This window comes from Oryx dammah, unplaced genomic scaffold (assembly GCF_014754425.2).
Source record: "Oryx dammah isolate SB20612 unplaced genomic scaffold, SCBI_Odam_1.1 HiC_scaffold_16, whole genome shotgun sequence".
NCBI classification, from domain to species: Eukaryota; Metazoa; Chordata; class Mammalia; order Artiodactyla; family Bovidae; genus Oryx; species Oryx dammah.
The window spans coordinates 62,902,994-63,025,864 of NW_024070200.1; the positions used below are offsets into that span (position 1 = coordinate 62,902,994).

Consider the following 122,871-nt stretch of genomic DNA (forward strand, 5'->3'; position numbering starts at 1 on the left):
GCGGGCCAGGCGTTCAGTGCAGTGGTGCATCCTGGGACGCGGGCCCGGCGGCCAGTGTGGCGGTGCACCCTGGGATACGGGCGGCTCATGGTCGCTGAGTGTGCGGTGCCCCGGCTGGGCGGGGGCTGGGGGGCCCACAGGCCGCCACCCACCAACAACGTGCTGCCGGTGGCAGGGACTTCACCTGGGGCGGCACCTCCTCCGACATGCACACTGACATGGTTACAGGGGCTAAGTAACTTGTCCACAGCCGCCTCTTAGCACAACTGGGCTTCAAATCTGGGTTTTTCATTATTTCAAACCCAGTGCCCTTGCTACTCAACTACACAACCTCTCCAGGGGGCAAATACCACTGTAAGTGGCCTACAGACTGTTCACAAGTTGGAGCGTAGGGACAGGAATAGGACCCGCATTTGCAGTCATCTCTCATTACAAGGTTGAATGAAGACATAGATCGGAACTGGAAGACAGATAAAATGGGGAGTGAAAAAAAAAAGCTCCAGTAAAAGGGGAGTGTTATTCTTTTGAATATTTTATTAAAATAAAATTCTATGACAGTCATTTATAGAGAAGATAGTATAGTGAGGTAAGGAAAATGGGCTTTGGAGCCAGAGAGTCCTGGGTTTAAACTTTGACTCTTCAATTTATTAATTTTGGTTTGTGTGACCTTGCACTTTTAAATATTTTTAAATGCTTTTTTCCTCATGAGTAAAATAAGGATAATAATTACTCCTTGCAGGGTGTCCTAAGGATTAAATGAGGAAAAAAAAGTCTGGAAAGTATTTAGTATAGTATGTGGTAAAAAGTAAGCACTCAGAAAATGACAGCTGTTTTTACTATTTGAGTGCACAAAAAATGTAGAAAATAATGTTTTTAATAATAACTTAATTATTGTCTTATTAAGTGTTAAGTCTTATAAGTTCTCCAGAAAATAAAAACAAAAGGCATCAAGGAGCACTCAGGATGAGATAAAACAAGGAGTTGGAATGCAGGTAATATATGAATAGAGATGGATGAAAGGAGGTTACAAGGAAGTAGAGAAATAATCATAATTTAAACCTGCTTTGGAGGTGATGATGAGTTGAACAGACGTTGGAGAAAATCAAATCAGGTATGAATAAGGGCTGCTGCTGCTAAGTTGCTTCAGTCGTGTCCGACTCTGTGCAACCCCATAGACGGCAGCCTACCAGGCTTTGCTGTCCCTGGGATTCTCCAGGCAAGAACACTGGAGTGGGTTGGCATTTCCTTCTCCAATGCATGAAAGTGAAAAGTCAAAGTGAAGTCGCTCAGTCGTGTCTGACTCTTCCCGACCCCATGGACTGTAGCTTACCAGGCTCCTCCATCCATGGGATTTTCCAGGCAAGAGTACTAGAGTGGGTTGCCATTTCCTTCTCCAGTGAAGAAGGGCAGAGTTCAGGCATTCCACCAGAATACACAGAAAAGAGAACAAAGTTGAGGGTGTTAAGAGAGGAAGTTAAGCACGGAGATTAGAAAGCAGAAGCTCAATCTGCAAATAAATGATGATTTAAAAATGAAATGTAAACACTTGCCATGAATGCATGGCAAAAGGGAACCCAGAGAACATATCTGGGATAATATGTAAGACTCATCTTGTTCCAAGCAAGAATACTCAAAAGAGAGCCAGACCTAGACAGAACCTCAGGAAGTTCTTGAATTTCAAGGACAATATATTATTTTGGACACAGCCATCAGAAAATCAGATAACCTAAAAATAATCAAATAAGGATGGTTTCAGCTTTCTCTTCCAGAAGCTAGGGATAGAAAACAATAGAACAAAAATGGCAACAGATTAAGAAAAGTTGCAACACAAAAACTATTCCCAAACAAGTTGTCATTCAGGTCAACAAAATGAATGGTAACCAAAAGACATTCTGATACATAATATATGAGGTCTCAGAAAATATATTCCTCTTCCTAGAAAAACTGCTGAGAGGTACCCTAGACTTTCCTCTTGGAAACATTACCTAAGAGGAACCAAAACTGAGATTAGTTCATTGGATACAGTGTGAAACAGAGTTAAGAGTAACTAACAAATAAAATGGTGATAATAAAATGGCATCTAAAAGGCAAAAGTAAAATTTGTATAAGTTATATATTCTAGAGGAAGCTAGAAGCTTCCTAGAACTTTTGGGGGGAACAGATGAAATTAATAATGGCCAGGAAACTAAATGGGGCAAGAAAAGGAAAAGTGAACTAAATTTGGCCCATAATGGAGTCTAGGCTTACGGCTTCAGTCTTGGCTTTGATGATAAAGGAATTTTCAAACATGTTTTTTGAAAGCATAAAAGGTAATGATCTGTATAGTTTAAAAGTAGGTATGTTTTCCAAATAACTACAAGACATAAGTACAAATCACTAACAATCCATTTGCAAGCCAAGAGAAAACAGGAAATATTAAGGAAGAATAAACAATCATGGCAAATATGTAATTTATGACAAGAAAAATCATTTTAAGATTAAAACTATGCTACATTTTAAAAAGGAACAACTTTTCAGCTATTAAAAGGGAACACATTTTTGATTGTGTTTATAATATAAAGTCCATTTATAATATTATCTGCTGATTACAGATAATCAGACCAAAGAACTCATACCCAAAGTTTTAGCTTATAAGTCACAGAATACATTTGAAACCTCAAACCCTGATCTTGGATGGTCCCAAAGCACTTTTCTTCAGATACCACAGTGATTTTTTCTCATCAACTGGTTCACAAATCAAGTAGCACCGCCCGGGTGGAAAGCACAGATGGCATGAGTTCAAGCGTCATGTGTTCTGGTTACCCCGCCGCCGTGCTTGTGAGTCCAGCCTCCTACGGTGGGTATGTCACCACTGACCTGCAACAACTGGGATGCCATTCGTTTGCTGCAGATGGCCCTTTAACCACCCTCCATAACAGACTATTAAAGAACAAAACAAACAATACTGTTAACTAACTTTTTACAATGCTGTTAAAAGAAATACTTCTGATGGAATCTTAGTGGTTTCTTCACTCTGCAGGCTGATCCAGGAAGCGCAGTGCTGTTGAAGGCCCATTCCCAAATTCTCACGCTCACACTGACATACTTTTTACCCAAACAGACATTTCAGAGAATGGGGCTGTTTGTGATTACTCCTAAATGTTACTCTGGTTTCGCTATTAGTTTGTAATAAAACTCATTTGTATAGGGAAACGTGGTTGCCAATCAATCTTGTCTCCTAGTCCACCACTCATTTCCCTTCCATATAACCATCAAATCATTCATTTCACACATTAAAAGCGACACACAAGTAAGAGGACATGTGCCATATTCAAGTGAAGAATGCTACATGATACCAAAAATGATTTACTTGTCAACAATCTACCGAGTAATGGAAATCTTTCCACTTTATTACAGAAAAAAAAAATATAGCTAAACCAGAAAAAAACTTTTAAGACAATTTACAGGAAAATTGGCAGTCAAAAACTCAATTCTATTTTACAACAGTGGGCTATACTACTCTTGTGTTTTACAGACATGAACAAACAAAAGTCAGCAATTCAGAAATGAAAAATAAACTTCCCTTCTTAGCAAATTAAAAAATAAGTTTGGCTGCAGGAAAACTTGTTCAATAAATTAAAAAACAAAGTCATAAGCAATCATAAATGTGCTGCTGGCGCGTTCACTCTGTGGGCCTCCAGAGAGAAGTGTGTCTGGCAGGAGGTCTAAAGCACTTTTTTAAAAAACGTATGCTGTCATAATGCCACAGACAACCCCAATCCCCACTCCTAGACAATATCTGTAATATAAACCCATATTTTAAACTCTACAGCTTTCAATGATTAGGGAGATGCTTGTCTCAAACCAGACTAAAAATGCTTAAACTTTTCTCACTGGTAAGGAAATCATACCCAGATAACATTCCATTTCTCAATTCCTCTAAGTATTAGGAAACTATCCTTTCCTTGAAAAAAAAAAAAGCAAAAATCCCAAAGAGGAAAAAAAAAATGCAAGCAATCCATGGTATATATAAATATGTATTTTACCCAATGTAGTGAGTAACTGTGCTACAGTTTAGTCAGTCTACTTGGAAAGGTTAATGTCATGGCAAATGTAGAAGGGAACCCCTGTTTTTCTATATCTTAAAAAATATACTAGTGAGCTGAATAATTAGGAGGTTAACTGTGAAGGCTTTGATCTTTGTTCAGCTTCACTTTCCATAGAATAATCAGAAAAATTTACAGTTCATTTGCTAGTCTGACCTGTTATTAATAATACAGTTAGAAAAGGCATTTTATCGACCACAATTTTCAAATTAGTATTTTAATATTCAGCGAGATAACTCTATATGGTGTCAAAATTATATAAAAGACCAATTAAAGCTCAGTGTTTAAAGTCACGTTCCCACACCCCTGAGCAGTCCGAGCCGGGTGCCTGGGCTCTGAGGAGGGAGGTGAGAGGCGAGTCCGAGCCCCAGACCGGGCTCGATGACCAGACGCTGCCTCTGGGGAGAGCGTTCAGATCCATGCCGACAGAGGCATTTCACAGACACCACGACAGATCCTGGTGTTCGGAGGGACAGAGAACACAGATCAGTTGAAAACCACTGTCCTCGTGGTGTGCACCTCCTCTCCCAAGCATGCCTGGGGCCACAGATGGTCTCTCACAAGTGACCGACAGCTTCCTGATGGTTAAAACACCCAGTCTTCTTCTCAGATACTAAACTCTACATAAACTTCCCTGTTCAAGCGCTACCTGACCCGAGTTTCCGCAAAGCATTTCTTGTTTTCCTGCCCCTGGAATTCTCTCAACTTTCCTTCTTCATCCAGGCCTCTTTCTTCTCCTCTCTCCAGTCTCAGGGAGATCAGACCTTCTCCCATGAATTTCATAATGCGCTACACAAATGACTCCTGCTGTCATGTGGATCTTCTAATTTTCAACACGGGATTTCTGTCTGTCTGCTGGGCGTCAACACGCGCTGAAGACGCCTGAGTCACTCAGCTGAGAGCAGAATGCATTCTCCTTTGTGGAGACTGTGAGGTTCCACTTCCCTATTGTCGGGAATAAATGCAAGTGAGAATGCAGCGTCTGTCTCAGGCTCTCTTCATCCTTTATAAAATTGTTTTTTCTTCTTCTCCTCCCAGTTATATGTTCATATATGATTTAAAGACTCAGTCTTTCAGTTCTGGAAATTTTTCCCGGACTACTTTAGTACTTCCCCATCTCTGCTCCTCCTTTTCTTTCTTTCTTTTTTTTTTAAATTTATTTATTTATTTTTAATTTTTACTTTACAATTCTGTATTGGTTTTGGCATAGATTGACATGCTCCTCCTTTTCTGTCTAGAACTTGTGCTATTCAGCTATGGAATCTTGTGAGCTCTCCTCAAATTTTGTCGTTACTGTTTTCCAAATTTTTTTTTGTCCTGCTGTTATACTTTTTGAAGATTTCCTCAACTTACTACATTTCTATTGAGTTTTTCATTTCTGCTATTATTCATTTATGTTTATTTCTCCTCCTGAATATTCTAAGTATAATATCTTTTATAACTATTTCTTTCTGAAGATATTACTAGATTAATTTCCTCCTTGCTTAGTCTGTCTTGTTTTAGGCTCTGTAATATTAAGAGACTTTCCACAAATGACTCGTGTTCCTTGGCTATTCACTCCTATGTAAGAGTTGGACACATAAATGCCTACTAGAAACTCTCTCCATGGGTGAAGTTTGTGACTGTGGACTTCAGGGTTGGCAGGCTTGGCAGAATAATTTCTTTGGGGAAGTCCCCAAACCAGTCAGTCCTAAAGGAAATCAACCCTGAATATTCATTGGAAGGACTGATGTTGAAGCTCCAATACTTTGGTCACCTGATGTGAAGACCTGATTCACTGGAAAAGACCCTGATGCTGGGAAAGATTGAAGGCAAAAGCAGTAGGCAGAGAATGAGATGGTTATAGTATCACCGACTCAATGGACAGCAATTTGAGCAAACTCTGGGCGATAGTGAAGGACAGGGGAGCCTGGCGTGCTGCAGTCCATGGGGTTGCGAAGGGTTGGATACGACTTAGTGACTGAACAACAGTGTATCTTTAGATCTTTCTCTGAGGTTGGTCAGACTCCACAGACATTTCCTCTAATTTTCTGGGCGAAAATGTAATGTGGCGGGTGGGAAGTTGGCTCTCAACATTGAGATGTGCCTAATTAATCCCATTGCAGTGTGGTATCCCTGTCCTCAGGTGTGTCTGGTGTCCCTCCGTCCAAAGACCTGCTAAGACCTTGGCTTTCTTGGACTGTAAATCAGTCCTTGCATGGCACACTGCTCCAGTGAGTCTGTGGATGGAGGGGCCTGTTGCTAGAATTCAGCAAGAAGGCTTTGCCCCTCCTCCTCCATTCTCATTGTCCCTGACGCCAGCGGGATGTTCCCAGGACTCTTTCCAGTCTTTTCTACTTGTCTGCCTAGCCACTGGTACTATATTGCTATTTAAGTCATCTTCAAACACAAAACCAGTCACTGACTTGAAAACCACATGGGCTCTCCACTGCCCACAAGAGTCAAAACTCCTTAGCACAGCACACAAGGTCTTGGATGAACTGGCCCTAAGCTAGCCCGCCAGCAGGGCTTCTCTTCATACCACTCACTGCACTCACAGCAACAATGTTAATATTAATAGTGATCACCCCCTGCTTGAAGACAGTCAGTCAGTTACGGAGAGGTCGAACTAGACTGACTAAATCCATTATTTTGATTCTACCACCTTACCAAGTTAATCTCATCTGCAAAACAGGGATCATAACAGTACCTGCCTGTTATTATAAGGATAATCTGGGCACTTGGAACAGCAGCTGACATATGGAAAGTGTAACTGATGTACAAGTTAAAGATTTTAAGTTTCTGCACACCTGTCTGCCCCAGGACACTCTCAAGTCCTTGGAGAGGATCTCTTCTCATTTATTCAGCACTTGTGGTTGTGTTTATTATAATGGGGCAGACACGATGCTATTCACAAGGGATAATGTAAAGAACAAGGCAAATGGAGGCTGTTGAAAAGCTATTAAAACATAATGTGAAAAATGCTGTGATACAGGAAAGAAAACAGTGAAGAAAATACAAAGCAGGTAGGATCTAATGGTTCAAAACAGGCGGAGGAGTCTCCACAGGTCCAACATTTAAGATGGGGCTTAACCAATAAATAAATAAATAAACCCACGGCAAAAGGAAAAAAGATGGGACTCGACAAATCTATAAGGCGGTGTTCCTAAGACAGGGGGTTGGGGGAGAACCACAGGTGAGGCTAGAGAAACAGGCTGGGGCCAGTTACACAAGGTCCTGTATAACCTGTTTCAGTCTCTATTTTGTTTCAACCACTATCAATTTCACCATCCTGGCACACTGGGAGTGCCATATACAATTTTAAGGACTTATAAGTATTTTGTTGCTAGTAACAGCTGAAATGCAACTACTTGGCAATTATTTAAAAAATAAATTACACCATGCTTCCAAATATCATTGAAGAAGCCATATATAAAAGAACATGTACTCTATGATCCATTTACATAAAAGATAAAACTAGGCAAAATTAATCTAGTTATCTCATTTTAGGGTATAGCTACCTTTACCAGTGAGTTATGACTAGAGAGGGTTCCCAGGGGGACTCCTGAGTGCCAGTAATGTTGTTTCTTGAGTTGGGTACTGGTTTCATAAACATGCTATTAGTGAAAATTCAAGTCATGTATGTGTGTATTTTGCTGCATCTATTTTAAGTTAAAACAGATTCATAATTTATTGATTTATAAATTTAGATTAAATTGTGCTCACTTGAATGGACATATGTATTTACTTGGAGAAGAGGTGGAGTTACAGACTAGGAACTCATTGTGTATCACTAGTTTTGTGTTTTCCCTTATGGACTAACTCAGGACAGCTCTGGATACTCTCAACAGCCAGGAAAGTTATCACACTGCTAGCGTCAGTCATCCTCACCAATACCAGGGTTTCAGTGAGGGTAGGACAAACTGACTTACACCCAAAGGTTAGTTATACATGTAGCATCTCTGAAATCCCAACACTCAGCATACACACGAGATTGCCTTTTTCTCATTTTACATATAACAAGGGGTTGACGGCTCCTTACTTTATTTAAAACAAGTAATTTTACTTAAAAAAAAAAAAAAGTATTCAGTTAAAAAGTAATACAAGATATACGATGAGAAGTCAAGCTTTCTACTCAGATCTATTTCCCTGGGCAACTGCTATTAGTATTTTCTTATATGCTGTTACTTATTTTATAGACACACAAAAGCATATATAAATATGTTAAGTGTGTGCATCACTCCTTCCCTGCCTTCTTTCCTTAACAAACGGGACTCTGGTATATTTACTTTTGTTTTTTATTGTAGGTGTTTCATTTAACATGAATATAGCCCATTCTTTCCATAAGTATATATATAACTTAGCATATATACCATGAGTATATATATTTCGACATTTAACCAGATATTTCTAGTTTTTGCTTTTATAAGCGGAAGATACATTTTTTCACACAGAAGCCGCCCCAATGTATACCCCCGACTCTGTTACCAAAATTTGACCTCTGCATTTCTCTTTGGTTAATATTAGCATCTCATTTTTATGATTAACCATCCCCTATTTAGTTCCATTGATTTTCCTATTTCTACCTGAATGAGTACTAATCTGTTTTATTAACACAGCCTTTAAAATATATTTTAGGCATTCCTGGTGGCTTAGATGGTGGTGAAACTACTTGCAATAGACCCTGGATCTATCCCTGGGTTGGGAAGACACCCTGGAGGAGGAAAGGGCAAACCACTCCAGTATTCTTGCCTGGAGAATCCCATGGAGATGAGCCTCGCAGGCTACAGCCCACGGGGTTGCAAAGAGTCAGATATGACTGAGTGACTAACTTGGTAGGTTCAGTCTCCTTATATTTATCTATAAGAGGATCACTTAAAAATGCTTTAAGGATGACATTTTAGGCTGCCTTAATGACAGATTCACCAGCAGAATACAGTTACACTCTCAGTATACAAATCCCTCACAGGCAGACCTTGGAGATACTCTGGACTCAGTTCCAAATTATCACAGTAAATCAAGTATCACAGTAAGGGGAATCATGCGGACTTTTTGGCTTCTCAGTGCATATAAACTAGTTAAGTTTACATTATACTGTAGCCTAGTAAGTCTGCAATCGCATTATGTCTACATACTATAATAAAGAAATATTTATTGCTAAAAAAATACTAACCATCATCTGAGCCTTCAGCGATGCTGAAGATGTTAAAGCCACTGCTTTATCAACTAAGCTTATAAAATATTTTTAAATCCTTTGTTGTCTTCACTGGGAGCAGATTTTATCTTAAGAAACCACTTTCTTTGCTCATCCATAAGCAGCAACTCCTCATCCGTTAGAAGTTTTATATTTGTAACAAATATAATAATGAGAAAGTGTGAAATATTGCAATTACCAAAATATTGTAATTACAAAAGTGTCACAAAGTGAGCAAATATTTTTGGAAAAATGGCACCAAAAGACTTGGATGACACAGGGTTGCCTCAAACCTTGAACTTGTAAAAAATGCAACATCTGCAAAATACAAAGTGAAGCACAATAAAATGAGGCATGCTTGTAATGATGTGAAAACCTGAATTTACTGCCTCCTCTCTAAAGGACAGAATTATTCATATCACAACAATTTTAAACAGGAAAAAAATTTTTTAAAGTATCTTTAAAAAATCTTAAGAATATACTTGTGTTCTCATAGATCACATATATACATACACATGAAGCTAATCACTTCTCTTTAAAAAACCACTAAGATGTAAGTTTTTTACACATCACATTACATGTAAACACCTCAAAGGGAAATAATAAGGGTACTGGCTTACAGTATCCCTCCCAAAATTCAGGGCTACCCAGACCTGTGAATGCAACCTTATTTGCAGACAGGGTCCCTGCTGATATAATTAAGCTAAGATGAGCTCATACTGGGGCTTCCCTGGTGGCTCAGTGATGAACACTCCACCTGGCAATGCAGAAGGCTAAGTTTTGACCCCTGGGTTGGGAAGATCCCCTGGAGGAGGAAATGGCAACCCACTCCAGATTCTTGCCTGGAGAACCCCCACAGACAGAGGAGCCTGGAGGGCTACAGTCCACGGGGTCACAAACAATGGGATATGACTTAGGGACTAAACAACAGACAACAAGAGGTCATACTGCATGAGACTGGGCCCTAATCCACTGACTGTATACTTAAAAAGAGGGAAATTGGATACAGATAGACACACAGGGATGGAGAAGGAAATGGCAACCCACTCCAGTGTTCTTGCCTGGAGAATCCCAGGGACAGGGGAGTCTGGTGGGCTGCCGTCTAGGGGTTGTACAGAGTCGGACGACTGAAGTGACTTAGCAGCAGCAGCAGCACCAGCAGACACAGAGGGAAAACGTCATGTGATAACAGAGGAGACTGAAGTGACGTGGCTACACATCAAGGAATATCCAGGATCGACAGCAATGGCCAGAGGACACAAAGAGGCAGGGAAAGCTGCTCCCCTGGAGCCTTAAGAGGAGTGCAGTCCTGCAGACACCTTGATTTTGAACTTCTAGCCTCCAGAACTGAGAAAGAATAAATCTCTGTTCTTTTAAGCCACCAAGTTTGTCAGAGTTTGTTACAGTATCAATAAGAAATTAATACAATAACTATCCCAAATTTGAGAAAGTTTGAACTACCATAGATTTCAAATGCTGTACAACTGTATCAAGTGACTTGTTACTTGATGTATCTTTTTCAGTCACTAGGCTGCTCCCAAAAGGCAAAAGAAAAGCATGGTTTAGAGAACTCTTTTGAGGTTTATTTATTATTTTTGATACTGTTATCTCATTAAGGCACAATTATATTAAGGAAAAATAGTTCCTGGAAATAAAATGTCAGTGTTTTACGAAGGGGTCATACTTTTATTATATATTGTCTCAATATGTTTTAACAACTTTAAAAGTGCTGTTGGATTATATGGGAATAGACTTTTCTTCTGCAAACGGTAAATAGCACCTTGTAGCTCTTCAAAGCACTTTACTGTTCTGTAAGATATTCCCACTTCAGAAGCAGTGTTATTTGGGGCTACATCACAATAAACAGAGAACAGGGTATTAGATTCTTCAGTAACCAGAGGCCTTGACTGAGACTCTGGGCTAAGTTCTTTTTTATCCCCACTTGCTCCAAATGTGTCCTGAGATTTCTTCATTGCTCCTTGGTGTGGAGATGTTAGTCTACTGTTTACTAAACACAGGCTTGTGGATCCTTCTTCAGAATCATCAGAGCTGTCATAATCTACCAGACTTTGAGAAGCTCCTGGGGTAGAAAGACAATTAGCCTGGAGCTTGGTGTGGGCCTTCTCCAATGTTACACCACGGTTCAGTGGTTCAGAAGCAGCAGCAGAAGTCCAGGAGACCCAAGAACGAGCCTTTGTGTGACTACCAAGAACAACCAAAGGACCAGCTTCTGTTGAGTTGCTGTTTCTATCTTGGACAAGTGAGGAGACACAACAACAAATATGTATGTTATCTTTAGATTCAGTTACATCAAAATAGTTGCAAATGGTGAAAAAATTATCCCAGTCTTTTTGCAATAATTTTAAGTATCTAACAAAATATTCAAGAAAACAGGTTTCTGATGAAATCAAAAAATCAAGAAGAACGGTAGAATCAAATCCTATATTTTTTAATAAAAATAAAAAAATACAGTGTGGATTATAGCCATTTTCATGTGTGTGATGGCTCCACATTTCTTTTTCTTGGGTCAAGCTTTCAGTAGCTTCACATTCTCTGAAAATAACAGACACTCCAGATTAATGACTCTTTATAAATATAAATTTTGACAGATATAATTCACATACCATAAATTCTGCCAGATTATTTTTTAATCTATGCATTATTTTTAAAAGAAAAAAATTCAAAACAATCTCTTTCTCTACAAACTCTATACAAACCTGATCCAATAAAATAAATAATATCCTTTGACTTTGGTAGTTCTAGTTTGTATCCGTCCAACAAATGTCCTCCATCTTCCTGCCTATTGACATCAGAGTCTCTTATTCCTACAGGTAACTAATTCCACACGGTAAGGTGGGAATTAACCTCCTTCCTTTCCTTCCACACTTGTCTCAAGAGGGGTGGGCACGTGACCCAGGCTAACTAATCAGAGTCCCCATGGTCCTAGCCACCATGGTTCCAACATGAATCTGTGACTCATGCGGGCTAATCAGACCTCCTCTGGGATTTCTGCTGGCACTATTAAAGATCTTAACTGTAAGGTTGCTGTCAGTCTGGCACTGCTGGTGGCCCTGCCTGAGAATGAATTCAAAGCTATGAGACAGAAACAAAGGGAAATAATCAGTGACATGATTTAAGTCATGAACAGTTACACCTGATGCCAACTTGATTCCTCGGAATTCCCAGGAAGTAAATTCCTTTTCTGGCTTAGACTAGTTTATATTGATTTTTATCATTTACAACCATCTTAACCAATTCAGTTACATTAAAAAAATACATATGACATGAGCACAGGCCTCTGTGATCACACGAAATTCAAGAAAATTAAAAATTCACGTGCAAAATGAATTTAACTCAGAAGCTTCCTCTTTTCCTGAGGCGTAAGAAGTCAGCTTTGAATATGACTATATTCTTCAAGGCATGTGTATTCAGACTGAATTTGTATTTGACCGTTTCTGAGCCTAATTCAAATCACATGCATGCATTCTGTGTTCTTGATTAGAACCTTTTAAAAATTGGCCCCAAACACTTATAGTCTGAAAGCAGTCATTGCCAGAAGTGTCATAATACAAGTAAGAACTGGCAGCACAACACTACACCGACAACCATTAGTAAGAAATCCCTTTCTCTGAAGCCAAGAAAGAAATGGAAATAAAGCAAATACTTTACGGTTTTAATAAAGCAGAAGCAGAAATACTGTAAAAGGTCATCAGTTATTAACTTCATAACCAATTACAGATATCTGCCATAAGATATGACCCAAGTACAGATCTTTTAATAAACAGAAATAGGATCAGTATAAAATGTCATCAGTAACATAACTTCATAATCAATTTCAGATATCTGCCTCAAGATGATATCAGTACCAATTCAACTGTATATTAAAATGAAAATTTATAAGTTCCTTTGATTACTTACAAGTTTGAATTCAGCTTTACAAAGGCAAAAATCACCTTACAGAAGTTCAATACAGACAAGTTAGTCTTAAGGGTGAAAAGAGTTTCAAACATCAATTAAATTGTGACTTAGACAATGATATTAACTTACTCTTGATCACACAGGTAAAGCAAAGATGGAGACTCAGCCAGAATCCATATTGTCTAATCTCAGTTTAGTTCTAATTCCTAGATCTGCTTAGCCATTCAAGTTTTCACAACGAGAACTCAAATGTAATCTGTTTTCATGTAGGGCAGTGTTAAAGGAATTGGAACTTATAAGGAAACCACAAAATTGTTAGGGATTTTTTTCCCCTAATGATGGAAAGTAAATTGTATGTCCAATACATTATTAAAAATGTTTTCTGCTTTCCTGGCCATGTTAGTTAGTATAATTACTTTAAAATATACAAACCTGGTCAACTTCAGGTAGATGCCCAGCAATGCTTTGGCAGCCTCCAGCATGTCATCATCTTGTTCTATGAAGACCCTAGACAACCACTCACAGAGATTGTGTGATTGCAGAGAGGGCTGAAGGTGAGGCTTTAAGAAGGTCAGTAACTCAGACATGAACCTCTGGTAATTAACTTCAAAAACTGAAAAATTTAAAGAGAAAACAATATTTTATGAATGCATTTATTAATAACTTACCTATTCACATACATTTATAACATCTGGAGTACTTTAAAATGCATTATCATAATTCACACATTCAAAAGTTTAAGTTAGGGATCATCTCTACTCTGTATATTAGGAAACTGAGCTTCAGAGAAAAAAGAAAAAGACCAACTTGGTAGGATATAGTTAAAATGTTCAGCCAGATCATCTATTTGCCACAGTGTCAAATAGCTAGTATCTCTGAGAAATAAAAGCTACATGAATTCTTGCTAAAAACATATAAATGGATAAATAGTAGACAACAGAAATTGCTTCACTGGATGCCACAGTGTTTGTACTAGAGGCAACAATACAACCAAACAAAAATAATTTGCCTTCAAAATACTAGCAGAAAAAGTTTTTGTTTAAAGTTTTTTTAAAGCATTAAAAGAAAGTACTACTATTAAGCACAAAAGTCAAAAAGGTTTTGAGGCGTTTTAACTGCAATTTAAAACTCTTGATTTATGTAACCAATGCCATCTAGTGTTGTAAATGACAACTGCACAGGATTACACCCTGCTGCTGCTGCTGCTGCTGCTGCTAAGTCGCTTCAGTGTCCAACTCTGTGCAATCCCATAGATGGAAGCCAACTAGGCTCCCCCATCCCTGGGATTCTCCAGGCAAGAGTACTGGAGTGGGCTGCCATTTCCTTCTCCAATGCATGAAAGTGAAAAGTGAAAGTGAAGTCGCACAGTCAGTGTCCGACTCTTAGCGACCCCATGGACTGCAGCCTACCAGGCTCTGCCACCCATGGGATTTTCCAGGCAAGAGATTACACCCTATATTAGTTTACTTCAACTCCTAATTATCAAAACTCTGTATTAGTAGATATACCAATTTTGTGAAGTAAAATATGAATAATATACCACAAATATCTGAACATGAATTGACTAACATTGCTTACTTTGAAGAGACTCAATAATCTGTTTCTTTTAACTACAGTTATTAACTATGCTATGCAAATTCAGTTTAGCACACAAAAATGAAACTTTTTAAAAGACAATTTTTATCTTTATTGGAAGCAAACAATAAATTATAACTAGAATAAGATATAACTTAAGTTAGTGAAATTACAATTCTGAGCTTTGATAATTATGAATTTTACTTCAGTAAATAATTACCCATTACTTTACGTACAAAAGGCATTCAGAAAGTTACCTTTCATTTCATTTGCTGAAGCACAATTTTGAAACTTGATTTCTAAGGATCTTATGATAAGTAAGCTCAGTGCTCTAAGAATCACATGATCTGGACCAGGGGCATGCTCATATCCAGCTAGGACTTCACCACCTCCAAAGCAGGAATGTTTTCCACAGACAGACAACGTCCTCAACAAGCCCAAATCCACAGCTTGCAGAACAGCACTGGCCAAAGCCAACAGGTCCACATCCAAAGGATTATCTGGTGGCACGAAGACAGGGACAGATCCCCGACAAAGGTCTTCACCCACTTTGCACAGAAGGCACTTTTTGATGAAGATGATCAACTTCCTTTTGACAAAAGCCTGAATAGGCCAAGTAATAACATCAAACACACAAGAAGGTTTCAAAAATAAAATCCTCTGGCAAGTGAAATGTAACTTCAGGTAGATTCTAGACGCTATAAGAAGTTCAAGCAATTCCAGGAAACATATCAAACTGTTTATTAGTTTATTAGAAGCATCTTGGTGGTTTTTAAAATGCTGAGAAAATAAGGAATTGTAAAAGACTTCAAGAAGAGTGTCAAAAGGAGTCAGGAACTGTTTTAGAATTTCTGCAATTATAAAAATAGTAATTATAAGCAACAGGAAACACAAAGTTTTCTTAAAACACAATTTTACAATTTTTAAAATTATCATCATTTGGTAAGATGAAAAAATGGATTGGATTATTTACCTCTAACACAAACAAATGAAGATAAACATGCTAACAGCTAATAATCATGGCTAATATCAATTTTACAAATAGCAGTAACATCAGACTATGCAAAGGACATATAAAAATGAAAAGCTTTAATTTCAATTTTTAATAATAGTGAAAATAAAGTGAAGTCGCTCAGTCTTTTCTGACTCTTTGCGACCCCATGGACTATAGCTTACCAGGTTCCTCAGTCCATGGGATTTTCCAGGTGAGAATACTGGAGTGGGTTGCCATTTCTTTCTCCAGGAGATCTTCCTGACCCAGGGATTGAACCCAGGTCTCCCACATTGTAGGCAGACGCTTTATTGTCTGAGCCACCAGGGAAATCCAGTAATAGTGAAGTTTTACATTTTTTCTTTTAAAAAGGTACCCTCAATCAAAGACTATGGGGCATGGTTTTTTAGTTTTTCATACTTCAAAACAATCAGAGGTTGTAAAATAAGTTTTATTCACAAAAATATAATGCTCCCTGGGAACAAGACAATGACAATTGTTTACTGGGGAACACAGTTCATACCTGTTTTTTGTGAAGATGTATCTTTAAAGATTTCTTTAATTACAAAGGTAAGTATCCAGAGGCAGTATACTACTTTATTACTTTCAGAATATTCAGAAATATTTTTTTGGCAAAAAGAAATCCAGGAACTACTTAATGTTATCTATAAGTGAGAAAAAAATTTTTAAGTAGTAAGTTGTAATACAACATTTTCTTTGCAATTACAAATTATCTATTATACACAATTCTACACAACATTGTTTACTTCGTTCCAAAAAAAAAGTATAATATTTGCTAAAACAAGGAGATAAATATCCCAGTATTCCTTAAGTCAAGAAATTTAATACACCATAGAAATAAAAAACCAAGAAGGAACATGAAATATGCAGTGGTTATTATCTCTGGTGGCTGGAATGATATGAAATTTTTATTTTGGTCTTTATACATTTTCCCTTTTTCCAAATTTTCTATTGTACATACCACCTTTTTGTATTCAGGAAAGAATGCTGTTTTAAGAAAGGAACAAGCAATTACAGCTAAAAGAAGTCAGGAAATGTTTAGATATATTTATTAACTACTTCAGAGATAAGAGAAAAATGATTAATTTGTTCATATTTTTTCATTATGCTGAGGACCATTCTTAGAATTTATATTAAACCTATGAAAATGGTCTTAGTCTCAAGCAGGGGCTCCTAAGCCTTGTTTTTGGAAGGGAGGAAGGAGGCCCACCTACTCCTTTGAGAATCTGAACAGTTATCGACTCTGTGACTTGCAGTCTATCTTTTGAGTTGAGAATCTTATCTGTAATGACTTATAATGTATTTAAGACTCTAATCCTTGAAATAAGTCACCAACATACTATTCTATTCTTACATGTTTGTGGATTTACACATTACATGAGCAAATATTTTATTGATAAAAAACTGAATGCCAGAGATCAATTTTAAAGAAAATATAAAAGTAATAGTAACATAATTTGATTACTTATCTTACCTTTTCCTTCAGTTGGAAATACAGAATTAGTGCAAGGCACTTTGCAGCCATGTGAGATAACAATTTTTCCGAGTTTTGGAACATACAGGTCTACAGGAAAATAAATACATTTACCTACTGTTGCTGACTGTTCTAAAACTTTTATTTTAAAAACACAGATCTTAAAAAAAAAAAGTAAATGGGCTTACCAATTGAGATTCAATGTCAGATGATTTTAAAAGAATTTTAATTATATCTCTGTATTTCTCCTTTGCATGGAATTCAGTTTCCACAGACAATATTCGGGTTATCATCACTTTGATCACTGTTAGCTGAAGGAGCATTATTTCTCGGGTACTGCTCATCTGAGAATGTCTCTGCAAACACACAGGTGCTACAGAAAAGGTAGGCAAACTAACGGAAGATGGCTCCTGCTTGCCCTGAACATCAAGGATGTTTGAGCAGTCTGAGGAGGTGGTTGTAGAGCAATCTTGATCTGAAAATGCTGGGTAGAGATAAAAGACGTAATCATGGCTGTCATTTTCAAGTGTGGCTCCGAGAAGTACCTTCTTGTATAATTGTTCTAAAACTTCAAATAAAGTTTTCATTTTGATGGCCAAAATCTTTCTTATAAGAAAGTCAACAACTCCAAATTATAAATGTTAACCTTGGAAATGCGAGGAATCTCTAAGATGTTTCTTCGGTAAAACCTAAAATAGGAAAAGTAATTTTAAAGGTGCAAGTGTTATACATTACAAAGGAAAGGCACCTGTTTCTTTAATTGGAGGATAATTGCTTTACAAGGTTGTGTTGGGTTCTGCTGTACAGCAGTGTGAATCAGCCATTAAGTATACAAGTATCCCCCTCCCTGTTGAACCTCCTACCCCAGCCACCCCTCTAGGCTGTGTTACCTAGCAACTTCCTGCTAGGTGTCTATTTTACATATGTTAATGTAGGTGTTTCAATGCCTCTCTCTCAAGTCATCTCACCCTCTCCTTCTAATGGAAAAGCATCTCTTTCTATTTATTTAGTCTCTCAAGTTAAAGGTAATACTGACTGCGTAATTTTAAAATAAGGAAAATTGGTAGTAACATTATTTTTAATGTATAAAAACAAAATGTATGTTTTTCATATAGATTTAAGACCATAAAATTATTTTTAGTTTTATCATAGCAAAAACTTCAGCTTTCCTCTAACCTTCAATGGGCTATTAGGGTTTCTCAACATTGGCATGATTAACAGTAAGAACTGGCTAATTTTGCTTTGGTGGGCTGTCTTATGCATTGTAGGAAGTTTAGCAGCATTTCTGGCCTCTACTGATTAGATGTCAGTAGCAGGCCCCGGGGGTTGGGGGTGGGGCAAAATTGTCTAGGTTGAGAACCACTTGGCCCATAACACAAATTCATTAACTTTCATCTTCAACTTACAGATGAAAACCTAATGTTAGAATGCTATGTGGCCAAATTATTATCGTTATGTTGATTAACTCCCAACTTAAAATTAATAACGTTGTTGTTCAGTCTCTAAGTCATGTCTGACTCTTTGGGACCACAGATTGCCAGCTTCCCTGTCCTTCACCATCTCTCAGAGTTTGCTTAAACTCATGTTCATTGAATCAATGATGCCATCCAACCATCTCATTCTCAGTCACCCATTTTCCTCCTGCCCTCAATTTTTCCCAGCATCAGGGTCTTTTCCAATGAGTTGGCTCTTCTCATCAGGTAGCCAAAGTACTGGAGCTTCAGCATCAGTTCTTCCTATGAATATTCAGGGTTGATTTCCTTTAGGATTAACTGGTCTGATCGCCTTGCTGTCCAAGGGACTCTCAATATTAATTTTTGTAACATTAAGTTAAAAAAATTTAAATGCCATCCCAAGAAAAAGACAGGATATTAAGCAAAAGCAATCCAAACATGAGGAAACTAATTTCTATTTGTAGTTGGTTATAAATTTATATATTCTGGATATCTCAGGCTCCTTTGACCTGATGGAGACCAGAAAGAAAGGAAAAAATGAGACATGGCTTTTAAGGAGAAAAATGGGTAAACAACTGACAGATGACTATTAGAGAAAGCATGTAGTTACTACAGAGCAGGCGTGGCTAGGAAAAACTAAAGACCATGGTGTGACCAAGAGAGATTACTGAATAGCCTTTCAATGGAATAATGGGGCCTCTGGGAATTACTTGATCCGATGGGGCTTGGTCTTGTTACTGCCTTTGAGCTGTTTTGTTGTTGTTGCTTAGTCGCTAAGTCATGTCAGACTCTTCTGTGACCCCATGGACTGCAGCCCACCAGGCTCCTCTGTCCATGGGATCTCCCGGGCAAGAATATTGGAGTGGGTTGCCATTTCCTTTTCCAGGGTCTCTTGCCAACTTGGGGATCCAATCAGTGTCTCCTGCATTGGCAGGCATGTTCTTTACACTATTTTACACCTTGGTAAATTGTAGGTAACTAATAGCAATGCAAATAATTCTTGTTTATGGACATGCCCATAACTGTCTGGTGAAAGGGCAACCCTCCCTGTAGTGGGAAAACCCCGTTTTGCTTCCATCTGTAAACTCATTTCAATACTCCTTCTCTACATAAATTCACAGTTCATCAACTTTTAAAATGGCTGTGACATTTGGCTAGTTCTTTAATTAGTTAAATAAATTCATTCCACATTCATTTTATATGGGTCATGATTTTGTCCTTTTAAAATGCATCCTTTAACAAAATCCATGGAACTCTCTCCTTTAGCCTGGCCCACTGACAAATGCCCATCTTTCACCCCTTCCCTGCTCACCAGAAGCGGTCTTGGAGGGAGCGCCGTCACCTTTATTGGGTCCCACTTTGACTACGGTCCGCTGGCTTGCCCCTGGTCTTCCACCCTCCCTCTGCAGTGGGTTCTTCCCCTTGCTTTGTTTCAAAGGACTTCCAACTCCTGGTCACCCTTATAAGGCAAAGCTGCCCTGTTCTAGTCCTTTAGTGCAGAAATATTAAGAATCCTATAGATTTTAAAGTTATAAATCAAACTTCTATGGTGCGTATCTCACACAGTTCATAAACATAACTATGGTAATAGCAGTAACCGTGTTCCGTCCGGCAGTGTTAAAACTGACCTGAGCTTACTGCTTCCAGAAAGCAGTCATGGTTAAGAAGCACTATGCCTTCTGTGTTCTAAGGAAGGGCTGACCACCGGTGACAGGACCCACCTCCACCTTTCCTTACTGACCTCCCAGTTTTATAAACTCCATATTTTCTCCTTCTTTGAGAGGCTCCCCATTAATAAACATTCTCCCTGTTGCATCAGCTTGAATAAAATCATCTCATTAATTGTCTGGTATATTTTGTCTGTCACACAGCAGAAATCAGTTTTCACATTCTCCTTCAAAGATGAATTCCATTGTGCTTATTTCACTTTTTAGTGTAGTTACAACATTTCTTCCCAACAAAACTATTGAGATTTTTATATATAAACTATCCTGTGTAATATTTCTATACATCTTAAGTTCTTAAATTTTACCACAAGTGAGAATACAACTGCTATTTCAACCTATAAAAAGGGCCATTGCAAATAGTTCAATCATTTCAACACAAAAAACCAAAATGCGAATGCCAATAAATTTAGGTAAACAAACAAACACTTCGAGGGGTTAGGGGTGGAGAGAACTGGCTGTTTTCTATCACAGTGGGACCTAGGATCTTGATAAGAGTGGTTATGAGAAACCTGATTGAAAAATTATAAACTTGATACACAGAGTCAAAATATGCTTTACAGACAGAAGAAATCACAAAAGCATAAACTAGGGGTCACAAATGGCAGGCAGATAACGAATGAATGAAGGTAATAGGTGCTAGGCGGCTTCTACTCTATCATAAACCTTTCCTAATTTTGGTGTCTTTTAAGATATTAATACTGGCCAAACAAAATTTCATTGAAACAAATGTCTATGGCAGCCCATTGAGAATTGAGAATTGCAGCTGTTTTCAAGCAATTATACCACTAACAGCAAGGAAGGACAAATCTCGAAAAAACAAGCTAGGGGATTAAACAACCACACTTTTTTTCTGGAATGGTTGTTACAAGATGGGGACATCTCAAGCTGCATTGCCATACTGGTCTGGAGAAAGGCATACCCCTCAAATACTAGGCTCTTAAGAGATTCCAATAAAGCAAAGTGTCTGAGAAAAGACGCTCAGAATGCTGACAGGCTGTGGATCCAGTTATCATGGATAAATGACAAGAGATCTATAGCCTTGAAAGGACACAAATGTTGGGAGGGACCTAATTAGGACAAGTGAATGAGTGGTGTTTTTTGGAGGTTTTTTTTTTTTCCAGAAAACACCTCGTGGCAGAGGAGCGTGAACTCCCACATTAGGGGGCTAAGGGCATGCCCATTACAAGCACAAAATTTGCTTAAAGTCTTTCTTGTATTGTTTAAGGACTATAAACTATTTGAATTTTGCAGTCAAATCTTAATTAGTACTATGTTAGTCTTAACATAAAAAAAACAGTCCCCACAATTTTCAAATAAAAATGATGGTCCCCACCCATCCTCACAAAAAATCAATGATTTAGGGATAATGGTTGCTAAAGTTTATTGAGTGTCCACTATGTATCAGAAACTGTTTCAAGTGAGTGATAGCTTCACAACAGCTGTTAGAGGTGGAGACTTAAGTACTACACCTGTTTTACAATAAGGAAACTAAGGCACAAAGAGATCAAATTATGGAGCCAGTTAAGTGGCAGAATCAGTATTTGAACCCAGAAAGTCTAATTTCAGAGCCAGTACCCCTTCTCAAATTTCCTCTGATGCTCCAAAAGCCTCAGGATAATGGTTGAATAGAAGCTCTCTAATAAACTTCCTAAGTAAAAGGAGTGACTCCCACAACCTAATCTTTAATGGTTTCTGTATGTACTCCAGTAATACTGTAAAATACTGTAAAACTTCTACATGTTGCACTTCCCAGTGTAAACTACAATTACTTTTTTCAAAAAATAGCAACCAAAGGTTGAAACATTAATTAGGACTCCCATTTGATTGACTTTTACAAAACTTTTAGTACCTACATCAAACCCAGGGTGAAAAGCCTATCTACTGATCATACTTTGACATCAGCTCATGAACAGTTTAAAGGCAGTACAAATATGTGACGAAGACAGTGATTTAACTTCATTTAGAATAATTTCAACCACTCATAACAATTAACTCAAGATGGATCATGGGCTTAATACTTAAAATTAACCTTTTAGAAAAAAAAAAGAAAACCTTTGGGATCCAAAGCTAGTCAAAGAGCTCTTAGACTTGGCTCCCAAAGTAAAAAGTGATAAATTGGACCTCAACAAAATTAAAAACTTTTGCTCTGTGAAAGACCCTGCTAAGTCACTTCAGTCGTGTCCAACTCTATGTGACCCCATGGACAGCAGCCTACCAGGCTCCTCCATCCCTGAGAGTCTCCAGGCAAGAACACTGGAGTGGGTTGCCATTTCCTTCTCCAATGTATGAAAGTGAAGTCGCTCAGTCATGTCCGACTTTTCACGACCCCAAGGACTGCAGCCTACATGGACTGCAGCCAGCCTACCAGGCTACTCCGTCCATGGGATTTTCCAGGCAAGAGTACTGGAGTGGGTCGCCATTGCCTTCTCCTGTGAAAGACCCTACTTAAAGTGAAAAAGATAAGCACAGACTGAGAGAAAATATTTGCTAACTACATATCCAACAATGCATTAGTATCTAGAATATATAAAGAACTCTCAAAACTCAACATTACACAAAAAGATGTTCAACCACAGTAGCCGTTAGGGAAATGTAAATTAAAACCACAGTAAATACCACTATCAATATGACTAAAATAAATTAGTGACCAAATTCTGGCTAGCACACAGAGAAAGTAAACCATTCTACATTGTACTAGGAATGTAGAATGGTACAGTCACTGGAAGACAGTTTGGCAGTTTCTTAAAAAACTAAACATACTCTTAGAATACGTCATTCCAGCAATTGTGCTCCTTGGTGTTTACCCAGAGGAGCTGAAACTGATGCCCAGACAAAACCCTACACAGACAGGCATAATCACCAAAAGTTGAAAGCAATCAACATATCCCTAACTAGGTAAATGAATATCTGTAACTGTGGTATATCCACTCAATGGAATATTATTCATGCTAAAAGGAGTTATCAAGCCATGAAAAAACATGGAGGAAACTTAAAAAGCATATGACTATGTGAGAGAAACCAACCTGAAAAGGCTACATGGGTGTATGATTCCAATTACATGTGTGTGCTTAGCTGCTCAGTTGTGTCCAGCTCTTTGTGACCAGTGGATTGTAGCCCACCAGGCTCCTCATGGATTCTCCAGACAAAAACACTAGAGTGAGTTGCCACACCCTCCTCCAGGGGATATTCCCAACTGAGGGATCCAACCCAGGTCTCCTGCATTGCAAGCAGATTCTTTACCAGCTGAGCCACAAGGGAAGCTCCAATCACATGACACCCTGGAAAAGGCAAGACTATGGAGACAGTGAAAAGATCAGTTGCCAGAAGTCAAGGGATGAAGGAAGGAATGAATACGTGGAGCACAGGGCTTTAAGGGCAGTGAAACTACTCTGACTGATACTACAATGACGGATACATGTGACTACGCATTTGTCTAAACCCACAGGAGGCACAACGCTGAATAGAAACCCTAATGTGAACTATGGATTTGGGTGATTATGATGCGTCAATGTGGGTTTATCAACTGTAACCCAGGTACCACTCTGGTATCTCATCTGGGGACGCTGATAATGAGGGAGACTATAATGATGATGATACATGATAATGATACATGATAGATATATATATGATAATGAGGGATGCTGATAATGAGCAAGACTATATATGTGTGCAGGCAGAAGATATATGGGAAACCCCTGTACCTTTCTCCCAATCGTGCTGTAAACCTTACTGTTCTAAAAAATACACAGTCTTTCAAACAAAACAAAAACTAAGTATGCAACTATCATATGATCCAGTAATTTACACTTGGGCACTTATTCCAGGAAAATAAAGACCCATATTCACACAAATACCTGTATGTGAAAGTTCACAGTAGGTTTATTCACAGCATAAAACCAGAGACAATCCAGATGCCCTTCAATGGATGAACAGTTAACTATGAATGATGATGAATAAATAACTATGGTATATCCATACTGCTCAGTAATAAGAAGGAAAGAACTACAGACACAAGCAATGATTTGGATGACGCTTAAGGGGATCATGCCGAGAGGAAAAAGCCCATGTCAAAAGGCTGCATACTGTAGGGTTCAACCTTGAAACACCCAGAACTAGAGCACTGGAGAGATCAGTGGCTGCCAGAGGTCAGGGAGGGTCGTTTCCACTTGGTGAGCAGGGTTATAAAGGCCCTCTGACAACAGAGCTGACAGGGAACATGCTAATCTATGTATGTAACAAAACTGCACTGAACTAAATATACACACAAATGAATACAGGTAAAAGGAGAGTCCAAGCAGGAGCAGTACACTGGTGGTAGCAGCATCAATCCTGGTTGGGGTACGGCACCAGTTTTGCAAGACACTACCCTTGGAGGGTACACAAGATCTCTCTTTATTATTTCTTACAACTTCAAGTGAATTTACAATGAGCTCAGATTAAAGCTAAATAAAAAAAAAAATAACTTGCTATAGACATCAGCCTTCTGATCCTTAGCAACAATATGCATAGGACTTCATTAATATCAAGGAATTAATTAATATCAATACTAAGATATAAACATAAACATATTAGGGCTTCCCTAGTGGCTCAGATAGTAAAGAATCTGCCTGCAATGCAGGAGACCTGGTTCTGATCCCTGGGAAGATTCCCGGGAGAAGGGAATGGCTGCCCACTCCAGTATTCTTGTCTGGAGAGTTCCATGGACAGAGGAGACTGGTGTGTTCTAGTCCGTGGGTTGCAAAGAGTCAGACAAGACTGAGCAACTAACACTTTGGGCTTTTCAGGTGGCACTAGTGGTGAAGAACCTGCCTACACAATGGTCTGATCTCTGATCACTCACCTAGAGCCAGACATGCTGGAGTCCGAAGTTAAGTGGGCCTTAGGAAGCAAAACTATAAACAAAAATAGTGGAGGTGATGGAATTCCAGCTGAGCTATTTCAAATCCTAAAAGATGATGCTGTGAAAGTGCTGCACTCAATATGTCAGCAAATTTGGAAAACTCAACAGTGGCCACAGGACTGGAAAAGGTCAGTTTTCATTCCAATCCCAGAGAAAGGTAATGACAAAGAATGTTCAAACTACTGCACAATTGCACTCATTTCACATGCTAGTAAAGTAATGCTCAAATTCTTCAACCTAGGCTTCAACAGTATGTGAATGGAGAACTTCCAGATGTTCAAGCTGGTTTTAGAAAAAGGAGAGGAACCGGAGATCAAATTGCCAACATCCACTGGGTCACAGAAAAAGCAAGAGAATTCCAGAAAAACATCTGCTTCATTGACTATGCTAAAGCCTTTGTGTGGATCACAACAAACTGTGGGAAATTCTTAAAGAGATGGGAATACCAGACCACCTTATCTGCCTTCTGAGATATCTCTATGCAGGTCAAGAAGCAATAGTTAGAACTGAACATGGAACAATAGATTGGTTCAAAGTTGGGAAAAGAGTATATCAAGGCTGTATATTGTCACCTTGCTTATTTAACTTATATGCAGAGTGCATCATGAGAAATGCTGGGCTGGATGAAACACAAGCTGCAATCAGATTGCTGGGAGAGATATCAATAACCTCAGATATGCAGATGACACCACCCCTACAGCAGAAAGCAAAGAACTAAAGAGCCTCTTGATGAAAGTGAAAGAGAGTGAAAAAGCTGGCTTAAAACTCAACATTCAAAAAACTAAGATCATGGCATCTGATTCCATCACTTCATGGTAAATAGATGGGGAAACAAGGGAAACGGTGAGGTTTTATTTTCTTGGGCTCCAAAATCACTGCAGATGGTGACTGAAGCCACACAAAATTAAAAGATGCTTGCTCCTTGGAAGAAAAGCTATGACAAACTTGGACAGAATATTAAAAAGCAGAGACATTATTTTGCTAACAAAGGTCTATACAGTCAAAGCTATGGTTTTTCCAGTAGTCATAAATGGATATAAGAGTTGGACCATAAAGAAGGCTGAGCTTTGAAGAATTGATGCTTTTGAACTGTGGTGTTGGAGAACATTCTTGAGAGTACCTTGGACTTAAAGGAGATCAAAGCAGTCAATCCTAAAGGAAATCAATCCTGAATATTCATTGTTAAGACTGATGCTCAAGCTGAAGCTCCAATACTGTGGCCATCTGATGCGAAGAACTGACTCATTAGAAAAGACCCTGATGCTGATGCTAAGAAAGATTGAAGGCGGGAGGAGACGGGGACAACAGAGGACCAGATGGTTGGATGGCATCACCAACTCGATGGATGTTAGTCTGAGCAAGCTCTGGGAGCTGATGGTAGACAGGGAAGCCCGGCGTGCTGCAGTCCATGGGTTCCCAAAGAGTCGGACACGACTGACAGACTGAACAACAACAGTGCAAGAGATGTAGGAGACACGGGTTTGATCGCGAAGAGTCAGACAGAACTGAAGCAACTTAGCACGCATGCGTGTAAACACATTCGTACTCTGATCTTAAATATTTCTGGATTGAAAACTGAGGATGGTTATTTTAAAATATTTTCTTAAAAAATTCCTAATAGCACCTTTAAGTGCAGTCTATTTACTATACAACATTCTTCCACAACTTAATTTTAAAATTATCAAAAAAGAAGCTGTTAGTAATTTACACCTTGTCTTGTAATAAAAAAAGATGACCACTTCTTTTAGAAAGTTTTTATATATAACCTCTACATTAAATTCAGAATACAGGAAAATACTTTCATGATCAATATATAAAGTAAAATAAACTTTTCTATGAGAAGCTAATAGTTGCCTAAGTGACTGGAATCTCTCAATATGGAGCAACAATATGCCTAACATAACAGTAGGTTAAAATCTGACTGAAGGCTGAGAGGTACTTTCTCTCTCTCTCCATTTACAAGGATACTATGATTCTTAAGGTAGAAGCTGAGGCACTCTAAACAAAGGCTGCTTCTGAGATTCCAGTCCCTCCCCACCCAACTAATACAGCATTTACTTTGTCCAAAAAAGTAAAATGGGTCTGGGTCTGGTTAGATGCTACAGAAAGTTGGGAGGGGGAGGAGACTCTGGGTGGCAGTGCCAAGGTTTGAAAAGGTGGTGAAGGACTAAGAAGGCCCAGAAAATGAAAGGACAGAGGTTCCCATCACCCATGTCCACCGCCAGGGCCACCACCGCTGGTCAACTCCAATTTCAAGAGCACCTCCCTACCCTAGAGGCAGGAGGAGGAAGGGTATGTTCCCACACTGTGTCCTGGGCTAGGCACCTTCCCTTCGCCCCACTGGTTCTACCCTTCCCCTTTCTCCGCGCCCATACATGCTGCAGAAGGAGACCTGTGGTGGGGGTGGGTGGGGACAGGCTGTTCTTTCCAGGTTCAGGAACTGTTCCTTCTACCTACCTCCAGGCCGAGAGCACTACTGACAGTTACCAGGCCCCAGGGAACGCCATCCTTTGCTCATTTCCTTAAACAAGTTTTAGCTGCCTCAGAATCACTTGCAAGGCACGTAAGAGCAGATGAATGCCTGGGAGTTTCAGATATAGTAGTTCTGGGATGGGGGCCCCCAATTTTTATTTCTAACAAGTTTCCAGGTTACTGCTAAAACACTAAGAACACTCAGACCTTGTCTCATGTTTGTAAATTGACCTCCTATTAAATTCTTGTTGGCAGAACTGATACAGGTTGGGTGATTTTTTTCTTTTTCTTAGCATAAAGAAAAAGCCTGATAATTAACTTATACAGACTTAAAATATATGATTAAGGCAATACTTAAAAGTGTTTTTCTCCCTAAGTGCTATCCTGGTAAGAGCCTGGAATCTGAGGTCTACAGTCACGTTTCTACCACATCAGGGTTACCACAGCTACTAACTAAGCCTCATTCCCCTTCCACGTTCAAGGACATGACGGCACTGGAGGGGTTAAGTGAGGTGTGACTGTCTCCACAGTGATCCCCAGTGCACATCTGTCAGTGTTTCCTGCGCCCCAGCCGGAAACAAGACAACGCAGGGCGGGATGGACGCCAGGCCCTGTCCCCCAACTCCTTTCTGTCACATCCTTTGCACTTCTATTTATGGTGTAAAATGGCTAAAAGAGAGTGAACATGATGGGAGAAAAAACAATGCTCCTCTCCCATTTTTAAGGGGGTGGCAAGTTAAGAAAGGCACAAATAGAAGTCACTGTTTACCAGATTCTTTTTTAATCAAGGTATAATTGATATATATTAATACATTATATTAGTTTCAGGTATACAACATGACACTCTCATCTATATATTGCAAAATGACCACCATGATATATCCAGTTAACATCCATCACCAAAATTTCAAAAAAGTTTTTTGTGCGGTGAGAACTTTTAAGATATGCTCTCTTAGCAACTTTCAAAGGCAATAGTACTATTAACCAAGGTATACATCAGCAGTCCCCAACCGTTTTGGCACCAGGGACTGGTTTCATGGAAGACAATTTTTCCACAGACTAGGGGCTGTGGTGGAGAAGGCAATGGCACCCCACTCCAGTACTCTTGCCTGGGAAATCCCATGGGCGGAGGAGCCTGGTAGGCTGCAGTCCATGGGGTCGCTGAGGGTCGGACACAACTGAGCGACTTCACTTTCACTTTTCACTTTCATGCACTGAAGAAGGAAATGGCAACCCACTCCAGTGTTCTTGCCTGGAGAATCCCAGGACGGGGGAGCCTGCTGGGCTACCGTCTATGGGGTCACAGAGTCGGACCCGACTGAAGTGACTTAGCAGCAGCAGCAGGGGCTGTGGGGGAATGGTTTTGGAAGAATTCAAGCTCATTTACTGTGCACTTTATTTCTTTTATTATTACATGATATATAATGAAATAATTACACAACCCACCATAATGCAGAATCAGTGGGAGCCCTGAGCTTGGTTTCTTGCAACTAGAGAGTCCCATCTGGGGGTGATGGGAGACAGTGATGCCCGAAGTGTCCTGCTTATGTCTGTCTACTCCATAATCTCGTCGTGGTTGCTGTCATTGCAGAAAGCCCCGCTTCACAAAGAGAGGATGCTGGAAATGGAAGCAGGCTTTTTAGTGCTTCTGTGGCAATCTCAGGATATTGTGCCTTGAGTTTAATCCAGAACATATGGAGATCCGAAGTTGTCTCAAACATACTTTTAAGGCCACTGTAATTTGTGATCTTAAGCAGTTGATCCTCTACTTGCACAAAGTAGATTCACCTGGCTTACTCACAAATGGGCCACGGATCTGTTCCTTCCCAGTTCAGAGGTCTTTTGTGGTTGGGAAGTAATGCTGACTCTTTTCAAAGTTGACACAGGTGATCATGCACCAGCTGGGAGAAAGACCCTGACTCAGTCTCTTTCAAAATCTCTGCTAATGTTTGAAACATGTCAAAATCCCCAATGTTCACTCATCAACCCGTAATTCCAGTTTGGCTTTGAATACAGCCACTTTTTCTGCCAGCTTGAACACACTGGTCCTTTTCCCTATAGTGATAGATTGAGTTCACTGAGCAGGTTGAATATGTCACACAAGTAAGCAAGGTTTGCAACCCATTTTGTGTCACTGAAATGTGTTGCCAGTGGTGACTGTTTTTCTAAAAGAAATCTCTGGAGCAGCCCTTGTAACTCAAAACTCTGGCCAGTGACCTACCTTTAGAAAACTATCTGTGTATAAGAGAAGACATATAAGCTCTGCGTCCATCTCCTCACACAGCTATGTGAACAGACGTGAGTTAAGGGCATGTACTTTAATGTGGTTAACAATTTTCATCACATCCTATAAAACATTGTTAAGCTCAGGTGGCATTTTTCAGCTAGCCAGCGTTTCTCTATGGATGATACCGTGTGAAGGCTCACAGTCAGAGGCGACCTCTTTGACCTGATTAGTGAAGCTAAACAGTCGTTCAGTCACGGCAGCCGCTCCATCCAGGCACATACTAACACAAAATGACCAATTCAGTTTCCCCGATCAGTAGTCATTTAGTGACTGGAATAGTTCTGTAGCTGTGGTGTTGGCTGGCAACAAAAATGCACATAATATTGTTATGCACACCCTCCTGAAAATATTGCATGAAGACAAGCTTTGTTGCCTTGTTGTCAACACTGGTAGACTTGTCAACATGGATTACATGCCACAGCGACTCATTAATCCTAATAATTGTGCCTCAGGATCTGCTGCTGTTTCATCAGTCCATCTAGTTATGGTGTTAGTCAGAAGAGGAACACGTGTCACCTTCTGAACTGAAGCCTCTCCTAAAAGTTCAGGACAATGTCCTTAAGTGGCGGGCAGGATCAGCTCTTCACCAACAGGAAAGGGCTTCTTACTTAGCTTTATAGATGCTGTCAGCCACTAAGAATGATGCTCTCACTGCAGACACATTTGATGAAGTGGTGGCCTTCAATAACTGCTTCTGCTTTTCGTATTCATGTCTTTTTTCTTTTGGAAAACTCCAAAGACTTGTCTTTTAATGCAGAGTGCCTGGTCTCCAAGTGGCAAAACATTTTCAAAAGTTTCATGGCTTTGTTGGATAGCCAGTGTCTCCACATATGATACAAAGTGAGCTTGGAGAATATGAAGCACCTGATGCAATGAACCCATAATTTAAGTGGAACTCAGTATTTCTTTCATATGCAGCTTTCTTTTTGCTGACAGTCTTAAGAGTTTTCTGCTGTCTCATCATTGAACGTTGCCCTCTTTTCAAAGAAACTATCCAGTGATGTTTTTCACTCATGTTGGCTAGGGTTAGCTTGTGGGCTTACCAAAACTGTGACTAAGACAAGTGTGTAGAGTAGGAAAGAGGGCACAGACAGAAGTGGTAAATAAAACAACGGGCAGGCCATGCACAGACTAAAATAAGTATCAGATTCCAACTTAAATCCTGCCACCAGATACAGCTGTACAGTTGAAGTACATCAGCTCACGTATCACTAGAAAGCCTACCACCAGATGTAGCTTAACTGTCACTTGCCACTCACTGCTGGGTTTTGATGAGTCTGCAAGCAGTTCATTTATTATGGCTCTGTGCAGTCAAACCTTTCTGCTAATAATAATCTGTATTTGCAGCCCCTCCCCAGTTGGAGGCATCACCACCTCAGCTCCACCTCAGATTGTCAGGCTTGAGACTCATAAGCAGTGTGCAACCTAGATCCTTTGCATGCGCAATTCACAGTAGGTTTGCTCTTTGAGACTCTAAAGCCGCAGGTGATCTAACAGGAGGTGAAGATGAGTGGCAAGACGAGAAATGAGGAGTGGCTGCAAACACAGATGGAAGACAGAGGAAGCCTCCCTGCTCATCTCCTGCAGTGCAGCCTGGTTCCTAGCAGACCACGGACCGATGACAGTAACGGCTCCTGGCCCAGGCGCTGGGGACCTCTGCTGTACATGACAGCTCCACGTCTTATTTATTTTATAACTGACATTTGTAACCTCAGATCCCCTTCACTCATTTGCCCTCCACCTCCACGCACTGCTCCAATCTCTAACAAACACCAATCTGTTTTCTGCATCCAAGAGCTTGGTGTTTTTGTTATTTTCTTTATCCATTCATCCATCAATACACACTTAGTTTCTATAAACCACACAGCAAAGGAATCAAGTAGTAAAATGCAAAGATAACCCACAAAATGGGAGAAAATATTTGAAAGCCACATATCTGATGAGAGGTTGATATCCAAAACATACAATAAATTCACATAAATTCTATAGCAAAGAATCCTCCCAAGTCAAAAAACAAAAAGCTGATGAAAAAATGGGCAGAGGATCTGAACAGACATTTTTCCAAAGACATACAGATGGCCAGCTGGTAATACTAAAAGATGCTTAGCATCAGTAGTCATCAAGGAAATGCAAGTCAAAACCACAATGAGGCATTACCGCATTAGATGGGGTGTTTATCAAAAAGACAAGAAATAACAAGTCTCGGTGAGGATGTGGCGAAAACGGAACCCTGTGTATTACTGGTAGGAATATAAGTGAGTGCAGTCTCTATAGAAACCAGTATAGAGGGCCTCAAAAAACTTAAAACTAGAACTATTACAGGAAACAGCAGTTTCACTTCTGGCTATTTATCCAACGGAAATAAAAACACTAACTTGAAAAGATATATACTCCCCTATGTTCAATGCAACATTATTCACAATAGCCAAGACATGGAAGCAACCCGAGTGTCTATTAAAAAGATGGATAAAGAAAATGTGACTTTTCTATAGATACAGATACTATTGTTCAGTCATTAAAAAAAAAAAAAAAGATGAAATCTTGTCACTTGTGATGGACCTTGAGGGTAGTATGCTAAATGAAATGTCAGATAAAGAGAAATACCATATGATCTCTTTGACATGTGGAATCTTAAAAAATAAATAAATAAAGCTTCCCAGTGGTGCTAGTGGTAAAGAATCCTCTTGCCAGTGCAGGAGATCAAGAAAAGTGGGTTGCATCCCTGAGCTGGGAATCCCCTGGAGTAGGAAATGGCAACCCACTCTAGTATTCTTGTCTGGAAAATTCCATAGACAGAGGAGCCAGACAGGCTACAGTCCATAGGGCTGCAAAGAGTCGAAAAAGACTGAGCATACACACATACGAAAACAACAACAAATTTATAGATACAGAGAACAGACTGGTGTTTGCCAGTAACAGGGGGTGGCGTGTGGGCAAAACAGGTGACTGTAGAGTACAGTGACTATACATTCATGGGATGTACTGTACAGTACAGTGACTGTAGTTAACAATGCTGTATTGTACATTGTTCCCACTGCTAAGGGATTAATCTTAAAAGTTCTCATCACACACACAAAAAACCTATGTGAGGACACGCATACTAACTAGACTTATTGGGATGATCATTTTACAGTATATACAAATATTGAATCATTATATTGCTCATCTGAAACTAATATGGGCTTCCCTACTAGCTCAGCTGGTAAAGAATCAACCTGCAATGCAGGAGACCCAGTTTGATTCCTGGGTCGGGAAGATTCCCGCTACCCACTCCAGTATTCTTAGGCTTCCCTGGTGGTTCAGATGGTAAAGAATCTGCCTGCAGTGCAGGAGACCTGAGTTCGATCCCTGGATTGGGAAGATCCCCTGGAGAAGGGCATGGCAACCCACTCCAGTATTCTTGCCTGGAGAATCCCATGGACAGAGGAGCCTGATGGACTACAGTCCATGGGGTCACAAAGAGTCGGACACAACTAAGTGACTAAGCACAGCTCAGCTTCAAATATAGTAACTTTGTCCAGCAACGTTAGGTCCTCCTGAGATACCTAGACTCAGTCTTCTAGAATTACTGTCCTCTTACAGAATATGTCATAATTGTTCTTTAAATGATCTGTGCAATGATTTCTAAGACTCCTGCTTTAAAGAGGAGTCTAGTTCATCACTTCTTCCCGAGCTCCTAGCACAATGCCAGGTACACAGTAAGCATTAAATATTTATTGAATGTTTTGATAGCTGAATATTGTTTCAGTCAAGTTCTCAGAGTTCTACTAACTTCATTCATTTGGTGTTCATTAGTAATATTTATGTCTGAAATAATCCTAAAATCAGCTACAAAGTTCATTTTAGTACTGTTTTAATCTCAAAAAAACCTTTCAACTGCTGTGTAACTTTTAACTTCTGAATTTTAAAACACAATAAAACTTTCACGTCAAAAAATAAATGTTATACATAGCAGTACTATCCATAGTAGGGCTTGAGTTCTGAGCTCATTCAGTCTTTACTGTGTTACCTAACAGTGTGCTCAATGTGCTGGAGCTGCACGCGTTGAGTCACAATAAAGGGCGAATTAAAACTACCCTGAAGGGGAAAAAAAGTATGATCAGGGCTATAAGGAAGCTCAAGAGCCAGTAGTTAGCTTCCTTCCTTTCAGCATTTTTTTGTTGGGACTGTAAGGTCAAAGTCTTTAAAGAGGAATTTCTATATCCAGCCCCTTCCCCCTTTCCTGCAAGGTACTGCTGAACAAAGTTATGCTGGAAGGCAGATGACAGACTGTCTGGTGGCCGTATTAACAACATGTAGGTCTCAATTTCCCTGTAGTCACAAAAACAGTATCTGCTGTCATTCACGGCATAACCTGCTCTCTCTCTGTATTATCAACATCGCCTCATTTAAGGGCTGAGACACAGTCTCCTGGGCAGTGATTCTTGACTTCAGTCACATAGTGAACTCACTGGGGCACTAGGAAAAATGCCTGAGCCCTGGGCACCAAGTAAGTCAGAGTTGCTGCAGTGGGGCTTGAACATTTTTCCAGTGATCAAGTACTCTTCTATACGGGGTAGAAACTCAATTAAGACTGAGTCAGGGTTTTATGGGGGCTTCCCTAGTACCTCAGCTGGTAAAGAATCTGCCTGCAATGCAGGAGACCCTGGTTCGATTCCTGAGTTGGGAAGATCCCCTGGAGGAAGGCATGGCAACTCACTCCAGTGTTCTTGCCTGGAGAATCCCCATGGACAGAGGAACCTAGCCTAGCGGGATCAAAGGGTTGCAAAGAGCTGAATACAACTGAGCAACTAAGCACAGCAGGGTTTTATGAACTAAAACATCATAAACGCTGATCTGGAATTACTTCATTTATCTGTTGTAAAATTAGTGTTTCCATTTGTGTGAATTTGATATCACCTAATTAAATGCAAAGTAAAGTATGTCTGGTGAAATCTAATCAAGTTTAATTTGCTAAATGTATTATGCAATCTAAACTGCTAAATCAATGAAAAGTTATAGTTTAAGAATTATCAAATTTGAGATCAACACAATAAATCAATTTAGAATTATCTAGCAGAACATTCTATGAATGCATGGTATGCCATGTTCCCTGGTTGCGATATAATGACCTCTCAGTAGTCTTGCAAACTGTTGCAACCTGAACAAAGGATTTCAAGTGAAAAATAAATGACCAGAGAAAAGGAAAAGCTAGGAAAAGTTAGGACACAACTCAGATACCAACTTCTGTTAAGAAGCTCACAGACCTTCATGTCTTGGTTGAAGCAACATTTAGCAACACACTGAAATGCATGGGGCTGACGATGCTGTGAGACTGAACATGTCCTCCACAACTTCACAGATTTATTCATTTATTTTATTCTGTTTGGAATTCAAAACTGCCTGATTCTATAGTCAGTAAACTTTGTAAAACTGAACTTGTAAAACTTACAACCTACATTCATACTGGTAAAATACCAGTGTCAACAGAGGTTTTTTGTTGTTGTTGTTTGTTTGTTTGTTTTACACTGGAGTCCCATTGCTAAGAAACCTGAAAATCACTGGCCCAGATAATTCATAAAGCATCTATGCAATTCCAGAACCCAAGAGTGCTAGCAGACGTCAGGTAGCAATCTGGGTTTCCAAGAAGGAGGCACCAATTATTTAGGCAAAATGTACCAATAAAAGTCTAGAAACTCGTAACACAAGTTGTTTTTTTTTTTTTTGGCCATGCCATATGGGTCATGGGATTTTAGTTCTCCGACCAGAGAATGTATAGTCCAAATCCCTTGACTGCCATGGAATACCCCAGGGCACATGTATTGTCGACAAAGTGTGTGAAATGTCTGAAGACAAAAAAAGAGTATGCAAAAATAAAGTTGGTAGTTGTATTGAAGTTTAGGTATTATAAGCTGTTGTTCAAACTTTCTGTGATGTTATTTGTTTTTATAATAAATCGGGAAGAAATCATGAGAGAATTGAAAGATCAGAAGTAGCTAATGTATCATACCACTTAATATGTCTGAATATAACTGGTTTCTAGTTAAAATTCAGTTATGTATTTTACGGATAAAGAAAAATTAAATTTTTTAACATTGGAAATTATACATGCAAAAATATGTAGTAGCCTTCAAAGCAGTTTTTTTAGGAAGAGTAATCTCCAAGTAGAGTACCCTTGTTCCACGCTCCTGTTGAAATCCCTTTGGAAACTGCTTGCAGTCCTGCACATATTCCAATGAATATACAGTTAGATACTACACTTCCTGGGTGGGTTTGGTTTAAAAAAACAGAAGTTTTAAAAAACTTATCCTGTATAATTTGCAGCCTGGCTCTTAGTAGTATAAAACTTCTATTTTTTTCTAACTTAAGCAAATGTTTAGTAAGAATGTTCTTTCAAGAATTTGTATTTTCTGAAAAGCCTTACACAGAACAAGAGAAAGAAGTCTTTAGGGCTACCAATGTGACTATTAACACTGATCCACGCTATTTCAGTGCCTTCTCTATCATGTATGATGGCTCTCAATTTATAATACATTTTTTCACTCTCCTACCCCTGCCAAGTCTTTAAGGCTTTTTCCTAAAGGGAGTTTCTGATTACAACATCGTCAGAACTGCTGGCCAAAGGGGTATATTCTTTAAAGGAAAAATAGGCACATGTTCACATAGATAATAAATGTGTAGTCCCTCCATTAAAAAATATTTTGCTTTGGGATTTCTCTGGTGGGCCAGTGGTTAAGAGTGTGAGTTCCCGCTCTTAACCAAAAGTGGGGGCGTAAGTTTGATTGCTGGTCTGGGAACTAAGATCCCACGTGGCGTTTGGTGCTGCTAAAACAATAAGTAAATAAATAAATTTGCCTTTTTCTGAACACAGGGAAGCCTGGCACACTGCATCCACGTGGTTGCAAAGAGTTGGACACGACTTAGCAACTGACCACCACCACCACACACACACACACAAATTCCTGACAAGTCAGTCTCTCTTGGAGCCCCTTCTTCCTCTCTGGAGATTCCTTCTCAGACATCCTGCTCAGTTCTTCTCCTCCTACAGTCATTTCTGGGTAGAAACTGGTTCTAGGAACCCTCAGGGGTACCAAAATTGTAGATGCTTAAGTCCCTTATTTGCATATAATCCAGCCACATCCAACATTTGTTGGATCAGAAAGAAAACAAGGGAATTTCAGAAAAACACCTACTTCTTCTTCACTCAAAAGCCTTTGACTGTGGAAAATTCTTAAAGGGATGGCAATACCAGACCATCTTACCTGTCTCCTGAGAAACCTGTATGCAGGTCAAGAAGCAACAGTTAGAACTGGACATGGAACAACAGTCTGGTTCAATATCGGGGAAAGGAGTATGTCAAGGCTGTAAATTGTCACTCTGCTTATTTAACTTATATGCAGAGCACATCATTCAAAATGCCAGGATGGTTGAAGCACAGGCTGCAATCAAGATTGCCAAGGGAAATGTCAACAACCTTGAATATGCAGAGGACACCACTCTAATGGCAGAAAGTGAAGAGGAATTAAGGAGTCTCTTGATGAGGGTGAAAGATGAGAGTGAAAAAGCTGGCTTAAAACTCAACACTGAAAAAACTAAGATCATAGTATCCGGTTCCATCACTTCATTCCAAACAGAAAGGAGAAAAGTGGAAGACTTTATTTTCTTGGGCTCCAAAATCACTGCAGATGGCAACTGCAGGCATGAATATAAAAGACACTTGCTCCATGGAAGAAAAGCTATGACAAACCTAGACAGAGTATTAAAATGCAGAGACATCACTTTGCCAACAAAGGTCCATCTAGTCAAAGCTATGGTTTTTCCAGTAATCATGTATGGATGTGAGAATTGGACCATAATGGCTGAGCTTCGAAGAACTGATGCTTTTGAACTGTGGTGTTGGAGAAGACTCTTCAGAGTCCCTTGGACTACAAGGAGATCACACCAGTCAATTCTAAAGGAAATCAATCCTGAATATTCATTGGAAGGACTGATACTGAAGCTAAAGCTCCAAGACTTTGGCTACTTGATGTGAAGAGCTAACTCACTTGAAAAGATCCTGATGCCGGGAAAGATGGAAGGCAAAAGAAGAGGGAGGCAGAGGATGAGATGGTTAGATAGCATCACTGACCCAATGAACATGTATTTGAGCAAACTCTGGGAAATAGTGAAGGACATGGAAGCCCGGTGGGTTGCAGTCCATGGGGTCTCAAAGAGTCGCACACAACTTAGCGACTGAAGAACAACAATAACAACGATGCACATCCCTCCCCTACACTTTAAATCATCTCTGGCTTACTTAGAATATATTATACAATGTAAATGCTACGTAAGTGGTTGCTAAGCTGGTGGCAAGTTCAAGTTTTGCTTTTTCTAACTTCCTGGAACTTCTTTCTTTTTACAAATACTTTTGACTGGAGGTTGGCTGAAACCACAGAAGCAGAACCCATGAATACAACAGAGAGCTGATTGTAGTCTCCTTAATGTTTCACAGTCTCTCAATGTCTTGAATTAATATTTCCACGCTAACAACTCCAGAACCCACAATTAAGTTTAGCTCTCTTCTGGGGTCCATTCTCAAATATCTAAATGCCAGTGGAGAACTCCACTTGGAATTTCCACAGCACCTTCAGCACAAACTCAACTCACTCTATGGTCTCTCAAAGTTGCCCTCTCAGTATACGGCACCTGTATCTCCTAGTCACCCAAGCAAGAAAACTGGCTGTCTTTCCAGACCTTCTCTCACCTCACTTCTTTCCACCCTTATGGCCACTGTTACAGTATACCACTCCTACCCTGGACAACCACAACAGAGTCCTTGCTAAGTAGCTGTCTCCTGACACGCGCTTCCTTCTGAAAAACATCTCCACTTTGATTCGGATAAAGTACAAATTCCTGAACATAGCTTAGCATGCCCTTCAAGATCTGACTCTTGGGGTCTTCTTACATCTGTGCCCCACAAATTTAGCTCCAGGTTTTCTCTGAGGGCCTCAGAAACTCTGCGCACTTTAAGGATTACTTTTCTAGGCCCATTCTCCCTAAAATCATACTCAGCCTTTCCCCTCCCACTCTCAACCTTCAAGGAGGAAACCTCCAGTCTTGGGGAGCCTACCACATATCCAAGTCAGGATTAAAGGGCCTGGCCAAGTGCTCCTCAGCCTATACATAGGATTTCTCTCACTGAATTGTCTGTAATAATTTTCTAATTTGGTTTCCCCACACTTGACTATGAGCTTCCCTGGGTAGGCCTGAGCCCAGTTTGCCTACCTAAGCCAATAAACAACTCATGTAGAAGGCAGAAAAATGAATATTCTTGATAAATGAATGATAATGTACAATAAAATACCAGGATATCAATTTGAAATGTTTGTAGTGACCACTATCTGCCACAAAACGTCTTAATGCATTTTATTACATAAAAGTAGTTGATATGTTGAAATACATACTTTCTTTATACAATTAGGCCTTTCTTGAGGACACTGGTGGTAGCCAAACGTCTGCTGTACCGGGTGACTAAGTTTATGATAATGTCAACTCTTGCCTGGACTACCATAACAGTCTTTCACATCTGCAGTAACCTTACTCTCAGCTACACTCTTCTCCACTGAGCAGCTAGTGATCTTTTCAAAACATAAATACATCTTCCCGACCACCTGCTACAAGGTCCTGCAAGATCTGAAGCCTGTCGTACACCCTCCACTCCCACAACCAACTTCATTATCAATCAGTTTCCCTGCTTGACTAGCTGGCCTTCTTTCTTGCAGTTCCTAGCATCGGCAAAGATTATTCGAGTCAGACACTTTGGACTTCGATGTTTCTGCCTGCAAAATCCGCGCCCCGCCCCCCCATCCCCCGCCAACCCCCGATCTTGGCATGGCTGAGTCTTCCTCAGTCAGATGGCGAGTCAAATATCACTTCTTCAGAGACCCTTCCTAGCAAAAAGAGCCATCACGTCCAAGCCAAGCTCGACCCCATCCCTATCTGGTAAATAATTTCGTGTCTGTCAGTCTCTTTGCTAAAGCGAAAGCTCCACGAGGGCAAAGGATTACATATATCTTGATCGCTGTTGTCTCCCTGACGGCTAGGACACTGACTAGTTTAGGGTAAATACCTGGTAAGTGAAAAAACGCACTTAATAAACACGGCCATCTCCCACATTTTCCACTCTTTTCCCTTTCATTCGCAGGAATTCTCAAGGGCCGCTGTCCTCGCAGGAAAGCCCTGGAAGCGTCACCGCCAAGCCACAGCGTCCTCTTCCGCGTGAGGCGAGGTGCGCCCAGCCGCGAGCTAACGGCGCCTCAGGCCCTGGAGCGCAACCTAGGAGCCCGCGCTCGCGTCCGAAAAGCACCGAGGGCGGCGGGACGAGGAGAGCCTCTCCTCGCTTCCTGGGGACTGACACCTCCTCAGTCCTAAGCCCCGAAAACAGCCTCTCAACGGCCGCACAACCGCTTCTCCCGTCGCCGAGCGTAGCGATCTCTTCCAGTTACCTGCTGGACATCCGCCCCAAGCCACGCCGCCTCCGCATTGCCGTTCGAGCAAGCGCCAGCCCCTTCCGGGCCACCGTAGTTCACAGAAAGTACAAGGCGCTGCCTCCTTCCGCATGCGCAGAGGTCCTGTTCGGCTTATAGAGTTTCTTAGCAACCACATGGAGTCCTCCGCCAGGGGCGGAGCGTCAGGAGCCGCGAGGTGGAGGTGGGGAGTGAATGTGGCCAGTCAGAGGCGACTCTTAGCCTCGCTCGGCACGCCTCCTCTAACTGTCGCGAATACTCAGGCCGCTTTACGGCAGGCAAGGGGTGGGGGCCGCCGGGGTAAGGAGGAGAGAAGGAAGCAACCAACCAACCAAGTCGCCCCCACCCCCCACCCCCCCACCCACCTCAGACCTGGTTTACGGCTCCGGGCTCCTGCTCCAGTGTGGCCGCTGATTGGCTGCTGAGGGCTAGGTCCCATCCCAGTGACCCCAAAGTGCTGGAGGGAGGGGGCGGGGGTGGCCCGGTGCAAAGTGCATCCCGAAAGCCCCCTGCTTGGCGCCCCGGCGGCCGGCACTCCGGGCTCCGTGAGAGCCGGGCCCTCGCCGCCCCGAGCCCTCCCGGGCCCTTCAGTGGCCGGGCGCTCCCAGCCAGGAGCGCGGCAGACCCCTGCCCCGAGCGCTCGGACCGGGCTGCCCCCCGCCCGCGCCGGGACTTCCTCCCTGCACCCCTGCCCCAGGCCGCCCGGCGGCCACCGCCGCTGCCTCCGCCCGGCCGGGCCATCTGGATGCTGGCAGGCTGGGGCCGGGAGGCGCCGCGGAGGAGCAGGGACAGCCGGGTCCGGCCCTGCCCGGGCTGTTTCCTCAATGGAGAAGTTGGTGAGTGTGGAGGCGGCTGGAAGAAGGAAGGGAGGCAGCAGCTGAGGAGACAGGTAAAAGTCGGTTACCCCCGCTGAGGGGAAAGGGCTGGCCCGGGACGGAGGGGAAGCCTGCCGCTTCCTGCCGGCCCGCCCCGCTCTCTGCCCCGGGGCCCCGTCCGCCCCGGCCCCGGGGCTCTTGCCCCGCTCACGGGTCTCTGATTTCCAGGTGTGAGCTGGCTGGGGGCCGAGCGACGGCAGGAGAGGGTCTGGCCACCCGCCCGAGCAGCCGCAGAGCTCTGACCAGCTTCCACCGTCAAGGTAAAGAGCCAGCCCTCCCCTCCCCCATTGTTTATTCCTGGCCCCTACCTCATTAATCGGTGCTTTCTTTTCTGGATAGTTACCTGGCAATGCATCCCTTTCCTGGCTTCTAGCTTTACAGCAAAAACAAAAACGCCGCCCGTGCCCCAGTCTTTAACATTTTAATAACTTCTGTTTCCCAGGACCTTATTTTCCGCCTTTCCCTCTGAACAGTGTGTGTCCATGTGTTGCATTTATCTTTTGGTACACTCCACCATTTACCCTGCTCAGAGACTTTGAGACCTTTTTGTAGCTCCCCCAGCCCCTCTTATTCTCATAGGAATTCCCCAATTCCTTATTAATTGCTTGTTAATTCTGGATGACTCTGCTTTTTAATTAAACCACAATTTTCTGTTTTCCCCTCTTCTTTGCTATCATTCGTCTACCTCCATCAGAATATCTTTTGAGTTACCTCACAAGAGTTCGTGAAGGAAGGTTCAGTAATAGCTTCGAATTTGTGAGTTTCAGAAAATAATGTGATTTTTATTCCTATAGCAAAAAGTGAATCTGTGTACCTTAATAATGTGAATGATATGAAAGCAATACTCTCCTGAAGCCCTTTTGTATAATTAACTCTTTGGGCTTTTGTGTGTTTCTGTGTGACAGATGTGTAAGGGCTATGAAACTCTTATAAAAAGATAAATCATATTTGTTATATTTCAGATTTTCTAGTACTTATAAAACTTTTGCAATATCTTGTTAATCATTTGACTCTCAGGAATTTAAAAGCAAAAGAATGTTTTGGTGTGTTTAGAATGTAGGGTTTTATTTTGGCACTTTTCATAAGATTTCTCATTTTGAAACCCTTATAGAGAATTTGTTAGATGGAAATTTAAGCATCTGTATTTTGTTGAAAATGCACTAAAGGTAAGTTTAGGACATTCATGTAAGTCCTACAGAGGGGATATGAACAGGGAAATCATGTAAGAGTTAATTCAGAAATGAGCCAAGTGAATAATTTCTCTACCATCCAATAACGAGTATAAAGTCGATTGTTAATCTCAGAGTTATTTTAATATTGCAGATTTTTTAGGGAATTTTACATGCAAAGAAGTGCTTAAAATAGCAAAAGTTGTTAGGAGATCTTTGACTTGTTCTCTTCCTCTGGACTTTCTGCCTTCCGGATAAAGAAAGGAATCTCCTACCTGATTCTTCTAATTGTCAAGGTGCAGCTAAAGATACTTTTAAAGGGCTTTGAGGGTTTGCGTATTCTTGAGACCTGGAACTGGATACCAAAATGAGAATGTATGCTACTGAATGGGACTTAGAATCAGTACTGACTAATGACTATTCCACAGTGAACATTTAGGGCACCCTTTGTATGTACATGTAGAGTGCATATATGGTCAGCCATGTCCGGCTCATTGCGACCTGATTGACTGCAGCCCACCAGGCTCCTCTGTCCATGAAATTTTCCAAGCAAGAATACTGGAGTGGATTGGCATTTCCTTCTGGAGGGGATCTTCCCCACCCAGGGATCGAGCCTACATCTCTTGTGTGTTCCATATTGGCAAGCGGATTCTTCACCAACTGGGAACCTGGGAAGCTCCCGCTGTACATGTAGGGTTCACTGCATTTCAGTAAAAGCTAGGTAGAAGGCAATTTTCATTATTTAAATATGTGAATCACCAGAGATATGCCTAATGATTACTTTACACCTTTTTAAAAATTGCTAAAATATTTAAAGCATGTTTTTAAGGTAAAGATGAATTATGTATGTTTTCTATTCAGGCCTTCTTAGTTAAATATTTTTCTGCTTTAGATTGAATTCTAGCATGTTTTCATTTCTGAGGGGTTTTATCACCTGTGCTGAGTCAAGTATGTAAGGTAAAGAGAGAACACTACTTTCCTCTCTGTTCATTCCAATTTCTTAACTAATTCATTGATCCTCTCAGCTTTTAGTGGTTTTTCTAAGATTATGGAGTATATATAAATTGTCAACATCTGTTCCTAATATTAGCATGATTGAGAGTATTTGGTCTAGATTATGCCAAACATTTAATGTGAATACTGTATTACCAAAAAAGCCTGTTGACTGATTTATATTCTTCAGTCTGGTAGTTAACTTTGTGTTAATTCTATTGTCAGTCACATGGTTTTAAAAAGAAAAAAAAAAAAAAAACAACCCAGCTTTTTTGGTAACCAAGTAAGATATATGAGCCCATAGGGAGAATCACTGATTTTAATTGAAGTGATGCATTTTGAGTATGCTGTGGCCAGTACTTACTTTCTTCATACCTAAAGTGATGCCATTCACAATTATATTATGACACATACAAATACCACTTTATTTTGGTCACATTTAACTTTGATAACACAGAAGTACATATGATTCCTAAAAAGTCTAAAATCAGGTCATTTCTGTAAGCATATCTAATACCTGACTTTCAGCCTTTTCACTTCATCTTCAACAGAAAGTATGCCCTACATAGAAGACTTATCTCCTTTCTCATAAACTTAGGTACTGATATGAGGCTGCTCAGATGGTAAGGCCAGACATAGGTTAAAAAGATAAGGTTGACAAGATTTCATCGTTTATGATACTTGTGATTTACACTTTGAATTGAGTCGAAGTAAGTGAACTACAAAATTTCCTGTTTCCTTGTCCACATTCCATGAAAATTGTTGGTCTTTCCGTTAGAACTTAGGAAGCTTGTAGAAAAGTTGTACATGATAATAAATACTTGTTATATGGAGGCCCAGTAATTTAGAGGAAATATGAATACCCTCCCTTGTTTTGGAACAGAAACACTGTGGTGCTCAGCCGAGTGATACTAAAATAACACTTCTACTTCATTTTGGGTTCCAGGCTCTTGGTTATATGAGTTGACCTCATCAACATCCATCTCAGCCATGTTACGCGCTTTGGGCATTGTAGTGTTTCTGCATCTATCTTCCCTCTTGGGATTTGTGAGCTATTCATGTTTTTTGGGGGTTTTTTTTTCCCCTTAGAGCCAGTATCCTTGGAGTTACTGATTTTATTTCCTTACAGCCTGTATCTCTGTTTATTCTGCAAAGAAATGCTTATTTCTTTTTTTGAGTAGCAAGCTGTTACCTTGTTTCCAATTCGTGTGAAATCTGAAAGCACAGTTCTAATTTGTTTTCCTTAATCAAAAACTATGTGGCCTTTCAGTGAAAGTAATACGCAAAAGCTATTAATGACTAATCATTTATGCCAAAGGAAATTGGGGACATGTGGGCAAATTTGGTGCAAGTTATGTAATTTTAGACAGATCTTATATATATTTTGTTTTATAGCTTTTTTTATTGTTTATTCTATGAATATAGATTTCTTTTAATTATATGAAGCAAGAAGCTTTGGTTTTAACTTAATGAGGTTCACTTGACATCTGTATGGAAATTAGATGGCATTTAATTCCTAAATTTGTAGTTTCTAATATGGTCAACATTGTGAACGCTCGGAGGCCTAGATTGTTTTCTTTTTTAAGAAAAGTGTAAAGTAGAAAAGATGAATTTGTAAAATTTAAACACTGTTAACATTGGGCAGTAAAATGTTTTATAAAAGTGATACACATTGGGAAGCAGTTCATTTTGATATATAATTCTGAAGTCTTCCTTGTTAGTATGTTTTTTTTTTCCTTTTCTGACTGAAACCTAGAATGGAATTTCTAAAGATTGCACCCTCAGAGTTTTAGTCATTCTGAGTCAACTTACATTGTACATATGTTTACTTAGAAAATTGCCTCCTTCACCGTATTCTTTTATATGTGACTCCATGAGCTATCAGATTTTCAGACTTGCACTTTTTGAGGGGAAAAAGACTTTTTTCCATCTTATCTCTGGACTTCCTCTGTAGTTTTTAATGGTAACTTTACCACTGAATATCACGTTAACTTTCTAAGTTCAGTAGCCTTTTTTCCCTTTACTTACACATGCGTGGATGGTTATACTCTATTAAATGCAAACTTTCATAAAATTACACAGTGATGAAATTAAGTTGCTTGATGCTTTGGACTATTAGGATATTTTGGTAATAGGTCTTTGGCCTTAGTAATTTAAGCGGACAGAAGTTGTGTGTGTATGGTATGTGTGTGTGTTTTCCCGTAAAGACTGAAGCACAAAGTGCTTTTTTGCTTTAAACTTGTGTTTTTTATTTATAGAGCTTGGTATTGTCAAAATAAAGAAAAATGATCCTAACCATTCTACGAGTATTTGATTCATTTGAAGTATGCGAAAAGCTCTGTAAGTTCTCTCCAGGGATAATACCAGTGGCCAGAGACTCATACGTAGTATGCCAGGCACTAGAAGGTACTCAGTAGACTTTCGTTTGTCTGATTGGAGTAGATGATGTGGGATTATCACGAGTTACTGTTGCTTGTGCATCTTGCTTATAGAGAGAAATAATGAGTCCCTTTGACTTAACATAAAACCTTTCTTGATATTATTAATAAATTAATGCCATTTAATATTCTCTTCAATTCCCACCTCACTTGCCGTCCCCCACCATTTCTGCTGCCTTCATGGAAGTGGTGATGGGTGTATGGAAGGCAACAGTGACAAAAACAAGGACTCTTAAAGGCTCAAGACTGTGAAAAGTCATCTTCACTTTTCTTAGGAGGACGGGTTACCGAGGAAATAACTTAGAAGTAAGGCATCCGGTGGTTCATTCTTGAAATGGAGGTGTGGATCACATGGGGAATAATGACATGTTCTGTGTGCAAATGCTGCAAGCTCATCATTGAAGACATTAGTTTGCATTTTTTATTTTAGTACAATTTTATAGATTTGCAGAAAAATGTTGAAGGTGATACAGAATTCCCATGTATTACACACTCATCTTTCCCTAACATCTTATATTAATAGACAGATTTCTCACAATTACTGAAACAGTATTGAATAGTTTTATTAACTAAAATCCATACTCTGTTCAGATTTCTTTAGCTTTTACCTAATAACTGTTCTCTGTTCTAGGATCCCATCCAGGATGTCACATTCCATTTTAGTTGCCCTGTCTCTTTAGGCTCCTCTTGACTGTGACAGTTTCTCAGATTCGTTTGTTTCCTTATTTTTGATGATCTTGACATTTTGAAGAGTTTCAGATATTTTGTAGAAAGCCCCTCAATTGGAATTAGTCTGGTATTTTCCTCATGACTAGACTGTGGCTGTGGGTTTTGGGGACAAGGAGCACATTCTCATCATGTCATACTAACAACAGGATTTGGATGGCGCTCTTGCTATTGACCATAATTATCTAGCTAAGGCACTGGTTTTCAGGTTTCCTGCTGAAAAGTTCATCCTCTTTGAAAAGAGGTTCATCCTCTTTGAAAGGAAGTCACACTTAAGGAGAAAGGGGAGTTGTGTTCCACCTCCTGAAACGCGAGGGGAGGGGGTGAATCTACACACACTATTTGGAATTTTGCACAAGAGATTGATTTATTCTCTCCCTATTTAATTCAATCAGTTGTTCATTATCAATACAGACTTACTGATACTTATGTGTAGTTTGGGTTAGTATCTAATAGTACTTTGATTATCTTGTTCCATTTGTGCCACCTTGGCTACTGAGAGCTCTTCTAGTTGGCTCCTGTATCCCCTTGATATCCCACCCCCCCATCTTTGCATTTTTCTTGGAGTACTTCCTTTTCTTTTGGCACTGTAAGATGCTCTAGGCTCATCTTCTATATTTCTGCCCAGTTCCAGCATCAACCATTTCTGTAAGGATTGTTGTTGTTCCGTTGCTAAGTTGTGTTTCTTTGTGACTCCATGGAGTGCAGCACGCCAGGCTCGTCTGTCCTCTACCGTCTCCCAAAGTATCCTCAGATTCATGTCCATTGAGTCTGTGATGCTGTCTAACCGTCTCATCCTCTGCCACCCTCTTCTCCTTTTATCTTCCATCTTTCCCAGCATTAGGGTCTTTTGCAATAAGTCAGCTCTTTGCATCAGGTGGCCAAAGTATTGGAGCTTCAGCTTCAGTCCTTCCAATGAATATTCAGAGTTGATTTCTTTTAGGATTGACTGGTTTGATTTCCTTGCAGTCCAAGGGACTCTCAAGAACCTTCTCTAGCACCACAGTTCGAAAGCATCAGTTCTTAGGTACTCAGCCTTCTTGATGGTCCAACTCTCACCTCCATACAAGTTGTTGTTGTTCAATATCTAAGTTGTGTCCGACTCTTTGCGACCCCCTGGACTGCAACACGCCAGGCTTCCCTGTCCTTCACTATCTCCTGGGCTTTGCAATTTTTATAGCTTGTCGTGTAGGAGTCCTGATCATGCCTAGTTTGTTTATTTAGAAGTGTTAGGCAGTTTTAAGCCAAATATTATTTATTTCCAAGTGCATGTTTGCAGAGTCTTTGGCTTCCTTGAAGAAATTTGACAAGGAAAAATAGATTGTGAAAAGAGATAAGGGTCAACGTAGTCTGCACTAATTTGGATTGGTTGAAAATTCTGATCTGCAGCCACCACCACCTGTGACTGCCACTTTTCCCCATAGCTCATCCAGGTGCTGGACAGTATGACCTTTCCTTGTTTTAGTGAGGGCTTGGCACACAAGCCCCACTAGAATGGGATGGCAGTTCTCTCAATGAGGGTTTCTGATGTAATGTGTGGAAGCCACTTTGCATGTGTTCTTAACCCTAATGAAATTCATAGATCTAGGATTTAATGGATGTGAAGAAAGATCCCTTTTCTTTTAGTTGTAGAGAATTTTTTCAGAATTCATATGGAGAAGCCAGCAAGACTGTTGTTAATCTTTTGCCTAGTTTGGTGTATGCATAATGGCATAACAGTTTCAGAATTATTAACGATGTCTTTTGCATATACGAAAACAAGCACTTAAAGACAACCTCCTTTTAGTTGTCATGGATCCCATTTTGGCCCTGGCTACCTACTGTATTGAGTGTACATGTATTTTCATTGTTTAGAAAGAGCAAGAGGCTAATGATGTCACTTTAAAAGTAATTCAGTTCTGAAAATATATTCTGAATGGACCCCCCAAAAATTTGTGTTTGCATCCAAATTCCAAGTATGAGATTATTTATTATTTTCTTTATTAAAAAAAAAAAAAACTACCTTTTTAGAAAAAAAATTTCGCCCAATATATCATATCCTATACTACGTTGGAGATTAATGTAGATGTTGAGATAATTTCTTCTAAGAATTGCTTTGAGTTCATTCTTTGCTCTGTAGGTTGTTGTAATGTGCTGAAATTTTAGCTCATCAAAAGGTAGAGTATTTAGGTAGCTATGGTTCTTTATTATTTTTAGAAAATTTTCCATGATTATTATTTCATCTGTTTTCAGGTTAAGAAAGAGTTCATTAACACCAGAATCTGGAGACACTCTTAAGCCCCCACTCACAATGCTGTATGTGCACGATGATTATTAGGCAATCCACATATCAGGAAAACGGACATTCTTTCATAAGGTAAGTGACTGACTGACATAGGCTGTCTGTGCTGTTCTAGGGGAAAATCCATTTAGTTTTTATTTCTCATTCAGATTACCTAATGTATACTAAACACAACACTTGCTAAAAGAAAATCTGGGTTTGTTTTGACATTGTTTAAATCTTTTTCCTTGTATATAATGCCTTAAGTGCCAAGATAATCATCCCAGTTTAAAAAAAAAATACCTGTTAAAGGTAATTGTTTTGAGTATATGGTAGTAGTTTCTGTGAATTTCTTCTAATGGTCTTTACCTTCCCTTATAACGCTAAAAAGAAGCAAAAACCTAGCCAGAAGAATTCTTGGTTTTAAAATTTCTAAGGCAAGAGACTTAATTTTAATGTCCACTTAAAGTAATTAAGTGGAAAGATAAGGGGATATCATGTTTCTTAAGAAAAGAAATTGTCAGGAAATTTCTCCTTTTCCACTTTTTCTTAAGGAAACAGTTCTTTGTAGCAGTGGTCTGATATTTTTTAAATTACATTACTTTGTAATGATAATTAGGAGTTTGTATCAATAATAGCCATTTTCTGTGTATAAACAAGGTAGGATATTTGATTATACAGTTGAGCTGTGATAACATGACCAAAGTTATGACTTAAGTTACCTTAAGTTGACCTTCGTACCATCTATAGGGGTAAGTCTTCCAAGGTAATTATTAATGGTAACAAGATTGTCCCAAGATGTCTAACCTACATATGAGACCAGAATGTCTTTAAGGGACTTTCACATAATTTTTTTTTTTTTTTGAAGTGGAAGCTACTCATTAGGGGTTGAGTCTAATCTAGTTCTTAAAGTTAGCCCAGGTGGAATGGCTTCTTAGAATTATGTTAGTTTAAGTTTCTGTGTGTATTTAAAAACTTAGAAACACACTAAAAAAAGTTTGGTATGCATACATGTAGGATGTAACTTTTCATCAATTCAATTTGAACTTTTCCTGTTTGCATGAAGGAAAGCTCATTTTATATTGACTTTGAGTACACACCTCTTTTGACCTATTAGAAAGTGTAGAAATTCAATATACTACTTTTACTTTTTTCATGTGGTTAATCAGCAGATTGTTAAGACTTCTTTTCTTTTAAAATATTTTTTATGATGTTGCTACTTTGAATATTTGTAAAATAAAACTTCTGGAAAATGGAAATTAGAAAAGTGCCCAAGAAATGTGGCAGAAAAGAAGGAGTAGTAAATCTTGTTTCCTAAAGTGGAAAGGATAGATAGAGAAACAGAAATGAAAGGAATGTAAATATAATCTGCACATTTTTTTTTCTCTAATTTGCTTAACCCCACTTACTTCCCCTTTCCCTCCTTCCAGCTTTCCACTCTTTGGGGCTAAAAATAAAATATTATTGAAATATTTTTGGGAAACCAGCCTAAAGGTCTTCGCCTTTTTTTTAAATGTTAAACTGCTTCTCATAGTTGAAGGTCTTTAGTCTTGCTAGTCTATGAATTGTCCATTTGATACTTGGTATTTACTTATTGATGTGTGATAGATTTCTTGAATAGTTTATAAATTAACTTTTCCATGTGCTTTAGGTAAATGTGAAATCCTAAAACAAGTACTCATTTGCTTCCTCTGTTGTATCCATCTTCAGCTGCCCAGCATCACCTTCCCTTTTATGTTGTATTCACTGATATTTGCTCTGAGTTTACAAAAGGCTGTAAGAGGAAATTTCCTGTTACAGCATTTTAGGACTTGATGCCTTGCTTTCTTTTTGAAATCTTTTATAATCTTAGGGAAATTGCTGAAAGTTCTAGTCAAAACAGATACATGTTAATTTGTTATGGAATGAAATGTCATCACTGAGTCTTACATGAGTTAGCAATGGAAAATTCTGGGGTATTTAATGAACACACTGTCAGGTGTCAGGTATTCTAAATTTTATGTATTGTGCCTACCTTTCAAGGCTGATCCCTGTGACCTAATGAATCCTTTGTAAAAAAAAAAGTGGACTCAGCTAGGATGTTACACCACCATTGTCGAAGGAACCCTGAGCTCCAGGAAGAGTTGCAGATTCAAGCTGCAGTGGCTGCCGGGGATGTTCACACAGTGCGGAAGATGTTAGAGCAAGGCTACTCTCCAAATGGCCGGGATGCTAATGGCTGGACCCTGCTTCATTTCTCTGCAGCAAGAGGAAAGGAAAGATGTGTTCGAGTATTTCTAGAGCATGGAGGTGAGTTTACTGGGAGCAAACCTTTTTTCCCCAAGAAGAAACAAATGAAATTCTGTTCAGCTTAAAGTAATGTGTGCATGTGTATATAATTTCCAATGCTTCTTTTTTCTAATATTCGACTTCTTCTTCTCTCCTTTGTTATAATTATGCTGAGTTTTGTTTAAAACCAGATTGTCTAAAAAATTGGTTTGATGAATGTGCTTTTTTCCCCCTTGTAACTCCAGTTTCTATATAGCTAGATTTCCCCAGATTATTTCAACTAAAAGCAACCCTTCTTCAGGTTGTCCACCTGCTTTGTTTGAGAAGCAGAAGTGGCTGTGGTCCCAACAACTAAGAATTGCTCAAGTTCCCCCTGTTGAGAATTGCTCTAGCAGACAGATACCATAGGCCCCTATAAATACCATGGCCTTCATGATACCCTATCTTTTGAATTTACCTCTTCTAAAAGCATTTTTAGATGCTTTTATTACTGTTTTAGCTCTTGCCTTTTCTAGAATTGTACATAGTTTCTAGATATCCTACAAGATTATCTGAAGTCTAATTTTATATGCAGTTGGAAGCTACATTTACCATTTTATGTTTTTGCTTTGAAAAACTGTCCATTCCCATAATTAATAGTAACTAATAATTGTCTTAAACTCACTTGTTTCCCTATTAGATTTCCGTTTAATTTATTTTCCTAGATCTACACTTGTACAAGTGTACAAGATGAACAAATGTATTTTTTTGTATTCATATTATTTTCGTAAATTATGATGTAAAGCAGCTTAGTTGGAACTCAGGATTCATTATGTACTACTCTAGGGCCTGGATTGCTTATTAACAATCATTTAGTTCCATTTCTGTGCTGTACTTTTGACTAGTCAAACTTGGAAACTATTTTGAAGTATGGAAAATGTTAGAAGTCGCACAGCTGTCATTAGGGTCTTGTGAATAATGTGAAGATAGGAATATGAAGGCTGTGAGCGTGGACTAACTGCAGGGCACTGCTAAACTGAGACTAGGAATCATCACATGTCTTAGTGGCCCTGAAATAAGAATTATGTCCCAAAAATAGTTGGCCGTTGACAGGACCCCACCATTCGCTAGCCTGGGCCTCTTTTGTGGCTGTCCTCTGCCCCTCCCTGTGGCCCTTGCTCATGCCTCATTTCACCTTCAAACTTGAAAACGTCAGCGCGAAAGGCTGTGAAGGAGTACTGTATGAGGAATGCCAGAAGAAAGATCTGGAAAAACTAAGAAGTGGGTGTAGAATCAGAATAGTTAAAATTCTGATACTGCTTAAGCAAAATAAGGAACTGAACTCAGATTTTTAAATTCGACCTAGTCGTGTTACTTTCTGCATCTGGCAGCCTTGCTTTTAAAAAACTAATTAAAAAAGAAAGGTCAGTTACTCAGGTAATATATGAACTTGTCTCCTTAAAACAAATAAAACACAATTTCAGATAAATTATAAATAAAGCCAAAGTCCCCTTTGGTCAGCTTCCAACCCGTGTCTGCCCACCACTGCCCAGAAGTAACTCATGGCTCTAAGTTTGGTTTGGTCCTTATTTTTCTAGATCATTTCTGAACATACTTCTAGAAAATACATCTTATTGTGTTGTCTGTGGTTTTAGAATATAAATTATACTGACTGTGTTGAAATTCTGCAACTGTTATTTTTTGCTCAGCTATATGTAACTTAAGAATTTTTTAAATGTTAGGTTGGCAGACTTTTTCTGTAAAAGGCCAAATAGTAAATATTTGGGGCTTTGCAAGCCCTTCTTTTTCTGTTGTTAGCTGCTCAACTCTGCCTTTGTGGCATGAAAGCTGTCATATGCAGTGTGAAGGAATGAATGTAGCTGTGTGCTGGTTGAACTTTATCTATAAACACCAGTGGTACTCTAGATTTGGCCTCTGGGTCCCGTTTGCTGAGCTCTATTTCTCCCCCCAACCCCTACTCTCTGTTTCTATACATATGTGTATATAGATACTTTTTTAACAGCTTTTATTGAGAGATAATTCACAAACCTTACAATTTGCCCTTTTCAAGTATACAATTTAGTAGATTTTAATGTATTCATAGAGTTGCACATCTTTCACCACAACCAACTCTGAAACATTTCCATTACCCCAAAAAGAAGTCTTGTCCCCACAAAGAAGTCTTGTACCTATCCCATAGTAATACATACCGGTTTGTGTGTGTGTGTTTAGTCACTCAGTTACATCCAACTCGCTGTGACACCATGGACTATAGCCTGCCAGGCTCCTCTGTCCATGGAATTCTTCAGGTAAGAATCCTGGAGTGGGTTGCCATTTCCTCCTCCAGCAATCTTCCTGGCCAGGGATCAAACCCACATCTCTTGATTCTCCTGCATTGGCAGCAGATTCTTTACCACTGTGCCACCTGGGAATCATATATAGGTTTTCTCTGTTCAGCTGCTCAGTTCAGTTCAGTTCAGTCGCTCAGTTGTGTCTGACTCTTTGCGACCCCATGAATCACAGCACACCAGGCCTCCCTGTCCATCACCAACTCCCGGAGTTCACTCAGACTCATGTGCATCGAGTCAATGATGCCATCCAGCCATCTCATCCTCTGTCGTCCCCTTCTCCTCCTGCCCCCAATCCCTCCCAGCATCAGAGTCTTTTCTAGTGAGTCAACTCTTCGCATGAGGTGGCCAAAGTATTGGAGTTTCAGCCTCAGCATCATTCCTTCCAAAGGATACCCAGGACTGATTTCCTTTAGGATGGACTGGTTGGATCTCCTTGCAGTCCAAGGGACTCTCAAGAGTCTTCTCCAACACCACAGTTCAAAAGCATCAATTCTTTGGCGCTCAACTTTCTTCACTGTCCAACTCTCATATCCATACATGACCACTGGAAAAAACATAGCCTAGACTAGACAGACCTTTGTTGGCAAAGTAATATCTCTGCTTTTGAATATGCTATCTAGGTTGGTTATAACTTTCCTTCCAAGGAGTAAGCGTCTTTTAATTTCATGGCTGCATTCACCATCTGCAGTGATTTTGGAGCCCCCCAAAATAAAGTCTGACACTGTTTCCACTGTTTCCCCATCTGTTTCCCATGAAGTGATGGGACCAGATGCCATGATCTTTGTTTTCTGAATGTTGAGCTTTAAGCCAACTTTTTCACTCTCCTCTTTCACTCTCATCAAGAGGCTTTTTTGTTCCTCTTCACTTTCTGCCATAAGGATGGTATTATCTGCATGTCTGAGATTATTGATATTTCTCCTGGCAATCTTGATTCCAGCTTGTGTTTCTTCCAGTCCAGCGTTTCTCATGATGTTCTCTGCATAGAAGTTAAATAAGCAGGGTGACAATATACAGCCTTGTCATACTCCTTTTCCTATTTGGAACCAGTCTGTTGTTCCATGTCCAGTTCTAACTGTTGCTTCCTGACCTGCATACAGATTTCTCAAGAGGCAGGTTAGGTGGTCTGGTGTTCCCATCTCTTTCAGAATTTTCCACAGTTTATTGTGATCCACATAGTCAAAGGCTTTGGCATAGTCAATAAAGCAGAAATAGATGTTTTCTGGAACTCTCTTGCTTTTTCCATGATCCAGTGGATGTTGGCAATTTTATCTCTGGTTCCTCTGCCTTTTCTAAAACCAGCTTGAACATCTGGAAGTTCATGGTTCACGCATTGCTGAAGCCTGGCTTGGAGAATTTTGAGCATTACTTTACTAGCGTGTGAGATGAGTGTAATTGTGTGGTAGTTTGAGCATTATTTGGCATTGCCTTTCTTTGGGATTGGAATGAAAACTGACCTTTTCCACTCTCCTGGCCACTGCTGAGTTTTCCAAATTTGTTGGCATATTGAGTGCAGCAGTTTCACAGCATCATCTTTCAGGATTTGAAACAGCTCAAATGGAATTCCATCACCTCCACTGGGTTTGTTCCTAGTAATGATTTCTAAGGCCAACTTGACTTCACATTCCAAGATGTCTGGCTCTAGATGAGTGATCACACCATCGTGATTATCTGGGTCATGAAGCTCTTTTTTGTACAGTTCTGTGTATTCTTGCCACCTGTTCTTAATATCTTCTGCTTCTGTTAGGTCCATACCATTTCTGTCCTTTATCGAGCCCATCTTTGCATGAAATGTTCCCTTGGTATCTCTAAGTTTCTTGACGAGATCTCTAGTCTTTCCCATTCTGTTGTTTTCCTCTATTTCTTTCCATTGATCGCTGAAGAAGGCTTTCTTATCTCTTCTTGCTATTCTTTGGAACTCTGCATTCAGATGCTTTTATCTTTTCTTTTGTCCTTTGCTTTTTCCTTCTCCTCTTTTCACAGTTATTTGTAAGGGCTCCTCAGATGGCCATTTTGCTTTTTTTGCATTTCTCTTCCATGCGGATGGTCTCGATCCCTGTCTCTTGTACAGTGTCACGAACCTCTGTCCATAGTTCATCAGGAACTCTGTGTATCAGATCTAGTACCTTAAATCTATTTCTAACTTCCACTGTATAATCATTAGGGATTTTATTTAGGTCATACCTAAATGGTCTAATGGTTATCCCTACTTTCTTCAATTTAAGTCTGAATTTGGCATTAAGGAGTTCATGGTCTGAGCCACAGTCAGCTCCTGGTCTTGTTTTTGCTGACTGTATAGAGCTTCTCCATCTTTGGCTGCAAAGAATATAATCAATCTGATTTCGGTGTTGGCCATCTGGTGATGTCCATGTGTAGAGTCTTCTCTTGTGTGGTTGGAAGAGGGTGTTTGCTATGACCAGTTCATTCTCTTGGCAAAACTCTATTAGCCTTTGCCCTTCTTCACTCCATACTGCAAGGCCAAATTTGCCTGTTATTTTGGCTGTTTCTTGACTTCCTATTTTTGCATTCCAGTCCCCTATAATGAAAATTACATCTTTTTTGGGTGTTAGTTCTAAAAGGTCTTGTAGGTCTTCATAGAACCATTCAACTTCAGCTTTTTGGATCACCGTGATATTGAATGGTTTGCCTTAGAAACAAACAGAGATCATTTTGTCATTTTTGAGATTGCATCCAAGTACTGCCTTTCAGACTCTTGTTGCCCATGATGGCTACTCCATTTCTTCTAAGGGATTACTGCCCACAGTAGTAGATATGATGGTCATCTGAGTTAAATTCACCCATTCCAGTCCATTTCAGTTCGCTGATTGCTAGGATGTCGACGTTCAGTCTTGGCCATCTCCTGTTTCAACTGCTAGGTAGTATTTATTAGTATGGATATACTATCATTTGTTTAAATCAACCTTTTTTATTTTTTGAGAGAGGCTGAATGTTTCTCAGTAGGACATTTTATTTGTTGAGAAGGTAACACATGCATCCATATACATGGTTAACACCTAAAGGAGAGGTGTAAGGAACAGATTGTTGAGAGGGAAACATCTGACCCTCGGTGCTGGTCTTTTCCTCTGCTGCCCAGAGGCACGCTCACTGGATTCTGCTGTGTCCCTGAAGAGACAGTCTGCATCTACGAGTACATAGTTTTCCACCAGCCACCTTCTTGCCTGCTTCCCTTTTGTTAGTCATTGGATCTGCATCTTGATTTTTTCATAACAGTTTCAATAAGTGATAGTTCCCTGTCACTGATTCTATTGTATGGATGTAATTTCTTTAAACTTATTCCCTATTTTGGACATTCTAATTTTTCATTTTTCTTCTTCTAGGACCAGTATTACAGAGAATGTCCTTGACTGATCTTTTTACATGTGTGAGTTTATCTCTTGGATAATTCCTAGAAGTACAATCAAAGGATCGTTAGTTTTTGTTTTTTGTTTTTGTTTTTTTTTTTAATGGATATTGACAAATTGTCCTCCAGAGAAGGTCGTTAATGGCTCTGTCCCTAGCTGGTGTGAGAGGGCCCATGCCCCTGCCTTTGCCAGGAGTATGTTGCTAGGTGGTTTGCTCTCCTGTGTGACGTGCTCGCTTCTTCCCCCAACCCTGGCAAAAGTGAGATGAGTAGCAAAGCCTTGCGGGGCTGGGCTCTTTGCGTGTCTCTTTCTGACTGCTTGCAGGAGTTGTCTATATATTCTCTGCTGGTAGTTACATGTTGCAGCAGTCTTCTCCCAGTTGGTAGCTTTTTCACTTTCTCGCTGTGCTTGTTTTTACTGGGCAGAAGTTTACATTAAGTAAATTGTGTTTTTCTTTTGCCTTATGAGTTGTGCTTTCTGTGTCTTGTACATCATACCACAGGGTCATTATTTGCCTGTACTTTGTTCTAAAAAGTTTCATGATGTTTAGGACCTTAATCTATCCAGAATTGGTTTTGGTGTATCACACAGTTACAATTTCATACATAAAGGAAGCCTACATCATCCCTTCTTTCTCATTGTTGTGCCCTGCCAACATGCATGGTTCCATTAATTCTGTTGTCAGTATGTCCCTAGGTGAGTATCAGTTCAGTTCAGTCACTCAGTCGTGTCCGACTCTTTGCGACCCCATGAATCGCAGCATGCCAGGCCTCCCTGTCCATCACCAACTCCCGGAGTTCACTCAGACTCAACGTCCATCAAGTCAGTGATGCCATCCAGCCATCTCATCCTCGGTCGTCCCCTTCTCCTCCTGCCCCCAATCCCTCCCAGCATCAGAGTCTTTTCCAGCGAGTCAACTCTTTGCATGAGGTGGCCAAAGTATTGGACTTTCAGCTTTAGCATCATTCCTTCCAAAGAAATCCCAGGGCTGATCTCCTTCAGAATGGACTGGTTGGATCTCCTTGCAGTCCAAGGGACTCTCAAGAGTCTTCTCCAACACCACAGTTCAAAAGCATCAATTCTTTGGCGCTCAGCCTTCTTCACAGTCCAACTCTCACATCCATACATGACCACAGGAAAAACCATAGCCTTGACTAGACGGACCTTAGTCGGCAAAGTAATGGTATTGTTGTAAATTGTTGTTCTCTAATAAGGTTTAGTATCTGGGAGAGCAGACCTCCTCTCCCTGTTCTTTAGGGATGCCTAGGCTACTCTTTGTTGTTGTTGTCTCAGTTGCTACATTGTATTTGACTCTTTGCTGCCCCATGGACTACCGCCTGCCAGGCTCCTCTGTCTGGGGGATTTCCCAGAGGAGAGTGGGTTTTCCTTTCCTTCTGCAGGGGATCGTCCCGACCCAGGGACTGAACCCACATTTCCTGCATTGGCAGGCGGATTCTTTACCACTGAGCCGCCTGGAAGCCCTGGCTAATTTTATCACTTTGCATTTCCATATAAAACTTTAAAACAACAAAATTACATACTTTGCAGAAATCCCTCACTCATTCTTGTATAGCACCTTTTACGTCCTCCTTTTTCACATTTCCCTAGTAGAATAAGAACTTTACGGAGTAGTTTTTAAGAGCACATTATGTGTCAGTTGGGGAACATAGATAGGAGTGGAGCCCTCCTCCTGCTCTCCGCTCGCCTTGGCCGCACGTGATGTTAAACACGCTCGGTATTTTGTCTTGGCCTGGCTTCTGATCGCAGACTGGTGCTGCCTGTTCATCGTCTCCATGCTCCCGGCTCACGGCTCAGCATGAGCTGCTGCTTGACCATGTTCTTCTGCAGTAAATGGCCCCAAAGCTGTGCCAGAAACCTCGAAACTACCCTTCTCAATAGTTGTCAGATCATTTCACTCCCTTTCATTGGAGGCACTGTCCTGCCTCTGGGTAAGGAAACCTTGTTCCTCACCAGAACTGTTAAGTGTCTCTTTCATCTCTGCTTCCAGTCAGCGCCCTCCCGGCTAGTCTGCAAATGCAGTGACCTCTTAAAAATGACAGTTACAGTATGTCTTCTTAAAATCCATCAGTGGCTTCCCCCTTCTCTCAGGGTAGTTCTGAGTCCCTAAGGTGACCTCGTGGCCCTGCAGTGTCTGCTCGTCTGCCGTGTCTCCCAGTTTGTCTGTGAGCTGCCCTTTCCCCTGGCCTCTGCTGCCTCACTCACCTCTCCCCACGCTTCTCAGGGAAGCCTCCCCTCACCATCCGGACTCGGTCAGATCTCTCTGTGATATGGTACTGCTAGGCTCTGTACCTTTGTATTGTAGCTCCTGTCACAAGCAATGAAATAATAATTTATTTTATTAATAATAAAATAATAAATTACTTTTGTAGTATTCTATTTAGTTCTCTTCTAGTTTGAGGCTTCATGAGGACAGAACCCGTGTCTGTATTCTCATTGAGAGAGAGAAAGAAGAAATAAACACCAGTTACCTAAGATAATTGTTCCCCAACTTTACAGAGACAAGGCTGATCCTTTATTATTATTATTATTATTATTATTAAAAAATATTGATTGAAATGGGCCAGTCTTCTGGTAGGATTAGAAAAGTGCCTGAATTCTTCATACCTGCTCTTTTCCTTAAACCACAGTTTCTTTAAGAGCTTTTAAACTGAGTTAGGTTGGCCCTATCCTGTTAACAAGCTTATTTTGTGCTGGACATTAAGGTGAAATGAAGTCAAAAATTCAAATATGGGGCAGGGAGAAATGCACAGAAACAGGATTTGCTTTCCTCTCTCCCTCCTCCCTCCCCCACCTCTGCACAGAGAAAGAGAATCCGCACAGATAGAGGAGGGGGAGGTGGCCAGTTGGCCACTTGTTCAGGTATTTATTCAGCAGGTATTTATTGAGTGCCTGACATATGCTAGGCTCTGGCCAGGCCCTGAGATGTGGACCTAATCATTATGTTCCGCTTCTGATACTCCACAGTCTACTGGGGGGATGGATTTATAGCCAGCATTTGTTGAACATTTAGTATCAGCCTGATTCTGCACAACTGTTCACGAGGTTAAGTAAGTAAGGAGTGTGTTTTCCACTGAGAAAACTGAGCCACAGAATGGTAAGTAATTTGCTCACCATCAATTCCCCTTGTAAGTTGATTCCGTATGACCTGTAAGAAGGCAGTGCAGGACCGAGAGGCTGAGCTGAGCACTGTTCATAAGCCACCGCCCACTGTGGTGGGGGTGGAGGTGGCGGGAGAGGCAGCGAAGGCCTGCTGCGGCAAGCGTGGTTTGGTTGTGGTCTTGAAAGGTGAGGCCATGCAGGGTGCTGGAAGGTTGGCGTTGTGGAGTTACTCCAAACTCAGAAGACACTGATGAAGGGTTGAAGGAAAAAGGAAGCGTGTTTGGTTTTAGGAGCTGAGATTCAGCGTGATTGGAGCGCATCCAATCCAATCTATTTGGGGGGCAGTGGTGAGCCATGTGAGAGAGAGGAGTGGGAGAAACAGATGTGTGCTGTGGAAAAGCTCACTGGTTGTAGCATTGTGAACTTAGTGAAAGGGCCCAAGACTTCAGGCGTTGCTGCCTGATCAGGACTGCAGCCTCATCTCCCTGCACCCCACGTGTGTTTCCTGAGCACCTGCTTTGTGCCAGGCACTGTTCGGAGGGCTGGGACTACAGTAACAAAATAAAGTCTCTACTGTTGTGACACTTACGTTTCAGTAACTGACAGTATACAATATCAGATTGTGAAAAGAAAAGAATCAGAGAAGAGGTAAAGAGGTACAGACTGCTATTTTAAATTAGGTATTCGTGGAAGGCCTCTAACGTGACATGTTAGCTGAGGCCTGAAAGAAATGAAGACCAAACCATGTAGGTATCTGGGAGAAAAGTGTTAAGTAAAACTCTAGGTTGGGAACATCTTAGCACTTTCAAGAAGAAGCCAGGAAGATGGTGGCTGGAGCAGAATGACGGGAGAGGGGACCAAACAGGGCTCAAGAGTCAGGCAACATGTCCTGTAGCTCTTAGACCTTTACCTGTGCTCGGAGTGAGAAGGGAGGGGTGCCAGTGACCGCTTCTCAACTGAGGAATGATACGAACTTCCTGAAAGACTCACTCTGGCTGCTCTGAGAAAGACAGATTGTAGACGAGCAGGGGAAAAAAATCAGAAAACCTCTCCAATACTTTGAAATAGTTCAGATGAGAGATATCCATGGCTTGGGCTACATGATAGCAGTGGATGTGTTGAGAAGTGGTCAGATACTGGATATATTTTGAAAATGGAGACAACACGCTGTGATGATAGATTGACTGTGAGGTGAGAGGGAAGGAAACCCTGAGGTTTCTAAGGGGAATAACTAAGGTTTGGGGGCTGAGGGTTTGGAAGAAAAGAGTTGTCATTTACTGAATGAATAGGAGAAAGTTAGCCAAAGCAGTTGGTCGGGGGGTGTGTGAGGGGAGACATAGATATTTAATTTAAGCCTTTCACCCTACCAGAAATTTTTAATCTCAAGTGCATTAAAGGATTGAATCTTTCAGGTAAATCTGTGCACCTGCACAGTGAACCTACCAGTGAGTGAGCACACAGATCTATCAAAACTCGGATCTCAGAAGTTGCCCTCTCTGTGCTGTGGTGACAGCGATGTGACTGCAGAAGGCAGCCTGGCTGGGGAGCAGCTGTGTGACGTGTGCTTATGAGCAAGTTTGTGTTACTAATACTGTCTGTGTTCCAAACGGGGGAAAAAGTAATATGAGGCTGTCTTCAGTGTAATCTAAACCCGTGCTGTCTATAGCATGTGTAGCAGCAGGCATACCTCAGAGATACTCAGGGCTCAATTCCAGACCATCACAGTGAAGCGAATGTTGCAGTAGGGGGAGTCACACGAATTTTTTGGTTTCCTAGTGCACGTAAAAGTTATGTTTAGACTATACTGTAGTCTGGGAACTGTCGGAAGAAACAATGTACATACTTGAGTTAAAAAATGCTTTATTGCTAAAAAATTGCCGTCATCTGAGCCTTCAGTGAGTTATAATCCTTTTGCCGGTGGAGGATCTTTCCTCATGTTGATGGCTACTGACTCATCAAGGTGGAGGCTGCTGAAGGCTGGAGTGGCTGTGGCAGTTTCTTAAAATATGACACAAATGAAGTTTGACCATCAGTTAACTCTTCCTTTCACAAATGACTTCCCTATAGCCTGCACAAATGTTTGATAGCATTTTATTCACAGCAGAACTGCTTTCAAAATTGGAGTTAATTCTGTCAAACCCTATTGCTGTTTTATCAACTAAGTTTATGTAATATCCTGAAGTCTTTGTTGTGATTTCAACAACCTCCAGATTCCATCTTAAGAAATCACTTTCATTACTTGTCCATGAGAAGCAACTCCTCATCTCTTAAAATTTCATCATGAGATTGCAGCAGTTCACTCACTCACGTCTTTAGGCTCCACCCCTAATTCTAGTTCTCTTACTAAGTAATCTGCAGTTCCTTCCTGCACTGGTCTTGACCCTCTCAGCATCATCTATGAGAGTTGGAATCAACTTCTTCCAGCTCTTAATATTGATATTTTGTCCCCTTCCTATGAGTCATGAATGTTCTAAATGGCATCTAGAATGGTGAATTCTTTCTAAAAATTTTTCAATTAACTTTTCCCACATCCATCAGAGGAATCACTATCTATGGCATCTGTAGCCTTAGGCAATGCATTTCTTCAGTAGTAAAATTTCATAGTCGAAATTACACCTTAACCTATGAACTACAGAATGGATATTGTGTTAGGCATGAAAACAGAATTGATCTTATTTATATCTCTATCATAGCTTTTGGATGGCTAGGTGCATTGTCAGTGAGCAGTAATATTTGAAAGGAATCTTTATTTCTGAGCAGCAGTTCTTGACTTTGAGCTTTATACATTCAGTAAACTGTATTGTACACAGGTGTACTGTCATCCAGGCTTTGTTGTTCCATTTATAGAGCAAAGGCAGGGTAGTTTGATACAATTCCTAAGTGTCCTCGGACTTTGGAATGGTAAATGAGCACTGGCTTCAACTTAAAGTCACCAGCTGCTTTAACAAGAGTCAGCCTGTGCTTTGAAGCCAGACTTTCACTCCTCTATGAAAGTCCTAGGTAGCCTCTTATTCCAATAACATCGAATCACTGTTGTTTAGTGTGGCCATCTTCATTAATTGTCTTCTAGAGAATTTGCAGCAACTTTTCCATCAGCACGTGCTGCTTTGTCTTACATTGTGATGTATGGAGATGGCCTCTTTCCTGGAACTTCATGAATCAACCTCTGCTAGCTTCAGACTTTTTTTTTTTTTTTTTGAAGTTTCCTCACCTCTTGCAGCCTTCATATAGCTGAAGCAAATTAGGGCCTTCTCCAAATTAGGCTTTGGCTAAATTAGGGCATGTTGTGGCTATTTTGATCTTCTGTTTGGCCCACTCAAACTTTCTCCATATCATAAAAAAGGCTACTCCACTTTTTTATTATTCCTGTGTTCATTGGAGTAGCCCTTTTAATTTCCTTCAAGAATATTTCCTTTGCATTCACATCTTAGCTAACTATTTTGCAAAGAAGCTAGCTTTCGGCGTGTCTCAGTTTTCAACATCTTCCTCACTAAGCTTAATCATTTCTAGCTTTTGATTTAAAGTGAGAGACATGTGACTCTTCATTTTCAACAGTTAAAGGCCTGATCATTTGTGTCCCAGGAGATAGGCCTGAGAAGAGAGAGAGACTGGGGTTGGTGGAGCAGTCAGGACACATACAACATTTGTTAAGTTGACTGTCTTATTATGGGTGGTTTTGTGGCAACCCTAAATAATTGAAATAGTCACAGCTAAGATAACTGATCACCATAACAAATATAATAATGATGAAAAAGTTTGAAATATTTCAAGAATTATCCTAATATGATACAGGGAGACAAAATGAGCAAATACTGTTGGAAAATGGCACTGATTTAGTTGCTGTAGGTGATGTTGCCAACTTACAGTTTTTAAAAAACGTAGTCAGTATCTCTAAGTGCAGTAAAGTGTAGTCAGTAAAATAGATGCCTGTATTTACAGGTAAGTTAAAAACTTCAGTTCCACAGTCACACTATCCCTGTTAAAGGTGCTCAGTAGCCACACGTGACTAGTAGAGCATAAAACGTTGGCCTGTGCATATAAGTAAGTGATATTTTGCTGTTTTACTTTCAAATATCCTGCTTCAAAATGATGAACGCTTAGGGTTTTATAAAGTCCAAAAATATCAGTGTTTCCAAACAAAAATGTGATGCATATGATTGTATCTTTGTCCTCATCCCGGTGGTCTTTCTGATGAGGTTAGTGTGCCGTTTGAATTATGGGGAAGAATGTTTGCCATAAGAGTGCAAATTTTAAGAAACCCAGTATTGTATTCATTTTCCCACTTTGAATCTTTCTAAAAATTCTAATACTACATTGAACATTTCAAGAGTGTAACAGTAAGAGACCGTGTATTAGCTGGTGTGTTTATTTATCTTCAGATTTGGTGTTTATGCAAACAGACCTGGAGGGCAGTAAGCTGAAGCTCTAGAAGTTAATTTCATAAAGCAGATCCCCAGAGTAAACTGAGAAAAGTGTCTCAGGTCTCCTCTCGGTACAGTAGATAAAATCCTCTTGCTGAAACAGAAAATAAATGGGAGATAAGGGATTGGTCAAAGAAATTCATAGCATGATCATGAGAAATTATTTTTCATTTTTCAAAAATGAAAGATTTTACAAATGGTAATCCCAAATGTGGTGAAATGGGGACATTGATGGTAGACATTTATGAAAGCATTTGTGGAAAGAAGTTTAGTAGTATGTGTTAGATCCTGAGAAATGGGAGCTCTTTTTGCCAGTAAATCTACTTTTATTTATTTATTCCAAGAAGCAGCTTAAATGCAGGAATTTTTTCCTGTATGAAAATTTTACCCTTTATTATATGTAATTTTGAAAATGGAGGCATTTTCAGTGCCTAAATATAGAGGGAAAAATAATTAGACTATGATTACAGTTATATATATTTTTTAAATATATAAAAGGAAAGCTGAAAGCTTTCTGCCATCACTGTGGACAGTAGTTATTGAGGAATGCTGTTTTTGCTTTGCTGCTTTTCTAAATTTTCAGTTTTTCATTAGCAAAAAAGTAATGTTTCTTGGGGAAATCCTATTTGGGAACATTACACCACCTGACTCTCCAGTTCTTTGTTCTGTGGTGAATTATTAGTCAAGTTTTAAGGATTTGTCTAGATTCTTTTCCTCCATCACTGTTGCTTTTCTTTCCTATAATGACACTTATGGCACATTGCATAGCTGTTTCTAGACCTCGAAGCAGTGTCTTTTCCTGTGCCACTTCACTTTGCATTTGGTACTTTTACAACTTTTAAGAAGAGTAATCACATAAATAGCAAATTAAGGTGCAATGCTTATACATATATTTTGTAAAATTCTGAGTTTCCCACTTTTAGGATTTTATAATGTCCAAGAGTATTTGAGCTTTTAAACACAGATGGGAAGCATGTAATAACCTCTGTAAATACTCTGGTAATGTTTTTGACCAAATTAGTGTATATATTTTAATCCTTAGGACAACCAGTTTAAAAAAAAAAAAGATAATGCAAAGACGTATAGCTAGAACATCAATGGAGAAATTAAAATGGAATGCTAAAAATTGTTCTGATAATATTTTTAAAAAGGTATAAAGGAAAGAAGAGAGACTAGGAGACAAATGGAAAACAATAATAAAATGGTAAATCAATTATATCAATATTTACATTAAACATTAATGAACAAAACACTCTGATGAAAATCTAGAAATTATCAGAAAGGTAAGTAGACAAAACTAAATTATATGCTGCTTATAAAGATATACTTTAAAGGTACAGGTAGGTTGAAAGTAGGTAGATGGATGGTATATGTTCTGGAAATATACCATGCAAATAGCAAGCATGTGAAAGCCTGAGAGGCTACATTAGTGGCGTATGAAATAGATTAAGACATAGACTACTATCAGAACTAAACAGAGGCGTTTCATAGTGACAAGTGGGGCACTTCACTAGGAGGAATAACACTCATAAAATGTGCCCGAAAAGGGAACTTCAAAATACGTGAGGCAAAAAATTGACAATGAAAGGGAGAAATGGACAATTTCACAATCCTGAATATTTTAACATTTCTCAGCAATTGATAGAACATCTAGATGTAAAATATCAATATCTAGAGAAAATCTTAAAAACATTATCAAACACATTGACATATTGTTTTTGAAAATAGCATCCAGCACTTTCAGAATATGCATTCTGTGTGTGTGTGTTATGGCCACTGGAATAAGCCATATGCTGGCAGTAAAGTAAGTGTCAGTAAAGGTTAAAAGGCTGAAATCTTAAGGGTATATTCCCTAACTGCAATGGAATTCTATTAGAAATCAACAACATCAACATATCTAGGACAGCCTCAGACGTTTGGAAGTCAAATTTTGAACTGAATGATAGTGAAAGCACAGCATACCAGAATTTCTGGGGTATACTAGAGCAGTGCTTAGAGAGGAATTTATAGCTTTAAATGTTTGAACAGGAAAGACAAACCATCATAAATCAGTTATTTTTTAACTTAAACTTGAAAAAGAAGAAATTGAGCCCAAAGTGGCTATTCCCGTTTTATTCTCTCTGCTCTCCAACAAGCTCTGTGTCACAGTATCATGAGAGCTGGAATCCTGCTTGATTGCAGAAGGGACTGACCTGATTTTGGAGCCCATGGAAATGCCCCATGCTTGGACTGCTGTTGAAAATAACCCTGGTCTTGATCTAGGTGGTAAACAAACTGCAGGCTTGTTTGACTTGCGGCACAGCTACTTGATTAAGGCTCTAATACCAGTTGGGGCAAGCAACAGAGCAGACTCACATTTAATAGGAGACCTGACAAATGAGATAGCCATGTGGGCTTTGATAAGCTGCTGTGTATTCTTGGGAATTTGGAAGGCTGATGCATGCTTAAGAAAGACCAGAGAGGACCCAGTTATCGACTCATCTCTCGTTGAACTTGAAGCCAGAAAATGAAAGCTGTGACATATTTGTAAATTGTCTGATTATTAAATGTATGTATCAACCTACACACAGATCTCCTTGGCAAAAGATGGAAGCCTTACTGGTTCAAATTGCTTAAGCACAATCTCTAACCAGTTACTGGTCAAGTATAAGTTATTCCTAGGAGCAGCCCCTAGAAGCCCTGCTTTGACAATGACAACTGAGCAGAGACACTGTATACTCTTCAGGAAGACAAACTATGTAAAATTAGTTTAGGCAATTCACTAAAACTAATAATGACAGCAGCCAACCTAGAAGATGTAAGGATAAAAATCCAGGGATGCTGTGATATAGTCTAAGATGTTCAATTTTCAGTAAAATCAAGAGACTTGCTAATAAACTGGAATGTATTGCTCATACATAGGAAATGGAACTAGCTAATACAAAATGAGTCTGAAGAGGCAGATGCTACATTTAAAAAAGTTTCAGGATAGCTATTATAAAGGTAGAGAACTAAGGAAACCATGTTCAAAGAATGAAATGACAACGTGTGACTGTGACTCATCAGATAGAGATGATCAGTAAAGAAACTGAAGGCCCAGTATTGTGGCCACCTGATGTGCAGAGCTGACTCATTAGGAAAGACCCTGATGCTGCGAAAGATTGAAGACAGGAGGAGAAGGGAACGACAGAGGACGAGACGGTTGGATGGCATCACCGACTCAATGGACATGAGTTTGAGCAAACTCCAGGAGATGGTGAAGGATAGGGAGGCCTGGCGTGCTGCAGTCCATGGGATTGTAAAAGAGTCAGACAAGATTGAGCAACTGAACAACAATATATATACAGGAGTGTGTATATGTATATATATAATATTTTTATATATATAAATTCTAGAATTGAAAGTGCAATAATAAATGAATTCATTAGAGTGATTAACAGAGATTTGAGCTGGCTCAAGAAGGAATTTGTGACTTTGAAAATTGATCAATAAACATTATCCAGTCTGAGGAACATGCATAAAAAAGAATTTTGAAAAAAAATGACAATAAGATATTTAAGATAGCTTATGGTCAGAATAACTTGTTTGACCAGTAACTGGTCAGAGGTTGTGCTTAAGCAATTTGAGGCAGTAAAACTTTTACTTTGCCAACGTGATCTGTGTATTAGGTTTAGACACATACAGTAATCAGATAATTTATAGGTATGCCCCAACTTTCATTTTCTGGCCTCATGTTTAACCAGAGATGAGTAGATAACTGGGGTCCTCTCTGGTCTTTCTTAAACATGTATCAGCCTTCCAAATTTCCAGGAATATGTGGCAGCTTATTGAAGCCCATATAGCTGTCTCATTTGCCAGGTCTCCTGTTACATGTGAAGTGATTCTCTTACTTGCTGTAAGCAGTGTCAGAGCCTCACTCAGGGGCCCCACAGATCTGTGGAATATTATTAAGCATACCAACACATGCAAAGAAAGAAGTCCTTTTAGCTGAAAGAAAAGTACCATGTGTAATCCAAATTCACAGGACAAATAAAAATCACTGGTAAAGGTAACTATGCATGTAAAAAACAGTGTGTTCATTCCTATTGCTTTTATTACCTCCCAGTTTTAAGGTGTTGGCCAGACTGTTCTCATCTGTAGGCTTAACTGGGGAAGAATTTGCTTCCAAGCTCACTCAGGTTGTCATCAGATTAATTCCCTTGGTTGTATAGGACTGAGGGCCGTAGCTGAAGGTTGCCAGTAGTTCTTAGAGGTAAACTGCAGATTCTTGTCCTGTGGGCTTTCCCAGCAAGACCCCTTAGTTCGTGCAGGCAGCAGGGAGAGTTGCTGCAGTGAGTCTGCTAGCAAGATGGAGCCTCGTGTATCATGGCATACGCAGCAGTGGCATTCCGTCACCTTTGCCGGGTTTAGGTTAGCGGGAAGTCCAGGTCCTGCTCATCTGCATGGGGAGAGATTTACACAAGGGCGTGCGCATCAAGAGGCAGGGGTTACGGGAGGGGCCCCCTGAGCAGCGTGCTGCCATAGACAGTGTAAATATGTTTCCCCCTTTTCACCTCTTAAAAGACAGCATAAATAATTACAAAACGGTGGTTGGGCTTATATAAAGATGTAATGTATATGACAGTAATAGCGCAAAGGAAGGGAGAGGAAAGGGGGCTCTCAGGGTACAGTTTCTCTGTATTGCTAGAATTACATTCAAAGTAAGAATAGGGATGAAATTATAAACAGAAGAAATCAGTGGAATGGGAAATAGACAAATCACGGGAAAAATTGATGAAAACAAGAAAAAGCTGGTTCTTTGAAAAGATCAATACAATTGATAAACCTCAAGGTAGACTGATGAAGAAAACAAAAAAGCACATAAGCAATAACAAGTATTAGGTTTTCACTGCAGATCCTGTAGACACTAAAATGATAATAAGGAACATAATGAGCACCCTTCTGCCATTTAGAAGAAATGGACAGTTTGCTTGAAATACACAAATGGCCAGAACTAAACAGAATAATTTGATCAGTTTACAACAAAGAAACTTAGTTCATAACTAAAACTGTGCTAAAAACCTTAGACCCGGCTGCCTTTTCTGTTGAATTATTTCAAATAATAAAGGCATAAACATTAACAAACTCTGAGGAAATGATCCCAGACTTAAATTGTATAAGGTTTGTAGTACCCTGAAACCAAGTAAAGATATTTCAAGGAATGAAAACAACAGAGCACTATCCCTTATGACAACAGATAGAAATACCCTTAACACAGTACTATCAAGTCTCATACACCATTATATAAAAAGGAATATATCACAGCTAAGGAGTGTTTACCCCAGGAATGCAAACTTACCTTAATATCTGAAAATATATTGAGTAATTTACACTGTTAATAGAATAAAAGTAAATACCAAATGATCATTCCAATAGATGCAGAAAGCGGAATCGACAATATGTTTTTCAGTTGCTAACTTGTGTCCAATTCTTTATGACTCCATGGACTGTAACCTGCCAGGTTCCATGGAATTTCCCAGGCAAGAATAGATAGTGGTGTGGGTAGCCATTCCTTTCTCCAGGGGATCTTGCTGACCCAGGGATTGAACTCGGATCTCCTGCATTGCAGGCAGATTCTTGATCATCTGAGCCATCAGGGAAGTGCTTCTCCAATTTTGAACCAGACAGTTGTTCCATGTCTGGTTCTAACTGTTAAACACCCTTGAACCGCAAGGGTGCTCATTATATTCGTTATTATCCTTTTCGTGTCTACAGGATCTGTAGTGAAAACCTGATACTTGTTATTGGTTATGTGCTTTTTTTGTTTTCTTGACCCTATGGATTCTTGGGAGACAGGTAAAGTGGTCTGGTATTCCCGTCTCTTGAAGAATTTTCCAGTTTATTATTAGCCACACAGTCAAAGGCTTTAGCATAGTCAGTGAAGCAGAAGTTTTTCTGGAGTTCGCTTGCTTTCTCAATGATTCAGCAAATGTTGACAATTTGATCTCTGGTTCCTCTGCCTTTTCTAAACCCAGCTTGTACATCTGGAAGTTCTTGGTTCACATACTGCTGAAGCCTAGCTTGAAGGATTTTGAGCATAACCTTGCTAGCATGTGAAATGAGCACAATTATATGGTAGTTGGAGCATTCTTTGGCATTGCCGTTCTTTGGCATTGGGATGAAAACTGACCTTTTCCAGTCCTATGGCCACTGCTGAGTTTTCCAAATTTGCTGGCATATTGAGTGCAGCACTTTAACAGCACCATCTTGGAGGATTTGAAATAGCTCTGCAGGAATTCCTCACCTCCACTAGCTTTGTTCATAGTTATGCTTTCTAAGGCCCACTTGACTTCACACTCCAGGATATCTGGCTCTAGGTGAGTGACCACACCATCATGGTTATCCAGGTAGTTAAGACCTTATATAGTTCTCTGCAATCTTGCCACCTCTTCTTAAACTCTTCTACTTGTGTTAGGTCCTTACCATTTCTGTCCTTTATCGTGCCCATCCTTGCATGAAATGTTCGCTTAATATCTCTAGTTTTCTTGTAGAGATCTCTAATCTTTCCTATTCTGTTGTTTTCCTCAATTTCTTTGCATTGTTCATTTAACAAGGCTTTCTTTTTTCTCCTTGCTGTTCTTTGAAACTCTGCGTTCAGTTGGGTATATTTTTCTCTTCTTTCCTCAGCTATTTGTTAAGCCTCCTCAGACAACCACTTCTTTTTCTTTGGGATGGTTTTGGTCACTGCCTCCTGAACAGTGTTATGAACCTCCATCCATAATTCTTCAGGCGTTCTGTCTACCGTATCCAATCCTTGAATCTATTCATCACCTCCACAGTGTAATCATAAGGGATTTGATTTAGGTCATATTTGAATGGCCTAGTGGTTTTCTCTGCTTTCTTCAATTTAAACCTAAATTTTGCAATAAGGAGCTCATTATATGAACCACAGTCAGCTCCAGTTGTTTTTACTGACTGTATAGAGCTTCCCAATATTTGGCTGCAAAGAACATAAATCTGAGTTTGGTATTGACTGTCTGGTGACGTCCATGTGTAGAGTTGTCTCTCGTGTTGTTGGAAAAAAGTGTTTGTTATGACTAGTGTGTTTTCTTGGCAAAACTCTTAATCTTTGCCTTGCACTCTAAGGCCCAACTTGCCTGTTCTTCCAGGTACCTTTTGACTTCCTACTTTTGCATTCTAGTCTCCTGTGATGAAAAGGGCATCTTTTTTTCATGTTGGTTCTAGAAAGTGTTGTAGGTTTTCATAGAACCAGTCTACTTCAGCTTCTTTGGTATCAGTGGTTAGGGCATAGACTTGGATTACTGTGAAGTTGGATAGTTTGCCTTGAAAAATGAACCAAGATCATTCTTTCATTTTTGAGATTGCACCCAAGTACTGCATGTCAGGTTCATTTGTTGACTGTGAGGGCTATTCTGTTTCTTCTAAGGGATTTTTGCTCACAGTAGTAGATGTAATGGTCATCTGAATTAAATTTTCCCATTCCCGTCCATTTTAGTTTACTTATTCCTGAGATGTCAGTGTTCTGTTTGGCCATCTCTTACTTGACCACATCCAATTTACCTTAACAGTGGACCTAACGTTCCAGGTTACTGTGCAATACTGTTCTTACTGACTTTACTTTCACCACCAGATACATCCACAGCTGTGTGTCATTTCCACTTTGGCCCAGGCACTTCATTCTTTCTGGAGCTGTTAGTAATTGCCCTCCACTCTTCCTCAGTAGGATACTGGACACCTTCCAGCCTAGGGGGGTTGTCTTCTAGTGTCATATCGTTTTGCCTTTTCATACTGTACATGGGGTTCTCCAGGCAAGAATATTGGAGTCGGTTGCACTTCTCTGGTGGACCACGTTTTGTCAGAACTCTATACAATGATCTGTCTGTCTTGGGTAGCCCTCCTGCATGGCATGGCTCATAGCTTCATTGAGTTATGCCAGCCTCTTCACCACAACAAGGCTGTGATCCATGAAGGGGTTGACAATATAGTATACCCATTTATCATAACACTCTTAGCAAGCCAAAAGCAGAAGATAACTTCCAAACACTAAGGAAAGGCACTTGTGGAAAACTACAAGTTTTCCAAAGACTACAGAATTACATCATAGTAAATGAACTGCTGAATGCTTTCCCTCTAAGATCGGGAACAAGGCAAGTGTATATACTTTTACTACATTTATTCAACATTTTGTTATTCAAATAAAAGTCCTGGAATTGGAAAAGAAGAAGTAAAGCTGTCTTTATTTGCAGAGAACATAATGGTGTATTTAGCAAATTGTAAGAAATCTACAAAGATACCTAGAACTAAAAAGTGAATTTAACTAGATTACAGAGTATACAGGTCAATACACAAAAATCAATTTTATTTCTCTATACCAGCAAATAACATTTAGAAAATGAAATGTAAAACAATTAATTATAATAGCAACAAAGTTTAGTAATAAATGTAATGAAAGATGTGCAATACTTAATACACTGAAAAGTACAAAACATTGCTGAGGGAAATTAAAGAAGACCTGAGTAATTAGAAAGGTGTTCTGTATTCACGGTTTAGAAGAAAAAATAGTATTTAGATAATTTGGAACAGGTTTACATTTTTGAAATATTTAGCATATTCCAATCAATATTTTTACAGGCTTGTTTGAAGAAATTGGTAGGTTGGTTCTAAAATTTATTGGCCAAAACAGTTTTAAAGAAAGTTTGAGGATGTTACCTGCTATCAAAACTTACTATAAAGCTCCAGTAATCAAGATAATCAGGTACTGGTATATGGATACACTTTTAGATTGGTGAAACAGAATAGAGTTCAGAAATAGATCCACACTTGTATGGTAAACTATTTTGTGGCAAAGGCACCAGGATAAATAATTGAGGAAAAGGCAGTCTTTTAAACAAATTTGTTTGTTGTTCAGTTGCTAAGTTGTGTCTGACTCTTTGCAACCACATAAACTATAGTGCCCCAGGTTTCCTTTTCCTTCACTATCTCCTGGAGTTTGCTCAGACTCAGGTCCATTGAGTCAATGATGCCATCCAACTATCTCATCCTCTGACGCCCCCTTCTTCTCCTGTCTACAATCTTTCTCAGCATCAGGGTGTTGGAGCTTCAGCATCAGTCCTCCCAGTGAATATTCAGGGTTAATTTCCTTTAGGATTGACTAGTTTGATCTCCTTGCTGTCCAAGGGACGCTCAAGAGTCTTCTCTAACACCGCAATTCAAAAGCATCAATTCTTTAGCATTCAACCTTCCTTATGGTCCAACTCTCACATCTGTACATGACTACTGGAAAAACCATAGCTTTGACTGTGTAAACCTTTGTCAGCAAAGTGATGTCTCTGCTTTTTGATATACTGTCTAGTTTTATCATAGAAATGAGCAAGCATCTTTTAATTTCATGGCTGCAGTCACCGTCCACAATGAGTTTTTTTAGCCCAAGAAAATAAAATCTGTCACTGTTTCCACTTTTTCTCCTTCTATTTGCCATAAAGTGATGGGACCAGATGCCATGATCTTTGTTTTTTCAGTGTTGAGTTTTAAGCCAGCTTTTTCACTCTCCTCTTTCACCCTCATCAAGAGGCTCTTTAGTTCACTACTTCCTCTTCACTTTCTGCCATTAGAATGGTATCATCTGCATATCTGAGGCTGTTGATATTTCTCCCAACATTTTGATTCCAGCTTGTGATTCATCCAGCCTGGCATTTTGCCTGATATATTCTATATAGAAGTTAAATAAGCAGGGTTACAGTGTACAGCCTTGACGTGTTCCTTTCCCAATTTTGAATCAGTCTGTTGTTCCATGACTGGTTCTAACTGTTGCTTCTTGACCTGCGTACAGGTTCTCAGACAGGTAAGATGGTCTGGTATTTCCATCTCTTTAAGCATTTTCCTCTGTTTGTTGTGATCCACACAGTCAGAGGCTTTCTTGTAGTCAATAAGCAGAAGTAGGTAAATGTTTTTCTGGAATTCCCTTGCTTTTTCTGATACAGCAGATGCTGACAATTTGATATCTTGTTCCTGGGTTTTTTCTAAATTCAACTTGTACATCTGAAAGTTCTTGCTTCCTGTAAACAAATGGTGCTTAAACCACTTATATGGAAAATAATGAACCTTGATCTGATGTACACTCTACACCGAAACCAGCTAGCAGTGGATCATTGCTCTAAATATAAATGTTAAAGTTATGGAACTTTTAGAAGAAAACACAAAATCTATTTTGTGTTAGGCAAAGATTTCTTAAACAGGACACAAAATGCACAAACCGTCAAAGAAATGACAGTAGACGTCATCAAAATTTAAAACTTTTTCTCTTCCAAAGACACATTATATAAAGTAAAAAGGCAAGCAGTAGACAGGAGAAAACACAAGACGAAAGGGCTTGTATCCAGAATATATGCACAGTTGGGTTTCAAACTCAGTCATGAGTAAAAGTACATAATAAAAATGGGTAAATGATTTCAAGAGACACTCCACAAAAAGAAAGTATATAAATAAACCCAATATCACTAGTCATTGGGGAATTGTATGTTAAAATCCCAGTTAAGTTACCACCTTATACTCAACAGAACTGGTAAAATTAACATTGCTAATAATGCCAAGTATTAGTGAAGATGTAGAACATTCGGAATTCTCATACATTGCTAGTGGGACTGTAATATTGTGTAGTCATTTAGAAAAAGTTTGGTACCTTTTTTAGGTTAAACTTAAATTTAGGGATTCTTAAGGGGCTCAGTGGTAAAAAAAAAAAAAAAAAAAAAGATCCTTCTGCCAGTGCAGGAGATGTGGGAGATGCAAGTTCGATGCCTGAGTCGGGAAGGTCCCCTGGAGGAGGAAGTGGCAACCCACTCCAGTATTCTTGCTTGGAGAATTCCATGGGCAGAGGAGCCTGGTGGGCTACATTACAGTCTGCGGGGTCTCAAAGAGTTGGACACAAGTGAGCGACTGAAAAGTGAAAGTGAAAGTATTAGTTGCTCAGTCGTGTCTGACTATGTGACCCCACGGACCACAGCCCGCAGGCTCCTCTGTCCGTGGAATCCTGCAAATGTATATTTAACATGTGACCCTGCAGTTCTCTCCTAGGTAGTTTCCCAAATGAAATGAAAACATATATCCACAAACAAGACTATGTGAATGTTCATAGTAGTGTTATTCATTATAGCCTAGGAATAACCTATTTGTCCATTTGCTAATGATTGTATAAATAAACTGTATATCCATAGTATAGAATATTGTTCAGCAGTACAAAGGGATGAACTTTTGATGAGCAACAACAACATGGGGATGAATTTCAAAAACACCGCAATGAATGAAGTAAGTCAAATGCAAAAGCCTAATACTCGAGGAAATTCTAGAAAGGCAAAGCATTAGTAGTTGCCTGGGGCCTAGAGTCTGGGCAGGGAATTAACTATAAAGGGGCAGGAAGGAACGTTTTAAGAGGATGGGAATATTGTGGTTGTGGTGGTAGTTACAGGACTATCTAATTCATCTGTTTGTCAACTGGTATACTTAAAATGTCTCAGTTTTATTGTACTGTGGTAAAGCTGTTGGAAAGAATATTGTAGGGAATGTTTCTCTGCTTTTATTTATATATATTTCTAAACTTTTCAATAAGTTTAAATGGGTTTCTTGAGACTTCTGGAGTTTGTATTAAATACGTGCACCTAGGGGGAGAAAGCTTGCTGAAGTGAACAAAGTTACAAGGTTGATGGGGCTGCTGTGTTTGGTGTTGAGGGAAAGCTTTTCTGATGAAGAAACATTTGAACAGACACAGATGAAGTGAATTTAGTTAAGTTAAAGAAAGTCTTGCCTGTTTCTTATAGAATTCTATGTTTTGTAGTTTCTACTACTACATTTAAGATTTTTTCTTATTGCATTGGCTAATAATAATTTTTGTTTTCATCTTTGTCTTATATTTTCCATGTTAATTTCTTGAGAAAAGTAACTGTACAGATTTTATGTGTTGTTAACCTACAGTCTTCATTCTATGCTTTGTTTCCAGTATGTGCTCAAATAATGCATTTTTATGGGTTTTACTTAGAATAAACAGATCATTGCTGTATTTGTTAATATTTGTTTTTCCTAGCTCAGTATAGCACCAAGTTATAAGTAGAACAAACAAAAAAAAAACACCTAAAGTGAAAAATCAAAGATGCAAGTGCAGGTTCATGTAACATAATTTTAATTTTACTGTAAAATAACACATGAGACTATTTGCTGGTACCTTTAAAGGCACCTATGGTAGATGAAAGGTGGGAGAAGTGCAAGTATTCTTGAATTTCACTAACACATAAGAGACAGCATTTGGAAACAGTTGATTGGTTGGATATAGATTAGAAATGACTGTCTTGACAAGATTTACAGTTTTGTTTGAATAGTAAAGGTTCTTTTAGACTTCATGCATGTCCTCACTCACTCTAGATACGTAAAGTATCTGAAAAAAACTCGAGGGCATCATGTCAAAATGGAACCATGAGGAGCCCGTGTCTACACCTTACCAGTAGATGGCAGCAGTGTGCTTTGTTTAAACGCTCTTGCTTTTATTTTTTTTTTTTTAAGTCGCAACTTGAAACTATACTATATAGTTTTCTTTTAGTGAAAAGCAGGACAGATACGATATCCTTTTTTTCTTTAAACACATAAAAGTCTTATGACTATTGTGTAATATCAGTTTATATGAAATAATTTTAGAAATTCAACTGATATAACTTGCCTAAAAAGCGCTAACATTGTATAGCTTTTGTTGTAACTACTTCTTAATTGAAATCTGTATTTTCCACAGTATTATTACTATTTTACATATACTTTTCTGCCTCATAGGTTTTTCTAAGAGCCCAAACTGTCATAAAATGTTATAAAACTAAAAACTATTTTTACTAAACAATACATGAGTGTTTAATCATGTAACTGTGGAGGCTTTTTATTTGTTTATTTGAAAAACTCTCGTGAATTTTTCTCTTTCATGAACAAAGGAAAAATTAAGGGTGACTTTTATAAGAAGAAAACATTTTACTCTTAAATAGTTAGGTCCAACCAGTTATCTTCACATGGACTTGCTGGCCTCCGGGAAGTAAGTGACCTGTCTGCAGTGAATAAAGGTTCTTTCCCCTCTTCTGCCCCCTGCCCAGGAAGGCCAGTGGGATGAGAGCGGTGCAAAACTGACTCTTAGCTTCAGGAAGGATTGGGAACAGGGGACAAAAGTCTCTGCCTTGAGGAGTCACATAGCGATAAATCATTTTAGTTTCTGTCTTCTCTTTTATTTCGAGAAACCTGTGGATTTAGAAGAGAGGTTTGGAACTGTTTTAGAAAATAATATTTACACAGTGCTGAAGTTTCTCCCAATTTTTCACTCAATGTGTGCTGCCTAATTCTTAAAAACTCCAGAGTTCTTACAAAACAAAGAATTCAGAATTGACTTTTATCTTATAGAAACATGATTTATCAAGATCACTTAACATATACCTTACATACTTTGGAATTTTTATAGACCACAAAAAACTTTTTTTTTTTTTTACCTAATATACCCTAAAATAACACAGTCTGCCAGACCACAGTACATCCGTAATTTAGAGCAGCAGATGTTGCTACACATGCTTCTTTTTAAGACCAAGAAGCAGCACAAGAGAAAATAAAACAAAAAGTTCAAAACAGAAGAGAAACATGAAACAGTGCAGAGATGAGGGATTTGGGAGGCCAAGGGCAGCTGGTTAGATTAGCAGAGCAAAGGGGTGTGGCGATCAGAGCTCTGTGTTTGCTGTATTTATCTTTTAAATGCTTTGTAAGTCATATGCTCATCCTGTTAATCCAGGTTTGATGGCTTTCTACTAAAATTTATTTTCCATTAAAACTACTTCAATTAAGCTGAAGCAAGAAGGACTTGATGCTCATTATGTGTTTAATCATTCCGCATTTCATGTGAGAATTGGCTAAGATGTGCTGTGCCATGGCAGAATTTGTTGCTTTCTCTCCCAGAGTCTGCTAATGTTTTCATTTTGGTTTTAACTCTAGCTGATCCCACAGTTAAGGACTTAATCGGAGGCTTCACTGCTCTTCATTATGCAGCCATGCATGGCCGGGCCCGGATTGCACGCCTGATGTTAGAATCTGAATACAGGAGCGACATTATTAATGCAAAAAGCAATGATGGCTGGACTCCCCTTCATGTGGCCGCTCACTATGGTAGGGACTCATTTGTCCGACTCCTACTGGAGTTCAAGGCTGAGGTTGACCCGCTCAGTGATAAAGGTACAACGCCGCTTCAGCTCGCCATTATCCGAGAGCGGTCAAGCTGTGTGAAAATCCTCCTGGACCACAACGCCAACATCGACATTCAGAACGGTTTCCTGTTGAGATACGCTGTGATTAAAAGCAATCACTCTTATTGCCGAATGTTCCTCCAGAGAGGAGCAGACACAAACTTGGGTCGCTTAGAAGATGGACAGACTCCTTTACATTTGTCTGCCCTTAGGGACGATGTGCTCTGTGCACGGATGTTATACAATTACGGAGCGGACACGAACACAAGGAACTATGAAGGACAGACCCCATTGGCTGTTTCAATAAGCATTTCTGGAAGTAGTCGACCGTGTTTGGATTTCTTACAAGAAGTCACAAGTATGTAATTTAATTATTGCTATTATTACATTTAAAATTTTTTTTGCTTTTTCTGAGGAGCTTAAGGTGTTTTTACAACTTAAAATGATCAGATGTTAATGATTCTTGTTAGCCCTGCTCATTCCACTCGTCTGAAATGAAAAAGAAAGCTCTATATCACAGGATTTCATAAAAATAATCAATTGTGTTACTAAAAGTAAATAGGCATAGATAGGATGAGAGAAAAATTGGCGAAAAGGATGCAGAGAGAATTTTTTACTAGAACAGGGCATTTCCTACTAGTCATAAACATAGTCTTTCCAGGCTTTCATGAAATTGAGAATGAGGAATTAGAAGGAGAATTTTGGATCTTAGCATCCTTAGCTATGGAAGTGTCTTAGAATTTGTGCTTTATTCCTAAGCTGTGCTCGTGTTTTATCATTCCGTTTCTGCTGCTTTACAGTGTGAACACACATGGAATGGAATAGCAGTGTTATTTATTAGGCATCCTAGGAGTACAGATTAAGGATGCTAGAAATTAGAAATGGTTGTAAGGAAAAGTTTGTTCCCAGTAGGAAATTTGGTGCCACTGTCCCTGGCCCACACAGGACAGTGTAACCAGCCTGTTTTCATGTAGGCGCCTTATTTTTAAGCCGCGAAGTGTGTGGCCCACTGCGTTAATGGTGCGTGTGTTGTTTTTCGGATGGAGGAATTGGTTTGTGTGGAGCAGCCACCCTCTCCTCTCTGACTTCCTCGTGGGGACTCTCAGAGCTTCATATTCAACATGAGGCTATCGTCTCTAAACACGGCGTTTTGTTTACCGTACTTTTTAATGAATTCCCCTTTCCTCAAGTAATTTTTACGTTTCATTCATTGTTATAGAAGAAGAAAGACGTTCTAGGTGCCAAGTAGTAGAGGATTAGGAGCTTACCTGACCTGCTTGTAAATAATCCACTGTCCTCCTGGGAACTGAATTTGGGAGTAGAAAATTTATGAAGAAATGAGGTATAATTTGGATTTTGTTTATTCATAAGAAAGACAGGATGAAATTATTACCACTGAGTATATTCAGACTCAAGCATAAAAAAAAAAAAAATGACACTTGGGGTCTAACCCATGCTGTCCATAGAGCGTTCAGTGATGACGGGAATGGCCTCTGTGCTGGCCACTCTGGTAGCCACTGGCCCCATGTGGCTGTTGAGCACTGATTTTGTGGCAAATGCCACACAGGAAATGGATTTTATTGTACTTATAAATTATTTAAATATCCGCAAGTGTCGACTTCTTCAGCACAAATGTGCCTGCCTTGGGGGAGGTATTTTGGGGTGTCTGGTAGGTGAGCCCTTGCAGAAAGCTTTTGAGACACAGTGATGTACTCAGAGACGGGAGGTATTGTGTGTGCTGATTCCTCCCCGCTGGCTTCAGATCCAGGCCATATTTTAGGAAAAGACTGCAGCAAAAGTTCAACTGCTGATTCTTTCAGCAAATATTCTAGTAGTTTTCATTTACAGACTGATAGGAGTGTTGGTGTTGTGAAAGATAAAATTACTCTTGGACTTCAGGTTAGAATTCTGTCGTGGTATATAGCCTATACAGTGTATCTTATACATAAATTCTGAGTGTCTTGTTGTTGTTGCTTTAACTTTGATACTAGATTACTTGGCTGCCTTCAGAAAGGCATGTTACACACATAAATGCCGCAACCTGTTAAATACTTAGATCAGTGGTTAGTGGCGTAGAGTAGGACTCAACTGACTAGACTTCGCTCCAGCCCTAACTTGACCACAGACTACCTGTGACCTTGGGTGGGTTTGCTATCTGCTCTGTTCCTCAGTGTCCTTATCTTAAAATTAGGGTAATCATATCTGTCTTACAGGCTTGTTGTGAGGATTGAATGAGTTAATATGTATAAAGCACTTAAAACAATACTTGGCACATTATAAGTGCTATGTGTTTTTTTTTTTTTTTAAGAAAATAAAGTATTAAATGAAGGTGGACGAACAGCAGGGCCTGACTTGCTACCTACAGATCAAATCCCTTAGATTCTTATTCTGCCCTGCCTGTTTTCAGCTCTCTAAACTGGTGCGGTCTGCATGTGGAGACAGGCAGCCAGAGGGATGGGAGGAGCCGTCCCTTTGTCCCCCAGCCCTTTGGAGCTGCTCAGCTCCACCATGGAGTGCTGCTGGAGAGCAAGTGATGAGTTAAAAAGAGATTCACATGTACCTTTAAAATTAGGGCGGATAGAAAATTTGACAGGCCTGCCTCTTTTGTGTTTGAGTTCTCCACTGCACCCGGAGCAAAGCCGTGCACCTAGTAGGTCTGCAGAAAAGGTGGATTGGCTGACTGCAACCACAAGGATGGTGGCTTAGCAAACTTGGGATGCTTTTCAGAAGCGAAGGAACACCTGTCCTTGGAAGGTTGCAGTTAGCCTCTGTCTTCAGATGCTGCGACGTAATTCAGTACCACTTGCCTTTGCCATCAGTGGTGTTTTCTGCCAAAAGCAAATGAAGTGTTTCTGCTACCTGTGCATTATTTATGAGGTTTTCTTTTTCCTAGTGTGCTGGAAGGACCGACTGTAACTGACGGCTCACTGGAGCTCTGTACTGGCTCTCTTGAAAACCAGAGTGAAAGACGGTTGGGTGGTTCAGGGAGCGTCAGGTTAAATCCCTGAGCTCCGTCCCATCTGTGCTGCTGCCGAGCCCCTGCTTCCTCAGCCCCACGTCTTCGGCCTCTGATCTGAGAACTCAGACTCCTGAGGTGTAAGAACAGTGAAGGCACTTGGTGGTCTTTGTTCAGGGCCATATTAGTTTTCATTGTTCCATTTTGACAAGAGAGCACATTATTTAAATCGGAAGAGCTCAAAACAGTCATAATCTTAGAATCTAAAAGCTGTTGTGGCTTTTTAGAAAAATTGCCATAACACCTCTGATACACACTCCATAAAAACAGGGCAGGTCAAGTGGCTTGGTTACAGAGCAGTATCTGCAGGTGCCTTGTTGATCACGGTAGAGGGAGAAGCCACAAAAAGCTGCTGTTACTCTACAGACAGACTTCCAGAAACCTCTGCCTTCTTGAATGTCCAGAACTCAAAGTGGTCTCCTCCAGAAAGCCAGTCGACTTTTTGTGCCCGGGAATAATGAATACAACCAAGAAGAGCCAAAGATCATACCTAGAGCGTGAGCATCACCTTGCTGAGGGAAAGCTGTTTCCTCCTTAGAGAAGCTAGTTTTTGGTCTCTTAGTTCTTCTACTAGGAAAAAAAGAAAAAGCAGAGTGGAGCAAATAAACTAAAGACACAGTAAGTGAGATCAGTGAAGATGTGACCGGTGACAGGAAGAAGTGGTGGTGATGACAGGCAGCAGCAGGCATCCTGCTGGAGACCCCTTACGGAGGCCTGCTGAGAACACTCATTCTGAGGGTTGTGCCAGTGCATGCCGTTAATTAGAGTAATTTGTATGTGTAGTTTGCACAAACACCATTATAGAGCTAAGAGGATCATGGAAATCTGGCATATAGGAAGGGGCAAAAATTCTCTAGCTGAAGAGCAGAGACTCTAGGAATGTTTGTCCAATTCAAAAGAAAAAAATTAACATTTATGCATAAGAAATGGCAAGCACAAGAAAATGTTAAGGGAGGTACAAGACCAAAACTTCAAGAAAGATTGTTTTGTAAGGAAAGCTTTCCTTGAGGAAATGGTTTAATAATAATGAAAACCTCCCTGAGCAATTGGATTGTAAGCTGGTGCTCTTTTCCCCTTGTCAGCTCCCTGCCCTACAGTGTAAATTTCCCTAGTCAAAGAGGTATTCAGAATATGAAAGTCTTTTAGGAAAGCGAGACAAAGTCCATGAGAAAAGTATTGCCTTTCCGCTGTTTTCTGCCTTACCCCCGCCCCCCAACCCCGTACCCGCCCCCCACCGCCAAATACCCACACTTTGGTGAGAGGACTGTGGTGGTGGGATCAGAGAAACGTTTATTCTCCGGGTGGGTAGGACTCTGGTGATGTCTCTCCCTTGGCGAGCAAACCTTTGTTGTGCAGTTTCCTGAGTGTCCGTGAGGCCAGTGTTCACACCCTCCTCCTGCCAGAGCCGCCAGGGGTCTCTCCCTGTGAGAAGCTGAGGGGGGTCCCTGAAAGGACAGCTCAGAACACGTGAGCGGTTCCTAAGACTGTGGCTCTCGCTCCCGGGCTGGGCCACACACAGAGCTTGGCCGCTTGTCTAAAGGACCACTTAAGTGTTCCTACTAGTCTGTGGCTCCAGTAGCTTCTGCCCCAAGTGCACCGATTTCAGCTCTGATTCTAGATCTGTCTCTTTCTCCAGATTCTATGGTGGAGGTTTGCCCTATACATCCATTTACTGATGGGTCCTAGATATGCCCTTGATGAGTTTGTTCAGCTTTTTCCTCTTGTAAGGACTGGAGTGATTATAATTACTTCAAGTTCTCTTTTATGTTGGAGCTGAAACTAGAAGTCTGTTCATTGTTTTTATCATTTTTCACTTATATTGTGAAAATCATCCACAATGTGAGAATCATCCTGTCCGCAGTCCCTAGGGCTAGCGTTTGCCCGCTTGGGTTCAGAGGCCCGTGTCTCCCTCCCGGCACCCTGACGGTTTCTCAGCGGGGCCTGTGTCTGGTTGCTGCTGCGTCAGCTGCATCCTGTGGCGGGGAGAGCAGGCAATGGGCTCTTGCCCCAGCGTCTGACTTACCTGATAGGCTTGGGCAGGCCGCCTAGCCTCCCACCCGCCCCACGGGTTTGTGGTCTTCTCTGAAAATCGGGGGAATCAGAGTCTGTGGGGTCTCTCCTTTTAAAAATTCTTGCTAATAACCACTCGTAAAGGGAATGATATCCTGCTGCTTGTGGTTTTATTTTGTTTTTGTTTTTGGATTCATACAGAACGGTGTGGACTCTCGGGGGTCCTCAAGACAGGAGATCAAAACTAATTTCGTAAGAGTACTAAGATACTATTGGCCTCTTTGACTGCACTGACTTTGCACTGATGTGTAAGAGCGGTGGTGGCTGAAACAGCAGGCATTCATGAGGGCAGTGGCCCCAGAGGCTGCTAGCAGTTGTGTTCTTCACCACAAGGCAGTCTGAGGAGAGTGTTCCAGATCCATTTAGGAATGTCTTTGATTTAATTTTAATAAATCTTATCCATTTGAATACGTACCTTTTTAAATATTCTATGAGATGGAAATTGAAAGTGTTCTTACTGTGTAACAAAGTGGGATTGAATTAAGAGAAAGTACATCTGTGATTTGTCTGATCTGAACCAGCAACTTTTTTTGATGGAATACCATATTTACCTAAAATATGAGATGGACAGCCAAGCTGGTTAGGCTTTGGTATTTGGTAGATATTTTCTTGAAAATGAATAAAGTTCACTTGTCACCTTAAGGAAAACAACTGAAAGTATTTATGATGAGCAACAAATTTTGTGCTTTCAAGTGAAAGTTAGAATTTTGAAAAGCTTATATTTGCCACTAGGACATTGACAGTTTACCAATATGTACAAACTTTTCAAAATCAGTAGCGCTGTTAACAAAAGTAATTTTTTGCTATCATGCAATGAATTGGGTCACCATTGGAAAGATCTACATGACTCAGGTAATCAGTGTTTTCCAAACGACTAATGCATGGTGTTACACAATCGTGCATTGGGTAAAAGATCCCTTCAAAGGGAAAAACAGACCAATGGGTTTTAATATGAAAGGGTATAAAAAAGTTCACTGATTTGATGTCAGATTCCATATTGCATGTAACCTTAAGAAAACACCTCTTGTTGAGTTTTGGTGTAGTATCAAAGATCCATGATTCATCTATAAAGGCCATTAAGTATTCCTTCCTTTTCCCACTCCCGGTGTGAGTCTGGATTTTCTTCATTTACTTCAATCAAGACAGCATATTATTTACAACAGATGGTATGCAGAAGCAGGTCTCTGATTCTAGCTGTCTTCTCTGAAGCCAGACCTAAGAGATATTTGCAAAGATGTAAAACAGCACCACTCTTCTTGTGAAATCTTTCTTGTTTTGGAAAGCAGCTTTTTTTTTTTTTTTCATAAAAATTTATTTCAACTGATAATGAATTTTATCACTCTTATTTTAAGGAATCAGTATTTTTAAAATTTCTAGATTTGGTAAATATAGATAGATACAACACACATAATGGAGAAGGAAATGGCAACCCCCTTCAGAATCCTTGTCTGGTGGGCTACAGTCCATGGAGTTGCAAAGAGCCAGACACAACTTAGCCGTTCAACAACAACACACGTAAATGAAAATTCTTTGAGGTCATTCAACTTTAAGAGTGCAAAGAGGTCCTCAAACTAAAAACTTGAGACCTAGCAACTAGGTTAGGTCTATGTCAACTTAGTGTTCTAGGATTTAATGATTTTCTAACATATTTCCATTTGCAGTTACAAGCTGTGAATAAGATGGAATGTTTTAAATTACTGCTTGGTCGATGCCAGCATACTTATTACTTAGGATCTGTAGAGAGAGATCAGTGATCATTCCATCAGATGCTCTGGGGGTAAAACAGATTCATTATTTGTCAGTTTAGGAGATGCGTACCCTGAATTATAGCTAGCAGTTTCAGTGATTCACCATGCACGGAAACATATCAAAGGTGCCAAGGAGTCCTTGAGTAAGTCAACCACTTAACTAGTTTTTAAATACCTTGTTTATCTATCTATTTATTTATTTTACATAGCATGGCAGGCTCTTGCATAAATTATTCTTAAGGCAGAGAATATGCCAGTTGGGTGTGTGTTTAATATTCAGAAGAGTCAAAGGTAATGTAATGATCTGTGTTTCTAGTAGTTGCTGTTACAGTACTTGAAGCAGCCACTCAGGATGCTTTAGTGGTATGTAAAAGGTAGTGCTGGGTTGCATTTTGATTTGTATGTTTTAAAGAATTAATAAAAGGAGTTAATTATTTAAATTTTAAATAATTTTAATGTATTTGATAATTTTAAGTACTTTATAATTTTAAAATATTTTTATTTAAATAAAAATGCTTTAATGATTACACTGATCAGAAGGAATTTGAAAAATAAAGGGCTCATGTTTCTGAGAGAAAAACAGGTAAATGGGAATGAGTTGGATAAATTGTTTTGCAATGACAATCTGTCAAGTACTTTTTAAAGTAATTTGAATTTACTTTTTAAAGTAATTTTAAGAAAGTGAAATTTAGGCTGTGACTTTCTCAGCTAAGTCCAGTACAGCAACAGGTGTGTAGCAGGCGATCATAACAGCTCCTCTGCAAAGTCCAGTACAGCAACAGGTGTGTAGCAGGCAATCATAACAGCTCCTCTGCACCAGGGGCCCTTAATCCTGTGTTCCTTTCAGATGCTTCTGTTACCAGTTTCTTTGACTTTTTTTGTTTTTGTTTTTTTAGTATGACTTACCAAAATAGTGATACTTAGTATAGCTCTTTGGAGAAATAATTTGTGTAACACATTTTAACTAAGATTATTTTTGATTATTGATTTTTCTTCTAATTGGGGATTTTGTTGCATTGTAGTCTTCCTAGGTTATTTAGTCTCAATTATTAAAATTACTTTTAGAAATAAATAGTACACTGCATTTATAATGGGCTAACCTTTATACTTAGCACTTTTCATCTTGGGTCAACATCTGCAATGGTCTCCCAGTACCTCCGTTTTATCTGTTTCCCTTTTAAGATCCTACCATGAGCACGTTTTAGTCTTTTGCTCTTGTCCCTGAACCCCCATCACAGGCCTTAGTATGAAATGCGTTAAATCTTATTTTATAGGACAAAGGTAGTTGCTAGCTCACCTCAAAATAAGAATCATGGTATTGAAAAATAAAAGGCTACTTTGATTTCACTCTTGGATGCAATCCAGAATTACACAGCATCAGCTTGGATGATGCGGTGCACAGTTCTAAGTAAGATTACCCTACATTTTAAGGTTCTTTGATAGAGAAAGTGGGACCTTATTCTGCACCATTTCTATCATATTTGTATTACTTTCTGTTTCTTGTGTAGCCTTCTAAGGATTTCTGTTATTTGTTACAAAGCAATATGTGCTTTTCTTTGGCTTAAGGCAAATGCAGAGGTAGTCATGTCAAAAGGGGATATTTAATGCTTTAGGGTGTTTAACTTTTGAAATGATGCTGCAGCCCTGGTTTTGTAATTTGTTCTAGACTAGACCCTTCAAAAGCTGATTTCCTATTTTATACTGGCCCAATTATTACTAATGATGGGCTGCTTTAGCAAGTGGAAAGACTAATAACCCTTTGAAGTGTTATGTAATCCCATTGTAATTCATTAGTATGAATAATAGTTTGTAGTGTCTTTGCATCCCCCATAGCATTTATAGTTGCTTAAATTATACTTTGTGTGTGTGTGTGTATGTGTGTGTGTGTGAGAGATGTCTCCCCCCAGGCCCACCCTACTGTAATCCCATAAACATGGCGGTTGCTGTTTAACAGCACAGGAGGGAGACACCTTGTAAACAGCGTGTACGTGTATTGATTTTTGTTGCTGTTGTCCCCTTTATTCTCTTTCTCTGCCTTCTTTTCCTCTGTCTCCTTCTTTCCTTTGCCCCTTTAATCTTTGGGATAGTGCCTTTTTAAGTACATAGTAGGTGCTCAGTAAGTACTTTTGAGTGATGCGTTGACAAGAAAGTGAGGACAGGCACACCTTGGAGATATTGCATGTTCTATTCCAGATCACTGCAGTACAGGGAGTCAGGCAAATTGTTTGGTTTCCCAGCTCATGGAAAACTTACGTTTACACTACATTGTAGTATACCGAGTGTGCAATATAGCATTTTGTCTAAAAAAAAAAAAAAGTAATAATAACGTGCTTACCTTAACTTAAAAAGTACTTTATTACTAGAAGATGCAAATCATTATCTGAGCCTTTAGCCAGTGGTAGTAGTAACTTCAAAAAAAAAGATCACTGATCACAGATAATATAATAATAAAATAATAATCAAGAGATAATAGTACAATAATAGTGAAAATATTTGAAATACTGTAAGGATTACCAAAATGTGATGCAAAAACATGAAGTGAGCAAATGCTGTTGGAAAAATGGCATTGATAGACTTGCTCAATTAGAGTTACCACAAGCCTTCAATTTGTAAAAATACAGTATCTACAAAGTGCAGTAAAATGAGGTACGCTTGTCCTTCTTTCTTCAGTCATAGTCTTCTGTTCCTAAAATGATTTTCCTGGGGAAAAAATGGCTCCTTAAATAGTCTTGGAAATAGCAATGATTACAATGAGTAGTCTTTATTACTTTTTATCATGTAGCCTGCTTTTCATCTAGTGCTACTACCTGCCAAGGTGAGGAAATAGCTATGTACTTGTGGACACCTCTCACTTCATCACTGCACAGCTTCTTCTACAAAGCTCCCCCATCTCTGCCTAATCCAAGTCACATAGTGATTTCCAGAATATAATTCCCATCAGTTTGCCCAGAACTGGGCATCATGCTCCTTTACTATTAAACTGTCAGCTCATTTTCTTAACCATCTTAGCAGCAGGAAAACAGAGCTCCTTCCAAGAAGGAGCCCTCTACTTTTTTGAGAAAGAGAAGCAAAACATTATATCCTTCCAGTATTTGAAATTACTGTTTTAACATATACAAAATACTCTATAACTCTTACTGTATGCCTGGTCCTGTTGTAAGCACTTTACCAAAAGTAATTCTTCTTATGCTTGTAAGGCCTATTGTGTAGGTCATCCTCAGTTCATAGATGTGGAAACCAAAGCAGAAGGCTAAGTAGCTCACCCAAGAGCTACTGGGTCTAACAGTTGATGGTTTAACTGTGGCTTTTCCCATTTGAGGTATTTCTGCAAACAGGAGTTACATATGGTCAAGAAATCGTCAAAAGATTAGATTCCCCCCAAACATTGAGACTGCTACAACATACTGCTTAAGAAGAAGAGGATTCAGTAGCACATTGAGTAAAGCTTTCTGATATTTAGGCATAGGAAGCACATTTTCCCCTGGAAAGGCTCATGCATCGGCAGCTCCTGCGGATGGTGGCTTTTCTGTAGCTGTGTCCCTTGAATTCAAATTGCTGGCTCATCTTGGCCCTCTTGCGATTTATCGCAACCAATGAGGAGAGCCAGTGGCACTTGTAATATTGTGCCTGGGAAATTTTCTTACCTAGATTGTTAGGGCATTTCCAGTTTTCCCCTTACCTCATATGACGTGTTGCCAAACTATATCTTCCCTTGCCTCCAGCTTCTAGTAACATTTTTAAAACTTTTAGCCCTGACTATCAGCTTCATCAAAGCTCTTCCCCCTGCTGGGTCCCAATGACAAAGCTACCTAATTTAGATTTTTTTTTTTTTAATGGTAACACCCTACTTCCACATTCCAGAATCTCAGTTATCTAATGCTGCAAAATTGAGTGACTTAAAATGATAAGAGTTGATTTTCTCTGCGCCAAGCAATGTCATCTTGCTGGGGCCACTCCACTTGACTGGGGCCTTTCCACCTTCCAAATGTCTCACTCTGATGGCTGGCTAGTTGTGCAGGCAGTTGGCTGGGAGTTCAGCCTGGACTACTGGGCCGTGACCCTAGCTCCTTTTTGTAGACTTAATGTCCTGGTGATAGTTGTGTGCCAAGAGTGAATGTCTCAAGAGCCAGTTGGGAGTTCTGATTTATGAGTTTCACCATAGTCAGGAGCCCACCTGGTTTCTAGGAGAGGGAACCCAGAATACCATCTCTTAACACTGGGGTATCCAGTCACGTTGTTAAAGAAGAGCGTGAGGTCTTTGGAGATATTGTAGTCATCTTTGGAGAGTGTAATCTTCCACAAAAGAAGACCTTTTGTCTCCATCTCTTCTACCTTAGCTAAGCAAATTCCAATAATATAATTTTTCCACATTGTTAGATGATATGTTATTTAAGTATACATGTATATTTATATATGTCAATTTTATCTCATCTGTTTTGCCTTGAATACATTGTGGTTGTTCTTTTCATTAATACTGTACTTCAAAAGAACCTGCCATCTTTTAGGAAAATCAAATTCTTTAAAAAAAGATTCAAATATGATTCATACTCTGGTTTGCATTTGTAGATCAAATAGTTTAAGCATTTGTTGAAAAATGGCTGATAATTTATTCTGTTCCTAAAGGTAGCCCATGAATGGTGATGAAAAATATTTCAAAACAGATTAAGAAATGATTTGCTGTTGACATGGGTGTGTTTTGCAATGAGTTAGTTGACTGTTTTATACTCTTAGGAAAAGCCTATTAAGTATTCATTTGTCCAGCTAGTGTTTGTTGAGTATTGATTGTGTCAGGCGTTGGCAGCCAGAAATCATCTTACCCTCGTGGAACATGTAAGGAAAAAGATGGGCTTTAATGGGTGATCACCAAGTGAATGTGAAATCATAGCCACATTCAGCACTCCAGAGAAATGGAACTCAGAAAGTATCTGATAGGGAACCTGACCTCGTCTGCTCTAATGAAGTGGCCTTTTTAGCAGAGATCTGGATGGTGAGGAGGATATAGCCTCACCAAGAGACTCACGAGTGCGTACAGCAGCCTTGCACAGATCCTCAGGCGGACATCCATGGAGATACCTGCCGCTGGCTTACAGCCGTTCTTAGGAAGGCAGTAGCTTTAGCTGTGATTCTGTTCAGAGACCATGTATTTAGTGCCTCTCAGAAAGCGCCTGATCATACAGGCCCTACAGTGCAGAAGTCTGAATTTTAAGGACCCTTTTTCATTTATAATTGTGAATAATGGTGATCCCTGTAAACAGGTACAATTCAAATAATAAGTACTAAGTATAGCAGTAGTCCTCCACGTATGGCCTGGGGACTCCTGGAGTTAACCAGACCCTTTCAGGATATCGAGATCAAAATGATTTTCCTTGTAATACTAAGACATTATTTGTCTTCTCCACATTCCTTCTTTTATGAGAGTAAGTGAACTTCCCCAGAGACTGGATGATGTGGTTTCATCACAGCAGATTGGATATGAGAGCATACATGAGAGTTCAGTGATCATCCATTCATCCAGACCTTTAAAAACTTGAAAGGTTTTTAAAAATTGAAAATTGAAAGAATGTCATTCTTCTCATTTATTTTTGAAAATACTGTTACTTTCATAACAATGTTAACATGTAATAGGCTTATGTTTATTATTTATAAATTAATACGTATTTCTGAACTTTCTGTTTTAACTTCTTACATGGTAATTAAAGTGTAAAGAGGTTTTGAGACCAAAAAGTTTGAGAACTGCTGAAGTATGGCATTGTTCTTGACTTTAAGCATGTTACTTAATGTTGGAGATGCAAGCAGTCTGTAAAATGGGGATGATGATCAAAGTACTTCCCTCGTAAAAGGATAAAAACAAGTTAGTGTATGTCAGGAGCCTATAAGATTACATGGCATAGAGTACACATTGAACATATGTTAATTTGTATCATTATTGCCATTTAATATGAAAGTAGAAATTTATGTGAATCCAAACACTTCTGAAGCTCTGTGTCAGAACTTTTGCTCTTCTTTGTGGTCATCTCCATTGTTTTGGTGAAACACAGTATTCAAAGATGAAAGAAATTGCAATGTGTAATTTTTTTTTCTTTTTTGAGTTCAGTTATAGCATAGGTTTTTATTGGCAGATGGTCAGGATGGCTGGTTTGAAGACATGGAAATTCAGGATAGCTTGCTTTGCCTCTTCCCCCTCCCTGCTCGCCCTCCCAGTCTGCTCCCTTCTCCCCACAGCAGGATTCTGCTGTGTCTAGAATCATGGGGAACAGAGGGGCACACCTCATTTGGGAGAGCTCCCCGGGGTTGGGTTCCGTGCCCTGGACAGGGAGCTGATAGGAGGAACTTAGTTCCCTCACTTTTCAGGTGGAGACACTGAGGCCCAGAAGAGGGATTTGCTCACACAGGTTCAACCCGCATATTAGAGGCCTACCTGGGACAAGAACTGACATTCCGATTTGTAATGGTAAGAATACCAGGCTGAGAATCAGAAGAACTGGTTTTAGTCTGAGTCTCAAACACTTCAGTTGGTCGTCTGATGTTGAGCAGTTGACTAAAATCACTGATCCTTAGTGTCCCTATTTGTAAAATGGAAGTGAAACTACCCACCATCCAGGGCTGTGAAAAGGATCAGTGAGATTCCATGTAATGGTACCCAGGACGCATCCTCCTAGCTCGTCTCTCTGCTCCTTTGCATGTAAAGTCCGCAGAGAGATACTTCCCAGTGAAATAAAGTACTCCTTTCAGAACCTTAAAGCCCTCCTTAAATGTTGTGTTTTGCAGCTTTGTAACATTTTCTTTTTTCTATCTTTTTAGGACAGCCCAGAAACTTGCAGGACCTGTGCCGAATTAAAATTCGACAGTGTATAGGCCTTCAAAACCTAAAACTACTTGATGAACTGCCAATTGCCAAGGTCATGAAAGACTACTTAAAACACAAATTTGATGATATCTGATACACAGAGAACTGTGAGCGAGATTAGGAGTTATATTCCAGATACTTAAAAGGCTTTTTGCCTTGCACAAAGTATATCCTATGCAATTTCTGATTTGCTGTGAAGTCAGAAAGCAGGTATACACTTTACAGGTTTTTCTGTTTGTTTGGTTGGTTTTCATTGTAGGGGAGAGATTTTTTTATACACAGACACACACACACACAGACACACACACACACACACCACATGCTTGAAGGTCTTAATTTGGTTTCTTGGTCCAAGTTTAAGAGGTCCAAGCTTTCTATACAATATTGCATTTAAAACAGTTGTTTTTCCAAAATGACACAAGCAGGTTTGGAGTGGAGAATTGACCCTTTCCAAATTTATGGTTTCATTGGCGTGCACAATATTATAAACCAGCAGAGCACTTGTTACAGTTTGGAGGCACAGTTTCACCCAGGGCATCCAGGGTTCTACTGGAAAATGCCCTAAGAAATTTTTTAAGTAATGCTGTCACCTCATTCATTTTAATAAGTACAAATTGGCTGTTTCAAACTGTTCTTTTTCTAATTAATGTAGCTTTGGATGACTTAAACCCAGTCCCTCTGCTTTTTGTTGGTGTGCTCGTTTCTAACTTACTTTTTTAACAGCTGTAGTACACTACCCGGAGACGTTGAGTCTCAACTTCTGTCTCTAGTTGAATTGTGCTTTTAAAACAATTAATGGGAAAGAAAATAACTTTATAAAGCCCGTGTATTCTGTTTTTAAAATAGTGCCTCCAGTGTAATACTCTTTCTGGTGTATTTTATCCATTATTTCACTTGATGTTCCTCATTCCACAGCTGGCTTTGACATGCCTGTGAGAACAGGAACTGCCACTTTAATTTTAATTGCAGAACATAGAGTCAGTTGCAATTTCCATTTTAAGCTTTGTCTTTTACTTCAGTTTAAGCAGAAAATTTCATGTCCTGGTGGTAGAGTATTCCCTAAAAATAGCCAAAATACTGTTAAATCATTTGGCTTTAATGGATAAATAATTTGGGATGGTTTCATGGTGTTTATTTCTTCCCAGTTGAAATAAAATGTCTAAAGGGTAAAATTTCTAATGGGTGCACATTTGTAAGTCTGGTTAATTTCTAATATGCTAATTAAGCATTTCCTATCTATTTTAAAGTTATACACAGTGACGCTCTTCAGAACAGTTATTTTCTGGGTTGATCGGCATGTGTTTGCAGTATAAACATAAATATGATAAAGTGTCAGTAACAGTGGTTCCAGAGATATTAGTGATCTATGGAGATGCCCTTGGAAATGAGCCCTGTGCTTGACGTGTCATCGTATTAGTTCCAGAAGAAGCTTTAAAACTATCTCAGTATTGTTCTTAGTGCTTTGGGAAATTTCAGAATATTTACACACTAGTATTAAATTTATTATCAGAAGTTTACAAAATAAAGGGCTTCTCTTGTCTGAGTTTCTAGTTTTAAGCCATTAAATATAAAGTTATTTCACCTGAAAAGTATAACTAAGTAGAATTAGGAGTCTCCTCTGGCTTTATCCTTTTCAGAGCCAACAGTGATATTTCCTCAAGCACAAAATTTATTCTCTTGGATGTGGAGTAGCTCTGGCATCAGATACCTGCTCTGCTCGGCCTGGGCTGGGAGCAGGTTTCTGAACAGTGGGCAGCTTCAGGGAGAGGGTGATGTGAGGGATCACAGCTGGAGTACGTAGCCTCTTCCACAGGGAACCACTCAAAGTGTGGCCAGTTTTGCAACCATCCAAAACCTATAACTGGGATGTAATAGATAGAAATGGGTGTTCTGACTTTCTTTCCACAAAAATATCTCCAAAAAGTTATCTTCTGAGAGAGAGTCCTTGTGAAGCTAGGAGCTGAGCTGTGTTCTCTCTGGAAACCGATAACCAGGTCAGAGCTAAGACACACTTTTGGCATCAGGCACCTGGCATGGCCGGAAATGGATGGCGTTGCTGCTCCCTGAACCCGGGCCAGGGAGACAAGGACATGGGAAGGCAGGCAGAATTCTGTACTTTGAGCAGTGATGTTACTGTTACGTTCGCACAGGGCTCATCTCCTCATGTGTCTGTTAATTTATTCAGTTAGTTTAAAATGATTTTCTTTCCCCAGCCATTCAGAGGTCTCCAAAACTAAGTTCACCACTGAGTCAGAGTCAGGAAATTCCAAGTAAAAAGATCAGATGAAGGTAAATTCTTTGTTCTATATTGCTGCTTAGACTTCAGAAAAGAAAAAAAAATTCTGAGAGCTCTTCCTGGAATCAGAATTTCTATTTAATGAAGAAGTGTATAATCCCGTTATTTGTTTGAGGTTTGATTTTTCTGGAAGCTTGAAAAGAATGTTTTATTTTTGTTGTTACTAGAATCCCAGTCACATACTATCTTTGACAATAACTAAAATGTCTCAGAGTCGGTAACTGGCAGAATACAGGGGTGAATGGGCAGGCCTGCTCTCCAGTTTGGTTGGCAGAGAAGCGCCCTGTAGTAACATGATGAGAACAAGTGTTTTCAGATGATCAACTGGTTTTTCCAGAATCTTGACTGAAATGTTCAGAATAGTATCACATTTGTCACTGATCCTTCTATGTTTCTTTTGAAATTTATTATTTAAGCCTGTTACTAAACCTTTATAAAAATATATTTGGCAAGTACACCAAAGACACCAGCTCATAAAAGATTATGATCATTAATGAACTGCAAACCTCATCTTTTGCAAATGGAAGATTTTTTTTGTGTGTGTAAATATTTGTGTTTATAAATGTACAGCAGAGTAAGGATGTTTTTTAGATTATTTAATTTCCACATTTCTAAACTATTTACTACAGAATAATCCACACTTGTTAGTTTGGAGGACTTGACAATTTTGTTTTTTTAATTCATTATCAGCCATGCTTGGAGCAGCATTTCCGCTAGAGAATTCAGTGTCCTGGCAGTAGCAAGAGTACACATCTGGAGCGTGAGGGAGTCTAGCTTGATTTGTCAGATACACACCCTACGAGACGAGGATGTGTAGTTCAATTACCACAGTGGACCATACAAAACCTGAGGTTCTAACTTTGGTGCAGAATTGCTCTTCAGCCCAGAGTGTCATTGGGATGAGGCCCTTGGCCCACAGATTTAGCTCTCATGTAACTCCTAGTGTGTTATATCATAATGTATTTTGTTCTTCCTTTCTAATGTAAGTTTTGCTTTGGGTCAGTTTGAATTAAAAAAAAAAAAAAACACTTAAATCTGGTTTAAAACATAGTGGAACTGTGTTTTATTTCTAGTCTGCCTTAACTTTTTAATACTTCCAGCTATTTGGTCAAAAGAAAGAAAGTGAACTCTGTCTTTTATTCCTGAGCATTTTAGATAATTAAGAATTGGGTAAGAATGTAATACAGGAAACAGCACTGTTTCAGATCATTTAAGAATCCCCCCCACCCCCACCCTGCTTTTTAACGCATTCTTCAAATACCCTCCAACAAAAGACTGTCTATCCCTTCTTCTGCGTGTTGATGGGGCACCGAGCCTTTTGAGGCCAGATTCACCTCTGCCTCCTCTGACTGAGGACAGAGTTTGGACCACAGCATCTCTAAGCACAGAACAGTATATTCAGTTAAACAATGAATTTGAGGTAGTATGATCAACAGCTTTGATTTCATACTTCCTCTGTATCCCGTAAGCACAGCTTGATTTAGGAGAGGCCTCAGACTAATGAGTGATGGTGTGCTAAGAAGGGAGGGCAGACGACTTAGCACCTCGTGCAGAAACGCAGTGTTTTGCAGCCATAGCCTTGTTACAGAGTTGTCCAGGATTTGGCACAAATGGAAGCCAAGAATGGGACATTTGAAACTATTCCTAATGATCAGCAGGGGAGTTCAGATGTGAAAAATAGCTGTGTTGCTTGGAAATCTTGAGGTCATTCCTTTTCCAATATGATGTAAGTAGTGTATTGTTTTTTCAGCTGAAAGACAATTTACAAAAATAGCTTACTAGCTATTGATAAAACAGATTATCTGGTTGATAAAAAAAAATTTACACGTCCCATGTAGTTGGGTTTCAAAGATAAAAGAAAGTGGACTTGATCATTTTGTATTTATGTAACAATGTGGCTTTGTGTTCTCATAACAACATCTTAGAAATTTTGATGTTAGAATTTATATTAGCTTCAATACCAGTCAAGATTTTAAATATCCACTGCCAGATACTATTATTTAGGTTGATGTAAACTCCTAAGATACAAAGACAGTTTGTCTTTATTTTATCATTATTTTGTCATTACCTATAAGGTTTATAGTAAGGTCTCTTAATTCTTAGATAAAAAACAAAAAGGTCAACCAGCATACGGCTCTGCTGATAAATAGTGATCAAAGTCTTATATTTCTCTAAGATCATGGTACATTTTGTAGATATTTATCTTCAGAAAAACTGATTTTTGAGTGACAGTTAATAATGCTCAATCCCATTTGAAAAGACAAGTCCTATGAGAGATCATCATTGTGTGAATAAAACCCAAAAGTGGCTGTGTTGTTGCAGTGCATGCAGTCCACCCATGGAGTGTCTTCTACCAAGTGTGGCTGTTGCCATTTCTTACTCACCTGTGCCCAGAGTGGGCTTCCCTGGTGGCTCAGAGGTTAAAGCGACTGCCTGGAATGCAGGAGACCCAGGTTTGATCCCTGGGTCGGGAAGATCCCCTGGAGAAGGCAATGGCAACCCACTCCAGGACTCTTTCCTAGAGAATCCCATGGAGGGAAGAGCCTGGTAGGCTACAGTTCATGGGGTCTCAAAGAGTCGGACACAACTGAGCAACTTCTTTTCTTTCTTTTCTTTGCCCAGAGTGTCTCGTGCTGGGTTTCAGATGTGCATCCACAGGCTAAGTGCTTTATCAATTCTGAAGATCCATAAACCATTAGAAGTAAAGGATCAGGTTAAAGCAAAATATTTCTCCTCTGTTGCAGATATGGCCTCAAAAAAAAATCATGTGTAGTTATTATAATATATTTTATATTAAATCTTGGTCTGTTCCAGCATCTTAAAAATCACACTCGGGACCTTTTTTTATGTTTCCTTGTAATTAGGAAATTGTTTTAAATGCATAAAAGTAATTTATGTTACATTATGTAGTCATTAAGTGACTCACTTTCTGTGAAATAGTATTTTGTGAATCAGAAGTGAGATGGCTGCATTTGGATAAGGGGATCAGTTGAAGCTGAGAAGCTCAGTTATGTGATGAGTAGACTGACGCTTTGTGACCGACACAGAGGGAATCCAGCTGCAGATACTTCCTATTTTATCTGGCAGACAGACTCAGATTTTTCTTGCTTCTCAGTCTTGAACTAATGTTGCTTTTCTTCCTCTGATAGTTCTGGGTCAGGTCACTCAATTTTCTTTTTCTTTACTGAAAAAAAAAAAAAAAAAACACTTGTAGGGGTGGACTTGCTGTACATGACCATTTTATATTTCTCTAGAGGTTTTCTAAATTTTCTCTCTCTTGCTTCTGTCCCCTTAACCCTTTAGTGAAGTACACACGTGCACAGGCATGGTCTCACCCAGTTGCTTTTTTTTTTTAAGTTTTTTAGTTCCCTCCTTAGGTGGATGGAAATGCAGCTTAATATCATTAGGAAATATAGTGCAATACCATTTAAGAAGACTAATAAGTCTGGGCTACATCCGTTTTCCATCTTGGGTAGCACCAGAGAGAACAAATTGCATTTCTTCCTAGTTGATTACCAATGTTCTTTTTTTTTTTTTTTTTTTTTTTACCACCGATGTTCTGAAGCAGTCATTTTCTTTAAGTCCATTGCATAGCGACCTCCTTAAGGACAGATCCTGGGCCTCATTTGCCTGGATCTCACACAGTATTTGCTGAAAGAGCCATAGGTACATGTGGCAGTTGGTCCTCAGCCAGTTACTTTATTTCCTCAAGCCTCCCAGGAGCCCAGGGCCGTGTGGACGGCAGCATCAGGATTTCTCAGCTCCAGATCTTGGGCACCTCCTGCCAGGGCTGTGTTTTGCTGTTCCTTCCTCTCCTGCGCTCCCGCCCTTCCGCCCTCCCCTCGGTGACATGGTCCCTGAGCAGCAGACCCCCGTGATCCTGCCATGCAGGCACCGGCGTGGCAAACTCCCAAACAAGCCCCGAGACTCTGGTCGTGGGGCATCCTTCTCACCAGGAGTCCCCTTCCCACAGTGCACTGAGCCTCTGAAGGCTCCCCCGCCTCCCCTTGGAAGTCCAGCGCACTGAGGTGTCTCCATGGGTCACGGCTGCACCCCCTCGCGTCTCCGAGTGGCTTGGTGGGGACTGAGGTGCAGCACCCAGCCCTTCACCCCGGGTGTGCCCTCGCCCTCTCCCGTGGGCGGCGTGGATGCCCTCCCTGTCTGGGGAGCGGAGGAGCCCTGCTGGCTACAGCGGCTCACCGTTGCTCCTTTCTGCTGTGCCTGCCTGGTCCTCTTGTGTAGTGGGCACTCACGTATTCTTCACGTGAGTTAATCCAGTCCAAACCCTTTCTTTTACAGGCAGGGGAGCCCTTCTCTTGCGGGTGGAGGACTGAGGTGGCTGGGAGCTGTGGCCCTGCCCCAGTGGCGGGCGCTGAAGGCTCAGCTTCAGCTCCCCAGCCCTGGGTCCTTGCAATCCTGGCCTGCCGGCGGCTCGGCCCTCACGTCAGGTGTTTCTATGGAACAGGACTCGGTTACTTGTTAACAGCAGTGGCGGAATGAGATACGTTTTGGTGAGAGTTGGCAGGGCTCATGACTTTATACCTTCTGGATTTAAAACCCATGCATCACAAGACTCGAATTTCCTACAAAACACTTACTGAGAGTTCCATCTTGGGCTTCACTGTGCCTTTTTGAATAATCTTGACTGTAAGGAATTAGGTTTGGGGGGGCACCCTTAGGAACAGCATTGCCAGCCTCTGGTTTTGTTTCATTCTGTGTTTACAAAGCAAGTTGAGTAACTGTGTGTATGAGGCTGCACAGAGATGCCAGTGGTGTTTATACTCAGCTTTTTTGTTTCAGTTTTCATTACAGGCAGCTAAGAGATTGATCCACCACCATCTTTTCATCATATATTATGATCCCTCACATTCACAGTGTATTTTTCCATTGAGAGAGGAGTAGATAGAGGAACTTGGGCGTTTTGACTTAGAATTAAGGTTGAACTGAAATAAATATCCTTGTGTTACATAGCAGTTGTTGTGTACACTTCAAAATAGATGTTTCTTACCTAGAGGCCTCAGCTGAAATTCCTGTAAGAAGCTGATTGATCAGTTTATCTGTCAGATAATGATCTCCAGCAAATAGAAAGTAAGACTTGTTTGTTTAGATGTGGTAAGCTAAGTGGAGCTGCCCTCATTTGTTAGTTTACCCTGATTTATCAGTCCTTGAGGCTAAGGTAACTGATTCAAATATACTATCATAGAACATTTTGAGGTCTCATGGTTAAAGTTACAGTGGATACAGGTAGTCATTTCTCTTCCAGCTTCCTGTTGAACCCAGTCAAAGTCACCACACATCCCCACCCCTGGCAGGTGTTTCTAGGGGGTTAGGTGTAGGGGGTGAGGACCTCCACCGCGGATGTGATGTCAGCGATGGAGAGATGCAAGCCCCTTGCCTCCTGCCGCCCCATGCGGGTAGAGTGGGCCCCTTGGGAGGAGTGGACCAGGTCCGTGGCCACGGTCTGATGACAGACAAGTGTGCCAGGAGCCTGGTTCTGAGCCAGGTGGAACTGGTAGCCACAGCCGCCTTGCCTTGGGCCCTTTAAAAACAGTGGGACACTGCCTTGCCCGAGCCTGCACAGCTTTGCTACCGTGTCCTAACCCAGCGTGGCCTAGGAAGCAGCAACTTTGCTGGAGCCTGTTCAGGACACTTGTCTTTTGTCCTGAATCCTGTTAAGTCCGTCCTTAGGTATATCTGCTCCATAACATGTAAATAACAGGTGTGTGATGCCATCTAGCCCAGAGGTGTGTGTGTGTGTGTGTGTATGTGTGTGTGTGTGGCTTAGAAAGGATGCCTGAACTTGGCAGTATGAGGTTCTGGTGAAAGAAATGGTTAGAGAGGAGAGTATGGCTCCCTCCTCCTCAGGGAGGAGTGTGGGCCTGTGGCCCCTCTGCAGAGAGGTCAGCTGTAGCAGGGCTTCTGTGCTGAGGGCCACTTGGGGACTTACAATAACTTGGGCTGGTCACGTCTGGAGGGGATGGGAAGCTAAGGAGGTGATGGAGGGGGCTGGTACCAGGTGTGAGTACCTGGGAGCTGGTAGTCCTGTGGTTGGTGGGAGCAGAGGAGAGGTCCCACCGTGCTGGGCGCTCAGCCTATCCCAGGCTGGTGTCCTTTGGGGCAGCTTCTCCAAGACATTCCTGTCCCAGCCACAAGGATGCCCTTCTCTCCCAGTCCTAGTTGAAGGGGTCGCCCTGCAGTTCTTTCCAGGGGAGAACGTGGTTTGCGTGTTCCATCTGCCACACCAGAAGCGTCTGGAAGGCAGGGATCTGGCCTTGCCTTAGGCTTTGTGGCCCAGCAGGACCAAGAGCTGTGAGGAGGCAGGCAGTGGTTCCCAGATGTGTGGGGAGTGAGGAGGCAGGTAGACAGCCCCTTCAGAGCCCTGGGCCCAGGTAAGAAAGCCGGAAGGGAACCACCGCTCAACTTGTCGCGTGGGCTCTGCTGCTCCGCGCTTACTCTCGCTCAGTTCTCACCTTCCCTCTGCTCGGTGGGTGTCTTGGTCGTTTTCACAGTGAGGAGGCTGACCTGGAGTGCTCCCACTCCTGTCTCCCCTCAGCTCTGCTGGGCCCAGGTTTTCATGTCTCCTCGCTACAGGAGCTCCCCTGAGCCTCCCCACAGGAGGCTCCCCTTCCCCAGACTCCCTGCCTCTCTCATCACAGCTACCAGCTGCTGTTTTCCTCTCTGCCTTTGCTCCTCAAGTTCTTCATGCAGAACTAGAAAACCCCCTTCAGGGCGTGCAGATGTGTGTGTGCACACACGACTTTTCTGGGGAGGAGGGTCTGGGCTGTCATGTCCTCAGAGGGATATGTAGCTCCCTAGTGTCAGAACCAGCACACTGGCTGATCCCTGGAGCAGTTCTGAGCCTCTGTCTCCCTGCTAGCCCAGTGCCAAGGGCAGCTCGCCCACCACCTTGGGGGTCCTGCCCGAGGGCCACACTGAGGTCAGTGATGAGCGTACTGCAGACCTCCTGCCTCCCAGGCGCAGAGTCCCCTTCAGGCCCTGACGCTAGGGCTTGGGGGCTGCTCCCTGGGCTCCCTTCTCCCCCACCTTGTCTTTTCCTTGCTTAACTGTTTCCATATCGGTCCTGGACCAGTGTCTGTCTGCAGTGAGAAGGAGGGGCAGAGAGACCTGTGAAGCTGGAGGGGACCTGGAGGTTCCATCCCACAGACCGAGGAGGAGAGGCTGCCAGCCTTGCCTGCGGCCTGGCAGCAGGGGTGTGGGCTGGGCCAGCCTCCGGTCGCCATGTGCTCAGTCCTCTGCGGGCTCCTGTGTTGTCTCAGGGCTGGGATGGGAACAGGAGCAACCTGGAGGGTCCTGGGGTGAGCCTGGATGTTACTCATCTGCCTGAGGCCACCCAGAGGGTCCCTGTTGCCAGCATGGGCCCTGCAGGGGGCCACGGCAAGCAGGATCAGGGGACGGCAACTCGGCTCCCACTCTTGAGCCAGATTGGCTCCCCAAAGTATGTAATCCCTTGTTCTTGACACTTCTGTGCACTAAGATAAAAGGGCAAGTACACAGGCTCCAGTATGGAACACCTAAACCATATATTATTCTGTATAAGCACTTACTCATAAAGCCTATAATTAACTGCCTAGTTTCATGGAAATGCTTGATGTTTAGGAAGTTATTAGGAGGTTCCAGAAAAAAAAAAATCTGATCTGACCTGAGATTAACTAATACCATTACTACCTTCTTCATTTAAAATGTTTATAAATTACAATGTTCTCCAATCACCTTCTGTTTCAATGGATTCAATGGACAGAAATAAAATGCCTGCTTAGTAGAAGCTCATCATTACATGATAGGTAAGTTGAGCTGTTCCTCCAGTCAGACTGGACCCTGGTAACGGTAATGAAGCTCCTGAGAGCAGTTCTTTGGTCTTCCTGACGCAGCCGAACCCCAGCCTAGTGCTGCTGCGAGGTTCTTGACACAACCTTCACAGACTCCACCCTCGTGTTCTTTACTGAGATGTTTACAAAGTCAGGTAAAGTTTGGAAATGATCAGTGGAGGATTGCTTCCCCATTCAACACGTATTTTTGGAGCACCTGAAAGGGGCCAGCATCATGCCAGCACCAGAGCCAGCCAGCATGGAAGCCCAGATGATGAGGAGTGTTCCTGGGAGCAGAAAGAAGCGGGCCTGTGGTGGGGAGACCAGGTGTGTGGAGACTGGGTAGGGCTGTGGGTGACTGAGGACCTCCACGTTCTAAATTCAGAATGTGCACAATTCCCAGAGTGTGGAATTCTGGTGCGCCACTGTGTGCATTACTGGGTGTGGGGCTCAAACTTGAGTGGGCATCAGAATTCCCTGGAGGGCTAGTTAAACTATTGCCAAGCCTTCCAGAGTTTCTGATGCCTTAGGGCTGGGATGGAGCCTGAGACTCTGATTCTAATGCAGATAATGTACATACTGCTGGTTTGGAGACTCCCTTAGAACCACTGTGTTTGAGTATTAAATCTAGGCTCTTCCATGGCAGATGGGAGAGAATGAGAAAAATCTGACAGTTAATAAGAGATGTTACAGAAACCGCCTACCTACTTGTCCATAGTTGTGTGTAGAGAAGTTCTAGTGATTCTTAGAAGCCACATGTGAAATGAGTCCCCTTGTTTTATAGGCTTCAGCAGTACGTGAACTGAGAACTTCCAGATGTACAAGCTGGGTTTAGAAAAGGCAGAGAAACCAGAGATCAAATTGTCAACCTCCACTGGATCATGGAGAAAGCAAGGGAGTTCTGCTTCATTGACTCCACTAAAGCCTTTGACTGTGTGAATCACAACAAACTGGGAAATTCTTAAAGAGATGGGAATTCCAGACCACCTGACCTGCCTCTTGAGAAACCTGTAGCAGGTCAAGAAGCTATAGTTAGAACCAGACACGGAACAACTGACTGGCTCAAAACTGGGAAAAGAGAACAAGACTGGATATTGTCACCCTGCTTATTTAACTTATATTCAGAGTACATCATTGCTAAAGGCTAGACTGGATGATTCACAAGCTGGAATCAAGATTGCTGGGAGAAATAGCAACAACCTCAGATTGGCAGGGGATACCACTTTAATGGCAGAAAGTGAAGAGGAACTAAAGAGCCTCTTGATGAGGGTGAAGAGAGTGAAAAAGCTGGCTTAAAACTCAACATTCAAAACCTAAGGTCATGGCATCTGGTCCCATCACTTCATGGCAAATAGATGGGGAAACAGTGGAGGCAGTGAGAGACTATTTTCTTGGCTCCAAAATCGCTGCAGATGGTGACCACAGCCATGAAATTAAAAGACACTTGCTCCTTGGTAGGAAAGCTATGACAAACCTAGACAGCATATTAAGAGGCAGAGACATCACTCTGCCAACAAAGGTCCGTCAAGTCAAAGCTATGGTTTTTCCAGTAGTCATGTATGGATGTAAGAATGTTGGACTATAAACAGGGCTGAGCACCAAAGAATTGATGCTTTCAAACTGTGGTGTTGGAGAAGACTCTTGAGAGTCCCTTGGACTGCAAGGAGATCAAACCAGTCAATCCTAAAGGAGATCAACCCTGAATATTCATTGGAAGGACTGATGCTGAAGCTGAAGTTCCAATACTTTGGCTACTTGATGTGAAGAGCTGAATCACTGGAAAAGACCCTGATGCTGGGAAAGATTGAAGGCAAGAGGAGAAAGGGGCAGCAGAGAATGAGATAAGATTATTGCCTCAATGGATGAACAAAATTCTTAAACAGATGGGAGTACCAGACCACCTTACCTGTCTCCTAAGAAACCTGTATGTGGGTCAAGAAGCAACAGTTAAAACTGGACATGGAACTACAATGGACAGTGAACATGCATTTGAGCAAACTCTGGGAGATGGTGGAGGACAGAGGAGCCTGGCGTGCTACAGTCCATGGGGTCGCATAGCGACTGAACAACAACCCAGCCTATGGGTAGCCTTGCATAGCTCTCTGTGTGTTATGTGATCAAAGATTACAAATCTTTCCTACCACATGACAAGCTGGCTCTACATCTAGGCCTGTATGTCTCTAATTATCTTTTGCAACTGCCTAATTTAAGTTGGGCAAAGACAAAACCAGTAGCCTGTAGTTCTATTATCCTGCTGTTATTATTCTTCAAGCTAGTTTAGCAGCTTGTAGATAATATGTCTGCCAAACATTAATCATGACAGCCCTGACTGACTCTGGCTGCTCCGGCCAGCGTGTACCTCGGCACTGCCCACAAGGCAGGCGGCCAGCAGTGCGTCCCACAGATGTGAGAAGGACAAGCAGCATTTTCCGAAGGGCTGATGGCAGGTGGTCAGGCTGGGTGCAGCCTGAGGTCCTAGGGTGGCCCAAGGGAAACTGAGCCCGTGGATGCAGCCTGGGCTTCTTGGGGGCTAAGCTGTCGTTCCCTGCTTTAAAAAAGGAAATCAAATGAATCAGCTAGGAGATGAGTGTAGGTTTGCACCCAGTGGGGCTGCTGCCGGCCCAGGAGCTACTCTGAGAGCCACCAACATGGAGTCATCTGGGATGTCTTCTGCCCGCTAAAAAGAAGAATCAGTTACGTTAAAAAAAAAAAAAAAAGTTTTATCAAGGTGTAATTATTATAGAAAAATTGCACATTTTATTGTTTACAACATGATAGGTTTGATTGTTTTCACTGGAAAGTGGAAAAACAGAGAACTTGAAGGAAAGGAAATGTCCCAAGTGCCTCCTCTTGGTGTGACAGGCCACTGCAGACAGGCAAGGAGCGGCCCAGGCTACCGCCCTGAGGAGTGGACGGCCCTCGCGGGGAGAGACAGGTTGGAACCCACAAGGCAAGGACAGCACAGAGTGGCGTCCCCAGTGAGGACCTCCCCGAGGGGATCTCAGCCCGCTCTGTTCTCCGAACCCTGGCTGGGCAGGTCTTGGGACAGTGACTGCAGGCAGCCTGGCCCCTGCCAGCTGCATGGACTCCTAAGGAGGGTGCAGTGGCTGAGGTGGAATTAGAGGGCCAGATCCTGTATCAGGTGGAGAGGCTTCATGAAATATGTAGGGCCTTTGAATTCTTGGAAGGATTTTACAAGTCCTATTCTCCAACCCCTGTATCTCCCATTATGTCTAATCTAGTCTTTTCCTAAAGGGTGATGCAGGGGAATCCCCAGCCTGGTGGTCCAGAGTCACAAAGATCCTGGCCTGCTGTGATATTGGTTTTATTTATTTGGGATCTGGCTTGGGGAGAGGCCACATGAATATGACAAAACCTAGATGTCTAGGTCATGAGTACATGGGTGTTTGTGCTATTATTCTCTGAGCTTTCATTTAACATTTTACCAAATAATCAAAAAGAAAAGTCATTTGCTTGCCCCCTTAATGGTAGATTCTTTGCAGACTGCGTCTGTCTGTTTTGTCCTCAGTTTTTGGATTCCCACACAGAGACTGGCTCATTGCTAACAACCACTCGTTAGGTGGAAGTTTTGGTCTATTTGAGTTGAGGAAAGTGCCTCCTAAAATTCTTCAGTAGTTAGTGTGGAGAGGTGTCTCTCTTGGCACACAGTTAACTAACTGTGCCTCCTGGTGCCTCCTACCGCTGCAGTCAGCCCTCTAGTGATCGAATTGGGAGGGGGTCAGGAAGCTGCCTTCCCGATGTCTAGAGCTCTGGGGAGAAGAGGGAAACGCAAGTGACCAGTGCAGTGAGAAAGCAGGGAGGCCACAGGAAAGCCCCAGACAGAGTGCTGGGGAGGAGCACTGCTGGTTTCACCTCTCGAGATGCTGCTGCCCTTTCTTTCTGATTAGCTTGCTGGAGACAGAAAAGGTCTGTAACTTGGGCGTCACACGGCCTAGGTTTAACTGGCTTTGCTGATAACTGGTTGTGTGATCCTAGGCAAGTTGTTTGCCAAAGATAGAGGAACCGAGCTGAGAGCTCCTTCACCTGCCACGACCATCTGATTCTAAAATGGCAGAGAAGACAAGACGGGGGAGAATAGGCACCCAGGCGACGAACCTGCCGCGTGCTGCAGCCTGCGGTGGGCATTCCTTTCCTCGCCTCACGTCCCCACCCAGACTTACTGCAGCTTCTTAGAGGTGCTTTCTGAAAACATGAATCCATGCTCTGGGGTCTGAACCATTCTGGGGAAGGGTTTAATACCATAAAACTCACTTTGTAAAAGTGCAACAGCTGTGATAAATAAGCTTAAGCCTCAGTAATCACTTTTTCACTTTTACCAATTACGCCAGGCTGCTTTGTGACAGAAGTTGATAACAAGTAAGAATTTTAAAGAAGCCTCATTTTCCTTGTCTAATTAAATTAAATACTTGAAAGGTGATTCACATGTTGATTTCCCCCCCATTAGTCAACTGAAAATTACAGGATCTTTTAGGAGCTTGAGCCCCCGTGACTGCCCTGCTCAGCCTCCAGGGTCAGGGAGCCCTCACCCCTGGACACTCTCCTGCTGGCATCCCAGCCACCCGTTTTTGTGTGCAGCTGTCCGTGGTGGGGCTCTTGGGCCACCGCCGCACAGGAGAATTTACGGAGCGCATGCTTGTTAGTTTTTTAATCCTTCCACAAAAAGGCACGAGATGCCTTTGTTTCCAGGTGTTTGATATTCCCACAACGCGGCAGGTCTCTCTATACGAGAAACCAGGACAGCCTCGTCCTCCCCGTCTTTCTTTGTTGTGAACTCGTAAGAGAATTCACCTGGATTGAGAGTGCATCAAGTCAGAGTCTCTAGACTTCCTTCAAGGTGGCAATCTGCATAATTTAAATACAGTAGATCCTGGCAATTTTATTTCAACAGTGCCACCCAAATGCTGTACTTCGAAACTTGACATGGTTTTCGTTATTTTCTGGTTTTACACTGTGCTCTCTGCTCCTTTTATCTGAGATAGCACATACGCATGTGTAGAAAGTGTAGCATGCTCCACACTGGTATTTTCTTGAATGCGTGATGGGCCCTGGGGAGCATCAGGGAGCCTGGCTGATGGCACTGGGTGTGGGTGAGCTTGCTTACCCCAAAGTTTGAAGAGTCCTCACCGGTAAAGTGACTATCTGGTGTAAGTTTTCATGATTGGATCAAATTACTCACCAGTTTTCATGCTACATTTCCAGATTGTCCCTCCTGATGCCTACAATCATTTTGTGTATGTTTCAAAAAGTCCTTGGTATTTCAAAATGAGTGTACACCCTTAAAATGTAAACAATAAATATGTGTTAAGTAAGAACTGGAAGTACTTCCTATTTTTCTCCCAGTGGTAACTATGCAGTATGAATTCTAACAGCTCTTTCCCTATGAATTTAGTTTTACAAAAATGATCTCTCTGCAGTTTATGTCTACTCACAGAGACCCTTTCATGTTACCACGTGTAGATGTATAGATGTACCTAATTCTTGCTAATGGCTTAATAATATTCTGCATTCAATTTTTTTCCATTTATGTATATTAAGCACCTTCCATGTGCCAGGTGCTTCTCCAGGGATTGCAGTTATAGCAGAAACTATTTTGTATTGTCTGTTTCTTGCTAATTTCTTTCTAGAATTCAAAGTATCCAATCTGCTTCTCAGTCACTATATCATCAAGAGCTTTTGTTTTCCCAGGCTGAAATTTGCTTAATGTGTGTTTTACTTGTCTACATTAAACTGTAAACCCCATGAAATCAATGGCATTGCCTATCTTCTTCACTGATACAGCCCCAGCATTAAAAACAGTATTTGCAAATACTAGCAGCTTGAAACCTGTTGAGTCTCTGCCTAGCTGAATGGACATGTGGATGGACACATAGGTAAATAGACGATTCTTGTGTTTCCCACAGATAAGGAACCAGAGGAAGAAGTAGAACTGCTCACTGATCCCTTTCTTGGGCTTCCTTAAACTTCCAGAATAGTCCTAGTTGCTTTAGACGGAGATGCAATTTAGTCTCATTTCTATTTATTATACTTTTATACAGGTGTGTATTTACCCATTCTTTTATCTCCGTAGCCTTTGATTTATGCAGACCCTCATGAAATGGCAACCCACTCCAGTATTCTTTCTTGGAGAACTCCATGGACAGAGCAGCCTGGCAGGTTACCGTCCATGGGCTTGCAAAGGAGTAGGACACAACTCAGTGACTAAACAACAGCAGTTCAGTAAATATATATCATGCATTTGTATATATTACCTACATAATACTATATACCTAGAATATAGCAGACAGTTACATATACATATATAAGCAGTAATTTATATATGTATCAGAGAAGGCGATGGCACCCCACTCCAGTACTCTTGCCTGGAAAATCCCATGGACAGAGGAGCCTGGTAGGCTGCAGTCCATGGGGTCACGAAGAGTCGGACACGACTGAGCGACTTCCCTTTCACTTTTCACTTTCATGCATTGGAAAAGGAAATGGCAACCCACTCCAGTGTTCTTGCCAGGAGAATCCCAGGGACGGGGGAGCCTGGTGGGCTGCCATCTATGGGGTCACACAGAGTCGGACACAACTGAAGTGACTTAGCATCAGCAGCAGCATATATGTATATGTATAATACATGCTATCAGTTCAGTTCAGTTGCTCAGTGGTGTCCAATCCTTTGCGACCCCATGAACTGCAGCATGCCAGGCTTCCCTGTCCATCACCAACTCCCGGAGCTTGCTCAAACTCCAAGTCTGTCCATCGAGTCTGTGATGCCATCCAACCATCTCATCCTCTGTCGTCCCCTACTCCTCCTACTTTCAATCTTTCCCAACATCAGGGTCTTTTCCAACGAGTCAGTTCTTCACATCAGGTGGCCAAAGTATTGGAATTTCAGCTTTAGCATCAGACTGCCAATGAATATTCAGGACTGATTTCCTTTAGGATGGACTGGTTGGATCCCCTTGCAGTCCAAGGGACTCTCAAGAATCTTCTCAAACACCACAGTTCAAAAGCATCAATTCTTCACTCAGCTTTCTTTACAGCCCAGCTCTCATATCCATACATGACTGTTGAGGTCCTTTAATGGACCAGAACCTAGTGGTCTGGAGTCGACCAATAAGAAAGTAAAGGAGAGAGAAAGAGGCTGATATTCCTTGGTTTATGCAGAAAGCCAATAAAGCCCCTGGCACGGGGCTTGCTCTGTTCACGGAGGCCTCGGGCACCCTCTCAATGGGGTGAATGTGCAGAGCGCCTTCTAGAGAGGGTCTCAGAAGCCCAGGCAGGAAAATGAACACAGAGGGCCTCTGCGCTCTGAAGAAATAGCCTGAGAGAGAGAGAGAAAGCAAGACACGGGGACCAAAGCTCTGATGGAGCAAACATGTTTTAATCAACATGGTGTGGGCGTATATACTGTAGTTATTCTCAGCAAAGATAAAGATTAAAATTCCAGACTTACAAAACATAGGCGATCCATATTAGAGAGAGAGAGAGAGAGAGTTGTAAACAATCACTTTTACCTTCTGGTTCACAAGAAGGAAGAGGGTACTTATCATCTTATTGAAAAACTAACGAAGGAAATGCCTGGATCCCTCAGCCCCTGGAGAGGCTTACCTCTCCTCTTAATTCCTGAGTATTCAGGTATTAATAAGGAACAGAGGATTCCTGACAGATCAAAACAGCACACAGGAAGCCTCCTGTTAAATGCTTCCTGACACATGACTACTGGAAAAACCACAGCTTTGACTAGATAGACCTTTGTTGGCAAAGTAATGTCTTTGCCTTTTAAAATGCCATCTAGGTTGGTCATAGCTTTTCTTCCAAGAAGCAAGTGTCTTTTAATTTCATGGCTGTGGTCACCATCTGCAGTGATTTTGGAGGCCAAAGAGTAAAATCTCTCAGTGTTTCCATTGTTTCCCCATCTATTTGCCATGAAGTGATGGGACCAGATTCCATGGTCTTTGTTTTTTGAATGTTGGATTTTAAGTCAGGTTTTTCACTCTCCTCTTTTACTCTCATCAAGAGGCTCTTTGCTGCTGCTAAGTCGCTTCAGTCATGTCCGACTCTGTGCGAGCCCATAGACGGCAGCCCATCAGGCTTCCTCATCCCTGAGGCTCTTTCAGTTCAGTTCAGTCGCTCAGTCGTGTCTGACTCTTTGTGACCCAATGAATTGCAGCACGCCAGGCCTCCCTGTCCATCACCAACTCCCGGAGTTCACTCAGACTCACGTCCATCGAGTCGGTGATGCCATCCAGCCATCACATCCTCTGTCATCCCCTTCTCCTCCTGCCCCCAATCCCTCCCAGCATCAGAGTCTTTTCCAATGAATCAACTCTTCGCACGAGGTGGCCAAAGGACTGGAGTTTCAGCTTTAGCTTCATTCCTTCCAAAGAAATCCCAGGGCTGATCTCCTTCAGAATGGACTGGTTGGATCTCCTTGCAGTCCAAGGGACTCTCAAGAGTCTTCTCCAACACCACGGTTGAAAAGATCAATTCTTCGGCGCTCAGCTTTCTTCACAGTCCAACTCTCACATCCATACATGACCACTGGAAAAACCATAGTCTTGACTAAATGGACCTTTGTTGGCAAAGTAATGTCTCTGCTTTTGAATATGCTATCTAGGCTGGTCATAACTTTTCTTCCAAGGAGTAAGCATCTGTTAATTTCATGGCTGCAATCATCATCTGCAGTGATTTTGGAGCCCCCCAAAATAAAGTCTGACACCGTTTCCACTCTTTCCCCATCTATTTTCCATGAAGTGATGGGACCAGATGCCATGATCTTCGTTTTCTGAATGTTGAGCTTTAAGCCAACTTTTTCACTCTCCTCTTTCACTTTCATCAAAGGCTTTTTAGTTCCTCTTCACTTTGTGCCATAAGGGTGGTGTCATCTGCATATCTGAGGTTATTGATATTTCTCCTAGCAATCTTGATTCTAGCTTGTGCTTCTTCCAGCCCAGCGTTTCTCATGATGTACTCTGCATAGAAATTAAATAAGCAGGGTGACAATATACATCCTTGACGTACTCCTTTTCCTATTTGCAACCAGTCTGTTGTTCCATGTCCAGTTCTAATGGTCCACTTGCTTCCTGACCTGCATATAAGTTTCTCAAGAGGCAGGTCAGGTGGTTTGGTATTCCTATCTCTTGAAGAATTTTCCACAGTTTATTGTGATCCACACAGTCAAAGGCTTTGGCATAAAAAAGGAGAAATAGATGTTTTTCTGGAACACTCTTGCTTTTTCCATGATCCAGTGGATGTTGGCAATTTGATCTCTGGTTCCTCTGCCTTTTCTAAATCCAGCTTGAACATCAGGGAGTTCATGGTTCACGTATTGCTGAAGCCTGGATTGGAGAATTTTGAGCATTACTTTACTAGCATGTGAGATGAGTGCAGTTGTGCGGTAGTTTGAGCATTCTTTTGCATTGTCTTTCTTTGGGATTGGAATGAAAACTGACCTTTTCCAGTCCTGTGTCCACTGCTGAGTTTTCCAAATTTGCTGGCATATTGCGTGCAGCACTTTCACAGCATCATCTTTCAGGATTTGAAACAGTTCAACTGGAATTCCATCACCTCCACTAGCTTTGTTTGTAGTGATGCTTTCTAAGGCCCACTTGACTTCACATTCCAGGATGTCTGGCTCTAGGTGAGTGATCACATCATCGTGATTATCTTGGTCATGAAGATCTTTTTTGTACAGTTCTTCTGTATATTCTTGCCACCTCTTCTTAATATCTTCTGCTTCTGTTAGGTCCATACCGTTTCTGTCCTTTATCGAGCCCATCTTTGCATGAAATGTTCCCTTGGTATCTCTAATTTTCTTGAAGAGACCTCTAGTCTTTCCCATTCTGTTTTTTTTCCTCTGTTTCTTTGCATTGATCGCTGAGGAAGGCTTTCTTATCTCCTTGCTATTCTTTGGAACTCTGCATTCAGATGCTTATATCTTTCCTTTTCTCCTTTGCTTTTCACTTCTCTTCTTTCCACAGCTATTTGTAAGGCGTCCTCAGACAGCCATTTTGCTTTTTTGCATTTCTTTTCCACGGGGATGGTCTTGATTCCTGTCTCCTGTACAATGTCACCAACCTCTGTCCATAGTTCATCAGGCACTCTATCAGATCTAGTCCCTTAAATCTATTCCTCACTTCCATTGTATAATCATAAGGGATTTGATTTAGGTCGTACCTGAATGGTCTAGTGGTTTCCCCCCACTTTCTTCAATTTAAGTCTGAATTTGGCAATAAGGAGTTCATGGTCTGAGCCACAGTCAGCTCCTGGTCTTGTTTCTGCTGACTGTATAGAGCTTCTCCATCTTTGGCTGCAGAAAATATAATCAATCTGATTTCAGTATTGACCATCTGGTGATGTCTGTGTGTAGAGTCTTCTCTTGTGTTGTTGGAAGAGGGTGTTTGCTATGACAAGTGCATTCTCTTGGCAAAACTCTATTAGTCTTTGCCTTGCTTCATTCCACACTCCAAGGCCAAATTTGCCTGTTACTCCAGGTGTTTCTTGACTTCCTACTTTTGCATTCCAGTCCCCTATAATGAAAAGGACATCTTTTTTGGGTGTTAGTTCTAAAAGGTCTTGTAGGTCTTCATAGAACCGTTCAGCTTCAGCTTCTTCAGTGTTACTGGTTGGGGCATAGACTTGGATTACTGTGATACTGAATGGTTTGCCTTGGAAACGAACAGAGATCATTCTGTCATTTTTGAGATTGCATCCATGTACTGCATTTCAGAATCTTTTGTTGATTATGATGGCTACTCCATTTCTTCTAAGGGATTCCTATCCACAGTAGTAGATGTAATGGTCATCTGAGTTAAATTCATCCATTCCAGTCCATTTTAGTTCACTGATTCCTAGAATGTCAACGTTCACTCTTGCCCTCTCCTGTTTGACCACTTCCAATTTGCCTTGATTCATGGACCTGACATTCCAGGTTCCTATGCAATATTGCTCTTTACAGCATTGGACCTTGCTTCTATCACCAGTCACATCCACAACTGGGTATTGTTTTTGCTTTGGGTCCATGCCTTCTTTCTTTCTGGAGTTATTTCTCCACTGATCTCCAGTAGCATATTGGGCACCTACTGATCTGGGGAGTTCTTCTTTCTGTATCCTATCATTTGGCCTTTTCATACTGTTCATGGGGTTCTCAAGGCAAGAATACTGAAGTGGTTTGCCATTCCCTTCTCCAGTGGGCCAACATCTGTCAGACCTCTCCACCATGACCCACCCATCTTGGGTGGCCCCACGGGCATGGCTTAGTTTCATTGAGTTAGACAAGGCTGTGGTCCTAGTGTCATTAGATTGACTAGTTTTCTGTGATTATGGTTTCAGTGCATCTGCCCTCTGATGCCCTCTTGCAACACCTACCATCTTACTTGGGTTTCTCTTACCTTGGGTGTAGGGTATTCTTCATGGCTGCTCTGGCAAAGTGCAGCCACTGCTCCTTACCTTGGACCAGGGATATCTCCTCACCGCCGCCCCTCCTGACCTTGAACGTGGAGTAGCTCCTCTCGGCCCTCCTGCACCCACGCAGCCACCGCTTCTTGGACATGGGTTTGCTCCTCTCATTTTACTAAATACTATAATTCATATCATGCACCTGGAATATAGCAGACCCTTAATAAATATTTGTAGACTGAATAAATATGTGAAATGTTTCTCTTTATTATTATACTCAATGAGTATAATAATAATGTTTCTATTTATTATTATACTCAAATAATGAGTATAATAGTTTGTTTCCATGTTCCTGAACTCCTACATGAGGACATTTTCTCATTTTCACATAACCAAGTATAGGAACTGGGCGATATTTGATTTCACTTGGTATTTGAGCTACCATCTTTGGTTTGTGCCTGGCCCATTTTATTTATGCATTTATTAATAATATACTAGCCTCCACACAACCGAAGAACTAGAACGCTGATAATAGCATTCATTGATATCTGTGCCCCTCCCTCATCCTCAGAAGTCACCTCTGACTTGCACTGGGATTTTATAACACTGCTCTGTCCTGTTTCACTAGTACAGTCGGCCCTCCATATCCTCAGATTCCAAGTCTGCAGCTTCAATCATGGGTGGAAAACACTTGGAAGAAAAAAATTCTAGAAAGTTTCAAAAATCAGTACTTGAATTTGCTTCTCACCAGCAGTTTTGTACATAGCGTCGACAATGTCCTGATGACTATGTACCTGGTATCTACTTTGTATTATTTATTACAGATAATCTAGAATATACAGGAAGATGATAGTGATGTGCAAATACTATGCCATTTTACAGAAAGGATGTGAGCATTCTTGAATTTTCCTTTCTTCTGGGCCTTGGAACCAGTACTGAGAGATAACTGCTGTAGTGAAATCCTGTATATGTGCTTGCAGAAATACTTTCTCCACTGTTTTTCATAAGGGAAGTAGTGGAATGTGTCTTCTAATTACAGCCAGTTCCCCATCCTTTAAAAAAATTTTTAGTTTAAAAAATATTTTACCTTTTATTTATTTTTATTCTCTTGGTTTTCTCTGTGTTTTATTTTGCTTATTTTCCCACCCGCTTTTTAACATGAATGTCTTCACATAAAAAAGTAGAAAAAATTCTGTGATGAATACCTCCATGCATACCCAACAACTGTGAAGATCGTAATGTCATTGCTTTATCCCTATGTGTATACACATATCATTTAAAAGTTGTGGACATCATAACAATTCACCTCTAAATACTCTACCCTGTAAGAATAAAGACATTATTCAATATAAGCATATGGCCACACCATTCCTAAGAAAATAATGGTGATCCGTATTCTAATGTCATACCCATGTGATCTTTTTGGTTAGTCTTCTGTCACTGTGGTTTTCCTTCTGTCTGCCCTCATGAGAGGCTTGTGCAAGCTTCCTGATGGGAGGGGCTGACTGTGGGAAAAACTGAGTCTTACTCTGGTGGGCAAGGCCATGCTCAGTAAATCTTTAATCCAATTTTCTGCTGATGGGTAGGGCTGTGTTCCCTCCCAGTCTCAGCCAGAGACTCCCAAACACAGGCAGGTCTAGCTCAGTCTCTTGTGGGATCACTGCTCCTTTCTCCTGGGTCCTGGTGCATACAGGGTTTTTTTATTTTTATTTTTTTCTGTCCCCTCCAAGAGTCTCTATTAATTACCCCAGTCCTGTGGAAGGTCTGTAATCAAATCCCACTGACCTTCAAAGTCAGATTCCCTAAGGACTCTCAGTTCCCTTTCCCAGACTCCCAGGTTGGGAAGTCTGTTGTGGATCCCAGAACTTTCTCAACAGTGTGAAAACACTGTATGGATCACAAGAAACTGTGGGAAATTCTTAAAGAGATGGGAATACCAGACCATCTTACCTGCCTCCTGAGAAACCTGTGAGCAGGTCAAGAAACAACGGTTAGAATCAGACATGGAACAATGGACTGGTTCAAAGCTGCAAAAGGAGTAAGTCAAGGCTGTATATTGTCACCCTGCTTATTTAACTTCTATGCAGAATACATAATGTGAAATGCCAAGCTTGATGAAGCTCAAGCTGAAATCAAGATTGTTGGGAGAAATATCGATAACCTCAGATATGTAGATGATGCCACCCTTATGGCAGCAAGGGAAGAGGAACTAAAGAACCTCATGAAGTGAAGTGAAGTCACTCAGTCGTGTCCGACTCTTTGCAATCCCATGGACGCTAACCTACCAGGCTCCACTGTCTATGGGATTTTCCAGGCAAGAATACTGGAGTGGGCTGCCATTTCCATCTCCAGGGGATCTTCCCAACCCAGGGATCGAACCCAGATCTCCAGCATTGCAGACAGATGCTTTACCGTCTGAGCCACTAGGGAAGTGAAAAAACTGGCGTAAAACTCAACATTCAAAAAATGAAGATCATTGGAGAAGGAAATGGCAACCCACTCCAGTACTCTTGCCTGGAAAATCCCATGGACAGAGAAGCCTGGTGGACTACAGGCCATGGGATCGCAAAGAGTTGGACACGACTGGGCGACTTGAAAAAAAAAAATAAATAAAATAAAAAATAAATAAAAAAAAATGAAGATCATGGCATCTGGTCCCATGACTTCATGGCAAATAGATGGAAAACAATGGAAACAGGAAAAAAAAAAAACAGATTTTATTTTCTTGTTCTTCAAAGTCACTGCAGACAGTGGCTGCAATCATGAAATTAAAAGAAGCTTGCTCCTTGAAAGAAAAGCAATGACAAACCTAGTTCAGTTCACTTGCTCAGTTGTATCTGACTCTGTGACCCCGTGGACTTGCAGCACGCCAGGCCTCCCTGTCCATCACCAACTCCAAGAGGTTGCTCAAACTTATGTCCATTGAGTTGGTGATGCCATCCAACCATCTCATCCTCTGTCATCCCCTACTCCTCCTGCCTTCAATCTTTGCCAGCATCAGGGTCAGGTTAGAGAAGACTCTTGAGAGTCCCTTGAACTGCAAGGAGATCAAACCAGTCAATCCTAAAGGAAATCAGTCCTGAATATTCATTGGAAGGACTGAAGCTGAAGCTGAAGCCAAAGCCACAACACTTTGGCCACCTGATGCGAAGAACTGACTCGTTGGAAGAGACCCTGATGCTGGGAAAGACAGACTTAGAGAGCCTGTTAAAAGGCAGAGATGTCATTTTGCTGACAAAGGTCCATAGAGTTAAATCGGTTGTTTTTTCAGTAGTCATTATGAATGTGAGAGTTGGACCATAAAGAAGGCTGAGCACCAAAGAATTGATACTTTCAAACTGTGGTGCTAGAGAAGACTCTGAGTGTCCCTTGGACTGCAAGGAGATCATACCAGTCAATCCTAAAAGAAATCAACCCTGAATATTCATTGGAAGAACTGATGCTGAAGCTCCAATACTTTGGCCACCCGATGTGAAGCACCAGCTCATTAGAAAAGACCCTGATGCTGGCAAAGATTGAGGGCAAGAGGAGAAGGGGACGACAGAGGATGAGATGGTTGGATGGCGTTACTGATTCAATGGAGATGAGTTTGAGCAAATTCTGGGAGATAGTGAAGGACAGGGAAGCCTGACGTGCTGCAGTCCATGGAGTTGCAAAGAGTCGGACACAACTAAGTGACTGAACGATAGCAAATGTAATATCTAGACCATATTCTGATTTCCTCAATTACCACAAGAATGTCTGTTGTGACTATTTTGATATTTTTAATCAGAATTTAATCTAGGTTTATGCATCACATTTAACTGTGTCTCTTTTAGTCTAGAACACTACCTTATCTATCTATTATTGATTTTTAGTTTCCTGAGATTGAGTAAAGAGTCTAAAAGAGTTGCCTTAGAGAATGTTTCATAATGTGGATTTGTGTGACTGTTTATTGTTTATGTCATTTAGCTTGTTCATCATCTACTGTTGATATTTCCCGTAAGCTGGAGGTCAATCTGACAGCTAGGCTGGAGTCAGGGTAAATATTTCATAGACGATGCTGCGTACCAGAAGACAGTTTAAGAGTTTTGTCTCTAAAGGCAATTGAAAGTAGACAGCTCCTAGGCCTCACAGAAAGCCAACTAATCTTGCATTAAACAGGCAAGGATCATTTCTACCCTAGGAAAGTCTTAATGAGGAAAACATCTGGCCACTTAGCGGAGGCTGGGAATGGCTTGTGTCCCTTCCAGGAACTAGACAGTATTTGAGGATGCTCAGCGCTGCACCCGACTCGCATTTCCTTTCCCAGCTTGTTTACTCTAAGCTGGAGTGAGGTGAGGCAGCAGGCCAGCCGGTGGAGGGACGGCCTGGCCAGGCCTGTTTGTTTGGGTTTGGAGGGAGGGTTTATTCCTCGTTGCTTTAAACATGGTGGTTTTTTCTCCCACTCCCCGACCCGCCACTGCCTCTGTTTCTCTAATCATGTGTTTCATCTCTTAGGCCAAACACTGAATAAAAAATGAATGGATGGCTGAAGCTGGTTGGTCCCATAGAGGTAGAGCTGAAGAGACTTACTTGAAAATTCCCTTCCTTAGGTTTTAAATTCTGTGACTCAGACTTGTTTGTGTTTAAACACACACACACACACGTCCACCCAGAAATGTACTGCCCTGCATTTGGTCTATCTGAGCCCTTGGCTGACGTCCCCGGGGGGCATTTCTAACAATCCACCCAGAACTTGGATGACATACCACCACTGGTTGGGTTCTGATGGAAGCCACCTGAGCACATTTCACAGTGAATGGTGTTCTCCACTCAGACGAAGGCCACTGAGGCTTTTGGACATTCTGTGCTGCTCATCAGAGAAGGCAGTGGCACTCCACTCCAGTACTCTTGCCTGGAAAATCCCATGGACAGAGGAGCCTGGTGGGCCACAGTCCATGGGGTTGCGAAGAGTCAGACATGACTGAGCACCTTCCCTTTCACTTTTCACTTTCATGCACTGGAGAAGGAAATGGCAACCCACTCCAGTGTTCTTGCCTGGAGAATCCCAGGGACGGGGGAGCCTGGTGGGCTGCCGTCTATGGGGTCACACAGAGTCGGACACGACTGAAGCGACTTAGCAGCAGCAGCAGCAGTGCTGCGCGTGTTGCCAGGGCATTGGGTTCCTTCTCAGCCCATCTGGAGAGGGACAGACAAGTACGTCCTTACCTAAGCCAAGTAGCACCACGCAACCAAAACCCATAGTGCTCTGGCTGGAGAAACTTAATGGTGCGTGGAAGCCGCCCACCCCCCATCCCCCTAGAAAACCAGAGGTTGGTTTTACTAGAATTACCCTAACTTGTCACTGCGGTGGACTGAGTCACGGCAGTGGGGTTGAGACCCGCTGAAGCACAGACAGGCGGTGACGGACAACATGGAGCCTGTTGGCTGACGCCGTGTACCGTGAGAGCATGACCTGGCAGCTCAAGCTGGTAGCATCACTGTGCACGCTGGCTCTCTCTGACAGGGCTGCCAGCCTTCTGCTGAGAAGAGTCAGCAGTCTGTGGGCCACACGAGGACTTGCTAGGCCTCCCTCAGGGTGGGCCCAGCCCTGACACCGTCCTGTGTGTGTTTGGAGAGCAGGAGCAACATTTTGCTCGCCTTCTGGGCAAAGCCAGTCCTGACAAGGCAGGCTTGTATCAGTGGTGTTTGTATTTTCTGAACCCTAGATCAAGATGTATGGTCCCTCAGTGGGTTTTGATGCTTTTAAGGAACCTAGGAGGCAGAGCTTGAGAAAGAATATTTTCTAACTGAAATTTGAACTTCTGCAACATTTTAGCAGCTTATGAGGATTCAGGTTCAGAACATTTGGAATTGTAACTTTTCTGGAGAATCCTGGATGTTGGTCACTGTGTAAGTTTACACAGACTGGATGCATAAACAATAGAAATGTATTGTCTTCCAGTTCTGGAGGCCAGAAGTCTGAGATCCAGGTGTCAGGAGGGTTGGTTCCTTCTGGAGGCTGTGAAGAGCATCTATCCAGGCCTCTCTCAGCTTCAGGTGGTTTGCTGGCCATCCTCGCTTTCCTTCCCTGGTTGAAACACTGCTCTGATTTCCACTCTTATCTTCACATGGTGTCCTCCTTTGTATGTGTGTTTTTCTGCATCCAAGTTTTCCCATTGCATAAGCACACCAGTCATATTGGATTAGAGCCCAGCCTAATGACCTCCTCTTGGTTCAATCTGCAAAGACCCTGTTTCCTGATAAGTTACATTCTGGGGGCGGGGAGGACTGGGGGTTGGAACCTCAACATAGGATTTTGAGCGGGACACGCAACTCAGCCTATAACTCTCACCATGTTAAGCTTCCTGTCTGAGGCCTCCTTTGTCGAGTTGAGCTCCCAGTGTCTTTGGACACTGGATTGAGACAGGAAAGGTGAGGACTCATCTTTCAATGTTTGCTCAGCGAAGTGGCGAGAGGCCATGAAAACAGTGGAGCTGTGAAGCTGGCAGTGATGAACACACACCTGAGCTTCAGGGCGATGAGGAGAGCATGGGAGGGGGGATGCATTAGCTGCTGCCTAAGAAGACTCAGCTCCACTCCCCGGCACCCTCTTCTAGCGTCCCAGGCTGGGCTTGGCACACGGCCACGCTTGTGTGGCTTGGAGACAACACACCCTGAAGGCCTCCTAAGAGCAGCTGGAATTGCCCGACCCCCATCAGTGCCCCGTACTGCATCCCCAGCAGCTCTGCCCCCCAGCAGTCAGAAGAGGGGACTAGGGGTTGGGGGGGGGAAGGCTAAGTTGGCGCAGGCTGCTCTGGAGGGACCGGCAGATTTTGTGGCTTCCCCCTGCCTCGCCCAGTCAAGTAAGGGAGGTGGACACTGATAATCATCCTGGAGTCCAGGCTGCCCAAGAGAGGGGCCAAGTACAGGACTGCCCAACTGCCCACTGGCTGAGGTCCCCAAAGGGTATGGCGTGGAGCGACCAGACCACTGCCCACCTGACCTAGACACTGGCACCCGTTTCTGTCTGAGGTTCGTGTGAGGATCTAAGGGATCACACCGGGCTGGGGAGAAGGTGGGGGCCCTCCTACCCCACTCCAGGTCCTTGCATCAGATAGAAGTATTCCCAACACCGCCCTGATGGGCCCCGGGCCCTAGCTTGCAGGGGTGAAAAGAGATGGCTCCTGAGCCCTCCGCCTCCAGGTGGAGGAGTGCTGGGAGCACCAGGCTGACCTTTCTGCGTGGACCTCACTACCCTCTGGAAGGGGCAGAAAGTGATGAGGCCTGCCAAGGGGCCGTTTCTAGCAATGAGCTGGGGGCAGAGATGGAGAGAAGGCAGACAGGCCTGCGAGCTGACCCTCACCCGGGGACCCACTTGACACAGACTTGCTCTGCAGAGGGGAGGTGAGTCGTACACGCCAGTTTCTCCCGGGAAGAGGATTAAGGAAAGCTGATTTGCACCGTGGGTTAAAGCACCGAGGACACTGTGCGCCCTTGGGATCTCTGTGCTTCTGCAGGATCAGCTGCTTCTGCCTTCAAGCCTCTGTGGTGTCAGGCACATCCCTTGGACCTCAAGACTCAGGCTCCACAACCAAGCAGGAGTCGTGGGACTACTGTGATGATTACCAAGCTGCTGTGTGTCACACAGCACCATCAAGTGTCCAGCAGCAAGTGGAGCAGACTGCAGCCCGTCAAATGCCCAGCTTTGCTTTGCTGTGGTCATTTCTCCCTCTGCAAAAGCTGGACTATTTGGTGTGGATGCAAAAGGCACGCTCTAAAATATCTGGGATTCTAATTCCTGTAACCATCCAGATATTCCTCAGTTGTTTTCTTTTTAAGAGGAATTACCCAAGAGAAGCCGAAACTTGTTTATAAGTAGCTCCCATGCACATTTACAAAAAGGAGAGACGAGTTGGAGACAGCAGTATTTAAAAAGTAAAACAAGCATGAGTGCCTTATTTAATTTATTTTTTTAGTAAATCACAGTCCGCACAGCATAATCTGTTAGGCCTGTGGATTACCAAATATTGTAGTCTAAGGCTGGATTGTAAATGACTATAAGATACACCATCAGTTTAACAGCTTTTCAGGGAGAAAAACACCATCACCTTCAATGTCTACATTGATTGTTAGAGGCACTGTGATTTTGAAACATTTGCTGTATGTTTCAGGAAACTCAAACAGGGGCTCTATATCACCCTAGAGGGGTGGGTTGAGGAGGGAGATGGGAGGGAAGTTCAGAAGGGAGGGGACATATGTATACCTATGGCTGACTCATGTTGAGGATTGACAGAAAACAGCAAAATTCTATAAAGCAATTATCCTTCAATAAAAAATAAATAAATTTTTTAAAATGTGGGTAAAATGCAAACAGGGACTATCAGTGGTGCTGAGCATCCAGGGGAACTGCCGCCTCACAGCCGGGGTGGGAGGAGATGGCTCAGGGGAGACTTTTGGGGTGCTGTGGGTTGGGGGAGAAAGGCAGCTCTGTGCTGGGAGTGAGGCCCCCTCAGGAAGCCCATGGGCTCTCTTTGTCCTCAAAACCCTCTTGTGGATCCTTTCTGGACTTAAAAAAAAAGTTGTCAGGCTCTGAGGCTTTCACTTCTCATCTTGGAATATGTACAGCATTTTACACTTCACCATTTCTGAGACGGCTTAAAATTGATGGCATCTGGGAGTCAGTGACACCTATAGCCGACCCAGCAACACTCAGCTGCCAGGAGTGCATCCTCACTTTGCCCTTTGACATTCAAACTCCCACTGACCAGTGCTGAGTCCTCCCGGTGCATCTGGGTCACTTCCTGGGGTGCAGCACTCAATCTCACTAACCCTCTCTGGGTCCAGTGTTACTGCAGTCTTGCATGGCCTCGACCCCCTCCCCACTTCACACTCTCTGCCCCTGGTCCACACCTGGACACCCCACCACCACCACTTCACACTCTCTGCCCCTGGTCCA

At 41.2% G+C, this 122,871-nt stretch overlaps 2 protein-coding genes across 8 annotated transcripts; one reads left to right on the forward strand and one right to left on the reverse strand.

Moving 5' to 3' along the window:
* Positions 1–10,819: 10,819 nt before the first annotated feature.
* On the reverse strand, positions 10,820–40,676 carry LINS1 (lines homolog 1). Of its 6 annotated transcripts, none has more exons than XM_040257030.1 (7): positions 40,541–40,670; positions 17,426–17,721; positions 17,238–17,327; positions 16,266–16,407; positions 15,009–15,602; positions 13,609–13,780; positions 10,820–11,811 (listed from the first exon to the last, which is right to left on the reverse strand). In XM_040257030.1, the coding sequence occupies exons 1-7, from the start codon at positions 40,653–40,655 to the stop codon at positions 10,926–10,928; spliced, it is 2,295 nt and encodes a 764-aa protein (XP_040112964.1). In that variant the 5' UTR covers positions 40,656–40,670; the 3' UTR covers positions 10,820–10,925. The 6 variants fall into 6 exon arrangements, with proteins under 6 accessions (XP_040112964.1, XP_040112965.1, XP_040112966.1 ...); XM_040257031.1 differs by having other exon boundaries at positions 17,426–17,926; positions 40,541–40,640; XM_040257032.1 differs by having other exon boundaries at positions 17,426–17,926; positions 40,186–40,563.
* Positions 40,677–41,028: 352 nt separating this feature from the next.
* Positions 41,029–95,769, forward strand: ASB7 (ankyrin repeat and SOCS box containing 7). Of its 2 annotated transcripts, XM_040257037.1 has the most exons (7): positions 41,029–41,450; positions 41,605–41,696; positions 48,995–49,118; positions 51,045–51,311; positions 78,495–79,100; positions 91,928–92,027; positions 92,378–95,769. In XM_040257037.1, the coding sequence occupies exons 4-6, from the start codon at positions 51,101–51,103 to the stop codon at positions 91,984–91,986; spliced, it is 876 nt and encodes a 291-aa protein (XP_040112971.1). In that variant the 5' UTR covers positions 41,029–41,450; positions 41,605–41,696; positions 48,995–49,118; positions 51,045–51,100; the 3' UTR covers positions 91,987–92,027; positions 92,378–95,769. The 2 variants fall into 2 exon arrangements, with proteins under 2 accessions (XP_040112971.1, XP_040112970.1); XM_040257036.1 differs by lacking the exon at positions 91,928–92,027.
* The last annotated feature ends 27,102 nt before the right edge of the window (positions 95,770–122,871 follow it).

Coding starts and splice junctions, on each gene's coding strand:
- LINS1 (XM_040257030.1), bottom strand. CDS start 40,655: ATGCGGAAGGAGGCAGCGCCTTGTACTTTCTGTGAACTACGGTGGCCC. Junction 13,781..15,008: donor TTCAGCAAATGAAATGAAAG/GTAACTTTCTGA, acceptor CAGTTTTTGAAG/TTAATTACCAGAGGTTCATG. Junction 11,812..13,608: donor ATCTACCTGAAGTTGACCAG/GTTTGTATATTT, acceptor TGTTATTTTCAG/AGAATGTGAAGCTACTGAAA.
- ASB7 (XM_040257036.1), top strand. CDS start 51,101: ATGTTACACCACCATTGTCGAAGGAACCCTGAGCTCCAGGAAGAGTTG. Junction 51,312..78,494: donor AGTATTTCTAGAGCATGGAG/GTGAGTTTACTG, acceptor TTTTAACTCTAG/CTGATCCCACAGTTAAGGAC. Junction 79,101..92,377: donor TTTCTTACAAGAAGTCACAA/GTATGTAATTTA, acceptor CTATCTTTTTAG/GACAGCCCAGAAACTTGCAG.